Source organism: Bufo bufo, chromosome 2 (genome assembly GCF_905171765.1).
Source record: "Bufo bufo chromosome 2, aBufBuf1.1, whole genome shotgun sequence".
Classification (NCBI taxonomy): domain Eukaryota; kingdom Metazoa; phylum Chordata; class Amphibia; order Anura; family Bufonidae; genus Bufo; species Bufo bufo.
The window spans coordinates 705,257,585-705,401,763 of NC_053390.1; the positions used below are offsets into that span (position 1 = coordinate 705,257,585).

General features: G+C 44.9%; 1 protein-coding gene across 3 annotated transcripts; it reads right to left on the reverse strand.

Moving 5' to 3' along the window:
- Positions 1-4,494: 4,494 nt before the first annotated feature.
- Positions 4,495-99,206, reverse strand: ACSL1 (acyl-CoA synthetase long chain family member 1). 3 transcript variants are annotated; one of them, XM_040418729.1, is made up of 21 exons: positions 99,079-99,206; positions 61,705-61,920; positions 54,678-54,792; positions 40,415-40,479; positions 39,119-39,220; positions 38,659-38,758; positions 37,833-38,011; positions 33,707-33,739; positions 32,867-32,918; positions 31,442-31,515; positions 28,369-28,446; positions 24,746-24,880; positions 24,515-24,649; positions 22,822-22,917; positions 19,402-19,474; positions 18,276-18,364; positions 18,069-18,185; positions 7,397-7,540; positions 7,214-7,315; positions 6,588-6,659; positions 4,495-5,906 (listed from the first exon to the last, which is right to left on the reverse strand). In XM_040418729.1, the coding sequence occupies exons 2-21, from the start codon at positions 61,897-61,899 to the stop codon at positions 5,766-5,768; spliced, it is 2,097 nt and encodes a 698-aa protein (XP_040274663.1). In that variant the 5' UTR covers positions 61,900-61,920; positions 99,079-99,206; the 3' UTR covers positions 4,495-5,765. The 3 variants fall into 3 exon arrangements, with proteins under 3 accessions (XP_040274663.1, XP_040274664.1, XP_040274662.1); XM_040418730.1 differs by lacking the exons at positions 28,369-28,446; positions 99,079-99,206 and adding exons at positions 28,505-28,582; positions 84,026-84,164; XM_040418728.1 differs by lacking the exon at positions 99,079-99,206 and adding an exon at positions 84,026-84,163.
- Positions 99,207-144,179: the final 44,973 nt, after the last annotated feature.

The window sequence follows — 144,179 nt, forward strand, 5'->3', positions numbered from 1 at the left end:
ACGCAGATGTAAAACTCTCTCTAAAAATAAAATAAAAAAATCCTTAAAATCCCCAAAAATACATTTGCTGCAACCATAATTGTTAGTGCAAATTCCTGACACACTCAAAAGCCATGAAATCGTCTAATGTAACATTATATAGAGTAATCTTTGCTCTCGCAATTTTTTTTTTTTTAAACATACTGCCAGTTTGATAAAATAAGGCCAGTATTTTGGATCAGCATTTTTAAGGTAAAATCAGGACTTATACCTGCAGAGAAAAGTATAATAGAAAGAATTGCACCTCCATGTTTTGAAACCACTCCTAGTTTTGACTGACAAGTAATCATACAAAATACAATTGCGTAACTAGGGATCAGTAAAATGGTGGCTACATCCTGCTGTGGACCCATACTGCACCTCCACTCTTAGGCCTCTTGCATAAGACCGTATGGCTTTTTCAGTATTTTGCAGTCTGCAAAAAATACAGATGACGTCTGTGTGCATTCCAGTTTTTGCGGAACGGAACAGCTGCCCCCTGACCGAACAGTACTATCCTTATCCGTTATGCGGACAATAATAGGACATGTTCTATCTTTGAACGGAACAGAAATACAGAAACGGAAGGCATACGGAGTACCTTCAGTTTTTTTTTTTGCGTATCCATTGAAATGAATGGTTATGTATACGGAACACCAAAAACGGAACGTAAACGAAGAAAAAACGCTTGTGTGCAAGAGGCCTTACAGAATCCACCAAATTCCATTGTATCCTATATTCCCCCTTTCCCCATTCTTTGGCTCTATAACAGTGCCATGTACAGAGGCCATCCTCCAAGTGCATGATGGTAACTATTGAATGTGCCACTGTTCACATTTGTATTTTAAAAGAGGTTTTCCAATGAGTAATTTAACCCCTAATCACTGGCCAAGCAGTAAATGTTAGATTGGTGGGGAGTTCAAACATTAGTGTCTGCCCCTACTGATCATGAGGACAGGAGACCTCAGGCTCCATCCATGCCTACTATGGGTACCTCTTTGTCTAATATGCATATCAGGTTTTAGGTTTTTCTGGGTGGGGTACTACCATATTTTACCAATTTTATTTTACCATGTTTAGGTGTTTCAACACAGAAGTTTGCTAGGTAGAGCTGACCATAAATGACAAAGAAAACGCATGACCAATCAGTTGTCCATCGATACTGCAGACTAATTTAATTAACATCATATCGTCTGTAGATATAGCAGGAAGTTTGTTAACTATTTAATATAATTTTTCAAAATCGTTCATTAATGGCCAATTGACAACCCAAGCAAAAAGCATTCCAACAAGATAGATTGGAATACATCACATGTCAGCATGCCATCTGTGCAAAAGAAAACTACGGTAGTTAGAAAAATTATTGAAACTCTCGAAATCCTCCATTTTGGACAACTTTGATGTGTGGGATCATTGTAAACCACTTAGGGTACTTTCACACTTGCGGCAGAGGAATTCGGACTTCGGAGCGCTCCGCTTCTTTAGTAGGTCCGTACAAGAATATCACTTGATGTTTCCAATGGATGAAAGTAAGCAGGGGTAAATCACGCCAGACGCGTTTCGGGGAATCCTTGTGGAGTGGAGCCACTGAGGAAGGGGAAAGGAGTCCCCGAAACGTGTCTGGTGTGATTTACCCCTGCTTACTTTCATCCATTGGAAACATCAAGTGATATTCTTGTACGGACCTACTAAAGAAGCGGAGCGCTCCGAAGTCCGACATTTCATCTTTAATCTGGAGACGGTAGCTACAAGTCTCATCTCAAGATTCCTGACCCAGACCACGTGACAGCCAGCGGCAAGCGAGGACGCCGGCGAGCTATCGCAGAGACTGTCAGTACGGAGATTAGTAGCTGTGTCTGATGTGGTACGGAAACAACAGTCGCCGGCTCTGGAGAATACATCACCGGTAAGACGACAAGCACTGTTTAATATAATATCAGCACTGAAACCCTCTACTACTTCTACCTAACAATTAGACTTGCACATGACTTATTTAAGCCTAGACTAACCAAGTCTTACCTCTGCACGACTGGACCAATATAGCCTTAATTGTGCATTTCGAGACCTATCACCTCCAAGTTGAATACCTGGACTGTTTTTCAGGAATATTTTGTTGCTTTTTTCATGCCCGCAAAAAACGGTACTCCGAGAACTTGGAGGGGACCTTTTATACTATCTGGACTTTTGTTTCTCCATAATCTACTAAGGAACTTCACATGCGGTTCAAGAGAGGGACATAGTAACCCATACTTTTCTCTTAGTGTCGTCCACCACCAACAGAGGCTGAGCTGCCCAAGTGCGCCCCCCCCCCCCTGCCTGCGCCCAGGGCCGGTGCAAGGTTTTTTTACCAACACAAGCGAACCTACATTTTGGCACCCCCTTCAGCTCACCTGGGGGAAGGGGGGGTGCGCGCCAAAATGTAGGTTCATCCCATAAGACACACCTAGGTTTTAGAGAAGGATAATAGGAAACAATATTTTTCATTCCACCTCAGGTCAGACCAGCCATCAGACCTCAGCTCACAGGCACAGCCCCAATGCCTCAGATCAGACCCCCATGTCAGCCATCAGCCCTCCGTGTCATATTTCTCCCCGTCCATGGCACAGACAGACTACAGACATAGTCTCCGGCCCATCATGTAACCCCATCCTCACCCATGTCACATTTCTCCCCCTCCTTTTGATTGCTCTGACACCTAAAGAATTTTTTTTTTTTTAAAAACCTGTTTCTCCAGATGATCTTATGCTAAAAGTCATGGTAATAGAATCTCAAAGGTCTATAGAAGCAGGTACACTATTTTTACAAACCTTTGAGACTATTAACACTACTATCAACATCAGGTCATTTAGAGAAACAGCATGTTTTTTTAATTATGTTTTTTTTTTTTTAGGTGTTAAAACATAAAACTTTCATTTGATTGCTGTAACACCTAAAGGAAAAATCTTTTTAAAAACCTGCTGTGTCTCTAGATGACCTTATGTTGATAGTAGTGTTAATAGAGCCTCAAAGGTCTGTAAAAATAGGGTAACTGCTTCTATAGACCTTTCAGACTCTATTACCACTGCTATCAATATAAGGTCATCTTGAGAAACAGCAGGTTTTTAATTTGTTTTCCTTTAGGTGTTCAAGAAATCAAATAAGTTAGGTTTTAACACCTAAAGGGAAAAAATAATTTAAAAAAACTTGCTCTTTCTCTAGGTGACCTTATGTTTATAGTAGTGTTAATAGAGTCTCAAGGGTCTATAAAAGCAGTTACCCTATTTTTACAGACCTTTGAGACTCTATTAACACTACTATCAGCATAAGGTCATCTAGAGAAACAGCAGGCTTTAAACAAATCCCTTTAGGTGTTAGGGTAGATTGCAATCAAATGAACGTTATGTGTAAAGATTAGGGTCAGAGGAAGACAAGCAGGGTTTCTTTAGCCTCTTGGCTATTAGTTTTTACATTCATAAAGCTCCACATTGAGCTTCCAGCAGCAGACAGATGCCAGGGCACTTCTGTGGTCACCTCACCTGGGCACATGGTCTTTGCTCAGCAGAGTCCTGCCATACATGCTGGGTAGACGCTAGAATGGATTTGTTAGAAGGAGGTCTGTGATGTCACTGGTCACATGCTCCTTCATGGTCACATGATCCACTGTGAGAACGCCTGCCTCCTGCTGTGTTCAGCTCCAGAGAGAAGGGGGTGTGAAAGGATGGACCAATGGCAGGGCAGCTAGCTGATACTGGCCAATCAGCAGCCTCCTGCTCCTATCTACAAGCGCAGCTTAGAGTGAACACTGGGAGGGGAGGGGAGGGCGCCCGGCAGCAAGTAAGTGATAAAAAATAAAAAAAAAGAGGTTTGTTTTTCCGCCCACCCCAGGCTGCGCCCTGAGGCTGGAGCCTCCCCAGCCTCTGTGTCGGCCCGGCCCTGCCCAGACCCACAACATACTTACCTGGTCCCAAACACCGGTTTTCTCCCTGAGCCACGGCCGTCCTTATACATGCCTTGCCTGCAGAAATCAACGTCCATCAATGGAGGGGGTGCAGCCAATAGCAGGCCATGGCGCCCCGTTCAGGGAGCAGGTAGAATATGCACAGTGTTGCTGGTCGGGCATTGTAGCGGGGGTTATTCAGTCTCGGATAACCCCTTTAAAAGGTTTTTTCACACTGATAAAATCATATTTTAAATGTTACTGCTTCTATCTTTTTGGACCTCTAGGCAGAATTGAAACCTAACAAAACAACCAGTCACCAGAGCTTTAGGGTGCTGCTAAACGGGCAGTTTTTTTTTAATGCAGGTTGAGCCAAAACCAGGAATGAATTAAATAAAGTGGAGAAGTTGTATCTGCTCATAATACTTTCTCTCCCATTATAATCCACTCCTGATTTTGCCTTGAAAAACAGCATTAAAAAGCCTCAACTTCTACATCCCTTATGGATGTCTTCTAGAGAAATTGCAGTTCATTCTATTGGAAAGACAATGAAGATGGGCAACAGATCATACAATCATTTATTTTGGTTTCCTTCATTTTTGGAAGGGACTGAAAAGGGATCTGGGACAAAGACATTTTGGTTCTTACAGGGTGAAAAACCGTTAAGCAAACATTAACAAGTCACATAGCATTTAGATAAAAATTCACTGTTTCATTATGCAGCTATAAAGGATCTCGACATAGATTACAGTGCATCATGATAAATCACAGGTCTTTACATAGTGCAAACCATTGTTGTGCTTGTTATATACAACTCCCTTGTGCCTTGCATTTCTAAAAAAAGAAAACTATATCATACAAGGACAGCTTAAATTGTGGGGTTCTGACAATATCCCTTTTAACCTCCCTCCAAAAAAGTAGATGTCTCTTAAAGGGGCTTTCCAATTTTCCCATAATGATGGCCTATCCTCAGCTGTATGTATGAGTGCTGTGTTCTCGTCACCGGTTTCCGCCACTAATGTCGATGGCAAGCAGGTAAAGTGCAATTTCAGCTCCTACTTCCCATTCACCTAAATGGGAAAGAGCAGTTGTAGTTGCACTCTATTCGTTTCAAGTGAATGGGATGGAGGAGCTGGGATTACACCTGCAATGTCAATGCCCAGCAGGTAGATAGTTGATCGGCGAGGGAGCTGGGAGTCTGATATTGATAACTTTTCCTAAAAGATAGATCATCAACATGGGAAAAGTAGAAAGCCCCTTTAACAATCTAATAAGTGATCACTTCCACAGATCTCAAAATAATTGCACTTTAAGTTTCCACAGGGCTGGCAGGCAAGAACAGGCATATCGCAGGCCTCTAGCAGCTTAAAAAGATATTCCTTCAAGAATGAGGGAGAAATTCCTTAAAGAGGTGTTCAATACACTGTGCAGTACCAAGTCTCATTTACATTTAGAAAAATGTGGTAAATTACATCACCACCTTAAAATATTCCTAATTTGATGTGCATACATCCCATAACACTACATTTTCTGTGCATTGTGAATTAGATACAAGATTTTCAAAAATTTGACCGGGTTTGGCAAGAAGTTGGAGTTTTGGAACTGAAGTGTAATGTACGCCAGAGAAAAATCCAATTAGTTCTAGAGAGACATTTGTGGTAGGGCGGTCCAAATTCTTCACAATTTAGAAGGCCTAGTTTGAAAAGATTAGGTCACAGCACAAAAGACAATACAGGTGACCCGTAAGGCAATGTTTAGAGGACTTCCTCATTATTCCTATGACCAGTCATTGTTTTCTTGCTGGTTGTGTGTAGATGACTATGTGGACTTCTTATACTTTGGTATTAGCATAAAGTTCTTCAATTTGGGCGTGGAAGTATTTTCTTAGCTCGGGCCTCTTCGCTTTCAAAGTGGGAGTTAGGAGCCCATTTTGGATCGAAAACATTTCTGGGTGCAGAGCGATGTCTTTTACCTGCAAGAGAATCCAAACCCAAAACATGAAATAGAAATAAAAAAAGAAAAATACTAACCAGCCACAGACCTCGCCGCATAGAGATCTGCACAACATTTAATCACTGGTGGTCGTTACAGAACAGGGCCAAAGCTTAAGGAACGGGTGGGGGGAGTGAAGGATGCTCACCCAGTCCTTTCAAAAAAAGAAAAAAGGTTAGCAGCATTGCTTGGAGAACAGCTGACTGATAGGGCTGTCCTTCAGAAGAACCACTGAGGACTGAGCAAGCAGCATGGGATGAGGGGGACCACCTATGCATACAACCGACAGTTTTCGGATACTATTCCATTGTAATAAAGGACACTTCTTTTAAAGTTGCACTGAATCGGGACATATCCCCATCTTCACCCCTCCAGTCCCCTGATGGGAGCATTTCATGCTCCGATGCTCTCCTTTACCCTGCGCTGAATCGCGCAGGAAAAAGGCATTTTTTTGGCGATCCCGTGACGTACAGGGTTGTCAATGGGTAAATATTACCTATTAAAAATATTAATAGTATTACCACTTGCCATTTTCAATTCCAACAGAGATTTCAAAAACACAAACTCACCTACGATACAGAATGCTTCATTTACTGAAATGAGCAACCGAGAACACCAGCACTTCTTCCAATCTAACAATGCGAGGCAACATATCACTTACTTGTTCAAATGATTTCAGACCAGCTTCTTTCCCCAGTCTCAGTAGATCTTCTAGAACTGCATTTTTAAAGTCCTGCAAACAGATTTAATGGTTCATAAACGCGTACAAATGTTAACCAATCCAAAAATTACTATTTTTAAAGGCTCTTCATATATGCAAAATAAAAAAATAAAAAAAACACATCACTACTACCCCACAAGTTCTTTTTTTGGTTTGTTTTTCATTTACATGGGTATAAAAAAGTAAAAAAACTGTGGGGAAGATTTATCAAAACTGGCTGTTTTTAGCTTCAATCTTGAAGTAATGAAAAACACTAAGAATTTGCTACTAGCGCTGAACTGTTAGAGCCCCATCTCTAAGGACCAACGCATGAAACAAATTGTCTCCATGTACAGAAGATACATGACTGCATGCATCTTAATAACAGACAAAACCCACTTTAAGCAACACTCAAAGGAGTTAGAAGATTAGAACAGGGTTGACTTCTTTATGAACAGCGCTACCATTATCCAGTACAGTACCAGACATAGACCCTATGGCTTCATTTTCTGTGAGAAAAAAAAAAAAAGTGAAACCCTTTTAAGAATCCCTCACAACCCCCTTCATAATAATGGAAGAATGCCTACCTTATTCTTGCAAAGGTCCTCATAGGCATCATTAAATTTCTTCTTCTTTGCCCAGTTGAGTACATTATCAGGGTCTGGAACCACAATGGCCACAAGGAAGGCCTGAGGAGAGAAGATAGTCACGCCTCATGCAGTCAATGTCCACCCCACAATCCATTATGCTGGCCTGGAAGTTCCAGTTACCTGTAAACTCTCTCCATGAACAAAGATCTGCCCCACTGCTTCACTCCTTGTGTAGACGTTCTCAATTTTTTCTGGGGCAATGTATTCACCCTGGGCTAATTTAAATATATGTTTTTTTCGGTCTATGATCTTTAAAGTACCATTCTAGGAAAGGGAAAATAAAGACCAAGTTTAAGTTAGACTAGGACCAAACCTATCCGGAGCGTTTTATTTTTTTGGAAGAGAAAACATTTAAACATTACATTAACATAAATAACAAAACTTTGTGGCCCAAGCAGGAGTGTCAAAAATAAATTAGGAAATTCTAGCACCACTCGCACCAGCTAACTAAAGCAGACAATTACTTTGTTAATCTCCAGGTGTTTATTCACATTAAAGGGATTTTACAGCAATATATATTGACGACATGTCCTCAGGATAGGTCATCAATATCAGATTGGTGTGGGGGGGGTCCAATACCCGGGACCGCCAATCAGCTGTTTGAAGAGGAGGCTGCGCTCCATATGAGCGCTGCCTCTTCATTACACTACACAGTCTCATGTGGAGCGGCAGAGTAGTGCAATTACAAGTACTTGCTCCATTCAAGTTATTAGAGCAAGTACTTCATTACACTGCACCGCCAAAATTTCTGAGAGAGCAGGCAACGAAGAGGTGTAATGGAGAGAAAGGAGTACCGCCTCCTCTTCAAGCAGCCGATTCGTGGGGGTGCCGGGTTTCATACAGGGCAGGTTTATCATATATAAAACAGTGTAATAAGTTAAGCTGATATTAAGAGTAGAGTTGAGCGAACCTGAACTGTAAAGTTCGGGTTCGTGCCAAACTTTAGCTTTTTTGGACCCAGACATTTACGTAAAAGTTCTGGTTCGTGTTCGGCGATTTTTATGGCGCTTTTTGAAAGGCTGCAAAGCAGCCAATCAACAAGCGTTTAACTGTGTGCCCTTAGAAGCCATCACAGCCATGCCTACTATTGGCATGGCTGCGATTGGCCAACTGCAGCATGTGACCCAGCCTCTATATAAGGCCTCTTTCACACTACAGTATGTCCATTTCAGTGTTTTGCGTTCCGTTTTTAACGGATCCGTTGTTCCGTTTTTTTTGTTCCGTTGTGTTTCCGTTTCGTCGTTCCGTTTTTCCGTATGGCATATACAGTATACAGTAATTACATTGAAAAAATTGGGCTGGCCATAACATTTTCAATAGCTGGTTCAGAAAAAACGGAACGGAAACGGAAGACATACGGATGCATTTCCGTATGTGTTCCGTTTTTTTTGCGGACCCATTGACTTTAATGGAGCCACGGAACGTGATTTGCGGCCAAATATAGGACATGTTCTATCTTTCAACGGAACGGAAAAACGGAAACGGAATGCATACGGAACACATTCCGTTTTTTTTGCGGAACCATTGAAATGAATGGTTCCGTATACGGACCGCAAAAAACGGACCGCAAAACGGAAAAAAAAACGGTAGTGTGAAAGAGGCCTAAGGCTGAGTCACGTAGTGCTGCACGTCACTCTGCTATTCTTAGTGTAGGGAGAGGATGCTGCTGCTGTCAGGGACAGATCAGGGATAAATACTAAGAAGAAGAACTGCCTCAGCGATCTACAACAAATGTGTTTTGTGGGTGCAGTGCACAGTTTTTTTAAGCCTGCACTGAGCCAACTTCTGTTGAAAACGCATTTGTTTTTTACTTCAGTTTGTCACTATGAATACCTAATCGGCAGCCATTTTATGCAGACATGCTGGTGCAGCACTATCTATCTGCATGTCTGCTAGTCCAGAAATACAGCTTTTTTTTTTTTTTCTTCATATACTGGTCATCTTTGATTACACGTGCATAAGTGACTGTCATTTAGGCCACAAATACGGCCATTAGGTTACTGTGGTTGAAATAAACAGTGTGTTCATATACTGCTCATTTTGAATTTAACGTACATAGAATAGTCACATTTGGGCCACAAATACGGTCATTCGTTTACCGCGGTTTAAATAAACCGTGTGTTCATATACTGGTCATCTTTGATTACACGTGCATAGGTGACAGTCACATTTAGGCCACAAATACCGCTGTCATATAGAGTTAAACATTTTTTTTTTTAGTACAATACCCTTCAGGGTTTATATTGGCGGTTAATTATTTTTAACATACTTAACCAATTTTTACTTTGCGGTCATGGTCGCGGTGGTGGAGACTGGTGCAGGGAGAGGACATGGCCGTTCTGCCACAGCTACATGTCCTACTGAACCTACTACCTCAGGTCCCAGTAGCCGCCAGAATCTACAGCGATATTTGGTCAGGCCTAATGCCGTTCTAAGGATGGTAAGGCCTGAGCAAGTACAGGCGCTAGTCAATTGGGTGGCCGACAGTGGATCCAGCATGTTCACATTATCTCCCACCCAGTCTTCTGCAGAAAGCGCACAGGTGGTGCCTGAAACCCATGCCCATCAGTCTGTCACATCACCCCCGTGCATATCGGGGAACCTGTCTGAGCCTCAAGTCATGCAGCTGTCTCTTATGCTGTTTGAAGACTCTGCTGGCAGGGTTTCCCAAGGGCACCCACCTAGCCCTTCCCCAGGGGTGGAAGACATAGAATGCACTGACGCACAACCACTTATGTTTCCTGATGAGGACATGGGAATACCACCTCAGCACGTCTCTGATGACGAAACACAGGTGCCAACTGCGTCATCTTTCTGCAGTGTGCAGCCCGAAAAGGAGGTCAGGGAGGAAGACGATGCAGGGGACGATGAGGTCCTAGACCCCACATGGAATGAAGGTCGTGCCACTGGCTTTCAGAGTTCGGAGGAAGAGGCAGTGGTGAGACCGAGCCAACAGCGCAGCAAAAGCGGGAGCAGGGTGCAAAAGCAGAGCAGCCGTCGCCGAAACAGTTCGCCTGTTACTGGCCACCGCCACCAGGGACCGAGCACACCAGAGGCAGCTTCAAGGAGTTCCCTGGCATGGCACTTCTTCATACAATGTGCTGACGACAAGACCCGAGTGGTTTGCACGCTGTGCCATCAAAGCCTGAAGCGAGGCATTAACGTTCTGAACCTTAGCACAACCTGCATGACCAGGCATCTACATGCGAGACACGAGCTGCAGTGGAGTAAGCACCTTCAAAACCAAGAAAGGGCTCAGGCCCCTCCTGCTCCCTCTTCTGCTGCTGCCTCGGCCTCTTCCTCCGCCTCTGGAGGAACGTTGGCACCTGCCGCCCAGCAAACAGAGGATGTGCCACCAACACCACCTCCGTCACCAAGCATCTCCACCAGGTCACACGGAAGCGTTCAGCTCTCCATCTCACAAACCTTTGAGAGAAAGCGTAAATTCCCACCTAGCCACCCTCAATCCCTGGCCCTGAATGCCAGCATTTCTAAACTACTGGCCTTTCAAATGCTGTCATTCAGGCTGGTGGAGACAGACAGCTTCAAACAGCTCATGTCGCTTGCTGTCCCACAGTAAGTCGTTCCCAGCCGCCACTACTTCTCCAGGAGAGCCGTGCCCTCCCTGCACAACCAAGTATCGGATAAAATAAAGTGTGCACTGCGCAACGCCATCTGTGGCAAGGTCCACTTAACCACAGATACGTGGACCAGTAAGCACGGCCAGGGAAGCTATATCTCCCTAACTGCACACTGGGTAAATGTAGTGGCGGCTGGGCCCCAGGCGGAGAGCTGTTTGGCGCACGTGCTTCCGCCGCCAAGGATTGCAGGGCATTATTCTTTGCCTCCTGTTGCCTCCTCTTCCTACTCAGCTTCCTCCTCCTCTTCTACCATCTCCTCATCCGGTCAGCGACAGATTTTCACCACCAACTTCAGCACAGCCAGGGGTAAAAGTTAGCAGGCCGTTCTGAAACTGATGTGTTTGGGGGACAGGCCCCACACCGCGCAGGAGTTGTGGCGGGGTATAGAACAACAGACCGACTAGTGGTTGCTGCCAGTGAGCCTCAATCCCGGCCTGGTGGTTTGCGATAATGGGCGAAATCTCGTTGCAGCTCTGGGACTAGCCGGTTTGACGCACATCCCTTGCCTGGTGCATGTGCTGAATTTGGTGGTGCAGAAATTCAGCTATGTCAGAGCTGCTGCATAAAGTGCGGGCCGTCTGTGCGCGGTTTAGGCGTTCTCATCCTGCCGCCGCTCGGCTGTCTGCTCTACAGCGTAACTTCGGCCTTCCCGCTCACCGCCTCATATGCGACGTGCCCACCAGGTGGAACTCCACCTTGCACATGCTGGAGAGACTGCAAGCAGCAGCAGGCCATAGTGGAGTTTCAGCTGCAGCACGCACGGGTGAGTCGCACTGCGGAACAGCACCACTTCACCACCAATGACTGGGCCCAGGGCTCCAGATGGCGACCAAATTGGCGACTTAGAATTTACAAATGGCGACAAGATTTTTTAGTCTTGTCGCCATTTGCCACTAGAGCTGCAGCTCTGAATACAGCGGCGGGCACAGAAGCTGAACTATCATGTTCTTATCAGCAGCGCAGTGGAAGAGTCTCTCCCTCCCCCTGTGCTGCTGCCGCTGCGGGCAATAAGAAGAGGGACAGGGGAAGGGGCTGTGGCCACTGCACCACCAATGAGGATCACTGACCTGTTAATACAAATACAGGAGGCGGGTGCCGGAATCAAATAGCCGGCACCCGACCTCTATGACACTGGGAGCGGCACCTGAGGAGTTAACTGCCGCTGATCGCAGCTCCCTGTCAGAGGTTGGGTGCCGGCTATTTGATTCCAGCACCCACCTCCTGTATTTGTATTAACAGGTCAGTGATCTTCATTGGTGGCGCAGTGCGCCCCCCCACCCCCCCAGTATAATAAACATTGAGTGCCCCCCCCCCCCCCCCAGTATAACAAACATTGGTGGCGCAGTGGGAAGTGCCAATGAGGGTTAAAAAAAAATAATAATAATTAACTCACCTCCTCCAATTGATCGCGTAGCTGCCGGTCTCCTGTTCTTTCTTCAGGACCTGTGGTGATGTCACTGAGCTCCATCACATGGTCCATTACCATGGTGATGGATCATGTGATGAGCACAGTGATGTCACCACAGGTCCTTTGACAGGTCCTGAAGAAAGAACAGGAGACCAGCTGCTACGCGATCAATTGGAGGAGGAGAGTTAATTTTATTTTTATTTTTTTTAACCCTCATTGGCACTGCCCACCAATGTTTATATGTTTATTATACTGGAGGGGCGCACTGCGCCACCAATGTTTATTATACTGGTGTGTTGGGGGGGGGGGGGGGCGCACTGCGCCACCAATGTTTATTATATTGGGGTGTATATAATGTTTATTATATTGACCTTCTACTACGCATTCTGCATTAAAGAATGCTATTATTTTCCTTATAACCATGTTGTTATAAGGGAAAGTAATACAGTGAATAGACTTTAATCCTAGCAACCGCGCGTGAAAAATCGCATGGTTCAACCGGAAGGATGGATCTGGCTTTCCGGTATTTTGAATGCCGGATACGGCACTAATACATTCCTATGGGGAAAAATGCAGAATCCGGCATTCAGGCAAATCTTCATTTTTTTCGCCAGAGATAAAACCGTAGAATGCTGCGGTTTTATCATCTTTTGCCTGATCAGTCAAAAAGACTGACCTGAAGACATCTTTTCCGGTATAGAGCCCCTAGGATGGAACTCTATGCCGGAAATGAAAAACGCTAGTGTGAAAGTACCCTAAAATAATAAGTATAAATCCCCCCTTTCCCAATTTTACATATAAAATATATAAACAATAAACAAACATATTACATAGCGCTGTGTCCGAAAAGTCCAAACTATAAAAATTTTTAAAAATTTCTCCTATGCGGTGAGCAGTCGCCATTTTTAGTCACCTTGTCACCCCAAAAAAATAGGATAGGACTGTTCTTTTATGGGCCGAACGTTTTATAAAATGAGAAATGCACGCGGCTTTTTTTGAGTATCGCAATACTTTATGGTGACGAAAGCGAATCAAAACTTTGGTATCAAAACAACCCTATGCCAATCTGATCGGCGTAGCGTTGTCACGATACCAAAATTTGGATTCGGTTTTGATTTGGAGACTAAAAATTTAATTTGGCTCCTAAATTTTTCAGTTCAGGAGCCAATGGCTACTAGGATTTTTTTTTTAGTCTGGAGCACTGACTGGGCCTCCATGCAAGACCTGTGTGCCCTGTTTCGAGTACTCCACCAACATGGCCAGTGGCGATGACGCAGTTATCAGCGTTACAATACCACTTCTATGTCTCCTTGAGAAAACACTTAGGGCGATGATGGAAGAGGGGTCATCTCTAACACTTTCAGGCCAGTCTTTTAGAAGTGGATTTTTAGTTATTTTATTTTAAGTTATTTCCCTATCCACATTTGTTTGCAGAGCAGTTGTCATGCTCTTAAGCACATTTAACTGCCTTTTACATCCCTCTAGCCTTTTCAAGGACTATTTTAGAGCCATTTTAATGCAAATAAGTGCCAATTTTAGTGCCCTAAATTGAAAAAAAAAATATCTTATTTACAATTGTCGTCGGGTGACATTTTACCATTTTTGGCATATACAAACCCCTGCTGTGTCTGGTGACAGGAGCCTAAATCTCTCAAAATCCTCTGTTCTATTGCTGGGTGACATGAACCCCCTTTTGCCGTGAATGAACCCCTGCTGTGCATGGTTGACAGGGGCCTAAATCTCTCAAAATCCTCTGTTCTATTGCTGGGTGACATGAACCCCCTTTTGCCGTGAATGAACCCCTGCTCTGCATTGCTGACAGGGAACTAAATTTAGTGAAAACATCTGTTACTGATCAGAAGATGCGCGACTACAAGCGCACGCTGCTGATGGCATTCCCACCTGACAGCGGGAGCACAGTGGAAGCACAAGGCGAAGGCAGAGGAGGAGGAAGAGGTCGCCAACACAGCTGGGGCACCACCAGCACCTGAGAAGGCAGGGTTAGCATGGCCAAAATGTGGAAAAGCTTTGTCAGCTTTGGAGGTGCTGACCTGCCCTGCAGCCAGTGTATAGTGTGAACGTGTGTTTAGCACGGGAGAGAGCATTATCACAGGCCGCAGCCAATGTGGACAAGCTTACGTTTATTAAAATGAACCAGGCATGGATCCCACAGGACTTGTCTGTAGCTTGTGCAGAATAGACATTTATGCCAGCCTCAACCATCCATTCTTGTACTCAAGTGCACTTATTCTTAGTTTTATTTTGTTATATGTCCCAATATTTTGGGGGATACCACCAATTTAAAAATAAAAAACACAAATCAGTGTTGGCTACCTATTCCTCCTTCACCACCACGTTAACCTACACCGCCACATCCACCGCCTCAACATCCTACTCCTAGATCCAGATTATTTTAAATTTTTCTGTATTTTATGTTATTTTAAGTCATTTCCCTATCCACATTTGTTTGCAGAACAGTTGCCATGCTCTTAAGCACATTTTGATCCTTTTGCAGCCCTCTAGCCCTTTCCAGGACTATTTTAGAGCCATTTTAGTGGCCAAAAGTTCGGGTCCCCATTGACTTCAATGGGGTTCGGGTTCGGGGTCAAGTTCGGGTCCCGAACCCGAACTTTCTTTTCAAGATGAGCTGAACCCAAACATCCCGGTGTCCGCTCAAGTCTAATTAAGAGCTTATGATTAGGATATTAAGGAGCTGACTCATATGGACAACTGCTGCTTAAGTTCCTCGTACAGAGTATTTTCTCCTAAAAGAATGTAATTGATATGGCGAGATTTGGACTCCCAGGACATAAGCTACTGCAGGAGGCGTTTGGCAGTGGCTTTTTCCTCTCTGCCAATTGAAAGCACATACGCACTCAGATAAACAGTATTTATGTGTTTAGGGAAGTCAGAAGAGATCGTTGTTGGCCAAGCAAGTCTTCAGCAGACAGATTTTGAACATGTATGGGCATCTTAAAGGGATTGTGTCACTTCAGCAAATGGCATTTATCATGTAGGTAAAGTTAATACAAGGCACTTACTAATGTATTGTGATTGTCCATATTGCCTCCTTTAATTCATTATTCATTTATACACTGCTCATTTCCAGGAGTTATGGTGACTGCTGCTGCACAGATATGAGGTGGCCAGGATGGGAGCAGCTGTGCAAGCGTGCCTATGCATGCTCCCATCCACCAGGGGCCTAAATCTCTCAAAATCCTTTGTTCTATTGCTGGGTGACATGTACCCGCTTTTGCCGTGAATGAACCCCTGCTGTGCCTGGGTGACATGGGCCTCGTTCTCTCAAAATCCTCTGTTGTATTGCTGGGTGACATGAACCCCCTTTTGCCGTGAATGAACCCCTGCTCTGCATTGCTGACAGGGAACTAAAATTTAGTGAAAACATCTGTTACTGATCAGAAGATGCGCGACTACAAGCGCACGCTGCTGATGGCATTCCCACCTGACAGCGGGGGCACAGTGGAAGCACAAGGCGAAGGCAGAGGACAAGGAAGAGCTCGCCAACGCAGCTGGGGCACCACCAGCACCTGAGAAGGCAGGGTTAGCATGGCCCAAATGTGGAAAAGCTTTGTCAGCCTTGGAGGTGCTGACCTGCCCTGCAGCCAGTGTATAGTGTGAACGTGTGTTCAGTACGGCAGAGAGCATTATCACAGGCCGCAGCCAATGTGGACAAGCTTACGTTTATTAAAATGAACCAGGCATGGATCCGACAGGACTTGTCCGGCAGTTTTTCCTATAGTGTACAAGCACAGCCACCGATGCTGGATTGCAGGGTGGTCGTAACCTCTGGATAGGAGTTACTTATGTGATAGAAAAATGAATCAACGGCAGCAATATGGATAATCACAATACATTAGTAAGTGCCTTGGATTAACTTTGGCTACATGATAAATGCCATTTACTGAAGGGAGACAACCTCTTTGAGGGTCCATTCACATGTCCGTAGTGCATTGCGGATCCGCAATACACCCGGCCGGCACCCCCGGGTATTCTTGTCCCCAATTGCGGACAAGAATAGGACATGCTCAATTTTTTTCCGGAGCTGCGGACTGGAAGACCAGGGCTGCACTCCAGAAATGCGAACGCGGACAGCACAGTGTGCTGTCCGCCTCCATTCAGTGCCCATAGAGAATGAATGGGTCCGCACAATTGTGGACCGGGTGAAAACACCACTTGCGGACGTGTGAATAGGCTGAAACAGCACTCCTAGGTTTTTGTTATCGCACAGGGAAGCTTCATGTGGTGCTCATTCACATGAAAAAGACAACCATGTAATATATGGTTGCAACACATCCAACACAGAATCTTTACATCCAGTTCTTTGTACTGTACGATTGTAGGTATCCTTTGAGTACATAATGTTGCGAGTAGCATACAGCAGACCAGTGGCTGTGAGTTTACGTTTGAAATTTGCGGGGTCCAGGAATTATGGCTTTCACATGAACAGTTTTTCCCTGACAGCACATGGCTGTTTGAAACCAGCCTAAGGGCTCATGCACACGACAGTATGGCTTTTTCAGTGTTTTGTGGTCCGTTTTTTACTGATGCGTTTTTTGTTTCCGTTTTTCCGTATGCCATATACAGTAATTACATAGAAAAAAATTGGGCTGGGCATAACATTTTCAATAGATGGTTCAGCAAAAATGCATTTCTGTATGTGTTCCGTTTTTTTTGCGGACCCATTGACTTGAATGGAGCCAAGCACCGTGATTTGCGGACAAGAATAGGACACGTTCTATCTTTTCACGGTACGGAAATACTGAAACGTAATGCACACGGAGACACTTCAGTTTTGTTTTTGCTGAACCATTGAAATGAATGGTTCAGTATATGTACCGCATACTGAACTAAAAAAACAGCCAGTATACTGAACGCAAAATACTGTCGTGTGCATGAGCCCTACGAAATCAATATATCCCAAGAGGATGGAAACCACCTTTAACTTAGAGCTTTTTCACCCGGCCGTTGCGATTCCGTTCCGTGCAATTTGCGGCCCCCCAATGCATGGGCAACGTCTGTGCGGAACCACAACGACCGTGTGAACACAAGCCCTTATGCTAGAGATAAACCTGACTCATGTAATAAAATTACTAAACAAGTTGTCCAGGTTAGAAAAACATCTCTGCTTTCTTCTAGAAACACCCCACCTGCCCATGGGTCGTGTTTGGTATTGCAGCTTAGCTTCATTCACTTCAGGATAGATAAACTGCAATGCCAGACCCCAACCATGGACAGGCAGGAGGTTTCTGTAAGAAATCAGACGTGTTTTTCCAATCTCTTTAAGAGGAATACTAAACAGAATTATGTAATCCAAAACAGAAAGTCATGGCTCTCAAGGTGGAAATGAACCTCTTTATTGTGGTATGGTCACAGATGTGGAGGATCCAGCCTGCAGCCATTTCACATGCTCCCACATGGTCATGGACGCGAAATGGACATAGACTGGATCCTCCACATCCTGTGACCATGCCACAATAAAGTGGTTTATTTCCATATTGATAAGTGCCATGACTTTCCGGCGAACGGAGCGTGGCGGCGCTGCACTCTCCTTTACTTTTGGGCCCCCGTTCTGGAGATAGGAGCAGGTTAAGCGAGGTGGGACCAGTCATCTACCTATCCGCCATCAATGTCTGAAATAGGGATACCCCTTTAAGCAAAAATGTAACTGAATGTGAAGCAGTATGCATGATGCAGATTCATATTATGTATGCATTTTACTTACAGCCATCCATTTCCCAACATCTCCTGTATGCAACCAGCCGTCCTTGTCCAAAGCTTCGGCAGTTTTCTCATCATCCTTTAAGTAGCCTTGGAAAACATTCGCTCCTTTCACGCAAATCTATTAATATTAAAGTTAAGAATTAAAAGGCAAATGCTTTTTGCTGAACATTGAAGAATTTAATGATCAAAATGGTTTAGGTGGACTCACCTCACCCTCTCCCTTTGCTGCAAAATAGTTCATGTCCTCCACATCCACCAGCTTTATATAATTGCAGGGCATAGGTGCGCCAACATGACCTGGTATGGAGATACACATTTACCATCAGAGAGACATTCCTAAATTAGGCCTCCTGAAGCTTCTGCCTGTCCCAAAATGACAATCTTATAATAGTACTGATGGCCTGAAATACAGACCAATATCAGGCACCTGCATTAGCAGTGCATATAACCTTCTCTTTGTATTCTGCATAGCAGCTGGAAGATATCAAGTTCTGCGCTCGGTGTTCTAGCCTGCCAATATAGACCACTGCCATGCGGTCTGTCCATTTCTTCTCTAGGTAGACAGATAATACAGTTTCCTAATAAAGCAGCCTGTATATTTTTAGACAAGTACACCAATAACTGCATTAGCCTTAAAGTCTTCACTGTTTGCAATTTTTCAAAAGGTAAGAGTATTTAAAGGGAACCTGTCACCAGTTTTATGGTGTCCTAACTAAGGGCAACATAAATAAGTGACTGATTCTCTTAGCAAAATGCTGGGTCACTTTCTTTAATTGACCCAGTCAATCTGCCAACATCTTTATATTGAATAGCTCCAGCTGATAATGATGAGTCCTGAATATTCATGAGCTCCTGACTCTCCCCGCCCACCTGCTGCTGATTGACAGTTATTTTCCATATGAACCAGCAGCAGGTGGGCGGGGAGTGGCTATAGCTCTGAATTAAATAAATATACACTGGACTCAATGACATCACGCCGGACTCCAATCAGCTCATTAGCATGCAGCATGTGGCATCTTTGTGTGCATATTATGAGATAACCATCTGTCACACCAGTAAGTGAATACATCTAAGGTACTTTTTAGTAGTTAATGATTGTATATAATTAGTTAGATTATAATCAAATATCCACATGACAGGTTCCCTTTAAGGCAGTGTTCTCTATAGCTAGCACTAGACAGAGTTCCCATGAACACAATTGTAATGGTGAGGAGACAGTGCTGCTGGTTTTGTGCTTTGATACGATTTTAAGAACTGCCGTCCACTGAAAGAAACTAAGAACACATTTTATCAAATATAATGGGAAAAAAATTAAATATATCAGTGTCTCTTACCTGCTGTCCAGTCACCAGGAATGGTAAGCGAACAGCCAGCAGTGCATTCAGTCTGCCCGTAGCCCTCATAGAACTGGTAAGGAAAGAATACAAGAGAGTTAGGGGGAGATTTATCAAACTGGCGTAAAGTAGAACCGGCTTAGTTACCAGATTCCATACTGTGTACTCCCGTGCGCACAATCAATGCCGCTCCAGGACATATGGCCAGCTCACGGACCGTATGTCAGAGGACATACGGTCGTGTGCAAGAGGCCTTAGTCTTGTAATAGTACAATGGATATGAAACACAATAGTTGTATGGGGAACGTTATGGAGCTGAAAGGATATGATCCAGTCAAGGTACATGGATTATCGTTTAATGGCAGCCATGATTTTTATCTGATTCACCTTTGTCAGTGTACATGCAAAATAAGTTCTCACTTCCACCCTCTGCTTGTCAGATAGAGGTAATGAACTCCACAGGGGTTTAGGCTTCAAGGAGGCCACATGCGTACGAATTCACACCCCAGTCAGCCAGGAACCAAGATGTCACAGTAAGAATCTCTCAGCATGAGGTCTAGTCCATTCCCCAGTTCAATCAAATCTAGCAGACAGCATGGAACCGGCGATTTATAAGGAATTATGAATCGCCCAGCCATCAGGCACAAACCAGATACATTTGTGTCCATGTGGCCACGATGAACAGGCCCGTGGTCTTAGTGTGGTGGTGGGAGCCCATGGAAGGGAGATATACATATCTCCCCACAGAAACTCAATAACGGTACCATGCTTGGACTCTAATTGTAGCTGGAACCCAGGAGGCTCTGTTGGTCCCAGAACCATGTCTCTGTGACCTCCTGGTCTGGAGCTTTGGGCCCTAATTGGTTTTGTGGGTCCTTGGCTGCCAGCCCAGAGGAGGAGCAGGAGACCCTTCCCAGAGGCGGGGAGGGGAGGGACCGGCTACAGGTCAAAAGCCCATGCAAGGGGGGGTCACATCGTGCCATGTGTTCGGAGAGACCTGGAAACTGCTGACATCACTGCCCCCACGTGACCGCAGCCAAGGACTATTCCACCATCATAACCCATCATCTACCCGGTAACGGACTTGTACTCTGTGTAACCTTGTTTGTACCATACTACCTGTATTCATAACCTCAGACAACTGTATATATTCTTTTTGTATAGTGTGTTATCTAGTGTGCCCTTAAGGCGATTAAATATATAATTTAATCTTGTGCCGTCTTGTATCTCAATCACGAATCCCCACGTCAGTGTTTCGGCCTAGTTATAAGCTACCGCGGGTAGGTTTCTCACCCTATATAATCCCGTTAGCGGAGCGGGCTTATATCAAACGAGAAGCTGGTGGCAGTATACCTGGGCTGAGAAAGCGCTGTTTCACTGGGGCAGTGAAAAGGCTCTCTCAGCTTGTTGCCTCTCTGTGCCAGCGTGGACAGAAGGTGTCTGTGTAAACCAAGCTGACCTTACATGCTCCTTCGGGAGGGCATAACGTCAAGTCTTGGTAACCAGTGATCATACCGTATCTCGTGAGCTCAACGTAGTTGACGTCAAGTGGGCACGAGGGGTGGTATCCCTCACAGTACCTATATAGAATTAATGTTAACAGAGCACAATGTATGCTGCACATTTTATTTATTTAGCTCACTTATATAGGGCTACTATATTCCACAGCGCTTTACAGACATTAGCATCACGCTGTCCCTAGTTGGGCTCACGATCTAAGTAAGTTCCAATATGTCTTTAGAGTGTGGGAGGAAAACTTGTAAATGTATATTTAATATAATATCTCTCTAACTGCAGTCCCAGAGATCCTGGTTCAGGGACTAACTGAAAACCCCCCAAAAACAAAAAACAAAACACTTTTAAGAGGTCAAGTCAATAAAGGCCCCTTTTCATTACTCAATTGAACAGATGATTCACAGAGTGAAGCAGCCGGCACTCCTTTCTTATTCATACGCGGTGCACATGTCCAGGGTCGGCGTCCCACAATCACATAAAGAAGAAGACCGGCACTCGCTGAGTTAGATAAAAAAAGCTTCTATTTTATTGCCACATGGAGGACAACAAGTGACGCGTTTCGACTCTACAAATTGACAGACTCGAACAAGTAAAGTACAAGACAAACAAGGATTTAAATAGCCCGCTGGTTCTGGTGTCACAGGATGTGACGTCAGGTAGTCAAGGCAACGCATATACAACAATCATGCATACTGACAGCGCAAATCAGACATTACAGAATGCGACATCCGGTAGTCAGGGCAACATGTATACAAAAGAAAACGGTTGCCCTGACTACCGGACATCGTATTCTGTGATGTCCGATTTGCGCTGTCAATATGCTTGATTGTTGTATATGCGTTGTCTTGACTACCTGACGTCACATCTTTGAATCCCTGTTTGTCTTGTACTTGCTTGTTTGACAGACTCGATTTGTAGAGTCGAAAAGCGTCACTTGTTGTCCTCCATGTGGCAAAAAATAGAAGCTTTTTCATCTAACTCAGTGAGTGCCGGTCTTCTTAAAACAGATGATTGTCGGTAGAGAATACTTTCTTCCTGACAATCGCGTGCTTGTCTGTGAAGAACGCCACATTTACATGCAGTGATTCCCTTCACTGTATGGGGAGGAGTGATCACTAATGCCATTGCTCGTCCAGAATCATTGTTTGCCGGCAGGAGAGTGCGGTTTAGATGTCAATGATTTAGGGGACCTCCTGAAATATCCAATTACACGATGAATAAATGTTTAGGACCGATTGTAAAGCGCTGCGGAATATGTTGGCACTATATAAAGATTTACTGATAGATAATAGTTCCTGCCAATGCTGGTTAGTGATTTTTTTTTTGTGGGGCCGCGGAATGGAAGTACGGATGCGGACAGCACATGGTGTGCTGTCCGCATCTTTTGTGGCCCCATTGAAATAACTGTTTGCTGACACAAACGTGCAGTCTGAATGAGCCTTTAGTCTCAAGCTACGCAGCAATGCATCATGTAATAGCAAGTGTCAGAAAAGTCATGCAAGCAGAAACATTTGTGCAACTTTCTGTTGCAAGACAAATTTAGGGTTGAGATTTGGCTGTAACAAAGCACAGAACAATCAGGAAAAAATTAATAAAAATCTACTCCTTCCTACCTAAACCCACACTACTCTTGGCCATGGGTCATGTATGGCTCAGCTGAAATACCAGATCAAGCTCATAGCCAAGAGCTGAACTGTTTCTGGAGGAAATTAACATAAAGTAGACCGTAACCCTGGATTTTTATAGGGTCATGGAGAGAAGAAGTAGTTAAAATCTGACATGACCCGATACTTTTACATATACAGTATTTTACAGCTTTGAGTACATTTAAGGAGCACTTCCATACTTCTAGCCGTTTATATACTGTACTGCAGAAGGAAAATATTACATAACATATATTCCCACCTGACAGCCCAGAGCCGCCCTTAAGAACGTCAGCACAGTCGGGGAAACTGGAGCTGCGCCAGTAATCATTAGTCGCACTTTTCCCCCAAGGCTGGCCTATGAAGGAGATAAAATAAAACCATCAATCACTAACACATTTTAGTGCTTCGCATTTAAACAGTACGTCTTCATGTGACCTATGAATGCAATAATGAAGTTAAAGGATATATTACATTTTATCTCACAAGTAGTAATTCATGGATTACTCAATCTGCCAGCCACAGACTCCTCCTGAGCCAAGCACAACACATGTACAAAAACAAGTGCTATGCTTGAATATTCCCAGAGAAGGGCCAGTCAAAATGCAAAAATATACGTAATATCATATAAAATAAAAAAACAATATATACACCATGCATGCCCCTCAACTTTTTCCACCTGAACTAGTCTTCCTGGTTGTACATCCAACCATTATGTTCCATGTAATTGACCTCTGAGGACATTTACTTATTTACTAAGGGACTATATAGAGTTTTACTTCTTTTTTTTATACCATTTTGTCTTGGAGGTTTATTTCTTATTGAGATCTTTCTATTAACTGTCGTCACTAAATATTGATAACGCCGCTGTGGAGTGCAAACCACGGGTCCACAAAACACGGGCACTGGCCGTGTGCACTCCGCATCGCAGTGCAGACCCATCGACTTAAATGGGCCCCAATCTGAAAGGGCATGTCCCATCTTTTTCGGCATGGAGGCATAGCCTAGTCCGGGCCTCTGCACTGAAAAAGATAGGTCATGTCCCATCTTTCACCACATCTTGCAGATCGCGGACCATTGAAGTCAGTGGGTCCACACCGCAGTGGAGTGCGTGTGGCTGGTGCCTCTGTTTTGCAGTGCCACAACACGAGTACGTTGGCTCCATGGTTTGTGTGTATGGGGCAGAAATGTGAGCCACTACGCTGCTGAAACTTTGTGTATCGATTGATTACTATGCAATGTCCGTGTTATTTTGTATAGTTCTAGGAGTAGTAAAAAGAAATGAAGGGGAGATGTTATTACACCATCATATACTCAAAACCACATTTGTTCTCGTCCACCACTTCAATTCTCCTGGTTGGGCATGACTGCAGCGGTGAGGTGCCTGTATACTGCAGCCACGTACGATATGCAGTATGGCACTTCTACATGAGCAGGATGTCAGAAGAGATTCAGAGTGGTGGTGCTGGAGGAGGTTTGAACCGCTATATATATATATATATATATATATATATATATATATATATATATATATATATATATATATATATATAAATAATCAATGAAAAAGACCGGCACTCGCTGTTGATAAGTCTGAGGAAGGTGCGGCAGCACCGAAACGCACGCGTCACTACTTATTGCCTGTACATGTGACTGAATAAATACAAAGAAAGAATTATCAACAGCGAGTGCCGGTCTTTTTCATTGATTCTACATTGGGACGCCATCCCATAGACTCGTGCACCGTGAGATATAGATATATATATATATATATATATATATATATATATATATATATCTCTATCTATATCTACACACACACACAATATAAAAACCTCCTTTAAACACACGCCTCACCCTGCAGTAACCCGATCATGACATTGCAGCACAACATTCCCTCCCAAGCTGCAAGGTCTATCAAGTACACGTCCAGAAATGTAGTATTATGCCCCTACCTGAACTTTCTGAAATATGAGTTTATCCCATAGACTATCCTTGCGGATAATTCCACTGCGGAGTTCTGCCTCTTTTCTTTTGGAGGCAAATTCCAACAGCCAGCGTTTTAAAGTAGTATTTGCTTGTCCAAAGATCTGAATGTAAAAGAAAGTGGAAACTAAATGTTTATACCCAAGTGGAGAGCATAATAAAACATGCAACATATTGTGTATATAGACTGAAATATTTACCCGGTCAAACATCCTATTCAACAGACGGGGAACGACTGGGAAAATAGTGGGTTGTAAAACTTTCAAGTCATCCATTAACAGTCGAATGTCTCCTTGGAAAAAGCCTATTCTTGCTCCATGGCAAAGTACTACAGACTGAAAACAGAAGATTTTACAGTTTTCTTATGGTTCTACATGTAAAAGTACCCATCACACGTAGAACGCTAAATTTTGTGTGACATTACAAAATATCAAAATAATAAATAAATTTATATGGACAAGAGCCGTGCAGTTATTTTAACTAAAGCAAAGCCTTCTTTCTAATCCTAGCTGAACCCTTTGGCTGGTTTCTTACGAGCGAGTGTCACACTCTGGACTCACAGCGCAGCCCCTGTCCTGTCCTCCCAGCACCGCCGGGGTCCCGTAGCATTAGGCCTTTCACACGGGCGAGTATTCCGCGCGGATGCGATGCGCGAGTTGAACGCATTGCATCCGCACTGAATACCGACCCATTCATTTCTATGGGGCTGTTCACATGAGCGGTGATTTTCACGCATCACTTGTGCGTTGCGTGAAAATCGCAGCATGCTCTATATTCTGCGTTTTTCACGCAACGCATGCCCCATAGAAGTGAATGGGGTTGCGTGAAAATCGCAAGCATCCGCAAGCAAGTGCGGATGCGGTGCGATTTTCACGCACGGTTGCTAGGAGACGATCAGGATGGAGACCCGATCATTATTATTTTCCCTTATAACATGGTTCTGAATACAGAATGCATAGTACAATAGCGCTGGAGGGGTTAAAAAATAAATAAACAATTTAACTCACCTTAATCCACTTGCTGGCGCTGCCGGCATCTCGTCTGTCTCCTTCTTTGCTGAACAGGACCTGTGGTGAGCATTCATTCCAGGACCTGTGGTGATGTCACTCTGGTCATCACATGATCTTTTACCATCATGTGATCATCCTGGATCATGTGATGACCGGAGTGACGTCACCACAGGTCCTGGAATGAATGCTCACCACAGGTCCTGTTCAGCAAAGAAGGAGACAGACTAGATGCTGTCAGCGCCAGCAAGTGGATTAAGGTGAGTTAAATAGTTTTTTTATTTATTTTTTAACCCCTCCAGCGCTATTGTACTATGCAGTGCTGGAAGTTCAGGACGGGAGCTGCGCTGGAGTCTGGAGCGTGACACTCCCTTGTGTGAAAACAGCCTTACACCCATTTCATCTACACCTATTTACCTGACCCAGTTAACCACTCAAGAATCATGAGGCCAGCACCCACACCGATGCGGGCCTTTTGCCAGTTTTCCCTTTAAAGGGACATCTAGGCAGCTGTGCCTAGAGGCCAAACCACTACTGTTTATGGCAGCCATGGGACAATGTGAAGCAGCACAAGGCACATACAAATGTATGTGAAAAAACCCTTCAGAGGGGTTACAGGTTTCTTAAACCTGACTATGCCCTAAAACATGTTTCGGAATTCATTTACATCCGGGAATAAGAAAGGAAGTAAATATGCGTGGGTGTAAGTATAATTAGCTAAAAATGTTAGGCAATATTTCCTGGTACAACTGGTATTAATAAAATGGGGTTTCCCCTAAATCTAAAACTTCCTACATTTAAGAAAATCAAAAGCCATAATACTAGTCAGAGTTTGGTAACAAGGTATTTTTAGAAGTATGGTTGTCACTTGAGTGGATGACAAAACCATTACTGTGTAATACATTGAACATGCTCCAGGATGAAAGAGAATTTTCAAGTTTGATATGTTAAAAGGGGTGTTGTCTCATTTCAGTAAATGGCATTTATCATGTAGAGAAAGTTAACACAAGGCACTTACTAATGTATTGTGATTGTCCATATTGCCCCCTTTGCTGGTTGGATTCATTTTTCCAGAACATTATACACTGCTCGTTTCTATGGTTACGACCACCCTGGAATCCATCAGTGGTGGTCATGCTTGCACACTATAGGAAAAAGTACCAGCCTATGTGCACTCCCAGGGTCCCAGACACCAGAGAGGCCTGCACTTTCCTAGTGTGCAAGCACGACCACCGCTGATGGATTGCAGGGTGGTCAAAACCATGGAAACGAGCAGTGTATAATGTGATGGAAAAATTAGTCTAGCCAGGAAAGGAAGCAATATGGACAATCACAATACATTAGTAAGTGCCTTGTGTTAACTTTCTCTACATGATAAACGCCATTTTCTGAAGGGACAACTTTTGCGCAGCTCCCCTATACTGCCTGCACTGAGGACCAGCTGAATTCACTCCTGCAATGGCATACAGTAGGTTTAGAGAATTGATGAGGCTAAGCGTACAGCTCTTGGGAGCACCGCGAGAGCGGAGTCCGATGCCGCCTGCTGACAATGATTGACAGGTTAATTTTTGTTAAAGGCCTCTTTCACATGGTCAGTATTTTTGCATCAGTATTTGTAAGCCAAAACCAAAAGTGGGTCCAAAAACACAGAAAAGGCATAAAATAGGTCTATTATACATTTTCTCCTGGTTTTGCCTCAAATACTGGAAGCAAAATACTGACCGTGTGAAAGAGTCCAAAAAGGAAAGAAGTTGTCCTTGGAAGGTCAGGAGAGGCATCTGACTCATCTCACAAAGCTAGCATGGTGTGGACTTTAGCAGGTCAGTACTATGAGTAGTGAATGCCATCAGAGTGAGAACACAAATTGGAGGGCGTTTCACTACACTGTGCTTCCTTCAACTACATTCCGGAGCCTGAAGGTACAGAATGTGAGGCGCCTTGGACCCTACCCATCAATTGGCCTTCCTGTAACCTCACATACAGTATATTGAGGTCTTGCACCCTTTTCCTTTAGGCCACTCTTGACAATTAGAGAAATTGTAGCGCTTTTGCTGCCCTCACCTTGTCCCTGGGTCTCCACCAATCACCCCTCCTGCACAATAGGCACTCAATAACACAACTTGTATGAATATAGAACTCAGTTTTAATCTGGTGTAAAACCTCCCTCTCTCAGGTACAACCTGCAGGCATGTGTCTATGGTATATCTGTCCCTGCATCCAGAATTAGGAAGATTGCTGAAAGTGGCCATGATGGAATGGGGCCCCATGGATATTTGGTAGGCTCTAGTGTGTAAACGATAAACGGGTGGATTGGCAGTGGTCCAAGTTCAGACCTCTACAATAAAATATAGTGATGGCCCATCATAACGACTGGTCATTAATATTAGAGTCATACAAATTGGAGGATTTATGAAAAGGCCTTTAGACTTTGGAAATGGTGTTGGTTTCTTTTTAGTGACCCACTCCCGATGCTAGGGTGGCTGGTCACCACTCTTGGCTGCTTAGATCTTAGATCTGCGCCACGGGGAGATGCAGCGGCGGCTGTGCAGCGATACAGAGGGACACAGGTGCCGGGGAGCATGTAAGCATGCTGTAGAGGGACCGAGGTATTGTGGGGGTCATTATAGGGATTGGATAACCCCTTTAAGGTTGCATCATGAACAGACCAATGCTGTTTTTGTCCCCTGAGATAAGTGTGCCTTTCAGAAATGTCCACTGTTTTCATACATCTAATGTAATCTAACCTACTCATTACCTACCTTGTAGGTCTAGTCTAGACTATAGGTATGTCCACAAAAGAGAAGAAGCAATCTTACCTGAACCATTCTTTCAAACATGTGTGCCAGAGGCAAATAGGAAATGTGTATATCACTGGCATTGAGGGTAAGCATACTCTGGAAAATATGACAAAAAATGCTGAGCACATAAAACATACACCTGCTTTGTGCCTACCTCCACAACTCTCTCAAACATATGCGCCAGCGGCAAGAAAGAGATAAGAACGTCTTCAGTAGACGGAAACGCCAACTCCTGGACACCAGAAGGAAGAGGAAGCACAGCACAGAATTTGATTTTTAAATTAATTGAATTAAATCATACGGGTTAGTAAGATGATGATTCATTGATTTGCATGAGGAACAAAGAAAGCAAAAAAACAGTCTACCAAGCCAAGTAGAGGAAAAGAGGGAGGGCGTCAGATCTACACTGCCATACCGCTCTAACAAGTTAAAATGGAATGGCGCCACTTCTATAGAAAGGGAATCTGTTGGCAGTTTTTACCATGAACAACTGTTGGCAGAACTAGGCGTGGAAGAACAAACATGGAGTCATTATCAGGAGTAGTGTTCATTTTAAAAGGGGTATTGCGGTCGGTAGAAGTTATCCCCTACCGATCACGAGAACGGGGGCTCCGTCCCCTTACAGGCCCCCTGCTTCTCCCCTGAAGTGACCGGAGTGGCAGGTCGCACATGTGTCCAGAGTTTTTGGAGCACTGTACTACACTATCCCCTGAAATCCCATAGAAATGAATGTGGCTCCACAACACCCCCTCCCCCTTATTTGGGTGATAGCTGTAACATCCAACCAGCAGACCACTACAGCCATCACTCAGAAGGGTGCTCAATGCAGAAAACTCCTCACAGTAAAAATTCTGCCTCCTGGCTACTTGCACGTTCTCTCCGATAAAATAAAATCTCCACAAAAGGCATGTTTGTCCTAGCGCTGCCAGCAGTTTAGCATTATAAAAATTGCTGACAGATGTCTTTAATTCAGGACACCTATAAGAGTAGGCAAGTGGCATATCACCCTCTGCCAATTCCCTACATGTCTAGCAGGACTACAAGTGCAAAAACTTCAAGCTAAACATAATCATGCAATCTACTCCCCAGCAGCCATCTTGTCATGGCGTCAGAGGCAGTGGTGCTGTTGGCCAAGTGCAGAGCATTATTTAAAGAGGTTGGCCACTATTAGTAGCTGCACACGTGATATAAACAGCATATACACGCTGCTAGTAATAGACATTATTACACCATCAACTCCATGTCTGATGGGTCAATTTACCTGGTACTGCAGTCACAAATGGCTGCTTATCAAGGGTTCTGTTCACCAGCGGCCTCCATTTATTCACTTAGGCCTTATGCACACGACCGCTGTTCTGGTCCGCATCCGAGCCGCAGTTTTTGCGGCTTGGGTGCAGACCCATTCACTTCAATGCGACTGCAGAAGATGCGGACAGCATCCGTTGTGCGGACAAGAATAGGCAGTTATATCAATGGGCCGCCCGTTCTGCAAATTGCGGAAGGCACACATGCGGCTTCCGTTTTTTGCGGATCCGCAAAAACGGAACAGTCGTGTGCATGAGGCCTTACACTGGTGATGGACAGGGAAAGTAATGCACTCCATTCCCAGTGTAATTGAATAGAGGCCGCTGAGAAATGGGATCCTCTATTAGCAGCCATTTTGGAAGCGCAGCAACAGGATGTAGATAAGCAGACCTGCAATTAAATTAAAGCATATTATACTATCAGACATTGGCGCTGATAGTAATAGGCATTATTAAACTATCTGTATGTATGTGTTGTTCCAAGCACAAGCCCAACTAGTAATGGATAGTGGGCAATATACAACACACCCTGTAGAAAGAAGCAATACCAAAATCTAGCTGATGAGTTAAATCAAGGGACTGTAACCTCTTCTACACATAAAATAGTGTAACGATGAGACCATAATAAATGAATGACTAATGCAAACAACTAGGCTTTTTCTCTACGAGTACCCCGCCGACTCATCTGCTGTAGCATCTTCAGCTACAGGTTACTATTGGACAAATACCAGCATTACTGTATCAATTCATCTTAAAGGGAACCTGTCACCTGGATTTTGGGTATAGAGCTAAGGACATGGGTTGCTAGATGGCCGCTAGCACATCCGCAATACCCAGTCCCCATAGCTCTGTGTGCTTTTATTGTGTAAAAAAAACTATTTGATACATATGCAAATTAACCTGAGATGAGTCAGAGCTTGAAAATATGACTCTTCTCTGGTCACACAAGTAAGATATGACTCTTATGTTAATTTGCATAAAAAGCAGGAAGTAAAAAAAAAAAAAAGCATAATACTTATTGAATTCGTCTGCAAATGAAATTAAAAGTGTAATTTATATGTTTAGGGTAACAAAATGAACATTTAGAAACGCTCAGTGCGGGTAGCATAGTAGAGGTGACAGGTTCCCTTTAATATTCTTGTAATTATATTTAGACTTAAAGGGGTTTTAAGTTTGTTTGATGCAGATCTTGAGATTTTGACTAAGGTTTATCAGGCAACAATGGTTCTATTCTGCAAAAAGCCCTACAACCATACCAGTAACAGAACGATTCGGCAAGTCACTCCTGACATTGCACTGATCAATAACCTGTCGCCATGAAAATGCATTTACATCTTTGCTGAGCGTAGCAGCCATGTAAGCCATCTTCTCAGTGACTGATGTCAGTCACTGATAAGACACCCCCCGTGTACAACTGTGCTCAAAAAGAGCAGAGATGCGAATGTATACAAGTTTTACAAAGTGTATATATCAATCTGTTTAGCACCCCCTGCTCTGTAACAGGCTGCCTGCATTTTCAAAGTGACAGTTTCCCCTTTCAATGATAATGCATGATACTAACCAGTTGGGCCATCCATATTTTTCTATATATCCCTACCATACATTTATGGCATACCCTGTGGATAAGTTATACATGTTTAAGATGGGAATATTCCTTTAAGTTGACAGTAGATTTAATTCAAAAGCATGCAAGAATAGAGACAACGTTAGTTAGCACATTCGCTATAGTACAGTATACACAGTCATGCCTAATATCACCCAGGACAGAAAAACCTTGGAATGCTTACTTCTGTCACTTTAAGAAAAGCTGCGCTGTTGCTCACAATATTCTTATGAGTAAGCTTCGCACCCTTTGGATTTCCTATTAAGGGGATTAAAACATTTTTTTAAATTACTGATTTACATAAACCATGTTTCATGTGGACAGGACACCGAACAGTACAAGACGTATGCATTACATGTGATCTAAAGGCAAAAAAAGTGCAATATTCCTGTTTAATGCATGGTGGAGTTTACTGGTGCTGTATAATACTTCACTTAAAGTACATCTTCATCCAATAAATAAAACATTATATATGCTCATGACTTTCTGTTCAGAGTCTACACAGTAAGTAATTTGTTAGAACAGCACTTTGCACTCCAGAGCTGGCCTTCAATCTCTGGGCATAGTTGTAGTCATAGGCATCCACCTTGGAGGCTACAAAGTATAGCTTTTATCCTCTTATTTGCACCCCTACATACAAGTCTACACACTTTCCTGCTCTCCCAACCCCTCCACTTTATCTGCCAAATGTCACTCCAACAGTCACCCACTGTGCCATCTAAAGCTAGATTAATATACAAGTTGGAATTGTCATATATGGAGCAAGAACATGCAAGTTAAACCCTCATATACCTAGACGTTAGCGATGCATAAACCCATGGATGCCAAAGTCTCAGAAAACAATACCACAGGAGGATTTTGCTCATCATGTCATTGGGTTTGGAGGATGTATTTATTACTGCCTTGACAGTCAGTACAAGAGGCCACCAGCACCTGTCCCGCTCTACAAAGCCTCTTAAGGTCTTCATTTATGTAGATGTATAAGCAGGTCCTGCACATTTACACAACATTCCTCTGCAGGTCCTGCCAACAAACGTCCATCAAGGAGCATTCAAGGTGCCAGCCACTGGGTTTTGCAAAGATTTCCACAAAACCTTTAGTATCAGAGCTAGGCATCACATTACACAGAGTTTGCAAGTTGCATGCACAATTCCCTCACTGCGGACTCTGGCATCTGAGCATGTGGGTAGTGTACACTGCCCAAGCGTAGGCAAGCTCAAAATTTTTGTTGTCAGGAAACTCAAGTGAAAAAACTAGCTTAGTCAAAACTAAGTCTTCATTAAGGCTACATTCACGCGACTATCAGTTTTGCAAAAGACAGCTGTGTGCATCCCGCAGGGCCTATTAGAGAAACAGACAAGATCAGTACAGGTGCTATAATGTGCAGAACGGCTGCATGGCTGTGGAAAGCACACATATTATATCCATGTGCTGTTCACATTAATTGTGGCCCCATAGAAATGAATGGGTCCACATATGAGCCACCAAAAATACAGTCAAGTGAATGCAGCCTTCAGGAGTACGCATATCTTTTTCTGTACAAGGCCACACAGCCATCACATATTTGACAATATGAAAGCATTTGTATTATGTTGGAATGAAGAGTTACCTGTTGTCCCACTTGTGAAGCAAACTACTGCCAGGTCTTCTGGTTTTGGAGGCTAAAAAGAATGGAAATTCATTTAGTATAAGAGATTCCAAAAATACTAGCCGTTTAAGGGGTTGATCCCCCTGGGACATTGACAAAATATCACTAAAAATGTACCATCAATGTCAGAAAGGTGCGGGTCCCGTGGCTGGGACCTATACCTCTCTCCAGAATGGGATCCACATAATTAAAAAACAAAAACTACAACACACAAAGAAAAAAAAAAAAGATATGCCGCGCATGGATTGGCTATTTTCGGAACTTCCTTAGAGAGTAGACAGCATGCGGTGCACTCTCCTTCACTTTGGTGGTCCCATGTTCTAGATAGGAGTAGGTCCTAGAGGTGGGACTCACACCTGACATTGAATGCATGTCCTAGCAATATGCCATCAATGTCCTGGACGGAGCAACCATTTTAAACCCCCTGTCACACCAGTGCCATGCTCACATGGTCCCCTGTTGGCCCTTGCTTAGACTGGTAGCATTGGCATGCCACTCCAGCATGTGGCCACAGCAATGATGCCAATATGTACTGTCACGGTCACTGACTGGCTGCCGCAGTCAAATGCCGCTATGGCACATCACTGCTAGTAAACAGCGGGGGACTACTGATGCAGAAGAGCTGTGCGCTTAGGATGTCAAGCTGAGCTTAATTGTATACTCCTCCAAATAACCACTTCTACATGATATTTACTTTGGAGACCAAGAAGAGCATCTTTGTAAATTACAAAGAAACAAAATCAATAAATCTTCAGAAAACATTCCTCTATACAAATATAATCTGTATACCTCTCAACCCACCTTTGGTTTCTCATGATGATTTTTTCCTTCTTCCTGGATAGGAGAACAAAGGAGATTAGTATGTAACATAATAATAAGTGTGAAAGTCCTAGTCAGCCCAAAATATTCCTAATGTTTTACAGACAAATTAATTCAGCCCTATACAAGCGTGCCAAGAACTGGGTCAAGCACGATATGAATTCTCATGATTAGAAGAGTGATAATCCAAAAGGCCACACAAGCCAGACTTTCGGTAGCAGAATTTTTTATGTGGATTTCACCCTATGCATTACAAAAAGGGTAAAAATGTATTTTGGAAATCTACATTATAAATGGACACGCTACAAATTGGAAATAAGCACCGCAGGTCAATATGTTCAATTCTCATCCATCCCAGTCATGTGTGCTGTAATGCCTTTAAATCTCTACTAGATGTTCATTGGCTAAGAAGCTGGAGTACGTTTATGAAGAACCCCAAACAGGTATCATGAAGTACGTTCAAAATGGGATTTCAACTGAGTCTAAGATCCAGCGAGAGATGTGCAACAAACATGGACCAGGTTTCAAAAACAAAAAAACATTTTGTCTGATTTTCTTTATCTGCAAGAGCATTTATCTCCGGCTGTGGTAACACTACAACTCCCAAGATGTACTCTGGCTTGGCCGTTCTCAGAACTCCATAGAAATGAATGGAGCAAGCTGGGAGTCATTCACCACAGGTGGAGTGCCATCACTGTGGTCCACTCTGAACAAAAACATAACCAATCTTACTTTGAAAGAGGTTGCACCACTGGGTTGATCCAATGGTGAAAAATTATTTTACAGGTGACCATAGCTTTTTTTACTTCTGTGTAGAAGCATGGGAATCTGGCAAGATACGAAAGATAGACCTGAATCCCTATTGGACTCCATTTGTATATGGTAAGTAGATTGCAAGTGTAATCTTAGATCCTGCCATAAATCCTAGACTCTAGGGCAGGGGTGGCCAACCTTACAGACACAAAGAGCCCAAAAAATAAAAAACGTATGACCTCCAGGAGCCACAAGCTATACATTTACACACGAGTCACTGTATTTTTCACCCTACAAGATGCATCTAGGTTTTAACAACCAAAAATAAGAAAAAAAAAATTTTTTCATCTGAGGGCTGATAAAAATAAATTTCTTATTTTTCATTAGCAGAGAAAAAAAAAAGAAAGAAATTTTTTTTTTTCAGACCTCAGATCAGACTCCTAAATCAGATCCCCAATCCTCATCTGACCTAAAATAAGATCCCCAATGCTCAGATCAGACAACACAAATCAGACTCCCAGTGTCAGACCTTCAGTGCTCAGATCTCCCCCCCCCCCAATGCTCAGATACCCCTCATGCTCAGATCTACCCCCTTCTCAGATCTGACCCCCCATGGTCAGACCTGACCAACCCATGGCCAAACAAGACCCCCCATACTCAGATCAGACCCCCATTGCTCAGATCAGGACCCCCCATTGCCCAGATCAGGACACCCCTATTGCCCCATGCTCAGATCAGAACCTCCTATGCTTACATCAGACCCCCATGCTCAGTTCTATAATTTTAAAAAAATATATCTCTTCCCTCTCCTGATCAGGCACTGGGCTCCTGCTCGGGCACCTGCTACTCTGCAGGTCTGACATGCTCTCCACTGTGACCTGATGAGCACAACGTCAGGTCATAGTGCGTGTCTCCACGTACTACGTTCTCACACTGTGTGCATCAGGACGTAGTGGAGAGTGAGCTGGAGCTGCAAAGTAGCAACAGTGCCCGATCAGGAAAAGAGATCTGAGCATGGGGTGGAGAGTGAGCCGGCGCCCGCCCTGACTGCTTCCCTGCTCCACAGCTAGAGCCACACTTAAAGAAGCAAAGAGCCGCATGTGGCTCAAGAGCCACGGGTTGGCCACCCCTGCTCTAGGGCATCCCCAAGTATGGTGAAAAATATCCATATTCATCTCACTACATTCAGCGCAACAAAAGGGAGTCTCCTGGAGATTTTTTATATTAGACACATGGAGTAATATAAGCTGGATGGAATATTAAGGACTGCCATTTCTGTGTAGCTACTAACTGGGTTAGGGCTCATGCACATGAACGTATTCTGTGTCCGTCCCGGTTTTATTTTTTTGCGGATGGTAAACGGAACCATTCATTTCAATGGGTCTGCAAAAAGAATGGGAGTTATTCCGTGTGCATTTAGTTTAAAAATAGAACCTGTCCTATTAATTGTCTGCATTACGGACAAGGATAGTACTGTATTATTAGGGGCCAGATGTTCAGTTACGCAAAACACGGAAAATGCACACAGATGTCATGTGTATTTTGTGCGGACCGCAAAATATGTACGGTCGTGTACATGAGCCCCTATGCTTATGAATTTTTTGTTCGTTTCAAAGGCTTGTTTATTGAGAAATTAACATAATAAAAGTCATTACAGAGTAAAGAATAAATAACAAAACAAATAGTGGTAGTAATATTGGGGGATATTCCTAGCATGATCTATATAGCAATCAGTATATCGGAAGCGTGGGACAGCAATGGGGGGGGGTCACATAACCCATAGAATACATATTCCAATCCATTATACGAGAGAGTACCAATCTATAAAGCAATGCAGTGAGTAAAGTCAGAGGAGTAAGAGGAGGACAGCCAGGGCTCCCATACTTTTTCAAAAACAGTAAATGTGTCCAAACGAATTGCTGTGAGCCGCTCGTATAAGAAGATTCTATTGATCCTATCGAGAACCGCCTGGTAGCTCAGTGAGGGAGATCGCCATTTGAAGGCGATGCGGATTCTGGCAGCTAAAAGTATGGATTGCGCCAATTTGAACCTAGCGTAAGTAATCCAAAAGGGTTTATCCCCTATAAGGCAAAGAGAGAGTGACGTAGGAAAGGCACAACCCAACAAAGATAACAAGCTGCTGATTTGAATGCTTATGAATTTTTAATGTGGCATCAAGTAGGGCTTGGACCTCACAATCGGGGAGATCCCTAGTTAATTTTTTAGACCAGAATGCAACAAGTACCATGACCATGATGGCCTAAAGAAACTGTAGATCTTGCTAGGGGACGATGTCTCAGACCTTGTATGCTTAAGGACACCATTTAAAGCACACGCCCAAAGTTTTCCAGGTGACCCCATGCAGACAGCTTCTAACAAAACTACTGACTTGCAAAACTCAAAAAACACATCGGGTACTTTCACACTAGAGTTTCTTTTCCGGCACTGAGTTCCGTCAAAAGGGCTCAATGCCGGAAAATAACTGATCAGGTACATCCCCATGCATTCTGAATGGAGAGCAATCCGTTCAGGATGCATCAGGATGTCTACAGTTCAGTCTTTTCGACTGATCAGGCAAAATATAAAACCGCAGCATGCCACGGTTTTATCTCCGGCCAAAAAAACTGAAGACTTGCCTGAATGCCGGCATGCTCAGACCGAAAAAAAAAAAAAAAGTGAAAAAATAAATAAATGCCGGATCCGTTTTGCCGGATGACACCGGAAAGACTGATCTGGCATTTCAATGCATTTTTCTGACTGATCAGGATCCTCATCAAAATGCCATCAGTTGGCATACGTTTTGCCGTATCCGGCAGGCAGTTTTGGCGACTGAACTGCTTGCCGGATCACTCTGCCGCAAGTGTGAAAGTAGCCTAAGGCTAGTGAACAACCCCGAGTAGCTAGAGTGGGGGGGGAGTCTACCCTCCAGAAAGCCTATGTGATCTAGAAAAGACTGTCAACATACTCCTTTTTCAATCTAGTTGACACAATTTCCTAGAATATTTTTCTCTTTGACTATACAGTGCAAGATAAGCAATTAATAAATATGATAGAGGCTTTATATCCATTTAATTTGATGTGCAATTTGTGTGCCGTCTGCCATCTTGATTCCCTCTTCCCCCTCATGTATGGTTTTCCAAATATATCCTACATTTCTCATCATGCCTGGCTTTGCAGAGTCAGAGGGGCAAAGTCTTGTTACACTGCACTGCTCTGTGTAAGGGCAGCCATGACAGATCAGCGATACAGGTGTTGCGCGAGCGTTTACCACTACTCTAGTTGCAGCATCAAGACTAGCAGAGCCGCCATTGTGAGCACATGAATATTAATCAAGAGTAAGTTCATCTATACTGACCTCCAAGTCTCTCAGGCTGATAATTTCAACACCGTACTTCTTGCCTCTTTCCACAAGATCTTCATCAAAGGGTTCCATAAGCACTATAGTACGCAGGTTGGGGGTGTCTCCACTTTCCACATTGCCCAGTAGTAACTTTGCCTTTTCAGTGTTGTCACAGAACACAAAAGTAATCTCCGCTAGAAGTAGTGAAATGCACAAATAGGTTTATCATTTTCTTGAGTTCAACTCTCAAGCCAAAAATATATAGAGGATTTTTTATATTCCTCTCAAAGCCACATCCATAATGCAGTTCAACACGTACAGAGGCTGGCCATACATTAGTCTAAAGTTAATCAAAATGGACTATTTTAACCAAAAAGAACATTTGTTGGTTGAAATTTAACAAATGGTTGTTTAGTAGACTGATGAAAGACTGTTGTCTGAAAGAAGTCAGTATTTTTGTCTGATAGTTGGAAGAAAGATCTTCCGTTCAAAGAAAAATTTTCCGTGAAAGATTTTTCCTTGAACGAATGTTTCCAAAAAGATCTTTCATCCATTGCCTGGTTTCACTGAATACAGGCAGTTTAAACAAGTGTAACGGCCAATATGGACTAAAATGTGTATGGCCATGTCTGTGAAATGATTGTTCCGTCCATCATCCAACTTCTGTCTAATGTGTATGGCCACCTTTAGTCAATGGGTGAAGGAGCCAAAGTGTCAGACAGATTTCAGCATTATAACCATATTGTCAGTGGTACATTTGAGATTTGAATTAACAAATATAAAGCCTCTAAAAACGTAGTACAAACCAAGCATAAACCTGATAATCTAGATATTCAAGTACCTTTGTTTATGATGTAGGTAATCGCTTCAGCTCCAAGAGTATCATAGAGTGGCACAGCCACCATGGAGTAGGTGTAGCAGCTCAGTTCTGTGATTATCCACTGTAAAGAGAAGATTCATACATTCAGTCACTCACAACACTGGCAAGAGAAGAAGACTTGACAACTTTCAGTAACTTTATTAAGCCATGGGTTGCACGTTATATACAACATTGGCTTCATACATTCAAATGCAAAAAAAAAAAAAGAGAAAAATGTAATTATATATATATATTTTTTCACATAAAATACACACCCCAAGTTATAACATTCAATAAAAATAAACAGCATAGAGTGTGCATTTGTTACACTACAGTGCAGTTTATTCGGTCAAGTGAACCGTTACATTCCTCACCACTTGCACAGTAACCCCCAAATACTACTACAAACATCACAAGAAAGCAAATTCTATTGAAAACGTACCTCCGGCCTGTTTTGTGCAAAAATGCCAATAAATTGTTCAGAATTTGGTTTACAGCCCCGATGCAGCAAGGCAGAGCCCACATACTCGGCCCGATCTGACACCTGGATGAGAAGGAAAAAAAAAAAAAAAAAAAAGTAAAAAATATACAGTTGGTATGAAGTACGCAAAAAAAAAAAAAAAAAAGCACGACTGTTGGTTGTCGAGCATTATGTGGCCATCAAATTTTAATGGGTTGTACCATTACAACAGCTTATTCACAGGATAGGGGATAAAATGTTTAATTGGTGGGGGTCCGACCACTGGGGCCCCCAGCAGTGTGTTCTCTCTCTCTCGTGTGCGTGTTCTCTCTCTCTCTCTCTCTCTCTCTCTCTCGTGTGTGTTCTCTCTCTCTCTCTCGTGTGTGTTCTCTCTCTCTCATAGAACTAAACAGAGCATCAGGGCACATGCAAGTCAGCTTCTCCATTGAAATAGGGGAAAGCGGGCCCCAGCAGTCCAGCCGCCACTGAACAGACACTCTCCCCTAGCTGATTCACTCAGCCTTTCCATGTTATTGGTATGCAGGATGCTGGTTGCCATATGGAAGATCACTACCACTCTTCCAAATATCGCACGCTTGGGTGAATATTCTAAGACACTACAAATCCGACGCCTAAAATGGACTGTGCAGAATTAGAAACATGGCTACTTTCTTCCAAAAACAGCGCCACATTTGACCTCAGGTTGTGTACAGCATTGCAGCTGAGCCTCAGTCATGTCAATGAAGCTGAGATGCAAGTGTGAGTGTCATATCCTGACTTATTTGCACCATTTTCTGTCACATGGATAATAAATGAGACCCTCTGCGATTAATGAGACTGAAACTGACCACACACACACACACACACACACACACACACACACACACACATTAGATTAAAGGGGTTGTCTGGTCATCAATATTAGATCGGCAGGGGTGTCAGATCAGCTGTATGAGGAGATGCCGCGCACAGTGTGCACGTGCCATCTCTTCCTGTTTGCTGATGGTTTGCCATAGACAGCAGCAGCCGGAAGAGAGACGGGAGACGGGAGACTGCACGCGCGGCCTCCTCAGAGCCGATTGACACCCAGCACCCCTGCCAAACTGATAATGATGACCTATACTGAGGATAGGTCATCAATATTAAAAGCCCTTTAAGATCAGCATATGGCACTAACCACCCAGTGTATATGCAGGTCTCCAGACAAATGCTGGGGCAGAGATTCATTGTGTTCTCAGGGAAGATAAGCCACCAACATTTGCCAGAAGCAGGTATTACCTCTTGATAGGATATCCACTGATACGGCTGATTAGGCTTCCTATGTCCCAAGCAAGGTCCATTATCTAGAAAAATAAAAGAAATTCAATAAAAATCCCACTGTAGAGCAGTATCATAAAGGTGCACCGAAGCACCAGTTAAAACCTTATATTAATATTGTAATATGTTCTGATTACAGAGGAAAAGAAAAAATGACCACGTAACAATACAAATATTGTATAATCTTACAGGAATGCTGGTAATTCATTCATAAGCTTCCAGTAGAAATAACAGGAATGGTACAACACAGAGCCATAACAATAGATGCTCCAGAATTGTTATTACATGGGGAATGCAAGTAGTTACCAAAACAGACAGTTCCTGAGTTTTTATACCAAATATTTTTTCTTTCATTTCCTTTGACTGAACTTGTAATGCATTACACTAGTGATCACTGCAAAAGGTGCACCACAATAATATGTGACTGACATGGTAACATAGGTCACAATTCCTCAAATAGAAATATTAAATAAGAAACCACACACACACACACACTTCACGATAAAAAATAGGCCATGTTGCTTTATTCAGGGTTACCCAAATGAAATAAATATTTAATAAATCCAGGGCTTGACAAATTTCCTTGGAATCTAGGAGCCAGCTAAAAAAGTTAGGAGCCAGGCGGAGCCGCGTCATAAAATCTATATTGCGATATAATTTTAAGCATGTATATCGCAATATATTGTTTTCTATATTTGGGGGGGGGGGGGGGGGGTGTTTAAACTTTTTTTTTTTTTTACTTTATTTATTAACTATTAGCCTTCTTGTCATATTCACCCTAATAGAGCTCTATTAGGGTGAATAGGACTTTACACTCTCCCTGCTGCCCTGCGCATAGTACACACAGCAGGGAGCTGACCATGGCAGCCAGCCTCTGATCAGCCCCTCCAGTCTCCCTCTCATCAGCCCCTCCAGCCTCCCTCTCATCAGCCCCTCCAGCCTCCCTCTCATCAGCCCCTCCCCCCCCCCCACCCTCTTATCAGCCCCCTCTGGTAACAAACCCACCCCGCCTCCCTCCCCAGTATTAATCATTGGTGGCAGTGGCCACAGGGTCCCCCTCCTCCTATCATTGGTGGCAGTGGGCAGTTCCGATCGGAGTCCCAGCAGTGTAATGCTGGGGCTCCGATCGGTTATCATGGCAGCCAGGACGCTACTGAAGTCCTGGCTGCGATGGTATGTTAGTAAGCAGCATTATACTCACGTGCGCCGTGATCGCCGGGAGCTCCTTCTTCTCATAGATCTGTGCGGCGCATTGCTAATGCTATAAGCATTAGCAATGAGCCGCACAGACAGATGAAGGAGCGCCCGGCGGCCTCGGCGCACGCGAGTATAATGCTGCTCAGTAACATACCATCGCAGCCAGGACTTCAGTAGCGTGACTCCTGGCTGCCATGGTAACCGATCGGAGCCCCAGCATTACACTGCTGGGACTCCGATCGGAACTGCCCACTGCCACCAATGCAGAGAGTCGAGACTGAAGAACCCGGCACCCGACCTCTGACAGGACGCTGTGATCCGCGCGAATAACCCCTCAACTGAGGAGTTAATCGCGCGGATCACAGCGTGCAGTCATAGGGGCCGGGATATGGCCGGCACATTCATTGGTGGCGCAGTGGCCACAGTCCCTCCCCTCCTCCTCTGTTCTTAGTGGCCAGCGGCAGCCGCGCACAGTGGGGAGGGAGGGACTCCTCTCCTCCACTGTGCCGCTCAGAAAACCATGGTGCGCGCCCAGAGCGCATCTTTGAAAACGGGCTGACAAATACCCAAGCGCCAGGACCAAATTCCTGGTCGCCATGGCGACCTGGCGCCCGGGATTTGTCGAGCCCTGAATAAATCAATAACCATCAATAAATAATTTAACCAATAAAATATCGACCAATAAGTCCACCTGGGTGACAATATCCCCCTAATAAGAGAAACACGACTATATAAAAAGGGAGGGTGGGCAGGGTGCTGGTCCAGGTCTTCTTAACACTGCAGGTAGCTAATGGCAATGTCCTTTCTTTTAAACCCACTGGCTTCCCGCAGTGAAGGCTTTATCCAATCAGCTGAAGATCTTCTTCCCGCTGCTGAACAACTGGACCAATCAACAGCTGACCCAAGAGAACTTGTCGCCGGGCAGAAGCACCTGAAACCGGATTTTACCCCAGGTAAGTCCTGTAGAAAACAACAAGAGGGGGAGGGGGGTCCACCACCACATACACCAAAACAATAAAACCACCAATACAAGATAACCCAAACCAAGTGACCGTGTCACCATGTGTCCCCCAAGCCATCTGCTCTCGGGGGCCCTCACATGGTAACAGGTCACAATTCCTCAAATAGAAATAATAAATAAGAAACCATACATTTAAACTTTTGGATACAATAGGCAGTGTTGCTTTATTCGGAGGTTACCCAAATTAAATAAATTAATTAACCAATAAAATATCGACCAATAAGTCCACCCAGCATTAGCTGGGCGACAATATCCCACAAGCCATGACTCTACAGAAGTATGGCCCTCCCCCCAAAAAAGCAACAGACACTTCTCCAGGGCATTTTGCAAGCCTAAATTAAAAATATCCAACCCAATATCAGACAGGTACATTGTCAGATCTATACAATCCAGGAACGAACCTTCAAAAGGTCAATGTGTCTATAACTAAGACCTCCTAGAACTGGCATAAATTTAAACATGGCCCCATTTAATCTCTTTCTAATTTTCTCAAATAACAGGCCCTCCTCAGAGGACCACATCAGCCTCTGCACAATTTCAGAAAAAAACAGAACAGTATCTGGAAACTAACACTTTAACAGGGACATGTTTCTTTTCATTCTCCATAACATATCTAAAGTCTTAACCCTACCCATGTCATTTCCACCAGCATGAGTAATTAACAAATGCGGCAAAGGCCATCTAAGCACCAGCTTCTTAACCTCATTTAAGAGATCCTTCCATTTTAAACCCCTGACCCCAAACCTAAATACACTGCCTGTCCCCAAAAAAAAAAAAAAAAAAAAAAAAAAGTCACCACCTGGATTTAACTAAGCAAATAGTTATGAGCCTCCTATTGGATAATTACTGCATGGGCGATTATCTTTTAGCTGGCAATAAGTTATATAACCCCAACTGGTGCAAAGAGTTGCTTCTTATTTCTTAAACAACCATGTTGAAAGATATCTCGTGGTCGAGGAAAAGATGTTAGTCTGTTTGAGAAGGGTCAAATCATTGGCATGCATCAAGCAGAGAACACATTTAAGGTGATTTCATAAACTACTAAAATTGGGTTAAGAACTGTCCAAGGCATTATTAAAAACTGGAAGGATAGTGGGAAAAAAAAAAATCCTGAATGATCGTGATCGGTGATCACTTAAACGTTTGATGAAATCAAAATCGAAGAAAAAAAAAAAAACTGTAGAACTCAGGGCTATGTTTAATAGTGAAAGTAAGAGCATTTCCACACGCACAATGCGATGGGAACTCAAGGGATTGGGACTGAACAGCTGTGTAGCCGTAAGAAAACCACTAATCAGTGAGGTAAACCAGAAAAAAAGGCTATAATTTGCTAGGGAGCATAAAGATTGGACTCTGGAGCAATGGAAGAAGGTCATGTGGTCTGATGAGTCCAGATTTACTCTGTTCCAGAGTGATGGGCCGATCAGGGTAAGAAGAGAGGCAGATAAAGTGATGCACCCATCATGCCTAGTGCCTACTGTACAAGCCTGTGGGGGCAGTGCTATGATCTGGGGTTGCTGCAGCTGGTCAGGTCTAGGTTCAGCAACAGTATGTGCTCCAAAAATGAGGTCAGCTGACTACCTGAACATACTGAATGACCAGGTTATTCCATCAATGGATTTTTTCTTCCCTGATGGCACGGGCATATTCCAAGATGACAGTGCCAGGATTCATCGGGCTCAAATAGTGAAAGAGTGGTTCAGGGAGCATGAGACATCATTTTCACACATGGATTGGCCACCACAGAGTCCAGACCTTAACCCCATTGAGAATCTTTGGAATGTGCTGGAGAAGGCTTTGCGCAGCAGTCAGACTCTACCATCAATGCAAAATCTTGGTTAAAAATTAATGCAACACTGGATGGAAATAAATCTTGTGACATTGCAGAAGTTTATCGAAACAATGCCACAACGAATGGGTGCTGTAAGCAAAGCTAAAGGCGGTCCAACGAAATATTAGAGTGTGTGACTTTTTTGGTGGAGACTTTTTTTGGACAGACAGTGTATATGCATTTTATTGGACTCAAAGGATAAGTTCAGTTCAGAGTAATGTCTCTTCCTGGCTCTCTTCTGAGCCCAATAAACAAAGGAATGTCCAATAACCCATATTAATTGGACACCTGAAAAACATAAGAAAATCAATCCACCAATAAATCTGGTCTGACGTATAATTTAAATCTATTAGAAGACCAGCAACCTATTCTTTTAAGGATTGAATCCTCCAATCCCATTCCAGCTGCTTCAGTAGCCGCACCCATTTCGGAAAGAATGGGAGGATATCTGGAGAGGACTCATTTGCAAAACCCTTACATTTTTTGAGCAAGTAATTAAATAGAAATCTTGGTAAATCTCCTTGATCATCAGATATTAATTGTAGCCAAGCTATAACAGCTCTGACTGGACACAAAAGAATTTGACCAGCTGTTCAAAGAAATAAATTGCCCATGACCCAAATGATTAATTTTCGAACGTCTGATTTAGATTTTCACCATATCCCAACAACCATCACATCTGAAACAAGGCTAAACCCGGATTTTTTAGAATTGGCTACCAGTTCACCGATCCTAAACGCCCCAAAGAAAGCTAGGATAAAAGCTGTCCTAAACAAAATCTCAAAAATGATCCTTTGCAACATTTGGAAGAACACTTAAAGGGTTTCTGTCACCCCATTAAACCGTTTTTTTTTTTTTTCTTTACTAATAATCCCTATAGTGCGATCTCATGATACATAAGCAAATCAATTATTTTGGTTCAGTAGAATTTGCTAAAAATCGATTTTTAAAATATGCTAATTACCTTGCTACCAGCAAGTAGGGCGGCTACTTGCTGGTAGCAGCCGCATCCTCCGATCGTAATAACGCCCCCTCGGCATGCTGATTGACAGGGCCAGGGAAGGGAATCGTTCTCTGCTGGCGCTGTAAGAATTTGAAATCTCGCGCCTGCGCCGTACCTGTCTTCAATCGGCGCAGGCGCACTGAGAGGCGGCCGCTCGCTCGACCGCTCCATCCTCAATGCGCCTGCGTCGATGACGTCATCGCATACACCCGGAAGAGAAGACGCCGGCATCGCTGGAAGGAGGCGGAGAGTCTGGATGACGTCGCTGGATGCTCGAATCAGGTAAGTATGTATGTAATAAGCATGCTGCCACAAAAACCACCAACGAAATGGTCATAAAAAACAATAAATAATTGTTATCAAAAGTACAATTATTAACACTATACCACCAACGAATATGAATAATAAGCCCTACTCAAATATACAGATGCTTATATATGACACATATATAAATATCTGTATATATCTGTCAAATAGTGTGTATATGTATATGTGTATAATGGGGTGACAGAAACCCTTTAAAATCTTTTCTAATAAATCCAAAGAAATAGGATGTCTCATACCCATGTTAAAATTGGCCTTGCGATATCCCTTCAAAACTTGCTTGATAAGAAACATTGTGGGGGGCTGAGTCAGCAAAACCCGTATGTAGGTGCATATCACTATGGCGAAATACATATACAAACGGAAAATGCAAATGTGATCGCACACTACATCCAGCACTCTGCCCTGCCTCCATGCTGGATGAGACATTGGTGTACTGAGTCTGCTTATATAGAACCTACCATTAGCCATTTGGCTCCAGGAGAAGTATATGGTGGGCTCAGCGTGCATGTTGGTACTTGCATCCCTGGATCTGATGAAAGCTGTAATGGCACCGGACGGGGTTAAAAGCAGAGTGTGCTTGGCTTGCACGCTGACCTGCATTCCCTGGACTTTGTGTGGCTGTCATGGCCCATAAACAGGTAGGAACAAGTGTTAGGGACCACTCAAATGAGACGACCTTGACGCGGTGAGTGGCTTATTACGCTTTGACCAAAATATAAACCAATGTCTCATCCAGCATGGAGGCAGGGCAGAGTGCTGGATGTAGTGTGCGATCACATTTGCATTTTCCGTTTGATAAGAAACATACCCGATAAAAAAGGTAACTGACCAAATAATCTCTGGAAAAAAAAATATGACACTCCTGCTACTGTTTTAGCAATATAAGACAATGAACTTTTTTTTAGCTATAAGAGAAGAAAAAAACAAAAAAGACCTAAATATTCTAAACCAATAGACGGAACATATTGCTCAGAATTACTAAACTCCAACCAATTATTCCATGCGGATGCGTAAGCAGCCCATGTTCTAGGTGCAACAGAATTGTGGTCACTATCCATAATCAATCCAGCAGCAGGTCCCATAAATGAGGAGGCCAAGTGCCCCATCTTGATCTGCCGAAGGAGCCAACACCCGAAACCTCATCCACTGTAAACGAGACAGAGTTGTCATTATTCTTACCGGGAATATAATTTGCTTTTAACCAGATGTTAAAACAACATGCAACACAAAACTAGGGGTCTCAAAAGGCAGACCGTCCTTTCACATTTTGCTGATAAAGTATTAATAGCAAAAACTACTACTTTATTGTCTGTAAAAAGACAAATTCTCTTGTTTCTGAAATACGAACCCCAAATTACAATTGCAGCCAAAACTGGAAATAACTCTAAGAACAATATTAGCAGTAAATTTGTTCTCCACCCAGAAAGACGGACAACTCTCTGCACACCATTTATTGTTCCAAAAAGCACCAAAACCACATCTAGCTGCTGCATCAGTAAACAATTGCAAAGAATCTGAATCTTGAAACTTATCCTGCAAACAACTCCTGCCATTTACTCAGAAACTCAAGCCACAAAGCCAAGTCTTCTTTAAGCGGTCTCGATAATCTAATATGAGCCTTAGGCGACCGCAAACCTCTTGTAGCAAAATACAAACTTTAAAAAAAAAAAAAAAAAAACACGGCCCATTGGAATAATCCTACATGCAAAATTTAATGAGCCTAAGGCCTCATGCACATGACAGTTTTTTTTTGTGGTCCGCAAAAACGGGTTCGGTAGTTCCGTGTCAGTTTTTTCTTCCGTGGGTCTTCCTTGATTTTTGGAGGATCCACGGACAAGAAGGAAAAAGTCGTTGGTGTCCACCTGGCCGTGCGGAGCCAAACGGATCCGTCCTGACTTACAATGCAAGTCAATGGGGACAGATCCGTTTGACGTTGACACAATATGGTGCAATTGCAAACGGATCCGTCCCCCATTGACTTTCAATGTAAAGTCAGGAGTCCCTATTATACCATCGGATCGGATTTTTCTCCAATCCGATGTTATATTTTAACTTGAAGCGTCCCCATCACCATGGGAACGCCTCTATGTTAAAATATACCATCGGATTTGAGTTATATCGTGAAAACTCAGATCCGACAGTATATTCTAACAGAGGCGTTCCCATAGTGATGGGGACGCTTCAAGTTAGAATATACTAAGAACTGTGTACATGACTGCCCCCTGCTGCCTGGCAGCACCCGATCTCTTACAGGGGGCTTTGATCCGCACAATTAACCCCTCAGGTGCCGCACCTGAGGGGTTAATTGTGCGTATCATAGCCCCCTGTAAGAGATCAGGTGCTGCCAGGCAGCAGGGGGCAGACCCCCCTCACTCCCTCCCCAGTTTTAAATTCATTGGTGGCCAGTGCGTCCTCCCCTCCCCCCTAATTAAAATCCCCCCCCCCCCCACCATTGGTGGGAGCGGAGAGTTCCGATTGGAGTCCCAGTTTAATCGCTGGGGCTCCGATCGGTTACCATGGAAACCAGGATGCTACTGCAGTCCTGGCTGCCATGGTTACTTAGCAATTTTAGAAGCATTACACTTACCTGCGCTGTCTGTGACCGGCCGGGCGCTCCTCCTACTGGTAAGTGACAGGTCTGTGCTATAGGCAATGCGCCGCACAGACCTGTCACTTACCAGTAGGAGGAGCACCCGGCCGGTCACAGACAGCACAGGTAAGTATAATGCTTCTAAAATTGCTAAGTAACCATGGCAGCCAGGACTGCAGTAGCGTCCTGGTTTCCATGGTAACCGATCGGAGCCCCAGCGATTAAACTGGGACTCCGATCGGAACTTTCCGCTGCCACCAATGATGAGGGAAGGCTGCACTGGCCACCAATGAATTAAAACACAGGAGAGGGAGGGGGGCCGCACTGGCCACCAATGAATTAAATACAGGGGAGGGAGGGAGGTCTGCCCCCTGCTGCCTGGTAGCACCCGATCTCTTACAGCACCTGAGGGGTTAATTGCGGCACCTAAGGGGTTAATTGTGCGGATCACAGCCCCCTGTAAGAGATCTGGTGCTGCCAGGCAGCAGTCATGTACACAGTTCTTAGTATATTCTAACTTGAAGCGTCCCCATCACCATCACCATGCGAACGCCTCTGTGTTAGAATATACTGTCGGATCTGAGTTTTCACGATGTGAAAACTCATATCTGAAAAAGCTCTCTGCAGACGGATCTGTGGATCCGTTTGTGCGAATGTAGACTACGGACACGGACGACAATCTTGTGTGCATCTGTGTTTTTTCACGGACCCATTGACTTGAATGGGTCCGCGAACCGTTGTCAGTCAAAAATAAATAAATAAAAAAAAAAAGAAGGACAGCGTCCAAAAAATATGACGGACAGGAAACACGGATCACGGACGCGGATGAACAACGGTGCATTTTCCGAGTTTAACGGACCCATTGAAAGTCAATGGGTCCGCAGAAAATCACAGAAAATGGAACGGACACACACAACGGTCGTGTGCATGAGGCCTAACATAGATTGTAACTCCCTCAAGGTGCATTTATTTTTTGCCAACAAAGACACTAATAGTAACCTTATGGAATCCAACTTAACCTTGGGTAAACGAAATTCCATCTTCACGCTATCAATAACTATACCTAAAAATTCCAAACAAAAGCAAGGGTAAACAGTTTTCATCTGCAATAGGAATACCAAACTAGCTATATTAAGAAAACACTAATAACTGAGAACACAAATTAGAACCAACAAAACCTATAAAAAAATAAAATAAAAGTTATGTAAAACACCACCTTCCAGAATATTAACTTGAATAACCCAATGTAAAACCGAGGAAAAAGATCAAAGTACAAACATGACCGAGAAAAACCCATAGGGAGGCATTTATCAAAATAAAACTTACCATCCAAACTAAAACCCAAATAATTAAAACCATGAGATCCAACCGGCAAAAGCCTGAATGCTGATTTAATGTCGGCCTTTGCCAGCAAGGCCACATAGCCAAACTACTCAATAAATCTACTGCTTGATCAAAAGATGCATATGAAACAGTAGCCTCCTCTTTAGAAGAGTCATCATTAAGTGAACTATCAACAGGAAAAGATAAAATTATGAATTAACCTATATTCGACCGGCTCCTTTTTTGGAACAATGCCCAAAGGCGATACACGGAAATTCACAAAAAGGTGGGGAATTAAAAGGGGCCTGCTAATCTACCACTATCCAACTCTTTCTTAATCTTAACCTATACAACATCTGCAAATCTTAATACAGATTTAAAATTATCTACCATTAAACAGCCAACACTCTTGAATTCGGGTTACCAAAAAAACCCTATGAAAAACCATTGAAAATTAACTTAGCCTTCGCTTGGTCTGGACAGCGTTTTAACCAAGGAAGCATTTCTGCTAACTTCACTGGAGTCCATGCTTTTAGAAAGCTGCTCCTTAACTGACTAATTGAAAATTCAGTTTAAAGCACCTTGATAAGGGACGAGTGCCCCCACAATAAGGAGCACTCATGCTTATAACGGCATTTGGTTAGCCATTTGCATGTATTCTCATTAAAAGGCAAATCAAACCACCCATCTCAAGCCTTGAGAAGGAGACTGCTTTGGCGAAGATGTTCTTTGTGGGAGCATTAAATTAATCCACAGACCAATATCCTTAAAACCCCATTTTAAAGAAGGGTGAACAGCCAACTTTTGTCTGACTAGTTCATCATAATGAAACCAAGCCATACCTCCAAAGTTACAGTATGCCTCCAATATGATGTCCAAGTGCTGGAAAAAGACCAAAGTACTTACCCGGAAACTTTTCACCTAGTACAGCTGCATAAATACAGAAAGCCTGCAGCCAGTTAAAAGAACGCGGCCGACTACGCTTTCTGCCTTCATCCAGCTTCTCGTCCTTTTTGTCATTACTTACAGTATGTTACTTATTAGAAGGTAATAAAGACATTATAATCAATAAACTCTAAACGCAAAATGCGTTTTGATGTCTGGTGGCAAGTGAAAACCCAGACGCGAAACTTCACAAGATAACACCTCCTTAACACAGGCTAAGCTGTATAAGGTAAGCTTGATGTAGATGTCGACATGCAGAATTCTCCCTTACTGCTCAAGGGTAGGCTATAAATCCATTGCGGGTCAGCTTCTACGATCTCTTAATCATGCTGCCATTCTGAAGCGGCATTTCTGCCGCTCACCGTCGCTGCCTACTTACATCTGACACTTTGTTATGATTGCCGGCGACGCCTCCTTCTGGAGCTCGCCGATGTCGTTGACTCCTCCAACGGGGATGGCCGTTAGCAGTGGATCACATGCAGAGGGATTGCTTCCCCGGGTATAAACACGCTACAGTGTTTGGGGTTTTGAGCACTTCCTCCCATTTAGATAAATAGAAAAACAGGCCAGCACTACTCACTATTGTTACAATAACTCTGATACGTGGTGGTGCCTGTAGCGTTGAATCCTGGTCCTAGGATTCCCGTAGTAACCAAAGTATGTGTAGAATAAGCCACGGCACTCCAAAGGGATCCAATCAATTTCTTTATTACACCTAGTGCAGCAACGTTTCAACCTAATGGTCTTTATCAAGCTCCCCTATTTAGGCCACTTCATTCAGTAATTTTTTTTTTCTTGATACACTGCTCAAAAAAATAAAGGGAACACAAAAATAACACATCCTAGATCTGAATTAATTAAATATTCTTCTGAAATACTTTGTTCTTTACATAGTTGAATGTGCTGACGACAAAAATCACACAAAAATTAAAAAATGGAAATCTAATTTTTCAACCCGTGGAGGTCTGGATTTGGAGTCACACTCAAAATGAAAGTGGAAAAACACACTACAGGCTGATCCAACTTTGATGTAATGTCCTTAAAACAAGTCAAAATGAGGCTCAGTAGTGTGTGTGGCCTCCACGTGCCTGTATGACCTCCCTACAACGCCTGTGCATGCTCCTGATGAGGTGGCGGACGGTCTCCTGAGGGATCTCTTCCCAGACCTGGACTAAAGCATCTGCCGACTCCTGGACAGTCTGTTGGTGGATAGAGCGAGACATGATGTCCCAGATGTGCTCAATTGGATTTAGGTCTGGGGAACGGGCGGGCCAGTCCATAGCATCAATGCCTTCGTCTTGCAGGAACTGCTGACACACTCCAGCCACATGAGGTCTAGCATTGTCTTGCATTAGGAGGAACCCAGGGCCAACTGCACCAGCATATGGTCTCACAAGGGGTCTGAGGATCTCATCTTGGTACATAATGGCAGTCAGGCTACCTCTGGCGAGCACATGGAGGGCTGTGCGGCCCTCCAAAGAAATGCCACCCCACACCATTACTGACCCAATGCCAAACCGGTCATGCTGGAGGATGTTGCAGGCAGCAGAATGTTCTCCACGGCGTCTCCAGACTCTGTCACGTCTGTCACATGTGCTCAGTGTGAACCTGCTTTCATCTGTGAAGAGCACAGGGCGCCAGTGGCGAATTTGCCAATCTTGGTGTTCTCTGGCAAATGCCAAAGTTCCTGCACGGTGTTGGGCTGTAAGCACAACCCCCACCTGTGGACGTCGGGCCCTCATATAGTCTGTTTCTGACCGTTTGAGCAGACACATGCACATTTGTGGCCTGCTGGAGGTCATTTTGCAGGGCTCTGGCAGTGCTCCTCCTGTTCCTCCTTGCACAAAAGCGGAGGTAGCGGTCCTGCTTCTGGGTTGTTGCCCTCCTACGGCCTCCTCCACGTCTCCTGATGTACTTGCCTGTCTCCTGGTAGCGCCTCCATGCTCTGGACACTACTCTGACAGACACAGAAAACCTTCTTGCCACAGCTCGCATTGATGTGCCATCCTGGATAAGCTGCACTACCTGAGCCACTTGTGTGGGTTGTAGACTCAGTCTCATGCTACCACTAGAGTGAAAGCACCGCCAGCATTCAAAAGTGACCAAAACATCAGCCAGGAAGCATAGGAACTGAGAAGTGGTCTGTGGTCACCACCTGCAGAACCACTCCTTTATTGGGGGTGTCTTGCTAATTGCCTATAATTTCCACCTGTTGTCTATCCCATTTGCACAACAGCATGTGAAATTGATTGTCACTCAGTGTTGCTTCCTAAGTGGACAGTTTGATTTCACAGAAGTGTGATTGACTTGGAGTTACATTGTGTTGTTTAAGTGTTCCCTTTATTTTTTTGAGCAGTGTATATATGGCATGTGCAATAGTTTATCATTGGTACCATTCTGTGCACCTGGTAGTCTGTGACATGGCCTGTTATGGGTAGGGCTCGCAGCCTCCTCTTACCCTCCCATTGTATTAGTGATGTTTCTATGGAGGTATGTGGGAGTTTGGCTGTGAGTCGGACAGTGTTCACACATTGTAGGTAGGCCAGCGGTAGGACCCATGCAACATTGAGCTACCTTGACAGGGTGCCTTTGGCTCAGATATGTTCCTGACTGGAATATATTGGCCAAAGTCTCAGTTTTTAACATCGTGAGGGTCTGGCCAGTATTGTCAGTTGCATATTATTGTGGTGCACCTTTTGCAGTGATTTATGGATTTTTATATTCTCATACACACATTATTTCATCTTGTGTAGGATGTTTTTGTGGTGCATGTGGTCCGCTGCCGACATCCTCCATTGTATGCATTTTTGCTGGGGATGGCCATTAGTAGCAGATCACATGTGGAGGGATTGCTCCCCCAGGTATAAACACGCTAGTGTTTGGGATTTTGAGCACTTCATTCTGTGTTATTTTTTTTTTCATTACACTGGTGACCCCAATAAATCACCAGACTAAAGAGGCAGTTGTGCTAGAAAACCAAAGTTAGCCATGTTCACAAGTCTAAAATACAGTAGCAGATCAGTAGGCTCCACCTCTGGGAGCGGTGTGTTTTTGATGGTCGAAACAGTGGCAAATACACCCCAGCTATTTCAGCCCTTCACTTCAAAGTAGTAACTTGCCACTTCGAATGCATCAGATATCAACTACGTTAAAAAAAAAAAAAAAAAAACAAGTGACCATGTGCACATGATGCTTTTCTCCTACCGACATGAATGGGAAGCTGTTAGTGGCATTTTTAGTGTGTGTGTGTGTGTGTGTGTGTGTGTGTGTGTGTGTGTGTGTGTGTGTGTGTGTGTGTGTATATATATATATATATATATATATATATATATATATATATATATATATATATATATATTTAGTAGTGGTTGACCATTACAGTATAAGGCTACTTTCACACTAGAGTTCAGAGCGGATCTGTCTGGGGTCTGCCCAGACGGATCCGCTCATATAATGCAGACTTGGGATCCGTTCAGAACGGATCCATCTGCATTATATTGTAGAAAAAATTCTAAGTGTGAAAGTAGCTTCAGACGGATCCGTTTTGACTTTACATTGAAAGTCAATGGGGGATGGATCCGTTTGAAAATTGAGCCATATAGTGTCAAATTCAAACTGATCCGTCCCCATTGACTTACATTGTAAGTCTGGACGGATCAGTTTGCCTCCGCACGGCCAGGCGGACACCCGAACGCTGCAAGCAGCGTTCGGGTGTCCGCTTGCTGAGCGGAGGCTGAACGCTGCCAGACTGATGCATTCTGAGCGGATCCGCATTCACTCAGAATGCATTAGGGCAGTACGGATGCGTTCGGGGCCCCTTCAAACGGAGCTCACAAGCGGAGCCCCGAACGCTAGTGTGAAAGTAGCCTAAGAAATGCAAAAAAGGTACTACAGCGACTGAAGCAAACAGAATGCAATTAGGCACACAGGATAATACAAAAGGGTAAGAGTATATAGCAGCATAAACATGAAGAGGGGGCTACTTACTTGACACTCTCAGTCCTCTCTGAAACACTTCATATAGTGTTGTGATGTCATCATAGTAGTAAACGATGACCTCATCACTGTCCAGCAGAGTCGATCTACGAGCATGTTCGTCTCCCTGAATAATGAAACAGTAGAAGATTAGCAAGACATGCGTTTTTTTTTTCAGATCAGTCATGAATCTGCAAAAACGCTTCTGTTACAATAATACAACTGCATGCATCCGTCATGAACAGATCCGGTTGTATTAGGTCTTCTATAGCCATGATGGATCAGTCTTGAACACCATTGAAAGTCAATGGGGGACGGATCCATTTTCTATTGTGCCAGCGAAAAGGCAGTGTTTTGGTGTCCGCCTCCAGAGTGGAACGGTGACTAAACGGAGGCAAACTGATGTATTCCGACTGGATCCTTTTCCAGTCAGAATGTATTAGGGCAAAACTGATCCATTTTGGACCGCTTGTGAGATCCCTGAACGGATCTCACAAACGGAAAGCCAAAACGCTAGTGTGAAAGTATCCTTAGTTTACCGCAGTGCTCATGTACCGGTTACTACACTGCGGTATACACACCATGGTAAACTAAGCCACTGCCCTCAGTGGTTAGCGTAGTGCGCATGCCCGGGCCCGGTGGACAAGTGCATGCGCAGGGAATCTCATGAAATTTGGCACAGGTACATCAGGTGTCCGGGAAGGTTTTAGAACAGGTCTCAGCTCTCTAGGACGTACCGTTCCTAAGATATTACCAAAAAATGCATTAGCCAATAGAAGCTTGGTCACATGACCCTTATCAGCCAATAGAAGCCCTCAGGTCGTTCAGCCTCCACATACAGTTTTACTTCAGGTTTCCATAACAACCCAGCCATTTAGCTTCACTGCTGTAGATGAGCTTTAAAGGAAATCTGTCACCAGGATAATAGCTATTGAAGTAAAGCCATGGCCTAATATTTCAAGATGTGCCTTTGTTCCAGCAATAGATGTTTTTATCCTCTGAAAATCCAGTTTATTTGATATGCAAATGAGCCAGTAAGGTGCCCAGAGGTGAGTCAGTCACTCTTGCAGGAAGAGGCCCAGACACGCCCCCTGCCACAATGTGTCCACCCTCAAAAAGACTTAAAACCCCGCCCCCAGGTCCCGCTAAACCACGCCTAGATCTGTAAAGGCCACGCGCCTTCTCACTCCTGAGCCGACGCGTATTGAAAAAAAAAGAAGATAAAAATCTACTTCTGTCAGCTGCAGGGGTGGGAGGGAGGGCGACTTTCTCCCTGCAGCTCACACTCACTTAGGCTCCACTACACTTGGGCTTCATTCAGACGTCTGTAGTGCATTGCGGATCCACAATACACCCAGCACACCCATAGAAATGCCTATTCTTGTCCGCAATTGCGAACAAGAATAGGACATGCTCTATTTTTTTTTTTACCAGAGCTGCAGACTGGAAGATCAGGGCTGCGCTCCGGAAATGCGGTTGCGGACAGCACACTATGGTCCGCAAAACACGGGGACTGCCCGTGTAAATTTCGCAGAACGCACACAGCCAGCCCTCTGACAGAAATGCCTATTCTTGTCTGCGATTGCGCTATCTTTTGCAGCCCCATTGCAATGAATGGGTCTGCACCCATTCCGCAAAATTGGGGAACGGATGCGGACCCAGAAATACGGTCATGTGAATAGACCCTAGTCTACTATACAAGGCTACAAAAACAGTGCCAGGAAAACTTATTATATAGCTGTGAAGTTTAGGAATTGCATTCAAGAATGTCCTGGTTGCCAAATATTGGGTATTTTTTTCCTTCAATACGTGCCATAATAGCTTTTTGGCGACTAGTCATCTTGAAGAAACTCAGCCCAAAGCATTCTGCAGAGTCAGCCATAGGTGAAAGCACTCTTAGTTCAAAGTATCACTATATGGCCTCTGTGGTCCTGTTACAGCGCTCGTGTCCTTCAGATACAGTATTTAACAATCAACATGGTTTGTGTGTTGTGTATGCCATCCGTGCCCAGGTCCAATGAGCCATGAGCCTAAATGTCTAGCTTGCATCAATCGTGCCAATCCCCAGCCGCTGGACGGTTTTCTCCAGGAGGTTACTTCCTGGCGAGGCGAGAACCTGTATGTCTAGCACCATTGATTATGCAGTGCTACAGTTGCTCAGGTAACTCTGTGTGCAGATCTACTCCTGTTACCGTGCCTCGCGCCTCGCTCCATGCACACAAAGCCCTGTAAATGTCAACCTTTAATCATCTCACGTGGTTGTACACATCGGAACATACAAAAGAGCAGACACCTGCTCGGAGAAGGATCAGTGAAGTCCAGCAAAAGCATCTCCGAGGCCACACCCATAGGCACCTGTATTTTACTGCCGGTTTGCGCCTTTAAAGGGGCAGTTAAAGGGGAAAATAGCAAATTTCATAGGTTGATATACCCCAACACAGTCTGAATGATTGGACAGTGCGAGACTGTATGGACACTTCTCACCAACGACAGAGGGAACAAGTCAATTTAGGAGGAATAACAATGGAACGGAATAAGACAGTTGTATGAAAAGATGCTGAACCAGACATATCAGTAGAGCCCACATGTTTTCATTCAGGAGGTATCCTATAACAAGGTTGACAACACTGCACAACAAAGACCAGCATAATTATGACTGCTGCTCTGGACTATCAGAAAACCATGGGAAAAATAAGTGGTTTTGCAGCAATATATTTGACTACCTGGCATATAATGTTCCTAGTCTCGTGGTTAAATACTATAAAGCGATGTAATCAAACACTGAGGCTACAGGTGTGACAAAAGAGGACAGTCACTGGTCAATCATTAAACCATGCTTCTTTGTCAAATCCTAGGCTAATTTTAAGGCATTCATGCTAGAAAAATGGAGGGGGGGGGGGGGGGGGGCAGTCAATATTTTGTTACCCATATTGCTCTGCAGGTGTTCAATTGGATAAAGTTCTGGGACGGATGCCATCCTCGCCATCACTTGCTGAAGGGTAATGGTCTTCAAAACATTTTATCATACGCAACAAAAACATGTCCATGTCCTAAACAAGCTTTTATCCAAATCAAACAGTCCCCAAAGTAGATGGTAGATGTTCCCCCTGGATGTAACCATCATGAAAGCTATAGTGGCAGCCATATGAGAGAGAGAAAAAAAAAAGAGAAAGGCCTCATGCACACGACCGTTCTGGTCCGCATCAGAGCTGCTGTTTTTGCAGCTCGGGTGCGGACCCATTCACTTCAATAGGGTGTGAATGGAACAGCTGGCCCCTAATAGAACAGTACTATCCTTGTCCTAATGCGGACAAGAATAGGACAGGTTCTATTTTTTTGCGGAACGGAAATGGAATACACACAGAGCACCTTCCGTTTTTTTGGCGGACCCATTGAAATGAATGGTTCCATATGCAGTCCACAAAAAAACGGACAGAAAACACGTTCATGTGCAAGAGGCCCAAGAGTAAATCTTGCCTGCTTACTCCAGATCCATCACCGCACACAAGGAGTGAATGATTTACAAACATAAGAGACTTACGGAGAGAAGGAATGCGGTGATCACATTAGTCTCTTATTAATCAGGGCACAACTAACTCTGTACTTTGGCAGGTATTAGAAATAGGAGACCTTCTACACTCCAGTTTCCATGAACTAAAAGGGATTAAAAGCATCACATCTAAAGTACATAATCTAAATTTCTTTAATAGGATCTTATAGTAATGTATACCGCCTGCCATTTACTGCACACCTGGAAAAACACCTGAAGGACACCGTCTGTGCGGGTGAAGAGCCTCAGGCCAGTGACTGTTGACATAATCTCCCAGTATGAACAGGTTACACAATCAGGTGGTTTATTTCCTTGTCAAACAGGTGGATGAGCTGTTCCCTGCCTACACTACAAAGCTTTTCATTCGTTCTAGAAGGGACACGTGTATCTAACATTAGTGTTATGTCCCATCTAGCACATCAGATATAGAAAGCACATTTTTGAAAAGACCCCTGAGCCAGCAGTTCTATAGCCAGTACTTAGCCATGGGGCCACATTCATTAGATAAACCTATGCAACCATATTGTACCACTATGTGCTTCTGATTTTATGCTGCATCTGCCAAGAAAACTGTGGCATCAAACAGTACCACAGATCGGGCCAGATTTGTCATAGACCGGCAGCGTACACCGATCTATGACAACCAGGCATATACGAGACCTTAAATCACATGGCATTGGCCACCTCACTTCAGATACCACCTAAGCTTTTAGTTTAGCCAAACCCCTCAGCAGATCTTCTAGGAGGAGACCGTCCTTCCAGATTTCTGGAAAGCCAAGGTCCACATTCACTATTGCAGCATCCCCTGAATATGCTGGGGTAATTTGAGTTAAATTTGATGCATCTTATTTTAGACATTTAAGTATACGAAAAAATTAAATAATAATCCTCTGTGCTATAACAGCCAACATGGGTTAGCAGGCATAGAAGTGTGGCAAACTGGAAAGGGGCATGCAATGTTTTTCGCCAACATTCTGCTATACCACCACCAAGTAGTGCCATAATGTGGTAGAACGTTAGACAAGAAAGCCTAGCCAGGCGACAAATTAATCATTCAGCCTGAGCCGCTGTGATAATTCTACCCCGTCTATATTTCACGAGCAGGCTGACTGACCAGTAGGTAGAAGTTGATCCCCCTCCGTTCATTTATACATACCGCTTGTTGCCAGATACATGGGGCTTGTTAAGATTCCTCTCCACAGACAAATGTTATTTAATGAGGTTCAAGAAACCTGCACAGATGTCTTGGGATTGCTGCAGGAAACCCCATAAGCACCTTGTGCCGATTACTCCCTTTGGAATATACGTAACCGATTCTATCACTGGCCCCGATGCAAACCAGTTACCTACCCAATACACCGACCTATATGTGCACTCCAATAGTAGAGAAGCACTGTCAGATTCCATGCCAGGGGTGCACCCTTCCCAAAGGCTGAGCTCATCTGCCTCCAGTCAATCATAATGAAGAAAAAAAGCAGCACTTCTATCAGTAAAGTGAGAAAACAGTGTTCATTCATTCACCCAAGTTCACAGGCAAGTCAGTGACTATTTGTGAGCCATAACCTCTGTATTATCAGGGTCCCATCGGGGGTCACTCACAGGGATTGTCTGGGAATGTAAAAAAAATAAAAAAATAAAAATAAAAGTTTCTACCAGGAGGTAACTACTATCACCCTGTAATATTCCCCATGGCTCCAGTGCCTCCCGATGGCCTTAGTTTACTTTCCTGCAGCAAACACCCATGTGACCGCTTCTTCTGCTGCTGAGGCCACTGATCGGCTGCAGCAGTCATGTGGGCATACAGCACATCATTGCTGCAGAGAAGTAAACAAAGAACAGTGGGGGCACCACAGTGGTAAGGGATTTAACAGTTTTTTTTTTTTTTTTTTTCTTCATCACATTTCACACAGTTACAAAACTTTTTAAAATCCCTTTACTGAAAACCCATGTATTTATTTTTTTACATCAAGAAATTACAGACTGTACGGTGCCGTGGAATAGGCTGGTGATCTACAAGCAACAGAAAATAAATTAAAAAGGGGTTGTCAGGGTGAATACAAAAATTAAAGAATGCATACTTCTCAGCTCAAACCCCCTCCACTCTAGTGGAGCTGTCCAGTCTTCCGAACTGAACAATGGTTTACATGGCTGCAGCGGTTAAGTGTCCCATTACCACATGGGACCGCTGCAACCCGTCATATTTGGAATGTGATCACTAAAGCGGAAGGGGGGGGGGGGGGGGGGGGTAGGACTGAAGCGAATGCACATTTGTTATTTTAACACCATGATTGCCTTTTAGCATTTTTACTAACTTGAACCGTCTCTTTAAATTGCATGCAGCAATGGGGCAGGCATGAGTAACCTGTGCACGGTGCTGTCCATTACAGCATTTAAAACTGATAAAGTGCAGACAATTTCCGGTATAGTAGAAAAGTTTGTGGTTTTGTATTAAGGGAACCAAACGTTCCTTAGTAACAAAACCTCAATACATCCTGTTACTATAGCCGCCCTGGTAAAGCTGTAAGAAAAGCTCATGCTTTATTTGGACAGTCGGCATGCTCTGCACAGCAAAGGATCAGGCGTCATAACCCGGCTTGGTCACAAACTCGAATGAAACATGCAGCTATGGACATCAGTACTCCATATGTATTTGCACCTTCAGAAACGGGTAGTGAAGCATGGAGTATTTTCAGAGCCTATGCATATCCACACCCACATGGTTATTAGGGGGGCTCATGGGGTTTTATTCAGATTTTTCATTACTATAGATTTGACATTACGTGGGTGTAAATTGAAGCAAATACATGGTTAAACTTAAAACCAGAAGAACTATGATAGTCTAGTATACTGGTTATCATAGCAGAAAAACAAGATCTGGTCATCAGCAAACCTGCCACCGTGAAAATACACCACCCAACACCCACAGCCTTAAGCCATCAATTCTATAGCACAAGGTGCGGGTCAAGAGTAGTGCTGAGCGAACTTGTGTTCGGCATACAAGGTCCAGGGTATGTAAGAATTCAGTTATGGATTCCACCACCACGGACCATAAGTTATGGTCCGTGGTAGTCGAATCCATAATGGAATTCTTAGACAACCCGAACCTTGTATGCCGAACTTAAAAACAGAAGTTTGCTCCTCCCTAGTCAAGAGTCATTTGTGGACAGCAGAGATCCTATATGTATAAGCAGTTTACATAGTGAGTGACTAGAAACCAATTCTTGTTTTACAACCCCATAAAAAGCAGGAATTCCTCAATGCTTGTAGGTAGAGAAATACAGATGTAGCAATCATAACCCCGACTCCAGGCACGCCAGGATGGCCACTTTAATGTGACTTCTTGTATTACTGCAATTAGATTTTGTAGCGTTAATGCACTACAGTCAAGATAACAAGATAAGACTGGCTACAAGTGTAGTAGACTATACAGGTTCTGAACACTGTGCAGGTGCTGCATTCATAAGAGTCACTAAAGAAGAGAGCCCTTACCTTCACTTCCACAGACTGCATGGCCAGGTCACAGGGGGGTTTCAGGGCTTTAGGTCTTGTGGCGTACCAGTAAGTCGTTAGAGCTGCAAAGGCACCAAAGCCCATCAAGGTGTTTGTGGGAAGAGTACGAACATACTGACGAACGTCTACCAGCTCGGGGATCCGGATACTCTTGAATATCTCGTGAGCCTGCATTGTTACTGGTGCTCTCTAAACCTGTGGGTGGAGAGGAGATGGGAGGGGTGATACATTAGGAAGCAGAAGGACATAAAACCAGCAGCAGATCAAATGTATGACTAATGCGAGAGCCTGGAGCAACGTTCATGCAACGACTCTACATACACAAATGCTGGGTTAAGTACACAGGCGGCAGACAATTATGCACGTCAGACATCAGCATATTGTGCCCTGTAAACTACAATGAATTAAAATATGGATCCATATAAACCCATATGTAGTTTGCAGAATACAGTTCTTTTATCCACTATCTAAATGTATACTGCAGGGGTCCGCACAACATTTTTCTCCTCGTAGCATTTTTGAGGAACAATTCTAGCCAAGGAGTAGTACAAAATAAGACCCCAGGTGGCCATAATTTTTTCATTTTTATATTACATATACCGTCATCTTCATTATACAGGTTTCAGAAAACACTGCGATTAATGTGTGCATGCGGTTTTTTTTTTAACAAATAAAACCACTTTTTCTTTAATATAAGCTTCATTTACTTGTCTAACTAGATGCCATGGTCACTAGTGCCCACGGCATCTAGGGGCGTTGGTCCCAGCTGTAACAGCAGGAGCCCTGCTTCAGTCCATGCTAGGTCCCGCAATGATCTGCAGCGCTGTATAAGTGCAGACTGTGTGGGGACTCTTCAGCTTGGACAGGGACTGAACACTGTACACAGTGCAATACAGCACACAAAAAAAATATTAAATTGTCTAATGTATACAAATACAGACTTTTTGCAAAGTGTAAAAAGTCTTGTACAGGTGTGTCTAACATTATGTGACCTCTCTGTAGACGTACGTAACATGAGCAGGACTTTAGGGCTCATTAAGAAGAGCAGTTTTCCTGTTTGATTGCAGATTGGACCGTACCTGGAATATTAAAGATAGGGACGAGCGAATCGACTTCGGATGAAACATCCGAAGTCAATTCGCTCATCCCTAATTTAAAGTCAATGGCTCAATTCAGGATTGATTTTCCAAAAAGAGCCATCAGTCCATCCAGAGAAATTTGCAGCATGCACCACCTGGCTCCAATTTTGCTATAAGGGTGCATTCACACAACTAAATTGTTTTGCGGTCTGCAAAACAGACACCAGCCATGTGCACGTCTCATCATGTTGCAGCGCCATTGACTTCCGTGGGTCCACATATTGTGGTAAAGTATAGGAGAGGTCCTATCTTGAGGAGCGTCCGCACTGATGCAGCATGCACATGGCCAGTATCAGTGTTGTGGACCTCGAAACACTTACAGTTGTGCAAATGTCCCCAAGACTTGTTTAGTCGGGTGAATAGGTCTGCAAGAAAAAAAATATATATAAAAAAAAATAATAAAAAATTGAGCACATGCAAAGTGCATCTGTGCATGGTCCATTTTAAAAAAGTGTCTGTTTACCGTCTGGAACACGGACGAGTTTTATATAGCTTGTCTGATACAGCCCTTAGGTCTCATGCTGCCCATGTGCGTTCCATAATTTGCAGAATGGGCAGTCCATAATAGAAATGCCTATTCTTTTCCACAAAATAGACAATAGAATACGTTCTATTTTTTTTGCAGGGCCATGTAACGGAGCAATGGATCTGCATCTTTTGCAGCCCCATTGAAGTGAATGGGTCCACATCCGAGCCGCAAATTTTTTTTTTACGTGCGTGAGAAAAAACTGAATGTGGTACCCAGACCCGAACCCGGACTTCTTCACTGAAGTTTGGGTAAGGTGTTCTGCAGATTTTATTATTTTCCATTATAACATGGTGTGGCAATGTGAATAGTGATGGGTGCAGTAAAGTCCCAGGGAAGCATGAAAAAGGGGTGTTATTTGCACCAGGAGCGTGTCACCAAGGGGCCCAGCCTTGGTGGAGTAAAGGCCCTAGATATAGGTGGACACCAAGACAGTTAGCTTAGCTGGCTCCAGCTAGTCCGGGCGGGCTTTTACTGGGAACAGGCAATGAGTTGGGTGGGTGCCTGTTCCCCATGCTCCAGTCCGGTATTTTGGAATATGCCCATGTCCAGGGATGGTATTTAATCCTGTTGCTGGACTTGGGTGTGGCTCCCAGTCTGGGGAAGGAGACAGTTTTTGTGAAACACAGTCCTGCTGGAGGCTCTGGAAGAGTGGTCTCAGCTGGGCTGGCGGAGGGGCCACAGGGCTAGGTGCTAACTGGATTGTTGGGGGACGCCGTGATGCTTGGGCGCAAGTAGTCACAAGGCCGGAGTCGGGAGGACTACTGGGCCACACTCCCCCATAAAGGCACTGGACTTTAGACCTTGTGTGAACGGTGTTCTGTACAGCCATGAGGCTGATGGACATTGGGCTGGGAAAGCCGCATGTTATGACCATGTGTGAACGGTCCTTTAGGTGAGTCAGGTTATATTTAGTTAGGGCCCGGCCGGGCATGTGTTTATTTTGTATCAATTAGGTTTGTTTTGCTGAGGTGCCAAATAAAGCGATGTTTGGAACTGAAACTTGGTGTCTGGCGAAGATACTTGTGTGAATGACCCATGAGAAGAGCTAACCCCCCACAATGGTTATAATGGAAAATAATAACATTCTTTAATACAGAATGCTAAGTATAATGTTAATTGAGGGTCAAACTCCCCTTATCCACTTGAATCTTCATTCAATCTTCATTCAGCAGGACCTGTGCTGACATCACCACGTGGTGAGAGCGATTAAGTCATAAAAGGTCCTTTTGCAGGACCTGAAAGAAATAATTATTTTTTACCCTCAATTGACATTATACTTAGCATTCTGAATTAACCACCTCAGCTCCCCTAGCTTAAACACCCTTAACCCCTTAAGGACACAGCCTTATTTCACCTTAAGGACCAGGCCATTTTTTTGCAAATCTGACCAGTGTCACTTTAAGTGGTGATAACTTTAAACGCTTTGACTTATCCAGGCCATTCTGAGATTGTTTTTTCGTCACATATTGTACTTCATGACACTGATAAAATGAAGTAAAAAAAAAAATGTTTTTTTTTTGCATAAAAAAATACCTAATTTACCAAAAATTTGGAAAAATTAGCAAATATCAAAGTTTCAGTTTCTCTACTTCTGTAATACATAGTAATACCCCCAAAAATTGTGATGACTTACCATTCCCCATATGTCTACTTCATGTTTGAATTATTTTGGGAATGATATTTTATTTTTTGGGGATGTTACAAGGCTTAGAAGTTTAGAAGCAAATCTTGAAATTTTTCAGAAATTTACAAAAACCCAATTTTTAGGGACCACTACAGCTCTGAAGTCACTTTGCGAGGCTTACATAATAGAAACCACCCAAAAATGACCCCATTCTATAAACTACACCCCTCAAGGTATTCAAAACTGATTTGACAAACTTAGTTAACCCTTTAGGTGTTGCACAAGAGTTATTGGCAAATGGGGATAAAATTTGAGAATTTCATTTTTTTGCCTAATTTTCCATTTTAACCCATTTTTTCCCCACTAACAAAGCAAGGGTTAACAGCCAAACAAGACTGTACCTTTATTGCCCTGACTCTGCCGTTTACAGAAACACCCAATATGTGGCCGTAAACTACTGTACGGCCACACAGCGGGGCGCAGAGTGAAAGGTGCGCCGTTTGGTTTTTGGAAGGCAGATTTTGCTGGACTGTTTTTTGGACACCATGTCCCATTTGAAGCCCCCCTGATGCACCCCTAGAGTAGAAACTCCATAAAAGTGACCCCATCTAAGAAACAACACCCATCAAGGTATTCAAAACTGATTTTACAAAAGTTGTTAACCCTTTAGGTGTTGCACAAGATTTAATGGAAAATAGAGATACAATTTCAAAATTTCACTTTTTTGGCAGATTTTCCATTTTAATATTTTTTTTCCAGTTACAAAGCAAGGGTTAACAGCCAAACCAAACTCAATATTTATGGCCCTGATTCTGTAGTTTACAGAAACACCCCATATGTGGTTGTAAACTGCTGTACGGGCACACGGCAGGGCGCAGAATGCCATACGGTTTTTGGAAGGCAGATTTTGCTGGACTGGTTTTTTGACACCATGTCCCATTGATGCACCCCTAGAGTAGAAACTCCAGAAAAGTGACCCCATTTTAGAAACTACGGGATAGGGTGGCAGTTTTGTTAGTACTAGTTTAGGGTACATATGATTTTTGGTTGCTCTAGATTACACTTTTTGTGCGGCAAGGTAACAAGAAATAGCTTTTTTTTTTTGTTATTTACAACATTCATCTGACAGGTTAGATCATGTGGTAATTTCATAGAGCAGGTTGTCACGGACGCGGCGATACCTAATATGTATTCAATTTTTTTAATTTATGTAAGTTTTACCCAATGATTTCATTTTTAAAACAAAAAAAAGTTAGTTTTTTCAGTTTTTGGGCGATTATCTTAACCCCTTAAGGACACATGACGTACCGGTATGGCATGTTTCCCGAGTCCTGGGTTTAAATCGTGATGCCGGCGCCGCGGGGGTTAATCGGAACGGGATGCCGGCTGAAATCATTCAGCCGGCATCCTGTAACAATGCAGGGGGGGGGGGTCATTTGACCCCCCCGCATCGACGATCGCAGAAAACCGCAGGTCAATTCAGACCTGCGGTTTTCTGCGTTTCCGGTCCATTCGGGTGTCCTGTGACCCGATGAACCGGAAAAAGACTGCGATCGGTGGCGTAATTATACACCACCTATCGCAGTCCGAGGATTTGGAGAGGCGGTGCTGGCCCTGGTGCTGAACACTGCTGTCCAGGGTGGTGCTGATTGGTGCAGGGGAGAGAGGCGCGAGATTCAAACTTCCTGCGCTCCTCTCTCCCCTCCTCTTCCTGTCCAGCATCGTCCAGCACCAGCTTCTGTGTCCCCCTAATCGGCATCCATCACCCTCCTGCACCCATCGCCACCCAGGTAGGTTAGGGTCAGTGAGGGAGAGGCACCTTTAGGCAGGGATAGAAGGGAAAAGTTAAAAAAAAAAAAAAGCACATTTCTTACAAACTTTTTTGTTTCAGCTTTCAGACCCCAGACCCCCTGCCACTTGCGAATCTGTACGCCCAACAGTTCGTCGCTCAAAACCCGGGCTCATTTTTGGCTAGACCCGGTGGCTGGACGCCGGTCAGTGCAGCAGAGATGAGGACATTTTGGGGCCTCGTGCTGCATATGGGTCTAGTGCAAAAACCCAGTGTCAGGCAATACTGGAGTGGGGACATACTCTACCAGACTCCACTGTACAGTATGGTCATGACATGCTCCCGGTTTGAGGCCATCCGGAAATGTCTGCATTATTCCGATAATGCAGCATGTCCCCCCCGAAGTGATCCTGCCTATGACCGGCTGTATAAGATACGGCCGGTCATCGATCACTTTGGGGCCACATTTCAGCAGGCCTACGTACCTGGAAGGGAGGTCGCGGTTGATGAGTCTCTCGTTGCGTTCAAGGGGAGACTCAGTTTCCGCCAATACATTCCCACAAAGCGGGCGAGGTATGGCGTGAAGCTATACAAAATTTGTGAGAGTACCTCAGGGTACACTTACAAATTTCGTGTGTACGAGGGGAGAGATTCCCGGATTCAACCCCCAGAATGTCCCCCCACTCTGGGTGTTACCGGGAAACTCGTGTGGGACCTTATGTACCCACTGCTGGATAAGGGTTACCACTTGTACGTGGACAACTTTTATACCAGCATTCCCTTGTTCAGGTCCCTTGCCGCCAGATCCACGTTCGCTTGTGGGACGGTGCGGAAAAATCAACGCGGCCTCCTTGCCCACCCCCTCCAGGTACCTATCCCTAGGGGTGAGACCCGTGCCCTTACCAGTGGAAGCCTGTTGCTGGTCAGGTATAAGGACAAGAGGGATGTCCTTATGCTGTCCACAATCCACGGTAACAGCACCACCCCCGTCTCTGTGCGAGGTACCGCGGCAACGGTCCTCAAGCCCGATTGTATCGTCGACTACAATCGGTATATGGGAGGAGTTGATCTCTCTGATCAAGTCCTCAAGCCATATAATGCCATGCGCAAAACCCAGGCATGGTACAAAAAAGTTGCGGTCTACTTGGTACAGGTTGCCATGTACAACTCTTTTGTACTATCCCGAAGCGCTGGCAGCACAGGGACATTCCTCCAATTCTATGAGGCAGTCCTCAAGGCCCTGATCTTTTCGGACCGGGAAAGAGCAGGCCGGAGTACCTCGGGAACTGGAGGCGCCCGGATCGTCCCTGGCCAACACTTTCCAGGTGTGGTCCCCCATACTGGAAAGAAGGGACGAACCCAAAAAAGATGCAGAGTGTGTCACAAGAGGGGGATACGGAAGGACACCACCACTCAATGTGACACTTGCCCCGATCATCCGGGCCTCTGCGTTATCGATTGCTTCAGGGAGTATCACACTTCCATGGAGTACTAAATTTTTATAATCTCCAACAGTCCCCTAGAGAACATAAAAAACTATGTCTCTCAGACTTTGGAGACACAGAAACAATTTTAGTTTTAGTGCAGGCATCCTCAAACTGCGGCCCTCCAGATGTTGTAAAACGAACTCCCAGCATACCCAGACAACCTACAGCCATCAGCAGGGCATGGTGGGAATTGTAGTTTTACAACATCTGGAGGGCCGCAGTTTTAGGATGCCTGCTTAGTGTCTCCAAAGTCTGAGAGCCATACATATTGGGCATAGTCGCGTGCGTAAAAGTAGTCGCTATAAAAATAACATTTGACCAAACCCCTCGGATGAACAGCGTTAAAAATATAAAATAAAAACGGTGCCAAAACACCAATTTTTGGGCAAAATTTCCATTTGAATCCTTTTTTTCCAGTAATAAAGCAAGGGTTAACAGCCAAAAAAACTCAATATTTATGGCCCTGATTCTGTAGTTTGCAGAAACACCCCATATGTGGTCGTAAATGGCTATATAGCCGCACGGCAGGGCATAGAACGAAGGGAACTCCATATGGTTTCTGGAAGGCAGATTTTGATGGACAGTTTTTTTTTTTGACACCATGTCCCATTAGAAGCCCCCCCCTGATGTAGCCTAGAAACTCCAAAAAAGTGACCCCATCTAAGAAACTACACCCCTCAAGGTATTCAAAAGTTACTTTACAAACTTTGTTAACCCTTTAGATGTTCCACAAAACTAAATAGCGAATGTAGAAAAATTTTAGAATTTTATTTTTTTGTTACCTTGCCTCAAAAAAGTGTAATATAGAGCAACCAAAAATCATATTTACCCCTAAAATAGTTTCAAAACAACCACCTTATCCCGTAGTTTCCTAGATGGGGTCACTTTTATGGAGTTTCTACTCTAGGGGTGCATCAGGGGGCTTGAAAGGGTACATTGTGTAAATAAACCAGTCCAGCAAAATCTGCCTTCCAAAAACCGTATGGCGTTCCCCTTCTTCTATGTCCTGCCGTTTAGCCAAATAGTAGTTTACGACCACATTTGGGGTGTTTCTGCAAACTACAGAATCAGGGCAACCCATTTTGAGTTTTGTTTGGCTGTTAACCCATTTTTTTCAGTAATAAAGTAAGGGTTAAAATGGAAAATTTTCCAAAAAATAGAAATTTCTAAATTGTTTCTCCATCTGCCATTAACTCTTGTGGAACACCTAAAGGGTTAACAAAGTTTGTAAACCCAGTTTTGAATACCTTGAGGGGTGTACTTTCTTAGATGGAGTCACTTTTTTGAAATTTCTATTCTAGGGGTGCAACAGGGGGCTTCAAATGGGACATGGTATAAACAAAACCAGTCCTGCCAAATCTGCCTTCCAAAACCCATATGGTGTTCCCCTCCTTCTATGTGCTACCGTTCGGCCAAACAGTAGTTTACGACCACATATGGGGTGTTTTTGCAAACTACAGAATCAGGGCAACCCATTTTGAGTGTTGCTTGGCAGTTAACCCTTGTTTTACTCCTGGAAAAAAATTGATTATATTGGAAAATTTTCCAAAAAATAGAAATTTCAAAATGGTTTCTCCATCTGCCATTAACTCTTGTGGAACACCTAAAGGGTTAACAAAGTTTGTAAACCCAGTTTTGAATACCTTGAGGGGTATTCTGGTCAGATTTGCAAAAAATGGCCTGGTCCTTAACCACCTCAGCCCCCAGTGCTTAAACACCCTGAAAGACCAGGCCACTTTTTACACTTCTGACCTACACCACTTTCACCGTTTATTGCTCGGTCATGCAACTTACCACCCAAATGAATTTTACCTCCTTTTCTTCTCACTAATAGAGCTTTCATTTGGTGGTATTTCATTGCTGCTGACATTTTTACTTTTTTTGTTATTAATCGAAATTTAACGATTTTTTTGCAAAATTTTACAACTGAAAGTGAAAAAACTACATCCATATATAAATTTTGCTCTAAATTTATTGTTCTACATGTCTTTGATAAAAAAAAAATGTTTGGGTAAAAAAAAAAATGCTTTGGGTAAAAGTTATAGCGTTTACAAACTATGGTACAAAAATGTGAATTTCCGCTTTTTGAAGCAGCTCTGACTTTCTGAGCACCTGTCATGTTTCCTGAGATTCTACAATGGCCAGACAGTACAAACACCCCACAAATGACCCCATTTCGGAAAGTACACACCCTAAGGTATTCGCTGATGGGCATAGTGAGTTCAAAGAACTTTTTATTTTTTGTCACAAGTTAGCGGAAAATGATGATTTTTTTTTATTTATTTTTTTCTTACAAAGTCTCATATTCCACTAACTTGTGACAAAAAATAAAAACTTCTATGAACTCACTATGCCCATCACGAAATACCTTGGGGTCTCTTCTTTCCAAAATGGGGTCACTTGTGGGGTAGTTATACTGCCCTGGCATTCTAGGGGCCCAAATGTGTGGTAAGGAGTTTGAAATCAAATTCTGTAAAAAATGACGAGTGAAATCCGAAAGGTGCTCTTTGGAATATGGGCCCCTTTGCCCACCTAGGCTGCAAAAAAGTGTCACACATCTGGTATCTCTGTATTCAGGAGAAGTTGAGGAATGTGTTTTGGGGTGTCATTTTACATATACCGATGCTGGGTGAGATAAATATCTTGGTCAAATGCCAACTTTGTATAAAAAAAAAAAGGGAAAAGTTGTCTTTTGCCAAGATATTTCTCTCACCCAGCATGGGTATATATAAAAATGACACCCCGGAACTTCCGGTTCCGGCGCTGGTATGAGGAGACGCGTGTAGCGGAGCTCCGCCACCTTCCCTAACAGCCTTACCCTCCGATCACCGCCTACGGGCTCAAGTAACCACACTAAGTGTGGCAAGTGTTGACAGGCAGCGCTGTGTGCATGGAGAGGTACCTGCTACGTAGCGGGAAGAGACCGGAGGACGGAGAAGAGCCGCGGCCGGCGCCGCTGCATAAAGAGGACAAGATGGCGGCCGAGACTGAGACCACGCCGCGGGTAGTTGATTTGAGTCAGCCCCTGATATCCTCACAAGAGGACTTGTTCCAGTCTACCCCGCTGCCAGCTGCAGATCTCAAAAGGCTGGCATTAAAGGTTGCGGCCCACCTGGCACCTGATCTCAAATCTACGCTGGCGGCGACGATACAAGACTCCCTTACAGAGCTGCAGGAAGCCTACAGCCAGCAGGGGTACCGCATAGACGAACTGGAGCAGAGGACGGCATGTGTGGAAGAAGACATGCAGGGCACAGTCACGTATAAAAGTGCTGATGCAGACGGTGAATGAGCTAAAGGATAAGGTCGACGACCTTGAAAACCGCTCACGTCGCAGTAACCTCAGGTTAGTGGGTCTCCCTGAGGACATACCGGGCACAGAGCTTAAGCATATTTGTGAGTCAGAACTCCCCAGAGCGCTGGGACTGTCGATTCCCCGTAAAGTGGAAAGAGCGCATAGGCTGGGGTCACTGCAGAGCCCTCCGGAGGGACCCAAGGAGTTGGCTAATCGCCCGCAGAGAGGCAGACAGGTCATAATGAAATACCTCGATTTCTCTGATAAAGAGGACATTATACGCGCTTTCAGGGCGCGAAAAGAGCCTCTAACCTATAGGGGGCAGAAGATCATGCTTTTTAATGATTACTCGGCAGTGATCACTAAGAAAAGGAGAGGTTTCAGCGAAATTTGCACTTCACTGTTCCAGAGGAAAATCCGTTTTCAACTACTATATCCGGCAGTGTTAAAAGTGAAGTGTGCGGATGGAGTCTACAGGAACTTTAATAATGCCTCAGATGCTGCAGCTTTTTTTGCCCAAGGCCCATATCTCACCGAGCCTGAAGAGCCGGTGGAACAAGGAAGAAGAGCGTCGCAGAGTCCACAATCAGGCTTTCAAGGGACTTCCAGAGGCAAGCCGCAACGGAGAGATGAGACCCAGCACTTTTCGTCTGGCAATCAGCGGAAGCAGCGAAAATGAGGGGTGTCATGCCTCATGTATCCGTGCCTGCGTAAAGGGGGTGTAAGAAATAAGCGAGGGGGAAAAAAAAAAAAAAAGGAGCTGGTGGCCTTCAATCCTCCACTATAAGCTATTCAGGGGAAATGGTATGGGAGGGTAAAATGGTACCAGAAAAAAGTGAAGTCCAGGATGTAATGTTTGTTTCACTTGCCTTTGCAGGTTACTCAGGGATGTTTGTTTCTGTTTGTTGTTTTAGTTATGTTAATGCTGTCCTGCCAATCTCTTTGTCTCATACAATCGACAGTGGGGGGGAAAACCTTTTAAAAATGTGGGGTAATGATTAAGATAGTAACATGGAACGTCAAGGGCCTGCGCTCCCCGCAGAAACGCATAATGGTGCTGCGCCATCTCAAGCGCTTGAAGGCAGATATTGCGGTTCTGCAGGAAACGCATCTCCTGGAGGAGGATTTTATGAGAATGTCAAGGCTCTGGGTGGGCAAGGTTTATGGTTCTCCGGCTATACAGGGCAAGGCAGGTGTGATCACACTGGTACACAAGAACCTACTAAATAGGGTCCAGGGTTACACTGCTGACGATGAGGGCAGGTTATTGATTCTGACATTGAAAGATGGGAGCAGGAATCTCAACATATATAATGTTTATGCACCCAATGTACAGCAAGGTCGTTTCCTTGCCTCCCTGAGAGATAAGATACTGGCAGATCAGGTGGGCAATATATTGGTAGGAGGAGATTTTAACGCCACAATGGTAGAAAGTGAAGACCGTAAGCAGTCAGGGGCGTTGAGGAATAGGGCTCATGGGAGAGGTGGGGTTTTGTCTTCCCTCACAGAGGACATTGCTTTGGTGGATACATGGAGGGTGTCACACCCAGATGAAAGGGACTTTACCCACTTCTCCCATGCGCAAAACTCGTGGTCTCGTATAGACTACTGGTTGGCCAAACCAGAACTCTTGTCCAGAGTCAGCGAGGTAGCTATTGAAAACCTGGTGATCTCAGATCACTCGCCAGTGGTTCTGTCTCTGGCGGATATGGAACCGAGAGGGACAGAATACATTTGGAAATTCCCGTCTTTCCTATCTGAGGATGAGACCTTTATAGAATTACTACGGGGTTGGTGGCTGGAATACAGCACTACTAATCAGGAGCATGAATCTGACCCCCTTCTTTTCTGGGAAGCAGGCAAATCAGTTATACGGGGCAGGTTGATAGCATATATAACAGGCCTCAAGAAAGCTACAAAGGCACAATTTATCAAGTGTAGCCGGACAGTTCAGGGTTGCTATAGGGTTTTTGTGCAATCTCCTTCGCCAGAGAACAAGGAAAAGTGGAGTACAGCAAGAGAGGAGTTCGAGATTTGGGCAAAGAGAAAGGAAAGCTTTCACACAGCTAGATGGGAACTAGAGTTGCACAAGTTCGGCAACAAGGCAGGCAAACTCCTGGCAAATCTGGCTAAGGGGCGTAGACAAACAATCCCTATCACCCATCTACGTGACTCAGCAGGGAAAATTAGATCCCAACCCCCCGATATCCTAAAAATTTTTAGGAGTTACTATTCTGATCTATATAGTAGACCTCCAGACAATGTAGGCTTGGGCCCTAGTATCTTGGAAGGCTTAAATCTCCCAGTGATAGCGCAGGAGGATCTAGACCAGCTTAATAGGCCCATCACGGAAGAGGAAATCCTGAAAACAATAGCACTGCTACCTGGGAATAAAGCACCAGGCCCGGATGGGTATTCGGGTGCCTTCTATAAAGCCCTTAAAGCGCAAATATCACCGATACTATCTAAACTGGGTAATGTCCTCTTAAAGGGGGGGAGGTTATCTGCTCAAATGAATATGGCGCACATACGCATGCTCCCCAAGGAGGGCAAACCAGCTGAGGACCCCGCGTCATACAGACCTATATCCCTTATAAATCAGGATGTTAAAATCCTCTCGAAACTTATGGCCAATAGGTTAGCAAGCATCCTCCCGAGCCTGATCTGCCCTTCACAGGTTGGTTTTGTTAGAAACCGGTCAGCGGTCGCCAACATCCGTAGGGTCCTGGCGGTCTTGGATGAGTTGGGCCGGGGGAAGGGAGGTGTTTCGACGCCCTCCATAGTCACTCTCGACGCTGAAAAAGCTTTTGATAAGGTAAATTGGGAGTGGCTATGGAGGGTGTTGGATAAATTTGGGGTGAGAGGCTCTTTTAGGGAATACCTTACTCAGCTTTACACAACTCCTATGGCCAGGATAGGCATGCAGGGCTTTCTCTCTGATCCTTTTAGCTTACATAGGGGTACAAGGCAGGGCTGCCCTTTATCCCCCCTGTTGTTTGACCTGGCGGTAGAGCCTCTGGTCCGTTTCCTAAACTCGGGCGGGATTTTCGAGGGTATTAAAATAGGTAACTCTGAACTGAAGGCAATTTTTTTTGCAGACGACATACTTCTATTCATGGGCAACCCTGTGACAGACCTACAGGTAGTTCTGAGCAGCATTGCAAAATTTGGTCAGTTTTCAGGGTTCACGATAAATACAGCCAAGTGTGCGCTTCTACAGCTTGGGAGAGGGGAAAATACATTAAAGCCTGGGAGCACTCTAGAGGGGATACCGGTGGCTAAAGGTCACATTACATATTTAGGTATCAAGATAGGTTCTAGGGCAGATTCATTATACGGCCTGAATTATACCCCCTTATTGAGTAAAGTGACTAGGGAACTGCGAGGATGGCAGAACCTGCCCCTGCCCCTATTGGGCAGAATCCATTTAGTCAAAATGATCAGCTTCTCCAGACTCCTTTATCCTCTCCAGACTTTGCCCTTGCTGATTAAGCATGTAGACATCTGTAGACTTCATGGTGAGGTGACACGCTTTATCTGGAAGGGAAAGAGACCACGTATAGGTCTGAGGAAGCTGATGGCCCTGAAACTGAAAGGGGGAATGAACATGCCGGATGTCAGGATATATAACCAGGCATGTCTTCTTAGACACATTATTGACTGGCTACGCCACACAAGTTTCCACTCTGATTATTCTTTGGAGAGGGAACTTTGCGCACCATGGGATCCCTGCACCCTATTACATACGGCTTTGAGAGCCCTACCCATGCATCTGCGGAATTCGATTATCTTCCGCCACACATGGGCAGCATGGAGAACTATTAGGAAGAGTCTACGACTGTGTCAGGGAGTCTCGAAATACTTACCTCTGTGGGGACATCCGGAATTTGAACAGGGAAGGAGGAATGCTTTATTTAAGGAATGGAAGCAGAAAGGAATACTGACGGCCCAGCAGTTGTTACACAAGAATGAGAATAGATGGCTATCATGTCAGGAGGTTAGGGATGCTTATCACCTGAGTCCTTTTCAAACTATCCAATACTCCCAGGTTAATAAATTCTTAACTGATAGGCTGAGGGATGTCTCTAAGGAAATTGTGACGAATGACTTTGATAAGATAGTAATGAAGGGTACAGGCCCGCAATCCATTTCTCTATTGTACTCCCAATTAAGGTTGATTTTGGGGGATGACTACCACGTCTAGCTTTTCGCCCATGGGTTTGTATATTAGAGGACAACGAGGCAGGGGAGAAGATTCTTAAGGGCTGGTGGGCCATGAGGAATTCAGTCATAAATGAAGTTTGGAGGGACACACATTTCAGGATAATGCATAATGCTATTTACGCTTTTAACCTCCCGGCAGGCCCCAACAGGTTAGACAGGATTACTAGTTGTCCTAAGTGTAAGGTCATGCACACTGATCTATTTCATGGTCTTTGGTCGTGCCCCCGCATACAGGATCTGTGGAATCAGGTGGCACAAATATCTAAGGATAGTTGGAATTTGACGGTCCCGTTGAACCCTATGACCTTTCTCTTTCATTATTGGGAGGAGCTAAAGGATGGAGTCCTTATGGAGTGGAGACTGCCGACCCTTTTCCATGCACTCTGTATGGTAACTAAGAGGAGCATTTTACAACATTGGCTCCGGCTTTCGGTCCCCTCAAGGGATGACATATTAACATGCCTTAAAGAACTACTGAATCTGGAGCGAGGGGATGTTATGAAACATAAGGAAGGAAAGGGAGGCACATTTCTAAAGAGGTGGAGAGGCTTTCTGACACAGTTCTTCTCTGACTCAGATATTGAACACATCATGAGACCCTTCACTTTGACAAAATGGTATCTGGAGGAGCAGTTGAAAGGGTCGCTAGGCCGATTGGCACAATAACAGGTTTCCTACAAACACCCACATTGTTACTAATATGATGATATCATTGCTTTAAACCATGTCTGACGAAAGGTATGGCGATTGTTTTGGCAGGAGGATAGTTAGTTTCGAATAGGGGTAGGGGGGGGGGGGGGAGGGCAATTGAGTTTTCTCAGAGTGGGGGAGGGGGGGGGGGGGTTATTTTGAAAGGTCAGGAAAAAAATTGAAGTGAAGGACAACTTGTTTGGAGTCTCTACTGTATACATAGACATAAATGTCTGTTTTCTGAAAATATTTTGTAACAAATATGCAATGCTTCTGAATTGTACTTTGTATATGTCCTTACTTTTGAAAATAAAAAATTTTCTTGGAAAGAAAAAAAAATGACACCCCAAAACACATTCCCCAACTTCTCCTGAGTACGGAGATACCAGATGTGTGACACTTTTTTGCAGCCTAGGTGGGCAAAGGGGCCCATATTCCAAAGAGCACCTTTCGGATTTCACTGGTCATTTTTTACAGAATTTGATTTCAAACTCCTTACCACACATTTGGGCCCCTAGAATGCCAGGGCAGTATAACTACCCCACAAGTGACCCCATTTTGGAAAGAAGACACCCCAAAGTATTCCGTGAGGGGCATGGCAAGTTCCTAGAATTTTTTTTTTTTTGTCACAAGTTAGTGGAAAATGAGACTTTGTATGAAAAAAAAAAAAAAAAAAAAAAAAAATCAGCATTTTCCACTAACTTGTGACAAAAAATAAAAATTTCTAGGAACTCGCCATGCCCCTCACGGAATACCTTGGGGTGTCTTCTTTCCAAAATGGGGTCACTTGTGGGGTAGTTATACTACCCTGGCATTTTCCAGGGGCCCTAATGTGTGGTAAGTAGGTAAATGACCTGTGAAATCCTAAAGGTGCTCTTTGGAATATGGGCCCCTTTGCCCACCTAGGCTGCAAAAAAGTGTCACACATGTGGTATCGCCGTATTCAAGAGAAGTTGGGGAATGTGTTTTGGGGTGTCATTTTACATATACCCATGCTGGGTGAGAGAAATATCTTGGCAAAAGACAACTTTTCCCATTTTTTTATACAAAGTGTGCATTTGACCAAGATATTTCTCTCACCCAGCATGGGTATATGTAAAATGACACCCCAAAACACATTCCCCAACTTCTACTGAGTACGGCGATACCAGATGTGTGACACTTTTTTGCAGCCTAGATGCGCAAAGGTGCCCAAAGTCCTTTTAGGAGGGCATTTTTAGACATTTGGATACCAGACTTCTTCTCACGCTTTGGGGCCCCTAGAATGCCAGGGCAGTATAAATACCCCACATGTGACCCCATTTTGGAAAGAAGACACCCCAAGGTATTCAATGAGGGGCATGGAGAGTTCATAGAAATTTTTTTTTTTTGGCACAAGTTAGCGGAAATTGATATTTTTAATTTTTTTCTCACAAAGTCTCCCGTTCCGCTAACTTGGGACAAAAATTTCAATCTTTCATGGACTCAATATGCCCCTCACGGAATACCTGGGGGTGTCTTCTTTCCGAAATGGGGTCACATGTGGGGTATTTATACTGCCCTGGCATTCTAGGGGCCCTAAAGCGTGAGAAGTCTGGAATATAAATGTCTAAAAAAATTTACGCATTTGGATTCCGTGAGGGGTATGGTGAGTTCATGTGAGATTTTATTTTTTGACACAAGTTAGTGGAATATGAGACTTTGTAAGAAAAAAAAAAATAATTCCGCTAACTTGGGCCAAAAAAATGTCTGAATGGAGCCTTACAGGGGGTCGATCAATGACAGGGGGGGGGGTGATCAATGACAGGGGGGGGATCAGGGAGTCTATATGGGGTGATCACCACAGTCATTGATGACGCCCCTGTAAGGCTTCATTCAGACGTCCGTATGCGTTTTGCGGATCCGATCCATCTATCAGTGGATGCGTAAAAATCATGCGGACGTCTTATGGAGCTTTACAGGGGGGTAATCAATGACAGGGGGGTAATCAATGACAGGGGGGTAATCAGGGAGTCTATATGGGGTGATCAGGGGTGATCAGGGGCTAATAAGTGACGGGGGGGGGGGGGGGGGGGTGTAGTGTAGTGTAGTGGTGCTTGGTGGGACTTTACTGAGCTACCTGTGTCCTCTGGTGGTCGATCCAAACAAAGGGGACCACCAGAGGACCAGGTATATTAGACGCTGTTATCAAAACAGCGTCTAATATACCTGTTAGGGGTTAAAAAAAACACATCTCCAGCCTGCCAGCGAACGATCGCCGCTGGCAGGCTGGAGATCAACTCTTACCTTCCGTTCCTGTGTGCGCGCGTTCACAGGAAATCTCGCGTCTCGCGAGATGACGCATATATGCGTGACTGTGCGCAGGGCTGCCACCTCCGGAACGCGATCCTGCGTTAGGCGGTCCGGAGGTGGTTAAGGTGAAAATGAGCCCGGTCCTTAAGGGGTTAAGTAGGGTCTCATTTTTTGCAGGATGAGATGACGGTTTGATTTGCACTATTTTGGGGTGCATATGACTTTTTGATCGCTTGCTATTACACTTTTGTGACGCAAGATGACAAAAAAAAAAGGCTTTTTTTACACCGTTTATTTTTTTACGGTGTCACCTGAGGGGTTAGGTCATGTGATATTTTTATAGAGTCGGTCGATACGGACGCGGCGATACCCAATATGTATACTTTTTTTTTTATTTATATAAGTTTTACACAATGATTTCATTTTTGAAACAAAAAAAATGATGTTTTAGTGTTCCCATAGTCTAAGAGCCATAGTTTTTTCAGTTTTTGGGCGATTATCTTAAGTAGGGTCTCATTTTTTGCGGGATGAGATGACTGTTTGATTGTTACAATTTTGGCGTACATGCGACTTTTTTGATCACTTTTATTACCTTTTTTTGGGAAGTAAGGTGGGCAAAATTTCAATTTCATCATAGTTTTTTATTTTTTATGGCGTTCACCGTTCGGGTAAAGTAACATGACCGTTTTATAGATCAGGTCGTTACGGACGCGGCGATACCAAACATGTGTAGGGAATTTTATTTTAATTTTTAATCAGTGATAAATGTGTTTTTTAATTTTTACTTTTTTTTCACTTTTTTTTTACCCAGACCCACTTGGTTCTTGAAGATCCAGTGGGTCTGATGTCTGTATGATACAGTACAATATATAGGGTACTGAACTGTATTTTACTTACACTGAACAGATCTATGCCTTCAGCACAGATCTGTTTACCACCATGGACAGTCCGGACCCCCCCGCGCATTTAGCCGAGGTGCCTGCTCAATGATTTGAGCAGGCACCTTGTTCCGATCACAGCCGGCCGGGCGGCAGTGATCAGACCACCACATGACGTACCGGTACGTCATGTGTCCTTAAGGACTCGGGAAACATGCCGTACCGATACGTCATGTGTCCTTAAGGGGTTAATGACCAGACCACTTTTTACAATTCTGCACTACACTACTTTCACGGTTTATTGCGCAATCATACAACTTACCACCCAAATGAATTTTACCTCCTTTTCTTCTCACTAATAGAGCTTTTATTTGGTGGTATTTCATTGCTGCTGACATTTTAACTTTTTTGTTATTAATCGAAATTGACCGAATTTTTTGTAAAAAAAAAGACATTTTTCACATTGTTGTAAATTATTTTTTTAAAAACTACATTTCTATATAAATTTTTCTCTAAATTTATTGTTCTACATATCGGATAGAAAAAAATGCAATAAGTGTATACTTATTGGTTTGCGCAAAAGTTATAGCGTTTACAAACTATGGAACAAAAATGTGAATTTCCGCATTTTGAAGCAGCTCTGACTTTCTGAGCACCTGTCATGTTTCCTGAGGTTCTACAATGGCCAGACAGTACAAACACCCCACAAATGACCCCATTTCGGAAAGTACACACCCTAAGGTATTCGATGATGGGCATAGTGAGTTCATAGAAGTTTTTATTTTTTGTCACAAGTTAGTGGAAAATGATGATTTTTTATTTTAATTTTTTTCTTACAAAGTCTCATATTCCACTAACTTGTGACAAAAAATAAAAACTTCCATGAACTCACTATGGATTCCAGACTTCTTCTCACGCTTTAGGGCCCCTAAAATGCCAGGGCAGTATAAATACCCCACAAGTGACCCCATTTTGGAAAGAAGACACCCCAAGGTATTCCGTGAGGGACATGGCGAGTTCATAGAATTTTTTTTTTTTGGCACAAGTTAGCGGAAATTGATTTTATTTATTTTTCTCACAAAGTCTCCCTTTCCGCTAACTTGTGACAAAAAGTTCAATCTTTCATGGACTCAATATGCCCCTCAGCGAATACCTTGGGGTGTCTACTTTCCGAAATGGGGTCATTTGTGGGGTGTGTTTACTGTTCTGGCATTTTGGGCGGGGCTAAATTGTGAGCAACCCTGTAAAGCCTAAAGGTACTCGGACTTTCGGCCCCTTTACGCACTTAGGCAGCAAAAAAGTGTCACACATGTGGTATCGCCGTACTCAGGAGAAGTAGGGCAATGTGTTTCGGGGTGTATTTTTACATATACCCATGCTGGGTGAGAGGAATATCTTTGTAAATTGACAACTTTGTATACATTTTTTTTAGAAGTCGTCATTTACAGAGATTTCTCTCACCCAGCATGGGTATATGTAAAAATACACCCCAAAAACACATTGCCCTACTTCTCCTGAGTACAGCGATACCACATGTGTGACACTTTTTTGCAGCCTAGGTGCGCAAAGGGGCCCAAATTCCAATGAGAATCTTTACGATTTCACAGGGCATTTTTTACACATTTGGATTCCAAACTACTTCTCACGCTTTAGGTCCCCTAAAATACCAGGGCAGTATAAATACCCCACAAGTGACCCTATTTTGGAAAGAAGACACCCCAAGGTATTCCGTAAGGGGCATGGCGAGTTCCTAGATTATTATTTTTTTAGCACAAGTTAGTGGAAAATGATTTTTATTTTATTATTTATTTTTTCTCTTACAAAGTCTCATATTCCACTAACTTGTGACAAAATATAAAATTTTACATGAACTCGCCATGCCCCTCACGAAATACCTTGGGGTGTCTTCTTTCCAAAATGGGGTCACATGTGGGGTATTTATACTGCCCTGGCATTTTAGGGGCCCTAAAGCGTGAGAAGAAGTCTGGAATATAAATGTCTAAAACATTTTACGCATTTGGATTCTGTGAGGGGTATGGTGAGTTCATGTGAGATTTTATTTTTTTTGTCACAAGTTAGTGGAATATGAGACTTTGTAAGAAAAAACAAAAAAACAATAAAAAAAAAATATATAATTTCCGCTAACTTGAGACAAAAAATAAATAAAAAAACTTCTATGAACTCGCCATGCCCTTCAAAAGTGATCTTTTTATAGCGCCGCAGCGATTTTACAGTGTTTTTGCAGTGATCAGAAAAAAAAAAGAATTTCTGTCACTGCGGTGGGGCGGACTGAATGCAAGTGTGCGCACAAGATCAGGCCTGATCGGGGCGAACACTGCGTTTTTTTGTAGAGCCTATAGAACATGTCCTAATCTTGTCCGCAATTGCTGACAAGAAAAGGCATTTTCTATATAGTTCTGGCAATGTGCGGATCCGCAAAATGCGGAAAGCACATTGCCGTGTCAGTGTTTTGCGGATCCGTAAAACACATACAGGTGTCTGAATGGAGCCTTACAGGGGGGTGATCAGGGAGTCTATATGGGGTGATCACCCCCCTGTAAGGCTCCATTCAGACGTCCGTATGTGTTTTGCGGATCCGCAAAACACATAGACGTCTGAATGGAGCCTTACAGGGGGGTGATCAATGACAGGGGGTGATCAGGGAGTCTAATATGGGTTGATCAGGGGTTAATAAGTGACAGGGGGGGGGGGGGGGGGGGGGGAGTGTAGTGGTGTTTGGTGCTACTTTACAGAGCTGCCTGTGTCCTCTGGTGGTCGATCCAAGCAAAAGGAAGCACGAGAGGACCAGGTAGCAGGTATATTAGATGCTGTTAACAAAACAGCGTCTAATATACCTTTCAGGGGTTAAAAAAAAAAAAAAAAAAAAAAAAAAAAATCTACAGCCTGCCAGCGAATGATTGCCGATGGCAGGCTGTAGATTAGCTCGTTTACCTGCAGTTCCTGTGTGCGTGCGTTCACAGGAAATCTCGCGTCTCGCGAGATGGCGCGTCTAGGAGGAATGAATCGACCGCCTCCGGAACGCAATCCTGCGTTAGGTGGTCCGGAGGCGGTTAAAGAATGTTATTATTTTCCCTTATAACCCATGTTATAAGGGAAAATACTGTGAATTTACTTTAATGGGGTCCGGGGTTGCTCATCCCTAGCAACCATGCATAAAAAAAATAATAATAATAATAATTGCACCGCATCCGCACTTGCTTGCGATTTTCACGCAGCCCCATTCATTTCTATAAGGCCTGCTTTGCATGAAAAAAATATAGTACAATATAGAATATGCTGCGATTTTCACGCAACGCACAAGTGATGCGTGAAAAATCACCGCTCATCTGCACAGCCCCATTGAAGGGAACAGGTCCGGATTCAGTGTGGGTGAAATGCGTTCACCTCACGCATTACACCCGCGCGGAAAACTCGCCCGTGTGAAAGGGGCCTTAGGATTGGACACTCCAGGAATCAATTTAACGTGGTTTGCAGGCCACAGAATTATAGGATCAGAATTCTAGCACGAGTCAAAATGTAACACCATAAGCAAGTCCAATATGGCTCCGACATGTCTACACTGCCCCCTCCTGGACAACTGGAGGATTTGTTGAAAAGATCCTGACAAGCATAGTTTACAATGACAGTATGCAAAACCAACGCGAGATAATGCACCATGCTGATTTAAAACAATTGACTACCTGTTTTCTATAACTATTAGGGTACATGCACACGTTCAGCATTCATGTGCAGAGAATCCGTGCAGTCAATCTGCATCAATTGGTGCGGATTTGACTAAGTGAATGGAGAAAATCCGGTCAGGAAAAATAAGTTGACATGCTGCGGATTTTAAAATCCGCACCGCAGGTCAAAATCCACATTGTGTGCATTGAGAATTTCAAAAATTCTCATAGAATACAATGTACATGACCTACGGTGCGGATTTTCCGCACGCAATCCTGATCGTGTGCATTTAGCCTTAGAGGTCCAGACTGTAGAAACGACATAGCGCAAACAAGTGCCAGAGCGCAGTGCTCACATACACAGGTATATACTATTACATATGCATCGAGAAGATACAACAATAAATTGTTTAAGTGCCATTTTTTAATGGGAAAAGTCGACTGCAGCTTCTTTGAGACGGAGCTAAATCTAAGTATCTGACGCCCCAGACTTACTGTCACAAGTGTCAATATTAACTTAATTTGAGTGCACAGAAAGCAAGCACACAAAGTAATAAAATACGGTACATAAAAGAGGGATCAGGTAAATAAATGGATTAGGCATTAAACGTTGAGCCCCAGGCTAAGACATGACAGGAGCCTCCCAAGTGGCGTCATATACAAAGACGCCTGAAGACAATGAAGAACTCACCGTTCTGTGCTCACAGCCCTCACAACCTGCTGCAGACGACCAGCACTTGTCATCTGCCGTCAAGGACTCTCAGGACAGAAGTCACATGCAAGGACCTGCTATTAATGCCTAGTAGGCGAAAGGTAACAGCAGGGTAGGAGCCAATGGCCGTGTCATCTGCAGAGAGTCACCCCATATGCAGAGGGTGGCATCCTTGACACGAATACTGGTCATAAGAACAAAAGGGCAACTGGCATAAGACAGACATTCATTCACAACCCTAGCTTTCTGCTGGCAGAGAATGTTAACCCTTTCCGGGCACGGTAGAGGTCAGCTGTCCTACAGGAAGGAGAGTTCACAAAGAGACAACAGATGGCACCCGGAGGGTCAAGAAATATCAAATTTCAGGTACATTGCAGAATGAAAACACAGACTTCTGATTTGTACCATGCTGGGCATACAGAAGCATATGCTCCCCCCCTCCCCCCCCCCCCCCCCCCCCCCCCCCCCCCCCCCCCCCCCCCCCCCCCCCCCACAGGCATGACCTCTCCACGGCCAGTGTGTTTCCGCTGTCACTGGAGTCAACTTCAGTGACAACTTTTTCTTCATTTGGTTTTAAAACTTGCTGAAGCGCGGTGACTGTCGAGATGCGAGATATGACTCAACCCAGTGTGTACACCGTGCAGTTATGCGACAGGTCTTTCATTACTACATTCCTCCCATGCTGCACACGTGAAGGTCATGGAGAACGGAAATAACCTGGGCTTTCCATACCTCTCATGTCAGTGTATAAGACATGACTTAGGCCTCTTGCACACGAACGATACGGATTAGGTCCGGATGCGTTCAGTTAAAAATGCGCGATTTCGCAAGCAAGTTCATTCAGTTTTGACTGCGATTGAGTTTAGTTTTTATCGCGTGGGTGAAATGCGCATTGATGTGTTTTTCACACGCTTGATAAAAAAAACCTGAAGGTTTACAAACATCTCTTAGCAACCATCCATGAAAAACGCATCGCATCTGCACTTGCTTGTGATTTTCACGTAGCCCCATTCACTTCTATGGGGCCAGCGTTGCATGTAAAAACGCAGAATATAGAACATGCTGCTATCTTTACGCAACGCACAAGTGATGCGTGAAAAACACCGCTCATGTACACAGACCCATTGAAATAGGTCCGGATTCAGTGCGAGCGCAATGCGTTCACATCACGCATTGCACCCGCGCGGAATACTCGCTCGTGTGAAAGGGGCACATTTATTAAGACCGACACTTTAGGCTATTTTCACACTCGCGTTTGGTGCGGATTCATCATGGATCTGCACGGACGTATCTGTTCAGATAATACAAACGTCTGCATCTGTTCAGAACGGATCCGTTTGTATTATCTCTAACATAGCCAAGACGGATCCGTCTTGAACACCACTGAAAGTCAATGGAGGACGGATCCGTTTTCTATTGTGCCAGATTGGGTCATAGAAAACGGATCCGTCCCCATTGACTTACATTGTGTGTCAGAATGGATCCATTTGGCTCAGTTTCGTCAGCAAGCAGCGTTTGTGTCCGCCTCCACAGCGGAATGGAGACTGATCGAGGCAAACTGATGTATTCTGAGCAGATCCTTTTCCATTCTGAATGCATTAGAGCAAAACTGATCCGTTTTGGACCGCGTGTGAGAGCCCTGAACGGATCTCACAAACGGAAACCAAAACGCCAGTGTGAAAGTAGGCTTAGACACCGGTCTTAATAAAGGCCCATAGCTGGCGGTGGATCCGCCGGAGTTAAGAGGCGCCGGCTCCTCCATAACTTTGGCGCCAGTTCTAAATGTAAGACGGCTTTTGAGCCTTCTTACATTTAGACTTTTTTTTTTATGTCTGAAACAGGCCTAGAAAATGATGACTGAGACGGGCCTGCTGTCCCCTCCCCACGTCCACAATTTTAGACCTGGCATGAGAGGGGAAAGTTGTGCCACATGCTGCGACAGTCGCAGAAAAATCCATCTCGAATGGATTTTCTGCGACTGTCGCATCGCAGTGCGACACCATAGACTGCCATTATAAAAATTGTTGCGCGACATTGGTGCGACAAATGTCGTCGTGTAGACCTAGCCTAATACGTAAGATTAGACGATTTGCTTTTTTCATTCCATGTGGAAAATGCCCTGCCATGCAGATTTTGAAACCAGCAGCATGTCAACTCTTTGTGCAGTAAAATCTGCACCAAAAACATGGAAATCCACATGGGAATTTCTGCGAGATAGAACACACACACACACACACTTTACAATACAGTCGTATGCAGCCCATTCTTCACGGAATTGCACGTGGAAAATCTGCAGCATTTACAGTAGAAGTGAAGTGTATTAGATTCCAGAAAACACACTCTGGATAAAACCCAGTGTAAACTGACTTGAACTGAGGGTTTTCAATCCGCAGCAGGCCAATTTATGGCGGGTAAAGGCTGACCTCATTGCAACACCCGCTGCAATCCCAGCAAAAAAAAAAAAAAAAAAAAAACAGCCCATAGTATGAAGGCCTCAGACGTTTTTTTTCTGCCCCATATCATGGCACTGTATAAAACGGTGCCATATTAAAGCCATGTGCGTGAGCAGAGGCTGCATTCATATAGCCATGTGTGGTCCATGAAATGCATTCCGTGTAACGGTCCATTTCCACGGAAAGATCACGGCTCAGAGCGAAACTCACTGGGGGAGATTTATCAGAATTGGTGTACAGAAAAACTGGCTTAGTCACCCATCGTTTCTTTACACGGCTTTTAAAAAATCTACCAAACTGTGCTGTGACTTCCAGCCCCACCATGGGCCTACAGTACTCAGCATAATTCGAATGCAAGACAGCAGAATCACAATCTAGCTGGAACTCACTGCATCAGAAATCATGATGGGTCCGGAGGTGCGGTGCGGAAGCACGGAACAGAACCCCCACGGAAACACTACAGAGTGCTTCTGTGTTGTTTCATTCCGCAAAAAGAACAAGTTTTATCTTTTTGTGGAACGGACAGGTTGGGGACCCCATTCAAGTGAATAGTCCTGCGATGGTCAGTGCCCGTGCATTGCGGACTGCAATTTTCAGTCCGCAGCACGTGCACGGAGCCCATACATTGTTTTCAGTGCCAGATCCATTTTTTTCCCCCCGGTTTTTATGATCGGACACAAAACCGCAGCTTGCAGCAGTTGTGTCCGGTCACAAAACGGAATGCTGCCAGAATGGAAGACATCCTGAACCGATCTCTTCCCATTCAGAAAGCATGAGGACTAAACGGAAAAACTTTATTTTCTGGCGTTGAGATCCTCTGCCGGATCTGGGACTACATACATGGAGACTGACATAACTTACAATTTTGTAGAACATTGACCAGCATGTAACAGATTTCACTCATGTGAACTGCAGCTGTCGGTCCAGAATTAAAGGGGTTATCCGACCCCTGAGATGCCCCCCATATGCCAGGGCCCCCTACACAGATTATACTTACCTCGCTCCCTAGCACCTGCATTGCTTCTGAAGCCTGCATGGCTGCCGCTGCATCTCTCCATGCACAGATTAAAACATCCGGCGTCAGGGGCAGGATAGCCAATAGCAGGCTGTGATGAGCCTCCCTAACATCGTGGGCTCGTCCCTGTCTGCTATTGGCTAAAACAGCTCCCCCCATATGTTTTCATCTGTGCATAACGAGATGCAGCGGCGGCCATGCAGGCTTTAGAAGCAACGCAGGTGCTAGGCAAGTATAATCTGTGTAGGGGGCCCGGGTATATGGGGGGCATTTTAGGGGTCGGATAACCACTTTAAGATTTAAAAATCGCTATAAAAAGGTCACCATGAGGCTCCAGTCTTGCTGGTCATACACATTAGATAGCTGTTGAGCGTTCGTCCCTCAGCCATCTCTCCTGACTCCTCCATACACAAGCTTGCTGAGCCGAGCATGCATATGTCCTGAACAAGGGGAGGAAGGCTCAGGCAGGGGCTCCTCTCCCCAAGAAAAAAAATAATAATAATTAAGCAGTCGAACTCCAACAGATGATCTTTATCTGGCAATAGAGGGTCAGCAGGTCCCTGCAATATGTAACGCCACCATTTGTGTAAGTTGCATGATCAGGCTAAAGCTCGATGTACAGAGAGCCTTATTGTGGCCGATTTGTTTCACAGATACACTACAGAAGCACTATATTCACAGCGGGAGGACGCTGTCCTACATACAGCATTAGGGCTCATGCACACAAACATTTTCTTTCCGCTTCCGTTCTTTTTGCGGACCGATTGCAGAACCATTCACTTTAATGGGTCTGCAAAAACAACGGCAGGTACTCCGTGTGCATTCAGTTTCCATTCCGCAAAAAAATAAAAATAAAAAAATAAAATAGTGCATGTGCAAATCAATGGGTCCGCAAAAAAATACGCATGTCTTTAGTATTTTGCGGATCCAAACTGTAGAAATACTATGCCCAGCCCATATTGCTCATCTGTTTGGTGATTAATAAGTTACTGTTTCCGATCTGCAAAAAACTGATCACATACGGAAACCATACGGAGAGGTTTTGTGGAATAACGGAACAGAGGAGGACTTAAATCAGAGAGAAAAAAAAAACAAAAAAAAAAACTCAGATACGGAACGGATCCGTAAAAAAAAGGACAGCAAAACTGTCGTGTGCATGAGCCCTTATTTTTTGTCCGCATCCGATTCACATTTTTTTGCGGGTTGGATGCTGACCCCATTCACTTCATCCGCATCCATATGTCCGTACCATGGCATCTGCAAAAATATAACACATGTCCCATTCTTGTCCGCATTACGGATAAGGACAGGACTGTTCTCTTATGGGCTGGACGTTCTATTCCACAAAATGCAGTACACTCATGGCTGGTATATATGTTTTGTGGATCCGCAACTTGTGGATTGCAAAACAGGCAACCATTGTGTGCATGAGCCCTTAAAAGGGGGTTCCCTGGGCTATTACTATTGATGATTAATATCAGATCGGCGGGGGTCCATAGACAGCAGTGGTGACCAGAAAGAGGGACAGGAGATGGCACATGCACACGCAGTCTCCTCATCCAGTGCCCCCACTGATCAGCAGTATGTCCGACCCCAGCCAATCTGATATTAATCACCTATCCTGAGGTTAGCTCATCAATAGTAAAAGCCCGGACAACCCCTTTAATCAGGAGTGCAGGATTAGTAGTAATGCAAGGCCTTAGGCCAGTTTCACACGAGCCTGTTCGATCTAGGAAACACGCTCCATTATTATGATGCTCGAGGAGCAGAGTTCAGTCTGGGAAATGCAGCCATCACACTGTGCGGGTTTCCCGGACTGAACGCACCACTGGCCTTAGGGGGGACTTCACGCGCAGCAGGTTTTGTTGCAGAAAATCTATTCCATTCATCTGAATGAGGTTGTTTTGGCAGCAAGCATATAGATTTCTGCAAGACCCATTCAGATGAATGGAACGGATTTTCGGTCACAGAAGTTTTCCGCAACAAAATCTGCCGCGTGTGAAGGCGCCCCCTAAATGTTGTGGCGCACGGAAAGAAAGTCTGCAGTTCAGAAATAACTGGAATGCTGCAAGTGTCAATGTGCTACTGAGACCAGAAGTGTTCCAGTTTACTACAACTTTTATTAGTGACCCAGACATGCAAATGAATTGCAGACAATGGTACCATGCTGACACACAGTGCGGTCACAGGAAGCCTACGTCCCTATAGCGTAGGGGCGATTTAATTCACAACACACAGCAAGAACAACTCCCATCTCCTGATCAAGCTGCACTCGCCCCACCGGGCACAGAACAAGAGGACATATTGTGAGCAGCGCACGCTTCACTAAATAAGCCGTTTGTTCCGGCTATGTGGAGAGCGGACACCAAATGTAAAAGGGCCACTCGCCACTTATTCATCCACCCCTCCTACACGCGCAGACTGCCCGGAGCAGGAGTTATGGACGGTGTAGATTCACACGCCACACAACTGTTTAAAAGTCTTCACCCACGTCCTGCAGGGCTCATTTTTTTCAATAAAATAAAAAAACTAAGTGTAAGCCAAACTGCAGTTTTAGGCCTCTTTCACACGGGCGTCCCAGATTTGCTCTAGATGCATCGCGTGTGCATTGTGGGAAAAGTAGGCACGCAATTGCAGTCAGTTTTGACTGCGATTGAGTTCCAATGTTCTTCCGCGCGAGTGCAATGCGTTTTGCATGAGCGTGAGAAAAAACGGAATGTGGTACCCAGACCCGAACCCGGACTTCTTTATTGAAGTTCGGGTTTGGGTTAGGTGTTCTATTCACTGTATTATTTTCCCTTATAACATGGTTATAAGGGAAAATAATAGCATTCCTATTACAGAAAGCTTAGTAAAATGTGGATTAAGGGGTTAAAAAAAAAAATATAAAAATATATATATATATATATATATATATATATATATATATATATAAATTTTTTTTTAACTCACCTCATCCAATTGATCACGCAGCTGGCATAGTCTTCTTTCAGGACCTGCAAAAGGACCTTTGATGACGTAATAACGCTCACCACATAGTGAGCGCCGTGACGTCAGCGCAGGTCCTGCTGAATGAAGATAGAAAAAAATAAAAATAAACTGAAGTTACTCCATGTGCATTTCGTTTCCGTATGTCCATTCCGAAAAAAAAAAAAAAAAAAAAAAAAAAATCATGTCCTATTATTGTCTGCGTTACTGACAAGGATAGGACTGTTCTATTAGGGGACAGCTGTTCCGTTCCACAAAATACGGAATGGAAGGACCCCGTACATTATGGAGGGGGACGCATGGCCATACTGGCATTGCCTGATGGCTGTCTGCCCTTGGGGACTGGGGTTTTTCTGCCCGGTGACAAGGAGGTTATTTTGGGAGCCCAGTTTTGGAGGGAAAAGGTTTCCCGCTCTTGTGGGGTCACTGGGCAGGGGATTAATTCTGCCCGGTGAGTGTCCTTCAATTGGCTGGGTTAGTGACCTATGATGTCCCAGGGTTCCGGGGAAGGTTAGCGGAGCCCTGGAGACAGCTTGTGATTGGTGTGGTGGGAGGTTTTGGGGCTATAAATGTCCGAGCTCCGCAGGCTGGGCTTGCCTTTGATCTGCACCTGCCTGTGGAGCCGGATTCTTTGTGCCCCTCCCGCCTGCCCCCTTTGTTGAGGGTATTTGGGGCCATGGCCTGAGGTTGGGTGAGGTAAGGATAGTCATCCCGTGATGGGATGGACTCTGATATATTTATGGTATTGGAGTCTGAGTTTATGACTAGACTCTTAAAAGTTTGCAGTTAAAGTTGTCTTGGTTAATTGTTTAATAAATCAGGCCTCGGCCGTTTTACCTCCACTCTCTAGTCAGTGTTTTTTGTTATTAAAAGGTATGCATGTATTATGGGGTTATAGGTTAGGCATAATATGCCATGTATTGCCATGCACACAGACGCCAATATACATACGGTCGTGTGCATGAGCCCTTAAAAGGTCAGAAATTTCTATGATGGTCATATCTAAATCAGCAGCCTGCTACAGAATTACAGATCTGAGCAAGTTGAGAGTTATAGCTTTGCAACAACTGGAGAGCCAGAGTTTGGAGACCACGGATGCAGAACACCATGGGGCACATTTGTTAAGACCGGCATTTTAGACACTGGTCTTAATAAAGGCCCATAGCTGGCGGTGGATCCGAAGTTATGAAAAGGCGCTGGTCTCTCCATAACATTCGGTGCATCCAGCGCCAGTTCTAAGTGTAAGACAGCTTCCTTGCCGTCTTGAATTTAGACCTTTTACTACACCTAAAACAGGCGTAGAAAATGGTGAATGAGATGGGCCTAGCATCCCTTCCCACAATCTTAAAACTGGCATTAACTAACCACTGCGCCACCATCTGCACCTGAAATACGCCCAATTTAGGAGTATTTCAGCATAGTAAATGACCCCCCATGTGTATATTCTATATAGTCACAGGGCAAGAATATCTGTAGGCGAGGTGACCAAAAAGGTTTCCCAGTCAGGATGAGCTTCAGTACGATTTGCTGGCCACAATTCTTTCATGTGGAGAAAGGGATCTCCCAGACAGGACAGGTGGTTAAAGGCTTTATAATGTCAGCTAAGCTATAAAAGCCTCATCTTATCCTACTGAGGGCAGAGCCAGGAGATAATCACTTGTTGTCTTGGATATACTCATTAATTAGCAGCTCTGCCAGGCAAGTACTTGAGATGCTACCTGTAAAAAAAATGTTGCTATAACAGCATGTGTATTAAATTTTTTTTTTTTTTAAATAAATTATAATTATATATATATATATATATATGTATGTATAAACACACACACTTATGTAAAAGCCTAAAGCTGCACAGTACATAACCAAGCACACATAGGATGTGTCCAGGCCACTTTCATACCTGCAGCATATAGATCCAGCTGCCTGATCTGGCAATTTGTGGAACGGAACGGGCGGCCCATTGTAGAAATGCCTATTCTTGTCCGCAAAACGGACAAGAATAGGACATGCTATATTTTTTTTGCGGGGCCACGGAACGGTGAAAACTGCGGCTCGGATGCGGACCCGAACAGTCGCGTGCATGGGGGCTAATGTGAACATTCTGTAGTACACATGTTTGTCCACTATATGGCAGCAAACTAGATGTATAAGCCATGTGTGAATTCTCTGCCGGGATACACGCTACAGGTGTGAAACAAGGGAGATATACCCAGTGCACTGAGCAAAGCCTACATGGGGAAACTATGGACATCCTGCAAAACCACGAGAACCAGACCCTCCTGGGCCAAAACAGGGCAGTTACCATTACTGTGGCCGTCTCTTACGTGATCTTCTTGAGTTTCAATGAAGGGGAGTGAAAAAGGATTTACTAAGCTGAAATACGCCTAAATTAGGCGCATTTCAGGTGCAGATGGCAGCGCAAGGGTTAGTTGCACCACCATCTGTGACCTCGCCCATGCCAGTTCTAAAATTGTGGCATGGGCAGAGAAAGGGACGGGCCAGCAGGCCAGTCTCATTGACCATTTTCTACAAATGTTTTAGGTGTAGAAAATTGTCTAGATGCAAGACCGCTCAGGAGCGGTCTTACGTTTAGAACTGGCTGGAAGAGCTGAAGTTATGGAGAGATCAGCACCTCTTCATAACTTCAGCGGAACCACGGTTTTAGGCGCCAGTCTTAATGTGTCCCCATGCCTCCAAGTCTGGGCAAAGGTATCTATCTATTCCTGTTGGGAGAGAGATAAATCTGTCTGTTGGCTTTAGTGTCAAGATGATCACTCTCTGGTATACCCCAAAGTAACATTATCTGATTAACAACCCTCTGGTCCAGAGCCCTGACGTGGATGGTCGTGACTTAGAAAATCTGCCTGTACATTGTCCACCCCCTTGAGATGGGCTGCAGAAAGACATTAAAGGGAACCTGTCACCATGAAAGTTCAACGTACAGGCAGCATGTTATAGAGCAGGAGGAGCTGAGCAGATAGATGTATAGTTTTATGGGGGGAAAAAACTTGTATTTCATTTATATTCCTGCTCATTCTGGGCTGTGAAGTCCAGGAGGTGGTCCTATCGGTGATTGACAGCCTTCCCTCTATAAGGCTCCATTCACACATCCATAATAATGGGTCCGCACCCGTTCCGCATTCATTCTCTGTGGGGAAGGAATGGATGCGGACAGCACACTATGTGCTCTTCGCATTCGCATTTCCTGAGCGCGCCCCCGATCTTCCGGTCCGCGCCTCCCGAAAAAAAAAAAAAAAGAAAGAGAGAGAACATGTTCTATTCTTGTCTGCAATTGCGGACAAGAATAGGGATTTCTATAGGGGTGCCGGCCGGGTGTATTGCGGATCCGCAATGTACTACGGATGTGTGAATGGACCCTAACTGTGTATACAGAGATAGCTGTCAATCACTGATAGGACCGCCTCCTCGACTTCAATGCCCAGAATGAGCTGACATATAAATGAATGAAATACAAGTTTTACTGAATCTTTTCCCAGAAAACTACACTGCTCAAAAAAATAAAGGGAACACAAAAATAACACATCCTAGATCTGAATTAATTAAATATTCTTCTGAAATAGTTTGTTCTTTACATAGTTGAATGTGCTGACAACAAAATCCCACAAAAATTAATAAAATGGAAATCAAATTTTTCAACCCATGGAGGTCTGGATTTGGAGTCACACTCAAAATTAAAGTGGAAAAACACACTACAGGCTGATCCAACTTTGATGTAATGTCCTTAAAACAAGTCAAAATGAGGCTCAGTAGTGTGTGTGGCCTCCACGTGCCTGTATGACCTCCCTACAACGCCTGTGCATGCTCCTGATGAGGTGGCGGACGGTCTCCTGAGGGATCTCCTCCCAGACCTGGACTAAAGCATCTGCCAACTCCTGGACAGTCTGTGGTGCAACGTGACGTTGGTGGATAGAGCGAGACATGTCCCAGATGTGCTCAATTGGATTCAGGTCTGGGGAACGGGCGGGCCAGTCCATAGCATCAATGCCTTCGTCTTGCAGGAACTGCTGACACACTCCAGCCACATGAGGTCTAGCATTGTCTTGCATTAGCAGGAACCCAGGGCCAACCGCACCAGCATATGGTCCCACAAGGGGTCTGAGGATCTCATCTCGGTACCTAATGGCAGTCAGGCTACCTCTGGCGAGCACATGGAGGGCTGTGCGGCCCTCCAAAGAAATGCCACCCCACACCATTACTGACCCAATGCCAAACCGGTCATGCTGGAGGATGTTGCAATCAGCAGAACGTTCTCCACGGCGTCTCAAGACTCTGTCACATGTGCTCAGTGTGAACATGCTTTCATCTGTGAAGAGCACAGGGCGCCAATGGCGAATTTGCCAATCTTGGTGTTCTCTGCCAAATGCCTGGGTTGTTGCCCTCCTACGGCCTCCTCCACGTCTCCTAAAGTACTGGCCTGTCTCCTGGTAGCGCCTCCATGCTCTGGACACTACGCTGACAGACACAGCAAACCTTCTTGCCACAGCTCGCATTGATGTGCCATCCTGGATAAGCTGCACTACCTGAGCCACTTGTGTGGGTTGTAGACTCCGTCTCATGCTACCACTAGAGTGAAAGCACCGCCAGCATTCAAAAGTGACCAAAACATCAGCCAGGAAGCATAGGAACTGAGAAATGGTCTGTGGTCACCACCTGCAGAACCATTCCTTTATTGGGGGTGTCTTGCTAATTGCCTATAATTTCCACCTGTTGTCTATCCCATTTGCACAACAGCATGTTAAATTGATTGTCACTCAGTGTTGCTTCCTAAGTGGACAGTTTGATTTCACAGAAGTGTGATTGACTTGGAGTTACATTGTGTTGTTTAAGTGTTCCCTTTATTTTTTTTGAGCAGTGTATATATAATCCGCTCAGCTCCTCCTGCTCTAGAACGTGCTGCCTGCAGCTTTGACACCTTGTTCAACATGACAGGTTCCCTTTAAAGATCCCTCTTCTATCCAGAAGATCTGATGGGAAAAACCTGAGGGGTTAACTGTCGCTGATTGCAGCTCCCTGTCATACAGGAGGCGGGTGCCGGCGGCAGAATCACACAACCGGCACCTGCCTCCTTTAGGCTACTTTCACACTAGCGTTCGGGGCTCCGCTTGTGAGCTCCGTTTAAAGGGGCTCACAAGCGGCCCGAACGCATCCGTACTGCCCTAATGCATTCTGAGTGGATGCGGATCCGCTCAGAATGCATCAGTCTGGCAATGTTCAGCCTCTGCTCAGCAAGCGGACACCTGAACGCTGCTTGCAGCGTTCGGGTGTCCGCCTGGCCGTGCGGAGGCAAACGGATTCGTCCAGACTTACAATGTAAGTCAATGGGGACGGATCCGTTTGAATTTGACACTATATGGCTCAATTTTCAAACGGATCCGTCTCCTATTGACTTTCAATGTAAAGTCTGGACGGATCCGTCTGAAGCTACTTTCACACTTAGAATTTTTTTTCTACAATATAATGCAGAAGGATCCGTTCTGAACGGATCCCAAGTCTGCATTATATGAGCGGATCCGTCTGAGCAGACATCAGACGGACCCGCTCTGAACGGTAGTGTGAAAGTAGCCTTAGCTGTATTAAACGTTAATTATCTTCATTGGCAGCGCAGAGCCCCCCTTAATTATCTTCAGTGGCCAGAGCCCCTCCCTCTCCTCATTGGCGGCACAGGTGGGAGGGAGGGACTACCTCCTTTTTTCCTGTGCTGCTCAGGTATTTTTTTCACACAAAAAATAAAAATATATATAAAAATAAAGTACACTGAAAAGTGCAAATTATATATATATATATATATATATATATATATATATATATATATATATATATCTCTATCTCCCTGGCAAAAACCTTTGTGTGAACCCATTCTACAGCTTAGTACAAAGCCACAAAGACAAGACTACTGTACCAATTGCTTAGGCCTCGTTCACTGTTCAGCATCCATTTGTTGACCATGGAAAATCCGTCCGCGTTTCATTGGTAAAGATGTCCATGAAGAATCAATGTTTGGGCCATGTGTCATCCATATTCCACAGACGCTGCTCAGCTGAAAATTAATTTCCAGAGTATCTATTTTTCAGTCCGTGAAAAAACAAGGACAAAACGGACGCCATCCGTGTTGCGTCAGTTGTTTTTCATGGACCCATAGACTTCAAAGGGCACGTTTCATCCACATCACGGACCAAAGTTGTGCAGGTCTCCATGATTTTTCGAGTGACCCACAGTTGGGAACAAACACATTCAAATCAATGGGTACGTGTGCTGTCTGTGGAGGACATGGACAGCACATGTCCGCGATTTACTGGAGAGTGAACGAGGCCTTATACAAGAATTAATAGTTCTGACCACCAAACCATAACTGACAGAGCACAGGTCATTACCCCAAAACAGGACTCCGAGGCTCGATGCCCTTATACCTGTTGCTTCCAGCAAGATGTTCCACAAGAGAATGTTCTGTGCCTAGCAGAGCACCGCTGTATCCAACGCAAGCCTCTGATCCACGCTGTATTACTCCGTATACTGGTGAGAAGGGGTGCCCATCACACCCCACATTTGGGAGTGAATTAGTACCTCAGAGATCATCTGCCAGCATGATCATCCCTAGTAAACCTAGCCCCTCGGAGCACCACTTCACCTCCACCCACTGCCTCTCCCCCAATGACTGACAGGGCCAGGTGTCCTCACCGTTTCGATGCCCCATGAGAGTGTAATCATTGACTGTACCCTCACCAATGCACAAGAGAGATGTCAGTCAGTGGACGGAGGGGGGGGGGGGGGGGGGGGGCGGAGGAGAAGCAGTGCGCTGAGGGGCTAGCTCCAAGATTAAAGTACACGAATTTCATAAAACGCTACACATCGGATTGCTACAAGAGGGGGGTTGTTGCACTCACCATAATCAACCTTGTCGGATAGTATGGTTTCATAGGGTTAATCCTGCTGACAGATACTATTTATGTTGCGATATGAGCAGACGTGGACAACTTGGAGTCAGATACAAATACAACACATGACCCTTACCACACACAGAGAGGAGATGTGGGTACGTTTTTTGCACACCACATCTTTTGCTTAAATTTATGGATTTTTGGAACGGTGAGACGCGTGTACAGTAAGAAGATGTTCTGCAAGGATGGAAAAAAAGGCATTCTAGAAAGACTTCAGACAAGACATTCTGGAGTCTTATAAGGTGGCCACAGATGCACTGATGAAGGGAGCGGCGGTGGCGCAGAGACAACACTATGCAAATCATTCTCAGCTGCTGCTACCGACGCCACGCATCGACACAACAAGGAATTGGCTGAGAATTTCCCAAACTATGCATCAGAAGCTTTACATCCTGCACAGCGCCTTGTAATGCGGCCACGGATTTGGGTCTATGGTGAAGGGAAATATGGAAATGGCGACAGATCAACACGACACGCCATGACCTGACCTACAGACATCACGCAGGCGGCACGCCATGACCTACAGACATCACGCAGGCGGCACGCCATGACCTACAGACATCACGCAGGCGGCACGCCATGACCTACAGACATCACGCAGGCGGCACGCCATGACCTACAGACATCACGCAGGCGGCACGCCATGACCTACAGACATCACGCAGGCGGCACGCCATGACCTACAGACATCACGCAGGCGGCACGCCATGACCTACAGACATCACGCAGGCGGCACGCCATGACCTACAGACATCACGCAGGCGGCACGCCATGACCTACAGACATCACGCAGGCGGCACGTCATGACCTACAGACATCACGCAGGCGGCACGTCATGACCTACAGACATCACGCCGGCGGCACGTCATGACCTACAGACATCACGCAGGCGGCACGTCATGACCTACAGACATCACGCCATGACCTACAGACATCACGCAGGCGTCACGCCATAACCTACAGACATCACGCCATGACCTACAGACATCACGCAGGCGTCACGCCATGAACTACAGACATCACGCCATGACCTACAGACATCACGCAGGCGGCACGCCATGACCTACAGACATCACGCAGGCGGCACGCCATGACCTACAGACATCATACAAGCCGATCATGTATTTATGGTGATGGATCCACATCAGCACTATACAGCCAGGATCCACTGGCCACTCTGTAATTCTGCACCAGGCCGCTAGGTGGCGCCGCTGCTGTGCAGACGGCATGGCCACATTGTAGCCTGAGAACACGTTATTGCCCCTGCTACCCAGACAATTGCAGAATAACGCCCCCCGCTGTATGTGCACAGAGCAAATAAAAATCCCCTCAAGCTGTGAAAATGCAGAAGACTGAGGAGAACAGGAAGCCACCCACCCCCCACGATGCAAGGAAGATGATGGGAGTCACTGTCTAATAGGTTCACAACTTGCTGCACATTACACCAATCGAGCTGCTGCCATCAGGCCACAGGGGGTTAAATGACTGAAAGGAAGTCGCATACGCCAAATGCGACAAGATGATTCCTGCAGCGGTGTCACAATGTAATCATAGGACCGAGGGTCAGTCAGCAGGCTGGCCCCGCCATCTGCCGCCCTGCACACACAGGCACCTTCCACTTACCTCCCCTGGACTACAGGACAACGTGCATGCCGGGCGGTGCTCTTTATATAGCTGTGGCGGCTCCGGCCGTGTGTGCAGGCTGCATGCACCGCCCAGGCTGCCTCCGCGTCCTCCCCCGGGGCTGGCCGCACATCCCCGGCCTCTTCCCCGCCCGCCCCTGGCTCCGTAGTGTGAACACGGCCATGGCTGTTCCGTTACCGTCCGGGAAGCTGCAGAGCACAGATGTGGTCTGGTGTTCTCCGCTCACTGGAAAAATGCTATGCAATCCGCTCTTTTCATACCGCATGCGGTTTTATGGCATTTTTTCATGGCTGGCTTTTTGAACGTTTTTTTTCCTGGTTTCTATTTCCCAGTAGAGAAGGAAATGGAAAAACGGTAAAATAAAACGCCTTAGGGCACATGCGTGTCCGCAATATACGGGCACTGGCCATGTGCTCACTGCATCGCGGATGCAGGCCCATTCACTTAAATGGATCCACAATCCGGAAGGTGCGGAACTACGGAGCGCTTCCTTGGGGTTTCTCTCCGTGCCTATGCACAGCCAATTTTTTTTTTTTAAATGTTCTATTTTTTTTTTTTGCGGGGCGGGCGGATCACGGGCCCGTTTAAGTTGAATGGGTCTGGATCCGTCTGCGAAATGCAAGGAACGGCCGAGCAACAATATGGACAAGAATAGAACATGATGTATTTGTGGAACCGCCACACGGATCTGGAAAAAAACACGGATATGTGCATGGCCCTATAGAAATGAGTGGGCCAGTAATGAACGCAAAAAATGCAGACCGCACACTGATGAAAACCGTTGCGTGCAAGGCCTAAAAGTGCTGAAAAAAGTCACAAAATTAGGCCTCAAAGGGAAGTTTATTACAAAAACAATAGTTTTCCTATTTCAGGGACTTTTCCAGGATCTTGGGGTACACCACCGGCGAACAAGCTGCCGCAACCTCTAAGCCAGTGGTCCTCAGTCACTCCAGTCCTCAGGACCCACCTACCGGTCAGGATTTCCTTAGTATCGAGCAGGTGATATAATTAGTGTCCATCCATCAGGACTTACCTCAGGTGTTCTGTGGTATATTCTGAAATCCTGACCGGTAGGTGGGCCCTGAGGACTGGAGTTGGGGAACACTGCTCTAATCCATCTGCACCTCATACTGCCGCATCGTGGGCTTGTTGCAACCGTGTGCGGTCCTACCCTAAAAGGGGTTGTCCCATCCCATAGCCATATACCCTATTAGGGTATGTTCACATGGGGCAAATATGCTGCAGATTTTGAAGGTGGTAAATCCCCTTTCTGCACACTGCAGAATTAATCGGCAACAGAAATACATCTGCTGTATGTCAGTGGCAGATTTCCATTCGGATTTTGCACTTCGCAAAGCACGGGACAAAATCCCCGGCAGATTTTGGAAATCCCTTTTCCAGTCAATATATGCCCTCTGTGGACGTACCTTTTGAACACTACTCTGCAGTCTTCATCAGTCCCATGGACTTTGGAGGAGGAGCTTCTAGAGATGGTCTGTGCCTGGGGTCCCCAGTAATCGGGGTGATTGTGAGAATATCCCTTTAACCATCTCCATATTATAAAAGCCATTTTGGGGTACATATAATGTATTGTATAACCGTTAATCCTTTTATTTTTTTCTCTATAAAAACATGTTGATTGCAGTGTCTAAGGGGTTAAATGACCAGGAACGGAGGTTTTCTTTGGTCCTGTCTGCCAGAACAGCTAAATGTTATTGGCAAAATGTGTGTCAGTTAGGTCAGAAACAGACAAGTGAGTTCAATGTGAGAAACTCGCGGCGGGTGTCGGTGAGAGTTCCCATTCTGAGCTCTTCTCCTCTGTCAGGATTGCAGGGCGTTACAATGATTTATAATACTGTGTGTCCCTGTGAGACCTGGAATCTACTGAATTAAGGCTCATGCACACGACGGTATGTATTTTACCGTCCGGGTGACGTCCGCGTGCATTCTGTATTTCACGGAACAGCTGGCCCCTAATAAAACAGTGCTAACTGAGACAGTGGTGGATTTTTTATTTTTTTGTAGCACAAACACACAACGCTATGTTTGAAGGAAAAAGAATATTGCTTACCAGCACCAGGACCTCATCCCATCTGTGAAGCGTGGTTGGGGGCACATCATGGTTTTGGGCTGCTTTTTAAAGGGTTTCTGTCGTTAAAAAAAATTGTTATGTATCTGGCTGACATTAGCGATGTGGTAATGTCAGCAAAACGTAACTGTACTTATATCTCCCTGCCTGCTGCCGTCCTACACTCACTACGCCTGCGCCTAATACTAAAATGGACTGCACAGGCGCGGGATTTGCGGGGCACGGAGGAGACCGAGGATGACAATCATCTTTACAAGGGCGTGCTAAGCGGTGAGAGGACGGAGCCTCTAGGTGCTGCAGCAACGCCCCACTAGCATCTAGAGGCTCATTTGCATATTATAAAAGTAATTATTTAGCGAGAACGGCGGCAGGGAGATATGTCATACAGTTATGTTCTGCTGACATTAGCACATCGCCAGATACATAAAGATTTTTCTGATGACAGAAACCCTTTAACACAGGGGCGGGCCCAGTCTATACTCTCAAACATTGTTCTTTGTCTTTCGATATCGTCACAGTCACTTAAGGCTACTTTCACACTCGCGTTTTGGATGGATCCGTCATGGATCTGCAAAAACGGATCCGTTACAATAATACAACCGCATGCATCCGTCATGAACGGATCTGTTTGTATTATCTGTAACATTGCCAAGACGGATCCGTCATGAACTCCGTTGAAAGTTAATGGGAGACGGATCCGTTTTCTATTGTGTCAGTGAAAACGGATCCGTCCCCATTGACTTACATTGTGTGCCAGGACGGATCCGTTTGGCTCAGTTTCATCAAGCAGACAGCAAAACGCTGCAGGCAGCGTTTTGGTGTCCACCTCCAGAGCGGAATGGAGACGGAACGGAGGCAAACTGATGTATTCTGAGCGGATCCTTTTCCATTCAGAATGCATTAGGGCAAAACTGATCCGTTTTGGACCGCTAGTGAGAGCCCTGAACGGATCTCACAAACGGAAAGCCAAAACGCGAGTGTGAAAATAGCCTAAGATGCATTTAGACGCACCAATAATCTTCCAGATAATCAGGCGATCATCTGGCCGTCTAAATGTGCCGCCGATCACCCGATAAACAAGCGAAATGCTCGTTCATCAGGTGATCTTGTTGCTTGTGCAGGCACCACCAATCATGGCTTCTGAGCAGCAGATTGTGTTGTCTAAATAGCAATCATCTGCTCAGAAGCTATGATTCTGTATGAGGACGAGGGATCGTTATATTGTGTCCCATCTTTAAAGAGCACTTGGTGCCTCTTCTGTGATTCTGGAAGTGTTTCATTTTCTTGTAAGCCTTCTGGTTTGCCTGCTACTGGTGCCAATAATGAATGCCTTAGGTGATGTACCAGTGACACTGGGTGGTGGCTACTGCTTACCTGACAGTTCACTGTTGTCAGGCACTGGAATTATGAAATGTTAGGATCCCGGAATTTAATATGGAGGGATTTTAATCATTACAGGTCAGTATGTGAGGGTTTTGGCGGGAGATTTTCCTGCCAAAAGTGGTGGTCAGGGTGGCTAAATTTAGCCAGTGTTGCTGGGTGGAGGTAAAGGGTCTGGGATTGGCTAGTTAGGGCACCTATGAAGGGTGGTTGCTGGGCAGATTAATTGTTGATGCCCAGCAACAGTTAGGACATTGGGTGTTGATTTGTGGGGAGGGGCTTTGTTTGTATATATATTGCGGTGGCTGTCGGTGATTTAGCGGTCAGCCAAGCCGCAAGTGTGGAGCTCCGCCCGCCCGCCCATTTTTACGGTATTGTCACAACTGCTTTATTAGAAGGAGGGGTAAAGTCGCTCACTGAAATGGTGAGCGGACGAGTTATTCGGGTATTTAGGCCGAGCTTATGGCTGGTCTAATCTGTGGTATTAAGCTAGATGGTCCAAGCTTATGGCTGGGCCATTATGTGGTTGTTCAGTTATATTGGTACATGGTTTTAATGTTTATTTGGTTTAAAGCTGTTCTTTAATAAAGCTGGTCGTGGCCAAAATCTTCCACCATATAATCTGTGTCCACATGTCTTGTCTTATTTATTTGGTTGAGGTTTGGGCGATTGGTAAGGGGTTATGCTGTATGCAGGGTGTTGTACGATCTATAATCCCATGACAAACACCACTAGAGTGACAAAGTTTAGCTACAAAGGTGTGCAGTCTGAGGAAGTTCTATGAGGATGTGACAGGTGCTCCTTATAGGGAACCTGTCGTCAACTTTATGCTGTCCATACTAACTGCAGCATAAAGTAGAGACAGGCGAGTTGATTTCAGCGGTCTATCATTTTACAGTTTAAAGTAAGTGGTTGCCGACTCACAATCATTGCAAACTGGGCCTGAAAAAGAGTCCCGGCCACCTGAGAAGAGTCCTGGTTATTCATGAATTCCTGCTCTCCTGCTGATGATGGCTGACAGTCTTCTACCTAGTTTTCTCGCTTTCTCTCTAGGAGAGAACTGCCAATCATTAGCAGATGGGTGGGAGAGCAGGAGATTATGTATAACCAGGACTCTTCTCAGGTAGATTTGACTCTTTTCAAGGCCTGGGCTGCAATGATTATGATGCTGGTTCTCAGCAACCACTTACTTTTAGCTGATGTGCGACACACCGCTGAGATCAGCATTTCTGTCACTATTTTATGCTGCCCTCAGTGAGATCAGCATAAAGTTGATGACAGGTTCCCTTTAAAGACTATAAAACCATTCTAGCTATTTAGGGTCAGTGTGTAGGCATGTTGATGCAAAAGGTTTTGACTTACAGGTCCAGCTCTGATTGGAAATGTTCACTTTTTATTTTCTTCTCTAGCTTTTGCTTTTACGACAGTGGGTATGAAACCAGAACAGACTTGGGCCCCTTTCACATGATCGAGTTTTCTGCGCAGGTGGAATGCGTGATGTGAACGCATAGCACCCGCACTGAATACAGACCCATTTATTTCAATGAGTCTGTGTACATGAGCGTTGTTTTTCACGCATCACTTCTGCGTTGCGTGAAAATTGCAGCATGTTCTATACTCTGCGTTTTTAACGCAGCCCTGGCCCCATAGAAGTGAATAGGGCTGCGTGAAAATTGCATCGCATCCAGAAGCAAGTGCGGATGCAATGCATTTTTCACTGATGGTTGCTAAGAGATATTGTTTGTAAAGCTTCAGTTTTTATCACGTGCACTCGCATGGAAAAAAATGAATGCAATCGCAGACCAAACTGACTGTGTTTGCTTGCAAAATGGTGTGAGTTTCCCTTAACGCATCGGACCTAATCCGTCATGCTCATGTGAAAGGGGCCTTAGGGTTACTGCTAAGGCCTCATGCACACGAACGTTTTTTTTCACAGTCCGCAAAAACAGGGTCCGTAGGTCCGTGATTCGTGACCGTTTTTTCGTCCGTGGGTCTTCCTTGATTTTTGGCGGATCCACGGACATGAAAAAAAAAGTCATTTTGGTGTCCGCCTGGCCGTGCGGAGCCAAACGGATCCGTCCTGAATTACAATGCAAGTCAATGGGGACGGATCCGTTTGACGTTGACACAATATGGTGCCATTTCAAACGGATCCGTCCCCATTGACTTTCAATGTAAAGTCCGGAGTCCCTTTTATACCATCAGATCGGAGTTTTCTCCAATCCGATGGTATATTTTAACTTGAAGCGTCCCCATCACCATGGGAACGCCTCTATGTTAGAATATACTGTCGGATATGAGTTAGATCGTGAAACCTCATTTCCGACAGTATATTCTAACACAGAGGCGTTCCCATGGTGATGGGGACGCTTCTAGTTAGAATATACTACAAACTGTGTACATGACTGCCCCCTGCTGCCTAGCAGCATCCGATCTCTTACAGGGGGCCGTGATCAGCACAATTAACCCCTCAGGTGCCGCACCTGAAGGGGTTAATTGTACTATCATATCCCCCTGTAAGAGATCAGGGCTGCCAGGCAGCAGGGGGCAGACCCCCCCCCCCCCCTCCCCAGTTTGAATATCATTGGTGGCCAGTGCGGCCCCCCCCCCCCCTTCCTCCCTCCATTGTAATAAATCGTTGGTGGCACAGTGTGCGCCCCCCCCCCCTTCCTCCCTCTATTGTAATAATTCGTTGGTGGCACAGTGTGCGCCCCCCCCCCCCCTTCCTCCCTCTATTGTAATAAATCGTTGGTGGCAATTATTGGCCCCCCTCCCTCTATAGCATTAACAACATTGGTGGCCAGTGTGCGGCCTCCCATCTTGCGCCCCCCCCCCCCGATCATTGGTGGCAGCGGGTTACTAGCAATAGTACAAGATTCATACTTACCTGGGAGCTGTGATGTTCGTGTCCGGCCGGGAGCTCCTCCTACTGGTAAGTGACGGTTCATTTAGCAATGCGCCGCACAGACCTGAGGCTGTCACTTACCAGTAGGTGGAGCTCCCGGCCGGACACGAACATCGCAGCAGCAGGTAAGTATGACTCTTCAACTATTGTACTATTGCTAAGTAACCATGGCAACGAGGACTGTAGTAGCGTCCTGGTTGCCATGGTTACCGATCGGAGCCCCAGCGATTAAACTGGGACTCCGATCGGAACTCCGCTGCCACCAATGATGGGGGGGGGGGAGATGGGAGGCCGCACACTGGCCACCAACGTTGTTAATGCTATAGAGGGAGGGGGGGGGGCAATGGGGGGCGCACACTGTGCCACCAACGATTTATTACAATAGAGGGAGGAAGGGGGGGGGCGCACACTGTGCCACCAACGAATTATTACAATGGAGGGAGGGAGGGGGGGGCGCACACTGTGCCACCAACGATTTATTACAATAGAGGGAGGGGGGGGGGGCCGCACTGGCCACCAATGATATTCAAACTGGGGAGGGGGGGGAGGGTCTGCCCCCTGCTGCCTGGCAGCCCTGATCTCTTACAGGGGGATATGATAGTACAATTAACCCTTTCAGGTGCCGCACCTGAAGGGGTTAATTGTGCTGATCACGGCCCCCTGTAAGAGATCGGGTGCTGCCAGGCAGCAGGGGGCAGTCTTGTACACAGTTTGTAGTGTATTCTAACTAGAAGCGTCCCCATCACCATGGGAACGCTTCTGTGTTAGAATATACTGTCGGTTCTGAGTTTTCAGGAAGTGAAAACTCAGCTTTGAAAAAGCTTTATGCAGACGGATCTTCGGATCCGTCTGTATAAAAACTAAACTACGGCCACGGATCACGGACACGGATGCCAATCTTGTGTGCATCCGTGTTCTTTCACGGACCCATTGACTTGAATGGGTCCGTGAACCGTTGGCCGTGAAAAAAATAGGACAGGTCATATTTTTTTCACGGCCAGGAAACACGGATCACGGATGCGGCTGCAAAACGGTGCATTTTCCGATTTTTCCACGGACCCATTGAAAGTCAATGGGTCCGCGAAAAAAAACGGCACAACGGCCACGGGTGCACACAACGGTCGTGTGCATGAGGCCTAAGGGTGTTATTCTGATGGTCCTCTGGTTTTACCCTTTAACCCCTGTACAGGCCTCTTAGACTTTGCTGCAGGGCAACCACCAGGCCGCAACCTCCTGAAGTAGTCTCTTCATGATTGACAGCTGATACATGTGGTTCAGAGACACCACTACAGGGCACCGAGGAGTCAGGCAAGATCATAGTCAGGGAAAGGCCAAGGTCAGGGAAGACAGAGTACGTGCTATACAGTAAACAGTCCAAGGTTAGGGCAGACAGTGGAGGGTCACAGTCCAGGAATCAGGCAGAGAGTTGGTACACAGGAACATAACAGAACAACATACCTTTGCAGGATACTAGCAAGCTAGAGAACCTATTGCTCAGGCAGCTTCAAACAGGGGAAGGTGCATTAAGTTCCCCAGGATTGCCAGCCATTGAAGATTAGGTTGTGCGCTTACTCTTAGTGTAACTCATTTTCTTTTTCTATTTTTTTATTTTTTTTGCTAATGTGTAGGGACAGAGATGGTGTGATGATGGTGGTGTCTTAATATAGTAAACAATAGCACAGCGCCATTATGTTTCGGACACACACACACACACACACACCCCCGTCTAAATTCAGCTGCATTTCAGGGACAGGGATGTACACTTGCCCCTTGGGAGTTTTAATCTGTTTCTAATCTCTTAATTTTCTGTTAGAAATAACTGAAATGGCACCAGACTGGGAGCCATTTCAGTAAGGCCTAGTTCACGAACGTGTGTGATCCGTGGCCGTATTGCGGCCCGCAATACACGGCCACAGTTCCGTGTGCATTCCGCATCACGGATGCGGACCCATTCACTTCAATGGGTCCGCAAATCCGGAATTGCGGAACGGCCGCACGGAACGGGACCCCTCGGAAGCATTACGGAGTGCTTCCGTGGGGTTGCGTCCCGTATTTCCATTCCGCAAAAATATAGAACATGTCCTATCTTTTTGCGGATCGCGGACCCATTAAAGTGAATGGGTCCGCGATCCGATGTGGCTGACCTACGGCCGGTGATCGTGCATTGCGGCCCGCAGCACGGGCACGGGTCACACACGTTCGTGTGAACTCGGCCTAAGAGTTTGATTACCTAGGCAACCTGTCAGAGTCTGTGTGAGCTGGATGCAGGAAGCCATTTTGAAGTTCAGTTGAGAGAGCAGCAGCAGAAGAGAGAGCTGTGTGGTAACAGCTCTGACAGGATACCAAATGTGTGCAGGACTCTCGACATAACCTAAGAGCCTAGATAATACTCATTTATGAAAGGTATTTTTTCAATGTTGAACCCCTTTTGTTTACATTTCATGCCCTATGTCTTGTCTACCATTTTTTCTGTAAATCTTTGAAAACGCATCTGGTTTTGACTGACTTTGTTCCATTAAAAATAACTATTTCTTTTTAATTGTCTGTTTCCTTTCGCTCTTAAATATTAACAGCTTGAGAATTTAACTTCCTTCAGGAGAGAATTGGTATATTCCAGTGTTATGGTATAGATTTAATTGTATGATGATTGTACATGTATGGGGACTGTCCAATCAGATGTGGGTCATCTGAGAGAAGATTAATATGTTCAGGAAAATACAAATAGGTCTTTTGGTATAGCACCCAAGTGTTACAGTGCAGTAGCTCATAGGCTATCGATAAGATATCGATCGGCAGGGAGCAAGTTGATGCTTGATTGACGGTAGATTGGCAATTACAGTATGAAAATCCCTTACCCTCAGGTTTAGTGTGGTTCTCTTTATGAACCTGGTGGCAGCAAATTTAGGGTGTGGGGAGTTAATGCTTTGATTGATTCTCGGCACCCATATATTGTCATGGCCGTGTTATGCGGACAGGCTCTTACCGGCAGGCGCCTGTGTTACCAATAGCAACTGGAGGTGGTTGCATCAGGCTTAACTTGGCTGTGGACACGGTTCGTGACAGATGGGGAGAATTTTTTTGTAATATAGTTTATTTAGAGAAATAGTACATTTATATTAGAAAACTTGGACAGAAATGTCCCTTAGCAGTGCCCTCTTAAGTGAGCGTTGCTAAGGCACATCTGTCTTCCTAATAGAGTACAGTGCAGTACTGACTAGTAAGACCAGCTGGGCTGGGAAGTGCTAGGTGTCTTCCCTCACTGCTCCCTCATATAGTGGACAATAGATTAATATCTTTAGATTAAATACACTGATGAGCAAAAGGGTAACAATGTTTTGAACTTTTGACTTTCAGGCTCCATATCTAACCATCCACTACAGCTTCCAACGTGAGACTCCCATAATTTATAGACCCTCATCTTGGCTATCTTTATACATAAATTGGACTTGCAACTGTTTAGCATATGATTAGTTATGCAGATTCTTGACATGTCACTGCATTGTTATTGTTTTGCTAAATTTTAATTTTTATTATTTTGTAACTCCACCTTTGGCTTTCAACGCTGCCTCAATCCTTCTGGGCATGCTCTCGATCAGATTAAAGCATGTCTCAATGAAAATCTGTTCCCAGGTCTTTTCTACATGTTCCCAATGTTGGTGCATACTGGGCTACGAATACAGCTTTTTCCTCAACTCTATCCACAAGTGTTGGGTTGAGGTTTGTTGGGGCCAATCTAGCACCTCTACTTTTTTTAATTATATTTATTTATTCAATCTTCCCTTGTAACACAAAGCTAAAAGAAAATTTAACAGTGCCGAGTCTGAGTCATCAATACACAATCTGATGACATGGCAGATACAACAAATTGTACATCAAATTGAACAAACAATAAAGTACGACTCTAATACATAGTCCACACTATTATAAAAAGATTCACAAATTTCCTGTTCATTCCCAATTTACGTTTGACTCGGATCTCCCACCGTTTGTCCAGACTTATCACCCGAATCCCCCCCCCATGATGGTCGTCTCGGTGGAAGTCGCCAATGGTCGCTCCAATCTCTTCCCCCCCCCCCCCCCCCCCAAACAACGGTTGCACTCATTCATATTCCTCATATCTCTCGATCCTTGCCAGTAGATTTTTCCATTACCTGGGTGCTTTTTTTTGATCCCCACTCTCTTGCAATGATAACTCTTGCCGCCATAAGGCCTCTTTCAATGTAAGTCAGGACGGATCCGTTTGACTTACACTTAGACTTTTTTTTGACAGAGTAATGCAGACGGATCCATTCTGAACGGATACCAGCGTTTGCATTATAGGTGCGGATCCGTCTGTGCAGATACCAGACGGATCCGCACCTGCACCTAAACGCAGGTGTGAAAGTAGCCTTAGTTGGTAGTACCGGTATTAGCTCATTAAATCTATATTTATTTCAGGGCATAATTCTTTTAGTGCTCTTATTGTCCCATTCTTTACTAACTGTGATACATAAATAATACCATGATTTTCCCAATATTTATAGTCTGTGATTAGTTGGAATTCTGCACTTATTTTTACACCACAAAGGTGAGAAATTTAAAGTGTTAGAGATTCCCAAAATTCTTTTTATCTTTCCCCAAGACAAATCCACCATTCGGCACATTGGGCATTTTTTCCCTTTATTTTTGATAAATCCCGTCTCCAATATGCTAAATATACCATATTTTGGGCCATTGAAGCCCTGTTCCAAGAATTCTTTTATATTATTTCCCCCTGACTTTATCCACTGGACTTGGAAGGCTAAGTAATATCCCTGAAAAAAAGGGACCGCTAGTCCTCCATCCTCTTCCGCTAACCAGAGATATTTTAGTTTTAGTTTTACCCTCTTTCTTCCCCAGATTAAGTCATTCATCAGTCGTTCCAGATGGTTGAAAAAACAATCCTCTATCCAAACTGGACATGCGGCCAAGATGTACAAGATCTGGGGAATCAAAACCATTTTTATTAATGCAATTCTGTCCCATTGATAGCTTCTGCCAGACGCCGATCTTGCTTTTGCATCTAGTCAGCAGGGGAGTGACATTCAATCTCACAAATTCTAGCATACTGGCACTTAACTTTATACCCAGATATTCCATAGATTCCGTAGTTTTTAATACCCTAATTCCTAGGGAGTTCGGAGGGCTTTCCTGGTCGAGTGGTAGAAATATCACTGAACTTGTTTATTAATTCCATAAGGTACGGCAACTGCAACGTTGGGTTTTCCAAGAAGTTCAAGATGTCATCTGCATACATACTTATCTTATCAGAGGCCTCCTTCATACCAAAGCCACGAATCCCCTCGTCCGATCTTATTTTAGCTGCCAGTGGTTCTAAATAAAGCAAACAATAGAGTGGAGAGGGGACATCCCTGTCTTGTTCCTCTATGCAGTTCTATTTGGTCCGACCATATTCCATTGATATTAATTTTGGGTGATTGTATAGATCTGGACCCATTAAATAAAGTATTTGCCCATATTCATCCTATACATTACTTTCCAGATATACTCCCACTCCACCCTGTCAAACGCCTTCTCAGTGTCTAATGACAGGATGGAGCGGGAACCCCTCCGGTCATCCTTCATATTTAAGAAGGCTCTACGTATGCTAGATTGTACCAATCTCTTGGGTATAAATCCGGTCTGATCTGGATTAATTAGCCTGTCAATAACTCCCTTTAATCTGTTAGCGAATATTTTTGCACAAATTTTATAGTCTGTATTTAAGAGAGAGATTGGGTGATACGCACTGATCTCTCTCTCATCCTTACCCTTTTTTGGAATGAGTGTAATCACTGCTTCAGCTAGAGATACAGGCAACTGACCTGTCTGGTAGGTATTGTTTAAAACCTGTAATAACATTGGCACAATTGTGTCCCCATATTGGCGGTAGATTTCGAACGGGAGCCCGTCAGTCCCTGGGGAAGAATTTCCCTGAGTAGTCCTGACAGCCTCAGATAATTCTTTTAGTTCTATAGGTCTATTTAATATCTTACACTCCTGCTCTGTTAATTTAGGGAGGTTAATATTCTCCAGGAACTTTTCCACATCTCCATCTTGATGGTTTTTATTATTTGTGTATAAGATTTTGTAGTAATTAAAAAATTCTCGCTTAATCTTCTCCGGGGACGTGGTAATCTCTCCATTTCCCAATTTAATATTTTTTATACTGTTGGTATTTTTCTGGTTTTGGATCAAGAATGACAAAAGGTTTCCTGGTTTCCCTGCTTGGGAGAAATATCTAGCTCTTGTAAAGAAGACCCTATGTTGTGCTTTTTCAGATAGGTAGTTTTTATACTCCAACCAGGCTTCTTCAAAGTCTTGCACAGTAGTATTTTTGTTATTGACTAACTGCTTCTGTAAATACTGGACCCTTTCTTTAAGAGATAATTCCTTAGCTGCGTATTCTTTCTTTTTCCAGTTGATTTTGGCCATGTACACTCCGCGCAAAAACGCTTTAAAAGCGTCCCATACTATATGCATAGGGGCTGACGGGGCGTTCAATAGCCAAAACTCATGGATTTACCTTGTAATATTTTCCTGATCCTTGACCAACTTAATCCAATGGGAATTTAGTCTGAAACTCTTTGTTTTCTTTCTAGCATTTCCATTTTTATCTTAACTACTATTGGGGAGTAATCAGATATCGTATGTATTTCATATTTCATTTTTATTACACGGTCTAAAAGCTCAGAATTAGCTAAAGCTAAATCTATTCTGGACATGACAGTGTTCGCCCGGCTGAAACAAGAAAATGCTTTTTTTCCCCCGTATAGGTATCGCCAAATGTCTGTCAATGCCATCTCCCGGGAGACCCTTCTCAGTGATGACTATTTTTTTAAATCTAATTTGTAGGGATGCTCCTTAGAGTATCTATCTTCCTCCAAATCCATAAAATCATTAAAATCACCAGTTACCAGAAGCGGACAACGTGCTCTGGCACTAATAAAGTCCGCCAGGTATGACATGACACACATAGAAAAGGGAGGAGGAACATACATAAATGCCAATACAGGGCTCCAGATGGCGACCAAAATGGTCGCCAATGCGACTTAGAATTTACAAATGTCAACAAGACTTATTAGTCTTGTCGCCATTTGCGACTAGACCCGCCGCTGCAGCTCTGCAGTTGAATACAGCGGCGGGCACAGGAGATGATAGTTCTCTGCCCCGCCGCCGATGTTCTTCTCAGCAGCGCAGCCGCAGAGGAGAAGGAGTCTCTCCCTCCCCCGTGCTGCTGCCGCCGCCGCCAATAAGAAGAGAGACAGGAGGAGGAGGGGAGGGGCTGTGGCCACTGCGCCACCAATGAAGATAACTGACCTGTTAATACAAATACAGGAGGCGGGAGCCGGAATCAAATAGCCGGCACCCGACCTCTATGACAGGGAGCTGCGATCAGCGGCAGTTAACCCCTCAGGTGCTGCAGTGGATCGCAGCTCCCTGTCAGAGGTCGGGTGCTGGCTATTTGATTCCGGCAACCGCCTCCTGTATTTGTATTAACAGGTCAGTTATCTTCATTGGTGGCACAGTGCGCCCCCCCTCCCCAGTATAATAAACATTGGTGGCGCAGTGCGCCCCCCCTCCCTAGTATAATAAACATTGGTGGCGCAGTGCGCCCCCCTCACCCCCCAGTATAATAAACATTGGTGGCGCAGTGCCAATGAGGGTTAAAAAAGAAATGAACTCACCTCCTCCAATTGATCGCGTAGCAGCTGGTCTCCTGTTCTTTCTTCAGGATCTGTCAAAAGACCTCTGGTGACGTCACTGAGCTCATCACATGGTCCATTACCATGGTGATGGATCATGTGATGTAGGCCTCATGCACACGACCGTTGTTTTATTCCGTGTCCGTTGTGCCGTTTTTCGTGATTTTCTGCAGACCAATTGACTTTCAATGGGTCCGTTGAAAACTCGGATAATGCACCGTTTGTCATCCGCGTCCGTGATCCGTGGTTCCAGTCCGTCAAAAAAATATAACCTGTCCTATTATTTTTGCGGAAAACGGTTCGTGGACCCATTCAAGAAATGGGACCGTTAAAAAACACGGAGGCACACAAGATTGTCATCCGCGTCGGCGTCCGTTTTTTTTCCTATCATTTGCATGGCAATTTTCACGCAACGCACAAGTGATGGGAGAAAATCACCGCTCATGTGCACAGCCCTGTAGAAATGAATGGGTCTGGATTCAGTGCGGGTGCAATGCGTTCACCTCGCGCTTTGCACCCGCGCAGAAATCTCGCCCGTGTGAAAGGTGCCTAAGGGTTCCAGCCCCTAAGGGGGCTAATAGTAAGTAAAAAAAAACAAAAACACTTTCACACTTGTGGCAGTGTGATCCGGCGGGCAGTTACGTCGTCGGAACTGCCTGCCAGATCCGCCGATCTGGATGTGACTGAAAGCATTTGTGAGACTCATCCGGATGCGGATCCATCTCACAAATGCATTGCAAGAACGAATCCATCTCTCCGCTTGTCATACGGACAGACGGATCCGTCTTGTATGTTTTTACACATTTTTACCGGTCTGCGCATGCGCAGGCCAGAAGGATGGATCCAGCATTCCGGTATTTTGAATGCCGAATCTGGCACTAATACATTCTTATGGGAAAAAATGGCATTAAGGCAAGTCTTCAGTTTTTTCTTTCGCCGGAGATAAAACCGTAGTATGCAACGGTTTTATCTTTTGCCTGATCAGTTAAAATTACTGAACTGAAGACATCCTGATGCATCCTGAAGGGATTGCTCTCCATTCAGAATGCATGGGGATAAAACTGATCAGTTCTTTTCCAGTATAGAGCCCCTGTGACGGAACTCTATGCCAGGAAAGAAAAATGCTAGTGTGAAAGTACCCTAAAATATTAAGTTTAAATCCCCCCTTTCCCAATTTTACATATAAAATATATAAACAATAAATAAATAAACATATTACATAGCGCTGCGTCCGAAAAGTCCAAACTATTAAATTATAAAAAAAATATTTCCTATGCGGTGAGCGCCGTAACAGAAATAAATAAATAAAAACCATGCGATTCGCCATTTTTTAGTCACCTTGTCACCCCAAAAAATAGGATAGGACTGTTCTATTATGGGCCGAACGTTTCATAAAATGCATATTGCACGCTGCTTTTTTTTGTGTTTTTTTTTTTGTGTTTTTTTTGCGTGGTATTGAGTATCGCAATACTTTTTTATGGTGACAAAAGCGAATCAAAATTTTGGTATCGAAACAACCCTATGCCGATCTGATCGGCGTAGCGTTGTCACGATACCAAAATTTTGATTCGGTTCGATTTATTTGGCGACTAAAAATTTTATTTGGCTCCTAAATTCTTCAGTTCAGGAGCCAAAGGCTACTGTACTAGTTTTTTTTTTCGTCTGGAGCACTGCAATATGCAGTCAGTGCCATTTAGATAGCAGTGCAAAAACACAAATCTGCCCTCTCTATCAATTCTATGGGCTATTGGGATATAGTCCATAGTTCTATGAACATAGACACTAATGCCCCGGGAATATGCCGAGCAACAAGCATGGTAATCATACTTTGCCCATTTCCTTTTTGCATAATTAATGTTATCATCTGTAAGGTGTGTTTCGCAACTACATTAAATATGACCGCCCGCTTAGTTCTCTCGGCCATTCCACGTATATTCCATGTAAATATTCTATTCATGTAATTTCGTACTCGATGATACAACCTTCAAGGCCAACCCCGGAGGCGGGCAGAAAAAGAGAGAGCGCCCCATAACGACCACCGAGACCCCATCAGCCCAACCAAACCCTCCCACCACCCCATTACCCCCCCCCCCCCCAACCCCACTTGGTCAGACAAACCGAACGGTTTGCTAACCTCTTACACTTCGCCCTTCCAGCCAGGGACTACAACATGGGTACAACATACGGCCCTGGTTCACCAGCCACAGAGAAGCCGGACACACATCAGCAGGTGGGGGAATGTTAGTCAGGGTTAAGAGGGATTAGTTATGTTTGCTTTACAGAGCTAGTTCATGGCTCATAGGAATCACTCCTCAGGCTACTCACGCACTACAGACCAGCACAGTTCATCTGTATCCCCCAGACAAATAACGCTCAAGCAGCCGCAGGACGCCGCTACCAGCACATGGTCACTTGCGCTCTCCACGGCGTCTGTACCATCCAGCCGGGTCGGACCAAAGCGAGGTAGAGCAGAGCCAACAGAACCAGGGAGGCTCAACAGCCGCTGGACAGACCCCACCGCCAAGTCAAATCAGCGTCGACACCGCCACCGCTCAAGGTCCCACCATCACAGACTTCCAGCCACCCTCCATCTCGGCTAGGGCTCCTCAACCAACATCAAGCCAGGGGCAGGATAAGGGGGATGCCGACACTTAGCAGGTATAGGCGGTTCAACGCATGAGACCAGGAGGAGGAGGGTGGGAGGGATCGAGGCACGCCTACGTCCTACGTCATGCCGCTACGCCTCCTCAGCAGTGGATGGGCAGCACCTCTACTTAATTGTCATTGAACCGGGTCGTTATCCTGCTGGAACACTATGTTGTCCTTTTCATACCTATAGTACTCGAGTGTACGAAGTAACTCGTATTATAGGATACTCACAAATAGCTCAGCATTGAGACCACCTTTGATCCAGGTCAAGTATCCAACGCCTTTGGCTGTGAAACAACCCCATATTATCAAGCTTCATCCACTGAACTTGACAGTTCCTTCCATTTCTCGATCCTTCACCCTCCTTGTTTCTTACAGACCCATTTGCACCCTTCAGAGCCCAGTTTCTAATCTTCTACTGTCCACTGTTTTGCAAACTTAAGCCAACGCTTTATTGAGATAAGGAGCCTGGAAGTCAAAAGTTCAAAACATTATTACCCTTTTGCTTGTCAGCCCATATATGTAACAGCGGCTGCCGTTCGCTTACAGCCGCGGCCCAGAGCGCTGTGTTCAGAGGTGATCTTCTGCCAGTACTTCCCCATTCACCTCTGCAGTTCTGGGCTCTGTACTTGTAGGTACTGTTTGTTCTGGGATCTGCTCCAGCCCTTTGCTTCCAGCCCTGGCCACAGCATGCTTGATGCTTGTTCACTGCAGCACTTCCTTAAGGGCTGGCATGCGTCACATCCTGTGCTTTATGGGTTAGATCATGTGACCTCTCTGACCAATCCTAGCCCTTCTGCATGTATATAAGTGATCCTGGCCCCTTCCCAGATGCCTGAGCATCAAGGTCCTTGTGTCCTGCAAAGGTTGCTGATCTCTTGTGTTCCTGTTTACCTGACCCGTGCTTGTGTTTCTGGACTCCTCTACCTGTTTGATACCAGCCTGTTTGCCTTGACTCTCCTGTTGCTGAATCAGATTGTCTGACTTGTACCTATGCCGCCTGCCCTGACCTATTGCTTGTTTGACTTCGCCTCTGCCTCATCCTTTGGTCCTGTGCTGTTGCTCCTGGTTACAACTCGGCCTGATGACGTCTGTACCTCTGGTACCTCATGGTTCGTCTGGACCAGCTGCCTCGTGTGCCAATCTTCCTCTAGAGGTAGCGACCTGGTGTTCCCCTCTGGAAAGTCTATTCCCATCATCAGGGGTACTGTGAAGAACGAGGGGTTCACATAGACAGCACCCTTAGAGGAGGTAGGACACATGGCACAGTGGGTTCACACCCGCTGGATCGTAACAATATATTTATATTACTAGATCTTTCTCACGCCACCTGTTTTATTTACAGAACAACAATCCATCTAAGGCTACTTTCACACTAGTGTTTTTGCGGATCCGTCATGGATCTGCAAAAACGCTTCTGGTACAATAATACAACCACATGCATCCATCATGAACGGATCCGGTTGTATTATGTCTTCTATAGCCATGACGGATCCGTCTTGAACACTATTGAAAGTCAATGGGGAACTGTTAAGGGGGAATATTAATTACCAATATTTATGCAAATATCAATAATTAATATTCATAAATAGGAGAAATCGTCTACTGATGACTCCACCTATTTATACCTCAAATAATGATATCACTATTACTTTGCCTTACACTAATTGCCAAACTAGCTGCATGCGCCTTACTGAACTAGCTACCGCTAATAAAACACACTACACAGTAGGTACAAATAACGCACAATTTATTTATACCTACGGTACACAAAATAATGACGCATACAACACTAAAAGTATAGCACTAAAAATACAGTACTAACTACACTACAAATTCCACCCACAAACTTTAACTAACATACACACATACAAAAGCAGCCCACCCTTACTATCTCTGGACTATCACTTGGGGAAATAAGAAACACACACCTGTAGCAGTGAAGGGGTGCTGCCGTGGCAATAGAGGGGTTAATTCAAGCTGCAGGGGACTGTGGGTAACAGGTCTTACTGGGACCTGCAAAGGTTAATGCAGGTCACAGATACACCAGGCTGAAGGCTGCTGCAGGGGTACAGCAGTGCAGGGGTTCAGGGTTGGCAAGGTAGGGGTAAATGCAGGGATAATCGGGAGGGAGGTCAGGGGTTAATAGTTGGTGGGATATTGGGTGGTGGTAATATGGGCAGGTAGGGGTTAATAGTTGGTGGGATAGTGGGTGGTGGTAGGGGAATATGAATATGGGCAGGTAGCGTTGGTGGGATAAAGGTAGGGAAATATGGGCAGGTAAGGGGTTAATAGCATTGGTGGGATAGTGGGTTGAGGTAGGAGAATATGGGCAAGTAGGGGTTAATAGCGTTGGTGGGATAGTGGGGTTAAATACTCAGCCATCCAGGGGTATGCTCGTTGTCCAGGGGATGATTCTCAGGATGCTCGTCGTCCTGGGGATGATTCTCATGGGGGGCTGCTCGGCTCTACTGCCTGAGTGCAGGGGCACTCCCGGGCTGCCCGTGCGCCACAGGCAAGGACACATGGGCCAGCGCGGTGATATGACATCACCGCGCCAGCCCGCGCGTCCCCGCACAAACCTGTCCTGGTCGCGCCGCTCGCTGCCAGGCGGGAGAAGCCTTTGATCTCCGTCCTGTAGCGATTTGCATTCCAGGCAGCGCGATAGTAATCGCGCTCCCGGAATGCGCATAATAGAAAGAGGGGAGGTTTCTCCCTTCTTTCTGTTATGCGCTATTATCTCCAGCAGCGCTGGAGATAATTAAAACAAAGGACTCCGATTCTGTTGAATCAGAGTCCTTTGTAGTCATCAGGATGACCGGACCCTTGTCCGGTCATTCTGATGCAATCAACCAGATTGCATCAGTGTGAATGCTTGGGGCACATTCACACCGATGCACCTGGTTCCAGTTCAATTTGGGGACATATTATAAAGGGGCCTATGGACTAGAGGGGTATATGTATTAAGGGGGCATTATAAAGGGGGGACAAATTCTATAAGGGGACACATATGTATTAAGGGGGCATTATAAATAAGGGGACACATAAGGGGACATATTCCCCACAGGGGCTGCAATGACCCCCCTGGGGAACACTAAGGACAGATGTGCGCAGAAGCTGGGCCCATCTGCGCACATCACCTTATATTAGTGTATGCACATATATTATATATGCATGTACGTGTTCACATGCATATATATATACATATTTTTCAACCCTTCCTCAACAGGAACCGATTCATTTTCTATTGTGCCAGATTGTGTCAGAGAAAACCGATCCATCCCCATTGACTTACATTGTGTGCTAGGATGGATTCATTTGGCTCCGCTTCATCAGGCGAACAGCAAAATGCTGCAGGCAGCGTTTTGGTGTCCGCCTCCAGAGCGTAATGGTGACTGAACGGAGGCAAACTGATACATTCTGGGCAGATCCTTTTCCATTCAGAATGCATTAGGGCAAAACTGATCCGTTTTGGACCGCTTCTGAGAGCCCTGAACGGATCTCACAAACTGAAAGCCAAAATGCTAGTGTGAAAGTAGACTAAGTTTGATTTTCACAACACATGTTTGTGAAAGTGCATTATGGCACGAACAAAGGAGAATACTGAGGAATTCAGAAGAAGAGTAGCTAATGTTTATTAGGCTGGAGAAGGTTCCAAAACCATCTCTAAAGAGTTTGGACTTCACCAATCTACAGTCAGACAGGTTGTGTACAAATAGAGGAAATTCAAGACTGTTATGACCCTTCCCTGCAGAGGTCAAACAACAAAGATCACACCAAGGGCAAGGTGTGTAATCATCCTTGAGGTCATAAAGGAATCCAAGGTAACCTCTAATCAACTAAGGACCTTTCTTACATTAGCTTTTGTTAATGTTCATGAGTCCCCATCAGGACAACATTGAGCAACACTGGTGTGCATGGCAGGATTGCTAGTAAAAAGCTGCTGCTCTCCAAAAAGAACATTGCTGCGTATCTGCAGTTTGCTAAATATCACCTGGGCAAGCCAAAAAGCTATTGAAACAATGTTTTGTGGATGGATAAGACCAAAATATAATCAGTAGGACCTAAAGAGGGCTGTGCAAGCGATACATTCCAAAAATGTTGATTAATTCAAATACATTTGCAGGGAGAAATAGTCTATATCGGGGCGTTGCCTGACCGGGCATGCAAGCAGACGCATGGTGTTGAGTTCCTTGCTCAGTCTCCTGTATATTCTCTGTTTACCTGCTGTTTTGCTGGACGACTTACCACTAGCCTGTGTGGAACTTCTTCCCCTGGGACTCAACACCTTCCAGCGACAACATGACCCTTCAAAAGTCCAAAGAAATGGCGGGGAAGGAATGCGGCCTTGCTACACCGACCAAACAACATAGCGCGGCGCAAGCTATGTCAGAAGTGGCCGCGCGGCTAGAAAAATTTGCTCGCTCCTCGACGCTCTCAGCAAACACCCCAGATCTGGAGGTAGATAAGACATCCGAACTTACAGACGCAACTGGGAATGCTGGCTACTGCCATATACCACTCACAGAGAGGGAGGTCAGTACAGTACTGGACATGGGGACTGCTCCTGTGATAGAACCCACCATTAAAGGATAACTGTCACATTTTGACCCTAATTTCAATTTTCATATATGAAGTTACTAATAACATGATATTCCAGAATCAGTTACTATTAGACTGACTTACCCCATATTTAATAAGATTCAGCCCTTAGCAACCAGTCTGCATAAAACTGCAATTTCACTATTCAGTTAAGATGGCCGCCACTGCCCTCACCCTGAGGCTAATCCCGCCTGCCCTCACTACCCACAATGCATTGAGCTCCTCACATGCACTAGCCAGTAACAATAGCCCCCCAAAAGTGTCAGTAACCAGAGCCCTCCCCCCTAAAGGGTTAATCTCCTGCAGCACAAAGGGGTCCTCTTACCACATGTTGCTTTCATTTATACACTGAGCAGACTGCAGATCTCCCTTCCCTGGTCTGCGCTGCTTGAACTCTGCATTGTCCAGCTCTGCTGAGTGAGGGAGCGTCTGCCAAGTGCAGGGACAGGGAGAAGTGCACACAGCCCAGGCACTGTTATCAGCTGCTGGGGAGGACCTGGCTTTAATCATTTACTTACAGTCCCTGGCTGTCAGTAATGTGACCTTGCACGCAGCCTGCTTCTGCGTGCTCCGTCTATGAACAGATAGACGGACCATGCCTAGCAACCCTATTTTAAGCACAGGTAAAAATAGGCAGTACAGGGAACAAACATGTGGAATTAAGGGGTAATTGAATACACAGTGAAAAGTTGAAATAGGGCCACCAAGGTGATATTAATCACCACAATCCAATACTCCCAAAAAATAAATAAATACGACAGTTATACTTTAAGGATGTTTTTGCAGCGGTGGCGCAATGAAAAGGGCGCTTACCTTTTTGAATACGCATATGGGGGGTCTCAAGGAGGGCATTTTACTTATCAGACAAGACATGAGGCAAGTGAAGGAGCGGATTGGTGAGATGCAGGGCCGACAAAGTACAATGGAGGATCAGGTACCGCCTGTAAAAAGAGACCTTCAGAGTGTAATACACAATGTCTCACTGCTTATATCTAAATCTGATGATCTTAAGATAGACTGAGAAGTAATAATGTACGACAATTGGTGTGCCTGAACACGCTGAGGGAGCTGATGCTGTTACGTTTATGTAGAAATGGCTTGCTGATAAAATTGGAAGAGAGAGACTGTCTCCCCTATTCGCTATTGAGCGGGCTCACCGTGTACCATTTCGCTCTCAACCACCAGGGGTGCCGCCGAGACCTCTTCTGATCAAAATTCTGCATTTCAAAGATCGGGATGCGATTTTGAGAGGCGCACGAGACTGTGCAGATCTTACTATCAATGGCAATTGTGTATCCTTGTTTCCTGATTTTTGTTCAGAGGTACAAAAGTAGTATAGCCTCTGGATGTTTCGTCAAACTAAAAGTGACAGGTCAACACGCCCCTTTCCCTGCCCATTATCCCACCCACTCCACCCACAACTTCTCCTAGTCCAGCTCAAAGCGCTGCCCACAGCCCGTCCCAAACCACGCCTAAATAACGCCCATTTTAACAGGTTGTTTTATATCAATTAGTTTTAATATCATGCTATTCGCCCTTTGCTACCTACTTTGATCAGATCTTTAATTTAGTTAATTTAGACAAGACATAAAATCAATTATGTCAATAGACGCCATGTTTTCTCTGTACTTTGATCTGATCTGAGTTAATTTAGAAATAAGCGTGTTTACGCAATAGACAGACTAATCAATAATAAGATGTACGTCAGAATGTTGTATATGGATATGTTAATTAGCCACAAATAGGAAGGCATAGCACAGCCAAAATCCTATATAAACAGACACCCGGTATACAAGGATACATCACAGCTTCATATACAGAAGACCTCACATATCAACAGAACATAAAACATTTCAATAGCGAGGTAAGGCTTGTGTTTTAATTATTTTCTGCTATTTAATGTTTCATATATTTCCTGCGCTGCATTATTTCATACATATGTAATTGTAGTGATTTATTTAATATAATGTTTTACTAACAACACATCTTGATTATAGCGCTTATACCTGCTATATTCATTATATATACATACACAAAAGACCCATTACTCTCAAATATTGTTCACAAATCTGTCTAAATCTGTGTTAATGTGCACTTCTCCTTTGCTAATATATTCCACCCCACCTCACAGGTGTGGCATATCAAGGTGCTGATTAGACAGCATGAATATTGCACAGGTGTGCCTTAGACTGCCCAGTGCCCACAACAAAAGACCACTCTAAAATGTGCAGTTTTGCCTTACTGGAAGCGGGGTCAGGTTGTTGATTGTGGCCTGTGGAATGTTGGTCCACTCCTCTTCAATAGCTGTGCGAAGTTGCAGAATATTATTAGGAACTGGAACACGCTGTCGTATACTCCGATCCAGAGCATCCCAAACATGCTCAATGGGTGACATGTCCGGTGAGTATGCTAGCCATGCAAGAACTGGGATGTTTTCAGCTTTCAGGAATTGTGTACAGATCCTTGCAATATGGGGCCGTGCATTATCATGCTGCAACATGAGGTGATGGTCATGGATGAATGGCATAACAATGGGCCACAGGATCTTGTCACGGTATCTCTGTGCAAAATGCCATCAATAAAATGCACCTATGTTCGTTGTACATAACATACGCCTTCCCATACCATAACCCCACCGCCACCATGGGCCAGTCGATCCACACCGTTGGCGCCAGCAAACCGCTCAGCCACACGATGCCACACATGCTGTGTGCCATCTGCCCTGAACAGTGAAAACCGGGACTTATCCTTGAACAGAACACCTCTTCAACGTGCAAGACTGGCTGGTATCAGATGATCATGGAGATGAACATGCTGGATGTGGAGAGCCTGGGCTGGTGTGGTTACACATGGTCTGCGGTTTTGAGGCCGGTTGGATGTACTGCCAAATTCTCTGAAACGCCTTTGGAGATGACTTATGGTAGAGAAATGAACATTCATTGCACGGGCAAAAGCTCTGGTAGACATTCCTGCAGTCAGCATGCCAATTGCACGCTCCCTGAAACGTTGCAACATCTGTGGCATTGTGCTGTGTGATCAAACTGCACATTTCAGAGTGGCATTTATTGTGGGCAGTCTAAGGCACATCTGGGCAATATTCATACCACCTTGATATGCCACACCTGTGAGGTGGGATGGATTATCTCGGCAAAGGAGAAGTGCTCACTAACACAGATTTAGACAGATTTGTGAACAATATTTGAGAGTAATGGGTCTTTTGTGTATGTAGAAAATGTTTCAGATCTTTGAGTTCAACTCATGCAAAATGGAAGCAAAACCGAAAGTGTTAAAGAGGACCTTTCACTAGAATAAAACATCTAAACTAACTATACAGACATGTAGAGCGGCGCCCAGGGATCTCCCTGCACTTACTGTTATCCCTGGGCGCCGCTCCGTTCTCCCGGTATAGCCTCCGGTATCTTCATAGTTAGGCTCCACCCAGGGGAACCTGCCGGCGTCTCATTCTCCCAGGCTGTAGCGCTGGCCAATCGCAGCGCTCAGCTCATAGCCTGAGAGAAAAAAAAGCCTCTCAGGCTATGAGCTGAGCGCTGTGATTGGCCAGAGCTACAGCATGGGAGAAGGAGACGCTGGCAGGTTCCACTGGGTGGAGACTAACATGTGAAGATACCGGAGGCTATACCGGGCGAACAGAGCGGCGCCCAGGTATAGCAGTAAGTGCAGGGAGATCCCTGGGCGCCGCTCTACATGTCTGTATAGTTAGTTTAGATGTTTTATTCTAGTGAAAGGTCCTCTTTAAGTTTATATTTTTGTTCAGTGTATATATATATATATATATATATATATATATATTTTAACCAGATATTATGTTTTTCACACCTGTTTATATAGACTGATTTGCACAACAATTGTAATGTACAGTGTTTAAAATGTTTTAGATGACTTCTTACTTTATGGTCCGAAGACCATAAAGAGGCCTAAGGCCTCTTTCACACTTGCGTTGTTGGGATCCGGCATGCACTTCCGTTGCCGGAGGTGCCTGCCGGATCCGGAAAAACGCAAGTGTACTGAAAGCATTTGAAGACGGAACCGTCTTCCAAATGCTTTCAGTGTTACTATGGCACCCAGGACGCTATTAAAGTCCTGGTTGCCATAGTAGGAGCGGGGAGCGGGGGAGCGGTATACTTACAGTCCGTGCGGCTCCCGGGGCGCTCCAGAATGACGTCAGAGCGCCCCATGCGCATGGATGACGTGATCACATGGATCACGTGATCCATGCGCTTGGGGCGCCCTGACGTCACTCTGGAGCGCCCGGGGAGCCGCACGGACGGTAAGTATACTGCTCCCCCGCTCCCCACTACACTTACCATGGCTGTCAGGACTTTAGCGTCCCGGCAGCCATGGTAACCACTCTGAAAAAGCTAAATGTCGGCTCCGGCAATGCGCCGAAACGACGGTTAGCTTAAGGCCGGATCCGGATCAATGCCTTCCAATGGGCATTAATTCCGGATCCGGCCTTGCGGCAAGTGTTCCGGATTTTTGGCCGGAGCAAAAAGCGCAGCATGCTGCGGTATTTTCTCCGGCCAACAAACGTTCCGTACCGGAACTGAAGACATCCTGATGCATCCTGAACGGATTTCTCTCCATTCAGAATGCATTAGGATAATCCTGATCAGGATTCTTCCGGCATAAAGCCCCAACGACGGAACTCTATGCCGGAAGACAATAACGCAGGTGTGAAAGAGCCCTAAGGCTACTTTCACACTTGCGTTTTTCTTTTCCAGCATAGAGTTCCGTCACAGGGGCTCTATACCGGAAAAGAACTGATCAGTTTTATCCCCATGCATTCTGAATGGAGAGTAAAAATCCGTTCAGTTTGCATCAGGATGTCTTCAGTTCAGTCGTTTTGACTGATCAGGCAAAAGAGAAAACCGCAGCATGCTACGGTTTTCTCTCCGGCGAAAAAAACTGAAGACTTGCCTGAATGCCGGATCCGGCATTTTTTCCCATAGGAATGTATTAGCACCGGATCCGGCATTCAGAATACCGGAATGCCGGATCCGTCCTTCCGGCCTGCGCATGCGCAGACCGATAAAAATGTGAAAAAATGTACAAGACGGATCCGTCTGTCCGCATGACAAGCGGAGAGACGGATCCGTCCTTGCAATGCATTTGTGAGACGGATCCGCATCCGGATCCGTCTCACAAATGCTTTCAGTCAGCGGCAGATCGGCGGATCCGGCAGGCAGTTCCGACGACGGAACTGCCCGCCGGATCACACTGCCGCAAGTGTGAAAGTAGCCTAATATGGAAAAGTGTGTATTTGCTGTACAGGAAGTGCAATTTCTGGGTTACCTGCTCTCATCCTCAGGTTTTCGTATGGATCCCGAGAAGTTCCTTGCCGTGTTGGACTGGGATCGACCCGAAAATCTGAAAGCGCTTATGCGGTTTTTGGGGTTTACCAACTACTACCGTAAATTTATCTTGAACTATTCATCGGTGGTTAAACCTTTAACAGACATGACTAGGAAGAGTGCTGATATTTCTATCTGGTCTGATGCGGCATTACAGGCCTTTTCTGCTGTGAAGGAATGTTTTGCTTCGGCCCCTATTCTGGTGCAACCGGACGTGTCTCAGCCATTTATTGTTGAGGTTGACGCGTCTGAGGTTGGGGTAGGAGCAATATTGTCGCAGGGTCCTTCACCCAGTAAATGGCGCCCATGTGCATTTTTTTCTAAAAAACTCTCGACTGCTGAAAGGAATTATGATGTGGGGAATAGGGAATTGCTGGCCATTAATTTGGCGTTCGAGGAGTGGCGGCATTGGTTGAAAGGAGCAATTCATCCTATTACGGTAATTACGGATCACAAGAATCTGGCCTACTTGGAGTCGGCTAAGCGACTGAACCCAAGGCAGGTCAGATGGTCATTGTTTTTCACCAGATTTAACTTCATTGTCACTTATCGCCCTGGGGTTAAGAACGTCAAGGCGGATGCATTGTCACGTACCTTCCCTGGGGGGGGTGAGTCTAATGACCCTAGTCCCATTTTATCTGAAGGGGTGGTTATATCCGCTATTTATCCTGATCTCGTGGCCAGGGTGTTGGAGGCACAGGAGGATGCTCCGGACTCTTGTCCTCAGGGGAAATTGTTTGTTCCCTCCGAATTACGTCACAAGGTGTTCGAGGAACATCACTGTACGGTGCTTGCTGGGCACCCTGGGAGCAGATCGACTGTCGATCTCATCTCTCGCAGATTCTGGTGGCCGGGGTTGCGTAAGTGTATTGAGGACTATGTGTCAGCCTGTGGTACCTGTGCACGTGCTAAGGTGACACATACTCGGCCTTCCGGATCTCTGCTTCCGTTGCCCATCCCGTCCAGACCGTGGACCCATTTGTCCATGGATTTTATCACGGATTTACCGAATTCTTCGGGAAAGACTGTGATTCTGGTGGTTGTCGATCGTTTTAGTAAAATGGCACACTTTATTGCATTACCTAGTCTACCCAATGCTAAAACTCTTGCGCAGGTGTTTGTCGACAACATCGTGAAACTACATGGCATTCCCTCTGATGTGGTGTCCGATAGAGGGACTCAGTTTGTTTCCAGATTCTGGAGAGCGTTCTGTACTCGTCTGGGTGTACAATTGTCCTTCTCTTCGGCTTTTCATCCTCAGTCGAATGGACAGACGGAGCGCACTAATCAGAATCTGGAGACTTACTTGAGATGTTTTGTTTCAGAGAATCAGGAACAGTTGTCTTCATTTTTGTCGTTAGCCGAGTTTGCTATAAATAACCGTAGACAGCAGTCCACTGATAAGTTGCCGTTTTTTGGGGCATATGGGTTCCATCCACAGTTTGGTACATTTTCTGGTGCTCATAATTCTGGCATTCCTGAGGAGGAACGATTTTCCTCTTCTTTTTCTTCTATTTGGCGGAAAATCCAAAATAGATTTAAAATAAAGTAATAGTGAGCAGGCACTCTATTTATGGGTTCATGGAAGGCAATTTTATTAAATATTAAAAATAGAAATGTATAGGCATAAAAATCTATACACATAAAACCATAGAGTAACAACAATTAGATATAAATATTCTAGCAGCAGTATACACGGCAATTCATAAATAACAGCAATATCAATGGATAAATAGCAGTTGGAGGATAGCAGCGATATTAGCAGCAATTAATAATAAATAAATAAAAAGCAGGAATATTTTAAGATTGGATTAGTGGCAATAGTTCCATGTAGCAATCCCCATATAGTATGTTCCACTATTTGTTTGGAGATTAGATAACTCTGGAGTGTGGTAACAGTGTAGCAACAATGTTCTCAATTATAACAATTGTGAGGATTCCGCTATTAGCGTGACTGCAGTTGATCGCTAGGTATCTTTTTTTCTCCTTATGCGATAAAGATATTCAAATACAGTCTCGTTTTGTTATGCACATTAAATGTTTACTCACAGTTCAGCTGTTTTTCAGGTGCGGCGTCCCGCTCCTGTTCTAAGAACAGACTGACCTTAGTAGTTCGGGTCCTCCGGTCGCAGCTTGTTTTAAAAGTCGGCGTGCCACATGTTATGGCGGCGTCTCTATTTGATGTTGATAACGCCCCTTCAGTATTCAGGTTGCCTTTTAACTTTTTTATTTCAGCTGCCGGGGTTCCGCTTTGTAAATATTAGTGAGTTCTTTAGGTTGAATTCTTCTTAGAGCGCTCCAGCAGTGTGGTTTCAATCTTCATATGCTTGTTCACCCAAACATGTTTCGGAGCTCAAACTCGCTCCTTCCTCAGTGGTCAAGCATATTTCACAACATGTTCCCCTTTTATCCTGTGTCGGTCCATCCAAAAAAACGGAATCTGATCCGGAATGGTGTCTTTATATAATCCATTAAATTTCCAATCCTCTATTATAGAGATATTTAAATCATATCTTAATTTATTCTGCTTAAAATGCTGTTATCCATAAATGTATCTCAATTTTTCCATTTCATATACAATCATTTATAGATATAAAAATATTTTTATATTTTTATAAATATTTTTATATGTATTAAAAACATAAAATATTACTATAAAATATCAGAGGGATATATCAATACGTCAATTGTTAAAAGAAGGGCTTATAGCCATAAACATAGTTATAGTCATGGAATAAATTCTTTTAAATTTTTGGAATAAATTTTTTCAAATATAGAACGAGTTTATAAATATAGGAATACATTTTCAAGGAATCAGTTTTCAAAGATGGGTTTTCCAAAGATATATGTTTTCCAAACATATATATAAATAGACCTCTAACGAGTGTGTTGTTTTATGGGGGACCCCTAGTTAAGGGAAGACGGGGGTGCTGATATTAAAACAGAAACCACCGTCGTCCGTCAACCAGGGGCGCCTCATTTTACAGGAAGCCAAAAATCTAAAGATTTTTCTTGACTCCTGTCGAGACATCCTGGATATGTGGTCACCCCCCCTCCAGTGTTTGCTTATTTTTTCGAATGCTGAAAACACTAGGCCCGAGGGGTTCTGGTTATGGTATTGTTTGAAATGTCTTGACAGGACATGTTTTTCATACCCTTTCTTTATGTTTCCGATATGCTCCGCTATCCTGATTTTCAAAAGTCTTTTCGTTCGACCTATGTATTGTTTGCCACAAGGGCATTGAATCAAATATAATACATTATCTGAGTTACATGTGAGTAGGTCATTTATTTCAATTTTAAAATTATTTTGTGTAGATTGTACTTCTATTGTTTTTCTTGGAAAAGTGGTTTGTTTGCAGTTTGAACACTTTCCACACCTAAAAAACCCTTTTAAGTGGTCCCAATGTTGTAGGATTCCTTTCTTTTTTGTTGTGATTTGTTTTGTCGTTGGTGCTATTTTGCATCCTAGGTTTTGTGCTTTTGTGTACACAAATTGTGGGTTTTTTGATATTAATGCACCTATAGTCTTATCCTCTAGGATATGGTGCCAATAGCGTCTAATGATTCGTTCCACTTTTTTGTATTCTGGGTTAAAAGGTAGAATAATCCTTGGTGTTCCATCTTTTAAATTCCCATTGTCTTTATTTTCATTTTTTTTTCAAATTAAGATTTTTATTGAAATTTTTCGGTACAGCCAAAATAAAGACATATGCAAATTTAAAAAGTGTTTAACAATTTAAACATTATATCCACAGAACTGTGTTGGGTATACACCCATTATCACATAGTATGGCTCATGGGAGAATATGAGTTAGACAAATCTAAATGGACATGTAAAATCTTAGTAACATATAGACAGACAAGACTTTAGACAAGGGAGTAGGGGGGAGGGAAGGAAGGGGAAAGGGTACAATTTCTACTAAAGTGGTTAGACCTGCGCATCACGAAATGCGGCTGAAGAGCGAAAGATTTCCCAGGGGCCCCAAGTCTGCACATATCGTGTGATGTCTGCGGGCGTAATACTAATGAGATCTTCCAACCTCTGATACAAGGCGATTTCGTCAAACCACTCCTCAGACGAAGGGGGAGAAGGGGATTTCCAATGCCTGGGAATCACCGCCTTTGCTGCCTGAACCATGTATTTTAGAAGGGATTTCTTATATGCTGGGACATTCAGGACACTATCGAATAATAGGAGAGCTTCTGGGGAGTTTTGGATAGGGATACCCGTGACCTCTTTAATAATTTTATGAACGAAGTTCCAAAAAGGCCTTAAGCCGCTGCAGTTCCACCACACATGAATCATCGTGCCTTCCTCTTTAAGACATCTCCAACAACGGTCCGATACCGTCGGGAACCATTTGTGAAGTAGCGCAGGTACCCTGTACCATCTAGATATAAGTTTGTAGCTCGTTTCCTGAGCTTTGGCCGAGACCGTTGATTTGTGTGCTAGAAGGAAGCATCTGTTCCACTGGGTTGGGGTATAATGATTCCCCAAATCCCGCTCCCAGGCTTGACAATATGGAGGAAGGTACGAGGATCGCTGATGTATCAGAAGTTTGTATACTGAGGATATGGGGTGTAAGGTCGCTGAGGAGGAGACACACATCCGTTCAAACTCAGTGAGTTTCCTGGCCAGAGTGTGGGTTCTACTCAGAGAGGTGTGAAAGTGTTGGAGCTGCAAGTATTCAAAGGAATTGCGGGTTAGTGGAGCCTCTAAAATCTGGGATAGGGGTTTTAGTGCAGGACCAGAGAGAACTTGATGAAACCTGATCGGTCGGGTTCTTGAGCTTTGAAGAAAATGTTTGGAAGAGTGCCCTGGAGGGAATCTAGGGTGATCAGTGACTGGCACCAGAGGGCCTTTAGGGTCAATCAGTGAGGTCGCACGACTAATGGATGCTAAAGTTGCAAGGGTATGATGAGCAGAGAAGGACAAATGTGACGATGTCTGGCGTGAAGAGCCCACTAGCCATGGGAGGGTTGATACCGCACACGTTGAAGTATCTTTTGTAATTTGTACCCACGCCTTGGGCGAATCAGCACGTGTCAGGTCCAACAGTCGGGCATATGCTGCAGAGTGATAGTATAGTCTACAATCTGGAAGGCCCACCCCTCCCGTTTCTTTGGTGCGGCTCATTATCTCCCATTTGATTCGCGGTCGGCCAGGAGCCCATACAAATTGTGTGAAGCACCTACGGAGTTGGGACCAGAAAGTGGACGGTATGCGGAGGGGAATAGTTTGTAGAAGGTACAGTAGTTTTGGTAACAGGGTCATTTTTACTATACTAATCCTTCCAAACCAAGAAAAGTCTCGCTTACGCCATCCGTCTAAATCTTTTTGAAACTGTAAGAGGAGTGGCACAAAGTTCAATTTATGAAGACGTGAGAGGTCTGCTGTCATTTTGATCCCCAGATATGTTATGCCTTTAGGTGGCCAGGTGAAGGGAAAAGAAGCCTTAAGAGCGGGGGTCAGATCACTCGGTAAGGTGACATCCAGGGCCTCTGACTTGGACATATTAATTTTAAAATTGGACCAGGTACCAAATTGAGCTATTTCCCGAAGTAAAGACGGCAAAGAGATACGTGGGTTGGTTATGTAGAGAAGGAGATCGTCCGCAAACGCCGCACATTTATACTCTCGTGATCCGATCTTTAACCCTGTTATGTCTGGATTGGCCCGAATAGAAGCTAGCAGATGTTCCATAACCAGAACGTATAATAAGGGGGATAATGGACATCCCTACCGTGTCCCATTGTGGATTGGGAAGGGGGGGGAAAGGGCACCATTTATTTTGACTCTAGCAGTAGGATGTTGGTACAGTGTCAGGATCTTTGACAGGAATATTGGGCCCAGACCTATATGTGAAAGGGTCTCATGGATGGCACGCCAAGATATCCGGTCAAAGGCCTTTTCTGCTTCTAGGGAAAATACCATGAGGGGGGTCTTTTTGGATTTGGCATAGTGGATGATGTCTAAGGTTTTAAGAGTGTTGTCCCGGGCCTCCCTCCCCGGCACAAACCCAACCTGATCAGCAGAAACCAGGGAAGGCAGATAAGCGTTCAATCTGTTCGCCATTAATTTGGCGAAGATCTTGAGATCTACATTTAAAAGGGAGATAGGACGATAGCTGGCACACAGGTGCGGGTCCTTTCCTGGCTTCGGAATGACCGTAATGTGTGCCTCTGTGGTCTGCGCCGGGAAGGGGAGCCCAGGAGACACTCCATTGAAAACCTGGAGCATAATAGGGGAAAGATTGGAGGAAAAGGCCTTGTAAAACCTAGCCGTGAACCCGTCAGGGCCTGGACTCTTACCACCCGGGAGCGACTTAAGTACCATATGAAGTTCAGTGTCTGTAAATGGAGCCTCCATAGTGGCTGAATCAAGCTCAGAAAGCTTGGGGAGTAAAAGAGGTAGGTCGGGGTGTTTGCCCACTACTTGAGGGGGTGTCTGGGGCAGGTTGTAAAGCCTCGAGTAGAAGGAGTGAAAAGTAGCCGCAATATCAGTGGTTGTGTGGATCAAACGATCCTGGGCGTTTTTGATAGCGGGGATATGGGAGGCTGCTAGTCTTCCCTTTAGAGCCCTTGCCAACATACGGCCACTTTTATTCCCGTACTCGTAGAATTTACTCCTGCAAATTTGTACCATACGTTTGTAGGATGCATCTAGGAGGCGCTTAGCTTCCATACGTGCATTCTGGAGATCATGCAAGGTTTGCAGGGTAAGTGCTCGTTTGTGGGCCAGTTCCAGGGAAGTGACTCTTTGCAGAGCAAGTTTAAGTGAATGGGCTTTCTCCTTCTTGAGGCGGGAGCCATGCTTAATGAGTACACCTCGAAGAACACACTTCAAGGCCTCCCATCGGATCGGTATTGGAGTAGAATCCTCCTTATGATCCGCTAAGAAGTTTGTTATACTGCTAGCAAGGTCAGCAGCGCACCCCGCGTCAAGAAGGAGACTCTCGTTCAATCGCCATGTCCACTCCTGTCTAGAGAGGAAGGGCAAATTCAAGGAGCAGTATATGGGAGCATGGTCCGACCAAAGGATATTTCCTATTTGTGTGGAATCAAGCCAAGATAGGGCCGATTGCTGAATAAGGATATGATCAATACGACTATATGAGCCATGGGGGGCGGAATAAAAGGTGTAATCCTTATCAGCTGGATGTTGGATCCTCCAGGCATCTCTCAATTGCAGTTGGAGCAGTGCCCGTTTTACCTTTTTAATGGTGGGATATGTGAGGGAGGCACGTCCCGTCGAATTGTCAAGTGTTGGGTCAAGTGTCAGATTAAGGTCGCCACATAAGATAACTGTCCCCCTAAGCAACGGTATGACATTGTCAATGAGGTTTACAATGAAGAGAGCTTGATTTTGATTAGGGGCATATACATTGAGGAAGGTTAATTCCTGGCCTCCAACCAGTAATGTGAGGGCCAGATATCTTGCATCTGGGTCGGCAGTACAAGCTAGCACTTGATGGGGTAAAGACTTGGAGGCAGGCGGGAGGAGGGAAGGCCAGGGTCCCAATTCAACCGGTGGCAAGTCCAGCTGCTGTAGAAAATGGGGAAGATCCGTAGGGTCCCGCAGGGTGACGACTTGATCTTTAGGGCCAGCAAGTAGAGCAAAAGGAAAGCCCCAGCGGTAAGGGATACTGCGCTCTTTGAGAAGGTGTAACAGTGGGCGCAAGGCAGCACGTTGGGCCAGGGTGTGACGGGATAAGTCCTGCAGCAAGATAAAGGGGACACCGTCGTAGGACAGAGACGACATCTGTCGGGCCTTGAGCAGAATCTGATCTTTGATGGCATAAAAATGAACTCTGCAGATGACGTCCCTTGGTTTTGAGGGGTCAGGGTTGGGAGGCCTCAATGCCCTATGGGCTCGGTCAATTTCAATGCTGGAGCTTGGCGGACGTCCCAGGAGGTCATTGAAAATTTTTACAATGGTGGATAGAAGAACCGCCTGTGTTATAGACTCGGGGAGGCCTCTGATCCGAATATTATTGCGACGGCTCCTATTTTCGACATCATCCAGATGGTATTGCAAGGCGTGTATCTGTGCATCGTGGGATTGTAGCTTATCTTTCAATACCTGCACGTCTGCAGATAAGTAATCATGTTCCTGTTGAACAGTGTCCACTTTTGTATCAATCAAGGCCATCTCAGAGCGTACTTGCGTGAATTCTTTTTTACATTCCTGTAAAATGTTAGCTGCAAAACTAGAGAGGTCTGCCTTGGTGGGGAGTGAGCACATCAGGTTGCGTAAGTCCGCCATAGTAGGTGGCCGGGAGTCCTCATCAGGTAGAGGAACATGAGACCCAGATCTCTGGGGCAAAGGTGGAGAGCCCCATGAGGCCGCCACTGCAGGGGCAGCCAGGGTCTGTGTGCCCGATGATGCGATGCCCTCCTGGCGTGGGTGGGATCCGTCCCACGACGAGCCCGTGGACCAGTGTGGGGAATTTGCTAGGGACGGCTCAGGAGAGTGAGTTAAAGGGGGCTCCCGCAGTATGTACGGGGAGGAGGCCGCAGCCTGTGGCGAATCTGAGGCCTTTTCATTAACCTTTTCAGGTTGCCCCCTGTGAGGAGTGTCTCTCTGTGACTGGGGGTGTCCCATAAGGCTGGCTGAGGCACCTGACCAAGGGGACCCAGATGGAGATCTCACTGCTGGGCTCAGTGGGGCTGCAGGTGAGGTGGGGGTTCTAGGACCCCAGGCGACAGGGTGAGGGATCAGCTGAGAAGTCCCCTGAAGCGGGGGGAACTCCTCCTCACTAACCTGAATCGCCGGGCCGCAGGGAGACATCGTTGCGGCTGCTAGGCCTCCATCCTGGGCTGGAGATGAGGGATCAGCGTGTGCTTCAGGGCCCTCTTCCATCTGGGTATGCGACACCTGGGTCCGGTCCGAGCTGCTGCTTAAGGATGGCACCGATGCAGACCTGACTCTCCTTCTATCCGGTAGGTACGCCCGCTGATTCCGGTGCTCAGCCCCAGGCTCAGCTACTGCTGGGAGTTGAGATTTTCCAGGGCCGGCGGCGCCATCTTGGAAGCGCTTGGCGCGCTCGGTCAGGTCGGGGCCTGGAGTTGCAGGCTGCCGGGCGAAGAGCCTGGAAATGTCCCCCTGTGAAGACGCCAGGGGGGCTATAGAACGAGCCTTGACTTTCTTGGGAAGTTTGCCCATCTTTAAAGGGTCGCTGGCGGTGGATTAACTCGGGTGTTGCGGAGGAGCTCACAGCGCACGTCCTCACTCCTGCATAGCTGGCCACGCCCCCTTTATTTTCATTTTTATCACCCCCATTTTTAGGTTCAAAAAAGGAATTTCTATCTTTCTTTCTTATCTTGCATAGTGATTTTTCCACTATGTCTATTGGATAATTTTTATCTAAGAAACAGATTTTCATATTCTCAGCTTCCTTTTCAAACTGCTCCATTTCTGTACAATTGCGTTTAAGCCTACCGAATTGACCTGCTGGAATATTCAGCAGCCATCTAGGGAGATGGCAGCTGCTGAATAAAATATAACTATTTCTCTATATCGGTTTTTGAAAGGTGCTACATATGTATCTTCCCTCTTCATTCCTAATTAATAAATCCAAATATTCCGTCTCTATTTTATTCACGTTGCTGGTAAACTTTAAATTAAACGTATTTATATTTATATCCTCTAAAAAATTTAAAGGTTCCTCTCTCCCACTTTTCCAAATAAAAATAACGTCATCTATAAAACGTTGCCAGAGCACCAGATCTGTCCCCAGTTTTGGACCGATAAAAATGTCCTCCCAATCTGTCAGAATTTTTTTTGCGTAACTGGGGGCAAATCTGGTGCCCATGGCAGTCCTCCTTGTTTGAAGATAAAAGTCGGATCCGAAATAAAAATAATTGTGTGACAGAATAAAATTTACCCCATCCTCTAAAAAACCTATCTGTTCAGTATGCAATCCACTCTTTTTTTCTAATTGGCTTTTCATTGCTGCGACTCCCTGTTCATGACTTATTATTGTGTATAGGGAGTTCACATCTAGCGTCCCCATAATCCAATCAGGATTACACTCCAATTTTTCCAGAATTTCAATAATCTGGGTAGTGTCTTTTATATATGAGGCGCTCTTTTTTACTGATGGCTGTAACATTCTATCTATATACTGTATAAAAAAAATATAAAAATATATTTAAATATTTTTATATTTTTATAAATATTTTTATAAAATATTTTTATATTTTTAAAATATTTTTATAAATATTTTTATATTTAAGTATTTTTATATCTATAAATGATTGTATATGAAACGGAAAATTGAGATACATTTATGGATAACAGCATTTTAAGCAGAATAAATTAAGATATGATTTAAATATCTCTATAATAGAGGATTGGAAATTTAATGGATTATATAAAGACACCATTCCGGATCAGATTCCGTTTTTTTGGATGGACCGACACAGGATAAAAGGGGAACATGTTGTGAAATATGCTTGACCACTGAGGAAGGAGCGAGTTTGAGCTCCGAAACATGTTTGGGTGAACAAGCATATGAAGATTGAAACCACACTGCTGGAGCGCTCTAAGAAGAATTCAACCTAAAGAACTCACTAATATTTACAAAGCGGAACCCCGGCAGCTGAAATAAAAAAGTTAAAAGGCAACCTGAATACTGAAGGGGCGTTATCAACATCAAATAGAGACGCCGCCATAACATGTGGCACGCCGACTTTTAAAACAAGCTGCGACCGGAGGACCCGAACTACTAAGGTCAGTCTGTTCTTAGAACAGGAGCGGGACGCCGCACCTGAAAAACAGCTGAACCGTGAGTAAACATTTAATGTGCATAACAAAACGAGACTGTATTTGAATATCTTTATCGCATAAGGAGAAAAAAAGATACCTAGCGATCAACTGCAGTCACGCTAATAGCGGAATCCTCACAATTGTTATAATTGAGAACATTGTTGCTACACTGTTACCACACTCCAGAGTTATCTAATCTCCAAACAAATAGTGGAACATACTATATGGGGATTGCTACATGGAACTATTGCCACTAATCCAATCTTAAAAGATATTCCTGCTTTTTATTTATTTATTATTAATTGCTGCTAATATCGCTGCTATCCTCCAACTGCTATTTATCCATTGATATTGCTGTTATTTATGAATTGCCGTGCATTCTGCTGCTAGAATATTTATATCTAATTGTTGTTACTCTATGGTTTTATGTATAAAGATTTTTATGCCTATACATTTCTATTTTTAATATTTAATAAAATTGCCTTCCATTAACCCATAAATAGAGTGCCTGCTCACTATTACTTTATTTTAAACCTATTTATAATTGACAAGGGTGAGTCAAATTGAGCAAGAGCACCTTCTCCAGAAAACCAATGGAGAGCTACCTTTTTTGTTATATATTTTCTAGGAAAATCCAAAATAACCTAGAAAAGATGGGCAACAGGTATAAGCGTGCGGCTGACAGGTGACGTATAAGTGGGCCGGACCTGAGAGTGAGTGATTCTGTGTGGCTGTCTACAAGAAACATTAAACTTAAAGTACCTTCTTGGAAATTGGGACCAAGATTTATTGGTCCATATAAGATCACTGCCATTGTTAACCCTGTAGCCTTCCGTCTTGAACTTCCTCAGGCATTGAAAATCCATAACGTATTTCATAAATCGTTGTTAAAGAAATGTGTTGAACCTGTTGAACCGTCCTCCTTGCCTCCCGCTCCTGTCATGGTGGACGTCATTTAGATTTTCAGATAAGGAGGATTGTGGACTCCCGAGTTCTCCAGAGATCCCTCCAGTATCTCGTTCATTGGAGAGGGTACGGACTAGAGGAGAGGATGTGGGTTCCAGCGACCGATGTTAATGCTAGCCGTCTGGTGAGAGCATTTCACAGAGCTCATCCTGATAAGGTCGGTCCTGGGTGACAGGTTTGAGAAGGTCTGAAAGAATATCTGCACATTAGTTATCTGACAGCCTCTTTTGGTTTCACTTTGTCTGTGTGTTGCTGGTATGTCCACACCCCCTGTTCAAGTGTGGATCATGTGACCTTCACCTCCGCCTATTTAGTCTGACTTTACCCATCACTCCTTGCTCTGGATAGCTTCATTTGGTTTTTGGAAGAGCTGGAGTGTGGTTCATGGTGAAGTCCTGTTCGTTCATCATCCATCAGCCTCAGAAGTTAAGTGTTCCGCTTGTTGTGTTTTGTATTCCCCCCCACCTTTGTTGTTTACTAGGCCTCAGCGAGACGCTGGTTCCTTCACCAGGGAAGGAGCGGGTTGTCTCTGCCCAGTCATTACTATTAGGGCATCTGAGGGCCACCAGGGTTTTCTAGGTTCCTGTGTATGGGCATCTCTACCATCGAGAGGTGCCCATACGAATAGGAGTTAGGGCCAGGAGCAGGGTTTTATAGGTGGTGACCCTTTTCCTTCCCTAGTGGTGAGGCCTAGTGTCTTTTCCCTTCCTTCTTGTTGTCCTTTGGTGTTCTCCCCTACAACATCCGTGACAGGGTCAAGCAGTGGTCAGCCAGAGCTGTGTGTTTATTGTTCTTATATACACATTCTTACACATTAGTACCACCCACAGGGTTTTGTAAAACAACCAGTAACCCCGTACAATATACTCAGACAGTCCCACACAAAATCCTCCCCTCTGACTGTGATACAATTACCTTAAACAATGGGTTAATGTAATTATCACAGGCAGGAGAATACACAGTTTTACACAATGTCTTCTGTCCTGGAGACAATTGTGAAGTAATCCAATTTATCTCCAAGGGCAGAGGCAAAACTCCATTAGCCACATGGTAGCAAAAGACAATCAAAGACATAAGAATATTTAACTGTGCAGCTATTGCATAAAACATAGACATTTAACATATCCCCAGATAGCTCCGGTCTGAGTGCATATTATTAGGTGAATGGTACTCAGACTACATAAATACAGTTCAATTGCCATGGAGCCAAATTCTTTCACATAGTCTTTGCAGGGAAAAATCAAGCGTTTCAACATGGGGCCATAGTCTAAAGGAAGCAGGCGGGCAACCAGGCTTCTTCAATGCAATGTGGCGAGATTGGTCTCGTCACATGTATCTCTTAATTTTTTCATAATCTAAAAGGTAATTTCTGTGTAGTATTTCGACATCCAAACGCTGCGTGGCAGTTTGGCGTATGTTGGGTGTTTCTACAGCAGTTTTTTTTAGCCGGTCCAACTCGTGTTTGGAAACCAGGAACATTTTCTCTGCATACTCCATTATGAGCCGCCGACTCTATTAGCTATCAAGCTACTGATTAAAGGTATTGCAAAGCCAAACAGCGAACCTATAAAACACCGCTCTGAATCACAATGCGCTTCTTGCCTTTAATGAGGTGACTTAACGCTAAATTTCTTTATAGCCTTGCGCTATCTTTTCAGTATATATATTTTTTGTCGCTTTCTGAGAGGAATCTTTCCTTTAAGGACATTGAGAGCGATCTCATCGATAGCTGATATCAAATCATTACTGGGGTTGTGTAATATTGATGTCACGGATAGTGTCACGGGTAGTAGGATAGAGCGGAAGTGCACCCCCAGAGCTGCCACCCGGTCCCCTATCCCTGCCTACTTGCATCACCTGCCCTAGGTGACAGGGCACAACTGGGCGACAGTCCCTGACCTGCGTAAGTCCAAGCAGAGAGATAGAGACAGCAGTGAAGCGGACAGACAATGAGAGGCGGCACTAGAGCGGACAGAGAGGTAGAGCAAGCGTCCAGGAGGTCACGTCAATACCAGGGAAGAGGCAAGACAAATCTGAAGGCAAGCCGAGGTCCAAAATCCGGGAGGTCACGTCAAGGTTCAGGGAGAAGGCAGAAGAGGTGTCAGGAAGCAAGTCAAGGGTCAATTCCAGAGGTCAGCAAATATCAAGTATACACATCCTAAGGGACGAAAATTACATGATTTTCCTATTACATGACGTAAAGTCATGATTTTATGAAGGACACGGAGGCGAGTATTGCATTAACTGTCTCTTTACTTCTACCATAGCAGCAAAGAAAAACAACATTGAGGGTACAGAACCATGGTAACAAACCCCTCCCCTCAATCCCAGTGTATATAAGGTCTGTTCCCACTGGGATCCTCCTCTTTCTTAGTGTGCTGCCAGGAAAATTTCAACTGAGACCAACTGGAAGAGAAAAAACATCTTCTGGAAACTCGATCGGATCGACTGGAGAACTTCGTCCGAGACCTCCTCCACTGGAAACCAGAACAGGGAAAAAGCCGGAACTAGAGGCAAAGAATGCTGGAACACATCCTCAAACACCTGACATCTTCAACCTGTGAAGAAATAATTGATAAGGAAGTATTGAGAAATCGTGTAGGACAAATATCATACATGTAGCCCTGTTATAAGTTAACTAGATACAAAAATAACTGAGAAGTTAAATCGACAATCAATAAGGGCCAAAAGGGAGGGTCAGCAAGAGGGGTGGGGCAATACTCGCCTCCGTGTCCTTCATAAAATCATGACTTTACATCATGTAATAGGAAAATCATGTAATTTTATATCAGGACACGGAGGCTCATATTGCAAGTTTAAAGTCGAGCCACCACAAAAAGCGTGAGACGGTGGCCGAAAATCGAATTCCCGGAAGGTGGAGACCCTAGACCAATCTCCTAGCTTCATGACATCTTCCAAGCGCGCACCAGAGACAGTCATGGATGTGGCCGCTGCGCTCCGAACCGAGTGTGCGGTAAAATTGGACGTATCTGGTCGCCAGCTGAAAAACCTGGGAAGTTGTGCGTTCAAACGTGACGCAAAGAGATCGATGGAGAAGGGGCCCCATCGAGATGAAACGGCAGAGAAAACTGTCACGTCTAATTTCCAGTCGCTGGAGTCGGTCATGAAACGTGAACTCCAGTCCGCCTGAGTATTGTGGAGGGCCGGAACGTATTCCGCGACCACCATGATGTTCCTGGACAGACAATGTTCCCAGAAATCTCTCGCTAAATGTGTCAGTACGGAGGAACGCGTGCCGCCCATGCAATTCACGTATTGGACCGCCGACACATTGTCCATACGGAGCCTGATACAGGCTCTGACTGTGTCGTTGGCGAAACTCCGGATCGCTAAAGAGCCCGCCAAGAGCTCCAGAGCGTTGATATGGAGTCGTGACTCGTCCAGAGACCAGGGCCCTCCGGTGGAGACGCCGTTGCAATGGGCCCCCCAGCCATGAAGACTGGCATCCAACTCTATGATGAGGTCCGGCTGGGATCCAAAGATCGCCCTGCCATTCCACACCGAAATATTGTGCATCCACCACATCAACTTCTGTCTGGTTTCCTCGTCTAGAGCGAGGGTGTCGGCATAAGACGCCCCCGCTCGTAGATGCGCAATTTTGAGGCGTTGTAACGCCCTGTAATGAAGAGGAGCCGGAAATATCGCCTGGATGGATGATGCCAAAAGACCTATTATTCGTGGCAGGTGTCTCAGAGATACCTGCGGCAGCGTAAGGGAGTGTCTTAACTCCTTGCGAATAGCTCGCACCTTCGCCTGGGGAAGACTGAGTGTCAAAGCAGTGGAGCCTATGGTGAATCCCAGAAACTCCATGGACTTGGAGGGAATCAGACACGATTTTTACCGATTGATAATGAAACCCAGGTTTGTGATGAGCGTCATGGACATCTCTAGGTGTTCCTGGAGGATAGAGGGACAGTGAGCCATGAACAGAATATCGTCCAGGTAAATAATCAAACGCACTCCCTGGCTGCGAAGCCAAGCCACTACCGGATGCATCAGCTTGGTGAAGCACCACGGAGAGGAGGAGAGTCCGAAGGGGAGGCACGTGAAACGCCAAACCTGGTCGTGCCAGAGAAAACGAAGCAGATCTCTGGAGCAGGGAGCTACGGGGACCGTAAGGTAAGCATCTTTGAGGTCCAGTTTGGCCATGCAATCCCCGGGGAGTAGAATATCCCTTAGAAGGTGGATTCCCTCCATCTTGAAATGGCGGTACCGGACGAACTCGTTTAGAGATCTGAGATTGATCACCGGCCGCATTTGGCCTCCCTTCTTCTGCACTAAGAAGATGTTGCTGACAACTCCCGTGTGTCCCATGGGGGCGAGTTCTATCGCCCCCTTGTGAAATAATTCTGTCAGTTCCCTGTGAACGAGTGACTGTGCTGGGCCAGACAACACCATGGGATGAGGGGGAGACAGACCTATCGGGTTGGCTACGAGATCGATCTCGAAGCCTCTGATCGTGGACAATTGACAGAAAAAAGCAGAGGATTGGGACTTACCATAAGGACGTCTGGCACTTGGATTGCCACGGAAACCCTAGGATCGCCTTGATCCACCTCGGGATGGAAAGAAGGCGGGCTGGTGCCGTTGATCCTAGAGAGATGCCCGGTATGCGTTGGAGCCTCTACCCGAACCTCGGGTGTGAACAGAGGACCGGCCGGACAGGCGGCTCCGGGAACTTCCGGCCCTGGCGGAGAAACGATTGGGGAACACTCTGCGCATAGATGTCTGCGCTTTTGCCCAGCTCCTTGATAAAAGAATCCCCAAATAGGAGACTGTGGGCATCCTTGCCAGCTTCTGACAATGCCAGATTGGTCAACTTAGGCTCAATCTTCATCAAAATCGCTTTCCGCCTCTCTATGGCGAGCGATGTGTTCCCGTTTCCGGCTATACAGATAGCCCTCTGTATCCATCCCCTGAGTTCTTCAGGGTCAACTTGCTTGCCGTCGGCCTTAGCGTCGGCCTTAGCGGCTTCGGCCATATCAAAAATCTTTGCAAGCGGGCCAGTTATGTCCAGGAGCTTTTCCTGACACGCCCTGACACGCCCTGAGCGCAGAATCTAAACCCTTGCGAGGGTTAAGACCAGTTTTGGCCAAAAACTGCACCATCTTGGGATCTACTACTGGTGTGTCGCATATTTTATGTGGGATAAGTGGACGTGGGCATTCTGCCCGCAATTTGCTACGGTCCTCTTCATTAAGGGGCTTACGTATCATGGCCTCCATATAATGCGCCACATGTGTGGCCGGGAGCCACTCGGAGGACCGGGGATGGTGCAATGAGTCTGGATCAAATAGGGGTTCCCCAGCCGTATCCATAAGGGAAACCGCAGACCCAGACGCTGCATCCGGGTAGGCAACAGTAGGCGGCCGACTCGAGGGAAGGTCCGCTTGAGGAGATGGATCCACTTCAATATCGGCCAAATCCTCCTCTGAATCATGCAGAGAATGCAATTGCGCCTCCTCCTCGGACTCCCTATCGGAGTCGGACTCAGGTTCGGGCTGTGATCGCGCCGATTTCCATAACCGCGCGCGTTCTGCCTGGTTCGCGGACAGGCTCTTTTACGCAAACCAAGCGCGTTTTCAATTGATGGAGCAGGGCCATCAGTCATACGATTTCTGGAGGCAGATGGAGGTGGCAACTGAGGGAACTGTAACTCCTGGTGTGCCGTATGAGGCTGGGCTACCAGGACCTGGGAAATGGAGTGTGTAAGGACGGAGGACATAGAGCCCATAGCCGTCATAATGGCAATTGAAATTGACTGCTGCAATGTCAAAGCTTGAGCCTCTGCAGCAGAAGGCTCCAATACTCCCCTGGGGGATGGGGGAACCTGGCCTCTGGGGGCAGGGACTGGTAAGGGCCGAAAAGTGGGGGTGGGGGAGTTGGTGGCTGATACATGATGTGATGATACACTGGAGGTAAGTCACCTTACAGAGAAAAACGGACCCTAAATAGACACAGCAAAAGAAGAATAAACTGAGCCAACCTGGCACAGAGAGAAGCACTGGCAGGAACCGCAGGACCGGAAGAGATTGTGGGCGGTGACGAGGCAGACGCGGGAAGACTGGGGGCGTGTCACCAACAGATGAAAGAAAACCAGCCGGCGAGCCGAAACTGAAGCTCCCGCCCGAGATCCCGCGCACTCTTGCAAGATCTCGGACGCAAGCAGAAGCGGCAAGAAGAAGAAATCTGGAGCAAGATGGAGCGTACAAAAGACAAGAGCCGAGTTAGAAGGGCACCCTACCGAGTGGCCAAAAGGCCAGAAAGCTAGACGCCCGGTCGGTGAGTACAGGGGCAATGAGTTTGGCGCAGGGGAACAGAACAGATGGTGTTGATAACACGCCAGACAGGCCAGAAGGGAAAAGGGGGGGAAAAAACACCCGCTAATGCCACAAGATAACGGCGAAAAAACAGCTATAAAAAACAAAAACTAAGCTTGAATATATATAAGAATGCCCGACACAGCTTCCCCGGCCCCACAAGGGGAGGGGGACGCCGAAGGGCAACACAAATCCCCACAAAAAAACAGCTGAAAGGAAAAAGCATAGAATACATTAAATTTCTCTGTTACTTATCTGGTAGCAGCAAAGAAAGAGGA

Coding starts and splice junctions, on each gene's coding strand:
- ACSL1 (XM_040418729.1), bottom strand. CDS start 61,899: ATGCAGGCTCACGAGATATTCAAGAGTATCCGGATCCCCGAGCTGGTA. Junction 54,793..61,704: donor TGCAGTCTGTGGAAGTGAAG/GTAAGGGCTCTC, acceptor TTCATTATTCAG/GGAGACGAACATGCTCGTAG. Junction 38,759..39,118: donor TTGCACAAAACAGGCCGGAG/GTACGTTTTCAA, acceptor TTCTCTTTACAG/TGGATAATCACAGAACTGAG.